At 43.4% G+C, this 144179-nt stretch overlaps 5 protein-coding genes across 5 annotated transcripts in view; 4 read left to right on the top strand and 1 right to left on the bottom strand.

Annotated features, from left to right (window-relative positions):
* The window catches only part of LOC311146317 (tectonin beta-propeller repeat-containing protein 1-like), a 46154-nt gene extending 480 nt beyond the window's left edge, over positions 1-45674 (top strand). The window contains exons 2-25 of the mRNA XM_084182806.1: positions 3202-3434; positions 3572-3757; positions 4010-4132; positions 4424-4546; positions 5814-5988; positions 6300-6403; positions 6564-6665; positions 17132-17259; positions 25078-25550; positions 26381-26487; positions 26670-26825; positions 27098-27250; positions 29324-29481; positions 40062-40198; positions 41134-41227; positions 41375-41471; positions 41639-41718; positions 41827-41883; positions 41963-42137; positions 43690-43825; positions 44149-44241; positions 44540-44646; positions 44793-44918; positions 45164-45674. Coding sequence (XP_084038932.1) covers positions 3210-3434; positions 3572-3757; positions 4010-4132; positions 4424-4546; positions 5814-5988; positions 6300-6403; positions 6564-6665; positions 17132-17259; positions 25078-25550; positions 26381-26487; positions 26670-26825; positions 27098-27250; positions 29324-29481; positions 40062-40198; positions 41134-41227; positions 41375-41471; positions 41639-41718; positions 41827-41883; positions 41963-42137; positions 43690-43825; positions 44149-44241; positions 44540-44646; positions 44793-44918; positions 45164-45580 — 3732 coding nt within the window. The 5' untranslated portion in view covers positions 3202-3209 and the 3' untranslated portion in view covers positions 45581-45674. The remainder of the gene's footprint in view (positions 1-3201; positions 3435-3571; positions 3758-4009; positions 4133-4423; positions 4547-5813; positions 5989-6299; positions 6404-6563; positions 6666-17131; positions 17260-25077; positions 25551-26380; positions 26488-26669; positions 26826-27097; positions 27251-29323; positions 29482-40061; positions 40199-41133; positions 41228-41374; positions 41472-41638; positions 41719-41826; positions 41884-41962; positions 42138-43689; positions 43826-44148; positions 44242-44539; positions 44647-44792; positions 44919-45163) is intronic.
* A 4541-nt stretch (positions 45675-50215) lies between these two features.
* Positions 50216-111368, bottom strand: LOC311139767 (serine/threonine-protein kinase LMTK2-like; the record flags this gene model as incomplete). The annotated part of the gene is made up of 14 exons (XM_084174712.1): positions 110884-111368; positions 91480-91613; positions 90665-90818; positions 82256-82332; positions 81563-81681; positions 81053-81140; positions 64729-64859; positions 60538-60622; positions 59567-59688; positions 54803-54952; positions 51358-54559; positions 50979-51114; positions 50381-50671; positions 50216-50241 (listed from the first exon to the last, which is right to left on the bottom strand). Exons 1-14 carry the CDS (start codon positions 110984-110986, stop codon positions 50216-50218), a joined length of 4818 nt encoding a protein of 1605 aa, XP_084030838.1. The 5' UTR covers positions 110987-111368.
* A 1708-nt stretch (positions 111369-113076) lies between these two features.
* Positions 113077-117247, top strand: LOC311142973 (parvalbumin beta-like). Its single transcript, XM_084178753.1, has 5 exons — positions 113077-113165; positions 113652-113740; positions 114798-114930; positions 116409-116518; positions 117005-117247. The coding sequence occupies exons 2-5, from the start codon at positions 113680-113682 to the stop codon at positions 117025-117027; spliced, it is 327 nt and encodes a 108-aa protein (XP_084034879.1). The 5' UTR covers positions 113077-113165; positions 113652-113679; the 3' UTR covers positions 117028-117247.
* An 11568-nt stretch (positions 117248-128815) lies between these two features.
* On the top strand, positions 128816-130824 carry LOC311137496 (parvalbumin beta 1). Its single transcript, XM_084172029.1, has 5 exons — positions 128816-128862; positions 129705-129771; positions 129952-130084; positions 130253-130362; positions 130528-130824. Exons 2-5 carry the CDS (start codon positions 129711-129713, stop codon positions 130551-130553), a joined length of 330 nt encoding a protein of 109 aa, XP_084028155.1. The 5' UTR covers positions 128816-128862; positions 129705-129710; the 3' UTR covers positions 130554-130824.
* Positions 130825-136256: 5432 nt separating this feature from the next.
* LOC311104161 (parvalbumin, thymic CPV3-like) lies at positions 136257-140453 on the top strand. The gene is made up of 5 exons (XM_084145856.1): positions 136257-136356; positions 137118-137185; positions 138029-138161; positions 139467-139576; positions 140312-140453. Exons 2-5 carry the CDS (start codon positions 137125-137127, stop codon positions 140335-140337), a joined length of 330 nt encoding a protein of 109 aa, XP_084001982.1. The 5' UTR covers positions 136257-136356; positions 137118-137124; the 3' UTR covers positions 140338-140453.
* Positions 140454-144179: the final 3726 nt, after the last annotated feature.

Below are 144179 nucleotides of genomic sequence, written 5' to 3'. Positions count from 1 at the left end.
TCGGGCGATCGGCCGATTTCTGGGGGTCTGTATTTCCGAAGTTGTTGACTGTTTTTGTGCTTGTCAGTTAGCTAGCAATTGTCAGCTGTTAGCAGCTAATGGCTAACAGTTTCTTACTGGTGATAAAAACAGATGATTGCCATAATTTTTTTGAGTCATTACTGATTTATTTAATGTAACAAATTAAACATTAAAACTCAAACAATTCATGGTAAACTAGTAAACAATTCATTTAGACCTGGCGTTTATTTGTTCTAATGTGTGTAGTTGCCCTGCTGGCTATTAAAAGGGACAGGTGGCTATTTGAGGATGTGTTTAATTGAAGTTTCACAGTATACAAATAAATGTGATATTTGAGTCTCTCTCTCACTACACAAATAATATATTTTATTATGATTTCAGTGTGTGATATGGGGGTTAGATACATGTTTATTTCAACATGATAAAGAAAACATTTTTTTAAACAATGGCAACACTTCCATGTTGATCTGAGCCTTGCTGTTGGAAAACTACATTAGTGTCCGGCTTTCGCAGATGCACCTCCCCCGACTTCACTCCTCGACTTTCGTCTACAGTCGGTTGCTTTAGCCTTACCACTTAAACGCGCCCAGCGCTTCTTAAAGTGGCAGTCCATCAATTAAAAAACGTCCAGTGCTGTGCTGCAGCAAGAACCTCTCTCTAATTGTATTTGAAAATGCATGCATACTAGGCTATCATTCAAACGTTGTATTAAACTAGACCGACACAACAGTCTTGGTTTATCTCACCTAAACCTACTTCTGCACAACAATTATGACATGCTGTATACCAAATGTAACGCTAGTCATACATAATGGTTATGATATTTATAAATAATAGGCATGCCCTATTGAATTAATTGCGTGCAGAATGACAACACTAGGCCTATATCAAGCAGGTAGCTTAGTGGTTAAGAGCGTTGTGCCAGTAACCGAAAGGTCGCTGATTCTAATCCCCGAGCCGACTAGGTGAAAAATCTGTCGATGTGCCCTTGAGCATGGCACTTAACCTTAATTGCTAATGTAAGTCGCTCTGGATAAGAGCATCTGCTAAATGACTAAAATGTTAAATGTAAAAAATGCTATACAGCCTTCAAACTTAAGTCTGGACCTCGACGCCAGTTCCACTGCCCTTTTCTTGTGTTGTCACATTTCCTATTAAGATATTGATATAGCCTCCCAATTTGATAAAGAGTGTAGCCTAAAACAAAATAACTATCATGTCACTGTAGTAGCTCACTGACAATAACAAATATTGGCCCATGTTCTATTCGAAGGCATGCAAATGTCGTGATTATGATAGATAATTATTGAGTCAACTAAAACCTACCTACTGTTTAATTATTTAGACCTAACTGGCGCGGAATTAATAATTAAGATACCGGTAGTAGGCTATATGTGAGTCTCTCCACTTCTCCGTCAAACAGCTGCAGCCGTCGGAAAAATATACGAGCCCACGCAGTTTGTCCAATCAGAGGACGAGATTCGGGACACCTGCAAAATGTCAGCCAATCCGAGTAACAGTTCCTCCATTTCCTGTTGTGTATTTGGAATGAGACGTTATACCTTCAGAATGGGAATAAAAAGCGGACATAATAGAATAATCGGATGGATGATTTGCCCAACTAAATGCTCCTAAACCTACAATAAGGGGGATAGAGAGTAAGTAAGGCATTTGAACCTCTCTATGTCGCTGTTATAACGGAATATTGGATGATCTATTCGGGGACAGAACGCAAGTGGAGTCTATCAAGTCAGTGACACTTTGCAGGACAGGACAGAGATACATTGAAGTTTGGTCATGTTTTGCTGTTTGTCATCACCTCAAACCACAGTCAGTTGCCCTAAATGTTCCTATTTCAATTTTCCTATTGATATTGAATTTCTTTCCATGCTGGGGCGCATCAACATGCATGGCAGGTGTCCGGTTTTAACGCACCTGGGTGTCTGATATCATGACGCGTCTTATCAGTGTCCCTTGACAACCGTTGATCGGTTTTCGTTATTCAGGTGCAAGCCGGTCCTTACCCCGTTATTCCTCGGTGCCTAGGCTATATCAATTAGATAAATGTCCTGAAACCCACATAGCCAGGCTACTCTAAAATAGGGACCAAAAATGTTTAAGCAGCCTGCGGACACCGTTGGCAGGGATATCATTGGGACGGATGGCACATCCAATTTCCCCATTCCAATATTTATAGGGTTAGGGTTAGTGTTCCCACACGGCCATATCTCCACGTTACAGCGCGGAGACCACCTGTGTTAATTAGCTATCTAGCGTGCTCCAAACACCTGTGTGTAGGCCTAACGGAAGAAGGCCTCGAGAAACGTGTTATAACAGAACAATACTGTAGGCTGCAACTGTGATAAAGCCGGTTAAAACAGTGTACAGTAAGTGTATATTTTGCATTAGTCAAGAAGAGTATCACAATTGAGAATCGATTCACATTTGGCTGTTTTGGCTGCCAGAGTCAGTCTAACGTTACCTCTGAAAATAACAAAGTCCTTGGACCTTAAGGAGTAACGGTAGGCTCGCCTACACTCCTTAAGAGTACATTCTTGGGCTAGTAGGTAGGCTACAGGAAAGAAAACAAAACTGACAGTGTGTAGAAAACAAATCTACTGGCAGCTAAGCCAAAGATTTGTATAACTAACCCAAGTTAGATGACACACTGTCATTTCCAAAAAGCAAATTAATCATAGTGGGCAGAACAAGCAAGGAGGTGAGCGGAGCCAAGCATGAGCTAGCGAGATCCTATTGGCGTGTTCTAGCATGTATTTGCATCTTTCCGTTAGGGAACGCCTATTCTGTGAAGTGTAGGTGTGCAATAACTCTACAAAACTTAGTCCACTCTGTTCTTAACAGATTCTAGTTTTGGGAACAGAAAACTGTATTGAAATCAAATGTTTAATCAATGAGAAAATTAGCAGAATGTTGGGCAAAATGCATCTCGCTCCATGTTCTCCCACAGCCGGCCACCTGGCTTCCTCTCATCACCACATTTGGTGGTGAGTGGAAACGCCAACCTGATGCTTCAGGCTCATTGTTGTATCTGTGGCTAAGCTTTTACTAAAACAGTCAGCTAGAGAATAGACAACGCTCAGCACAGAGCAATGTTGTGTTGCGGTAATGGCTGGGTCAGTGTGGTGAGTGGATTATAAACTGCCTGTGTTTTAACATCAGGCCCAATCATGTCCAGCTCGCTCCTATGGGCAGTGGACGTGTACGGGAAGGTGTACAGCCTATCCACCACCAGAGGGCGCTGGGAGCGTGACGAGGACACCCTCCTGGAGCTAAAGTGCATTACCGCTGGACAGAGGTGCAGCTGGGGAATTGGCTGCGACCACCATGTTTACCTCAATATCGACCCTGGGGAGGTGCCCATTCGCTATCGGGAGGAAACCTATGAGAACCAGGTATTGTGATCATGCCATCTCACCTCTGCCAACATTTACTTATTTCAAAATGTCTGTGTTCGTGCGTGCCTGCATATGCACATGCATGCTTAGTGTCCGTGTGTTCAATTGTACCTTACAACACTGTGTGGTTTCAGAGGTGGAACCCAGTGGATGGCTTCACTGACGTGCTGCTGCCCACCGACCGCTGGGCCTGGAGTGACCTCACAGGGGTGACCGCCCAGCCACTGCACAGCTTCCAGTTGCCCTCAGACAGCTGGGAGTGGGAGGGGGACTGGTACGTGGACCAGGTCTGCGCTGGAGGAGACCCTACTGAGACCGGGGTGAGAGATTGGAAGGTTTTGAGGCGCTCAATAAATCTATAGCGTGCATCTCAAATGGTACCCTATTCCCTAGTGCACTACTTTTGACCAGAGCCCTATAGGTCCTGCTCAAAAGTAGTGCACTATAAAGCCTTGGAGACATTAAACAAACTGCTGTTGATCAAGATGAGCCAACTGCTGACCTCTAAACTCTTTCACTTGTCAGCTTAATTGTGTGCGTTTGTATGTGTGTGCGTGCATCTGTGTATTTAGGGCTGGGAGTATGCAGTGGACTTTCCTGCTAACTTCTCCAGAGAGAAGAAGTGGAACTCGTGTGTTTGTCGTAGGCGATGGATTAGAGACAGGAGATACAAAGCCAGAGGCTCTTGGACCAAGGTACAGTACGTAGGCCCACACATGACTTGATTTGGTCCTCTTGACGTAATTGTGAGCATATGTCGTCTACCATGACTCCCCACCTCATTCATTTCTGTGTGAGATCTTTTTCCGAGCCTGGTCTATTTATCTTGCCAACTCACGTGTGACAATGAGTAAAATTTGGCAAGACAACACAAACAGATCTAGGACCAGGCTAGGAGATCCCCTCTGAAGGCTACATGCACCCCTGTAGGTATTACAATACCTACAGTGAATATATCCTCGTATTAACAGTCCCTCTATCCTCAGATCCCCTTGGAACATCCCAATCGGCTCCCTCTCCCCCTCAGTGACATCAGCTGTGGAGGCTGGGAGATGAGCGACCAACCTGGGCAATATCACTTCCTGTGGGGTGTGTCCCAACAAGGACAGGTCAGTGTGGTGGATCCACCACAGGTTCTTCTGCTATGATGTTTCCTGTGTCTTAATTCACCTGTATACAAACAGATTCTTCACACACAATTACAAAATACCTTTCAAATGTAATATTGTTCACCTTCATGTTTTGTACAAACTCGCACACTCCAGGCCTGCATATCTTAATGATGACAATGACAACCTAAAACCATAACATAGAGCCTCAAAGTGTTGGCAACTTGCTGCGGTGTCAAATACAGCACACTAGAGGCCTCCCGAGTGGCGCAGCAGTCTAAGGCTCTGCATCACAGTGCTTGAGGCGTCAATACAGACCCAGGTTCGATCCCAGGCCGCGACCAGGAGACCCATGAGGCGGCGCACAATTGGCTCAGCGTCATCCGGGTTAGGGGAGGATTTGGCCGGCCGGGATGTCCTTGTCCCATCGCGCTCTAGCTACTTGTGGTGGGCCGGGTGCATGCAAGCTGACTTGTACGGTGTTTCCTCCGACACATTGGTGCGGCTGGCTTCCGGGTTAAGCGAGCAGTGTGTCAAGAAGCTGTGCGGCTTGGTAGGGTCTTGTTTAGGGGGACGCATGGCACTCGACCTTCGCCTCTCCCGAGTCTGTACGGGAGTTGCAGCGACAAGACAGTAACTACCAATTGGATATCACAAAATTGGGGAGAAAAAGGGGTAATAAAAAACAAGAATATTAATACAGCACAGTAGATCATTGTGCAGTTCAAACATTTGGCCACTAGAGAGCAGCATTACTCCATCATTGCGTAGGGGTCTTAGACTGTTCTTCCTCTTTACATCCAGTCTTGATCTGCTATTCCAGGAATCACTCAGCATATCGTCCTCTATAGGGATAATATGTGAATATATCTTCCATTTACACCACTATAAATATAATGGACTGAGGTCAACCTCACTTACTTCAGTGAATGTGAGACTCTCAAGGCAGCGGTTTTCTAAGTTTGTCATGTGAGGTGCCTATATGTGAATGCTTTGCATTCCTACCTTCACTAAATGTTATGTTTCAGTCATCTTTTTAATTGACTGATGTGAAGATCACATCAAATTATAATGAAAGTCTGCACACACATTAACTGAACTTAATTTGCATTTCAACCAGAATGTTTTCTAACTCTTGCAACCCTTAAGAGTTGTGAGTTAACGCAAGTCTTGAGTGGTGATGTGGACACACACACACACAATAGTGTGATAATCAAGAACAGTTGAGAGACGGACCATGGTGGTGTTGCCTCCTCTCTCTCCTCAGGTGTGGTTCAGGAGTGGCATCCTGCCGCGGGTCCCAGAGGGCCAGTGCTGGGAGGAGGTGGAGGCCCCCAGGGAGGTGGCCCAGATCTCTGCCGGACCAGGGGACTTGCTCTGGGCTGTACTCTGGGACGGACAGCTACTGGTCCGCACAGGCATCTGCCTGGACAGTCCTACAGGTATGGGGTGATATTTGGTCCACACAACCATCTCATAGTATACTGATGATATATTTGGTAATGTGTAAGGGATCATGTAGACAACGACGTGGTGCCAGAGTTAGATGTGAAGCTAGGTTAATTATTTTGTCCTATATGGCAGGTTTACTCTGAAAACATTGGTAGTACTACAGAGATTGGCAAACTTTGCTTCACAAGCTTTTGACTTAGTTACAGAGGACCTTGTTAGGCCAACTTTCTTTTTGTTTAGTCTTTGTATTGATTTTACACAAACAATTACCGTACAAATAGTTTCTCTACTACCCTATCAGGTTCTTCCTGGGTGGTGGTGGATTCTCCCCCAGTAAAGGAGGGCGGAGCCATCCATGTTGGTGTGGGGGTCAGCGTGGTGTGGGCTGTCACTAAGGACTACAAAGTGAGACTACATCCACCCCTTCCTGAACTTGTCTCCTGACCAGGAAGGACTCTGGAACCTAGTTGTAGTCTGTAGAGCAGTACAGTAGCCTACCCTACAGAGCAGATCTATAGTGAGTGTGTGTGTGTGTGTGTGTGTGTGTGTGTGTGTGTGTGTCCAGGTGTGGTTTCGGCGGGGGGTGAACTCCCATAACCCCTGTGGCTCAGGATGGATCAGCATCGGAGGGGAGATGATGATGGTGGATGTGGGACTCAATGACCAGGTGAGACAACACCAAGGATTTACAGTTGAAGTCGGAAGTTTACATACAGTCGTGGTCAAGTTTTGAGAATGACACAAGTATTGGTCTTCACAAAGTTTGCTGCTTCAGCGTTATGAGATATTTTTGTCAGATGTTACTATGGTATACTGAAGTATAATTACAAGCATTCCATAAGTGTCAAAGGCTTTTATTGACAATTACATTAAGTTTATGCAAAGAGTCAATATTTGCAGTGTTGACCCTTCTTTTTCAAGACCTCTGCAATCCGCCCTGGCATGCTGTCAATTAACTTCTGGGCCACAGCCCATTCTTGCATAATCAATGCTTGGAGTTTGTCAGAATTTGTGGGTTTTTGTTTGTCCACACGCCTCTTGAGGATCGACTACAAGTTCTCAATGGGATTAAGGTCTGGGGAGTTTCCTGGCCATGGACCCAAAATGTCGATGTTTTGTTCCCCGAGCCACTTAGTTATCACGTTTGCCTTATGGCAAGGTGCTCCATCATGCTGGAAAAGGCATTGGTCGTCACCAAACTGTTCTTGGCTGGTTGGGAGAAGTTGCTCTCGGAGGATGTGTTGGTACAATTCTTTATTCATGGCTGTGTTCTTAGGCAAAATTGTGAGTGAGCCCACTCACTTGGCTGAGAAGCAACCCCACACATGAATGGTCTCGGGATGCTTTACTGTTGGCATGACACAGGACTGATGGTAGTGCTCACCTTGTCTTCTCTGGACAAGGTGTTTTCCGGATGCCCCAAACAATCGGAAAGGGGATTCATCAGAGAAAATGACTTTACTCTAGTCCTCAGCAGTCCAATACCTGTACCTTTTGCAGAATATCAGTCTGTCCCTGATGTATTTCCTGGAGAGAAGTGGCTTCTTTGCTGCCCTTCTTGACACCAGGCCATCCTCCAAAAGTCTTCGCCTCACTGTGCGTGCAGATGCACTCACACCTGCCTGCTGCCATTCCTGAGCAAGCTCTGCACTGGTGGTGCCCCGATCCCGCAGCTGAATCAACTTTAGGAGACGGTCCTGGCGCTTGCTGGACTTTCTTGGGCGCCCTGATGCCTTCTTCACAACAATTGAACCTTTCCTTGAAGTTCTTGATGATCCGATAAATGGTTGATTTAGGTGCAATCTTACTAGCAGCAATATCCTTGCCTGTGAAGCCCTTTTTGTGCAAAGCAATGATGATGTCACGTGTTTCCTTGCAGGTAACCATGGTTAACAGAGGAAGAACAATGATTTCAAGCACCACCCTCCTTTTAAAGCTTCCAGTCTGTTATTCTAACTCAATCAGCATGACAGAGTGATCTCAAGCCTTGTCCTTGTCAACACTCTCTCCTGTGTTAACATTTACATTTACGTCATTTAGCAGACGCTCTTATCCAGAGCGACTTACAAATTGGTGCATTCACCTTATGATAGCCAGTGGGATAACCACTTTACAATTATTTTTGTAGTTTTTATTATTATTATTTTTAAATATTTTTTTTTTTTTTGGGGGGGGGATTACTTTTATACTATCCCAGGTATTCCTTAAAGAGGTAGGGTTTCAAGTGTCTCGGGAAGGTGGTCAGTGACTCCGCTGTCCTGGCGTCGTGAGGGAGCTTGTTCCACCATTGGGGTGCCAGAGCTGCGAACAGTTTTGACTGGGCTGAGCGGGAACTGTGCTTCCGCAGAGGTAGGGGGACCAGCAGGCCAGAGGTGGAAGAACGCAATGTCCTCGTTTGGGTGTAGGGACTGATCAGAGCCTGAAGGTAAGGAGGTGCCGTTCCCCTCACAGCTCCGTAGGCAAGCACCATGGTCTTGTAGCAGATGCGAGCTTTAACTGGAAGCCAGTGGAGTGTGCGGAGGAGCGGGGTGATGTGAGAGAACTTGGGAAGGTTGAACACCAGACGGGCTGCAGCGTTCTGGATGAGTTGTAGGGGTTTAATGGCACAGGCAGGGAGCCCAGCCAACAGCGAGTTGCAGTAATCCAGACGGGAGATGACAAGTGCCTGGATTAGGACCTGTGCCGCTTCCTGTGTAAGGTAGGGTCGTACTCTGCGAATGTTGTAGAGCATGAACCTACAGGATCGGGTCACCGCTTTGATGTTAGCGGAGAACGACAGGGTGTTGTCCAGGGTCACGCCAAGGTTCTTTGCACTCTGGGAGGAGGACACAACAGAGTTGTCCACCGTGATGGCAAGATCATGGAGCGGGCAGTCCTTCCCCGGGAGGAAGAGCAGCTCCGTCTTGCCGAGGTTCAGCTTGAGGTGGTGATCCGACATCCACACTGATTTGTCTGCCAGACATGCAGAGATGCGATTCGCCACCTGGTTATCAGAAGGGGGGAAAGGAGAAGATTAATTGTGTGTCGTCTGCGTAGCAATGATAGGAGAGACCATGTGAGGATATGACAGAGCCAAGTGACTTGGTGTATAGCGAGAATAGGAGAGTGCCTAGAACTGAGCCATGGGGGACACCAGTGGTGAGAGAACGTGGTGCGGAGACAGATTCTTGCCACGCCACCTGGTAGGAGCGACCTGTCAGGTAGGACGCAATCCAAGAGTGAGCCGCGCCGGAGATGCCCAACTCGGAGAGGGTGGAGAGGAGGATCTGATGGTTCACAGTATCAAAGGCAGCAGATAGGTCTAGAAGAATGAGAGCAGAGGAGAGAGAGTTAGCTTTAGCAGTGCGGAGAGCCTCCGTGACACAGAGAAGAGCAGTCTCAGTTGAATGACCAGTCTTGAAACCTGACTGGTTTGGATCAAGAAGGTCATTCTGAGAGAGATAGCGGGAGAGTTGGCTAGAGACGGCACGCTCAAGAGTTTTGGAGAGAAAAGAAAGAAGGGATACTGGTCTGTAGTTGATGACATCGGAGGGATCGAGTGTAGGTTTTTTGAGGAGGGGTGCAACTCTCGCTTTCTTGAAGATGGAAGGGACATAGCCAGCGGACAAGGATGAGTTGATGAGCGAGGTGAGGTAAGGGAGAATGTCTCCGGAAATGGTCTGGAGAAGAGAGGAGGGGATAGGGTCAAGCGGGCAGGTTGTTGGGCGGCCGGCCGTCGCAAGATTTCATCTGGAGAGAGAGAGAGGGGAGAAAGAAGTCAAAGCATAGGGTAGGGCAGTGTGAGCAGGACCAGCAGTGTCATTTGACTTAATAAATGAGGATCGGATGTCGTCAACCTTCTTTTCAAAATGGTTGACGAAGTCATCCACAGAGAGGGAGGAGGAGGATTCAGCAGGGAGGAGAAGGTGGCAAAGAGCTTCCTAGGGTTAGAGGCAGAGGCTTGAAATTTAGAGTGGTAGAAAGTGGCTTTAGCAGCAGAAACGGAGGAAGATAATGTAGAGAGGAGGGAGTAGAAAGATGACAGGTCCGCAGGGAGTCTAGTTTTCCTCCATTTCCGCTCGGCTGCCCGGAGCCCTGTTCTGTGAGCTCGCAATGAATCGTCAAGCCACAGAGCAGGAGGGGAGGACAGAGCCGGCCGGGAGGATAGGGGACATAGAGAGTCAAAAGATTCAGAGAGGGAGGAGAGGAGGGTTGAGGAGGCAGAATCAGGAGATCGGAGGGAGAAGGATTTATCAGAGGGAAGAGATGATAGGATGGAAGAGGAGAGAGTAGCGGGAGAGAGAGAGCAAAGGTTGCGATGGCACATTACCATCTGAGTAGGGGCAGAGTGAGTAGTGTTGTAGGAGAGCGAGAGAGAAAAGGATACGAAGTAGTGGTCGGAGACTTGGAGGGGAGTTGCAGTGAGATTAGTAGAAGAACAGCCTCTAGTAAAGATGAGGTCAAGCGTATTGCCTGCCTTGTGAGTAGGGGGGGATGGTGTGAGGGTGAGGTCAAACGAGGTTAACGAGAGTATCACTGACATGATGTCAGCTGGTCCTTTTGTGGCAGGGCTGAAATGCAGTGGAAATGTTTTTGGGGATTAAGTTCATTTTCATGGCAAAGAGGGACTTTGCAATTAATTGAAATTCGTCTGATCACTCTTCATGACATTCTGGAGTATATGCAAATTGCCATCATCGAAACTGAGGCACCAGACTTTGTGAAAATTTTTATTTGTGTCATTCTCAAAACTTTTGACCACAACTGTACACCTTAGCCAAATACATTTAAACTCAGTTTTTCACAATTCCTGACATTTAATCCTAGTAAAAATGTCATGTCTTAGGTAAGTTAGGATCACCACTTTATTTTAAGAATGTGAAATGTCAGACTAATAGCAGAGTGATTTATTTCAGCTTTTATTTCTTTCATCACATTCCCAGTGGGTCAGAAGTTTACATACACTCAATTAGTATTTGGTAGCATTGCCTTTAAATTGTTTAACTTGGGTCAAACGTTTCGGGTAGCCTACCACAAGCTTCCCACAATAAGTTTGGTGAATGTTGGCCCATTCCTCCTGACAGAGCTGGTGTAACTGAGTCAGGTCTGTAGGCCTCCTTGCTCGCACACGCTTCTTCAGTTCTGCCCACAATTGTTCTATAGGATTGAGGTCAGGGCTTTGTGACGGCCACTCCAATACCTTGACTTTGTTGTCCTGCCACAACTTTGGAAGTATGCTTGGGATCATTCTCCATTTGGAAGACCCATTTGCGACCAAGCTTTAACTTCCTGACTGATGTCTTGAGATGCTGCTTCAATATATCCACATAATTTTCCTTCCTCGTGATGCCATCTATTTGTGAAGTGCGCCAGTCCCTCCTGTAGCAAAGCACCCCCACAGCATGATGCTGCCACCCCCGTGCTTCACGGTTGGGATGGTGTTCTTCGGCTTGCAAGCAACCCCCCTTTTTCCTCCAAACATAATGATGGTAATTATGGCCAAACAGTTCTATTTTTGTTTAATCAGACTAGAGGATATTTCTCCAAAAAGTATGATCTTTGTCCCCATGTGCAGTTGCAATCCGTAGTCTGGCTTTTTTATGGCGGTTTTGGAGCAGTGGCTTCTTCCTTGCTGAGAGGCCTTTCAGGTTATGTCGATATAGGACTCGTTTTACTTTGGATATAGATACGTTTGTACCTGTTTCCTCCAGCATCTTCACAAGGTCCTTTGCTGCTGTTCTGGGATTAATTTGCACTTTTCGCACCAAAGTACGTTCATCTCTAGGAGACAGAATGCGTCTCCTTCCTGAGCGGTATGACGGCTGCGTGGTCCCATGGTGTTTATACTTGCGTACTATTGTTTGTACAGATGAACGTAGTACCTTAAGGCGTTTGGAAATTGCTCCCAAGGATGAACCAGACTTGTGGAGGTCTACAATTCATTATCTGAGGTCTTGGCTGATTTCTTTTGATTTTCCCATGATGTCAAGCAAAGAGTCACTGAATTTGAAGGTAGGCCTTGAAATACATCCACAGGTACACCTCCAATTGACTCAAATGATGTCAATTAGTCTATTAGAAGCTTCTAAAGCATTACATAATTTTCTGGAATTTTCCAAGCTGTTTAAAGGCACAGTCAACTTAGTGTATGTAAACTTCTGACCCACTGGAATTGTGATACAGTGAATTATAAGTGAAATAATCTGTCTGTAAACAATTGTTGGAAAAATAACTTTTAATGACTCCAACCTAAGTGTATGTAAACTTCTGACTTCAACTGTATATACACTAGATGACTGATATGGGGTGCTGTGTTGAAGCCACCGTGCCTCCATTTTGACACTCCCCCACCATTGTAAACATATATTTTGGAAGGTATAGAAATGAATTTATTAATGTTTTTGCCACGTTATTCTATTAAAGACACCTTAATGCATACTTTTTTATATATATTATGCAAGCTAAAAATATATAAAAACATTTCCCCTTAAAATAACATTTTTTGAGATTACTGATGTTACTGTCCCCCACTAAAACAAAAAAAATACTTTAAATACATGTAATTTTGTCCTTGAAACCTTTAATTGAAATACTGTAGAATTCCATTCATTCCTATGAAGCACTGCTCATACTGGGGAGTGCCAATATGGCCGACCGGTGGCTTCAAAGCCTCTCAATGGCCAATACATAGGATCTGCAATCCAGGGTTTATATACATCATTGGACAACACACATCACATCAAATAATGGGACCCATCTCGTCCAAAATGTTGACTAAAGTTTGCCAAAAAGCATCTGGATGATCATCAAGACTCTTGGAAGAACGTTCTATGGACAGATGATTCAAAAGTATAACTTTTTGGACAACATGGTTCCAGTAATGCCTGGCGAAAACCAAACTCTGCATTCCACAGTAAGAACATCATACCAAAGGTCAAGCATGGTGGTGATGGTTTGGGGATGCTTTGCTACCTCAGGACCTGGACGACTTGCCTTAATAGAAGGAACCATGAATTCTGCTCTGTATCAGATAATTTTACAGGAGAATATCAGACCATCCGTCTGTGAGCTGAAGCTGAAGCGCAGCTGGGTCATGCAGCAAGACAATGATCAAAAACACACAATCAAGTCTACATGAAAATTGCTAAAAAGCAACAGATTGGAAGTTTTGGAATGGCCTAGTCAAAGTCCAGACCTAATCCCAATTGAGATGTTGTGGCAGGACTTGAAACAAGCAGTTCATGCTTGAAAACCCACACGTCACTGAGTTAAAGCAGTTCTGCATGGAAGAGTGGGCCAAAATTCCTCCACAGAGACGTGAGAGACTGATCAACAACTACAGGAAGCATTTGGTTGGAGTCATTGCAGCTAAAGGTGGCACAACCAGTTATTGAGTGTAAGGGGGCAATTAATTTTTCACACAGGGGAATTGGGTGTTGCATAACTTTGTTTATGAAATAAATATGTAATTGTTGTGTTATTTGTTCACTTATGTTCCCTTTTATCTAATATTAGGTTTTGGTTGAAGATCTGATAACATTCAGTATCACAAATATGCAAAAGTAGAGAAAATTAGAAAGGGGGCAAATACTTTTTCACAGCACTGTAGGTAGATTTGTAATGATCAGTATCTTGTCGTTGTCATATTTTCTAAGACTTGCTGGTTCTCCTCTCTTAATGGAGAGTGCTGGTTAGAACCTTAGAAGAGATGTGTGTGTTTGGAGGGGGGCTCTCATCCTCTGTGACAACCAAGTTCTGATTACATGGCCATTCTCTCATGTCTGTTTGACGATTTAAGCATAATTAGATCCTGCACACATACCATTCAACCCCCAGTCTGCCCCTTCACCTCCTCCCTCCCCCTTCTTCCCTAGCCCAGGTTCTGGCACTCCCAGTCTTGACCGATTCACATTTCCCTGGTGGTGTATTTCTGTACAGGACTGGGGCTGGGCTGGAGTTGAAGTCAGGGTGGAGGTTGAAGGGGCTGCTGGCTCTGTTTCCCTCTGCTGAGTCTAAGAGAGGAGTTGCTAGTACTGCAAACTCTCCCCTCTGCCCTCTTCTCTCTCCTCCTTTCTACCGTCTCCTACCCCCTCCTCTCCTCTCCTGTCTCCACCCGCTCCTCTCCTGTCTGCCCTCTCCTCTAATTTCCAGCCTCCCCTCTCCTCCTCCTGTCTCTCTCTTGTCTCCTCTCTCCTAGGCTTGGGTGGTATCCATATTGTCATACCTTCATACTGACCTATTTACAAACCCCAGTGAACCTTTGTAATCCAAAGGTTAGCAATGCTAATAAGTACATGTAAAATCCCATAGAGAATTCTAACGAGCGCATTGTACGCACAAAACAAATATTAGACAGCAAGGCTCTTGATCCAGGAGGGAATTCTCTGCTGTTACCAAGCTAAGCTTGATTTTGGAAGAAGCTAACCACTTAGCTAGATAGCTAACTACTAAATTAGAAAACCAAATGTACAACTGCAGAGCATTTAGCACATTGGTCACCAACCAGTGGATGGCGATCGACTGGTCGATCTCCAAGACATTCCTAGTCGATCACCAAACATTTCTGTAAAAAAGCCAACGATAAAGCCTTGTGTTCCTATTTTTTTATTTGTTTCATGCTGTTGGCGGTAGGTGCACTTCATTCAGCAACCCTAGCGCCAGGAAGGCAAAGTGTTCCCATTTTGAACCATTTAATGTGTCTGAAGGTAGAACTCTGCCTACCCGGCAGGCCCAGAGGGCAAATCAAGTGCACTTATTGGCCCACCGCTGGCCAATCAGATATCTCAGATCACTGTGTCTGCACAGTTTTCTTTGCGCCATAGACTGTAAAAAGAAGCCTCGAACGCACAGCAAAGTTGCTACAGTGAGATTTCAAAACTTTTAAAACAATGACTAGAGAGACTCAACGAATACAGCAAAGAGCTGCTGTTTTCATGAGTAAGTTAATGTTTAAGTTGTTACTCAGCACTGTCAACACTTTGCTCAACACTTTTATAAGCCATAAAATGAACGTTCTCACTACTACAACCAGCACTGCTGCTGCAATGAATGTGTATAGCAAAGTGTTTCAATAAGCTTGCGTTGTTATTATTAGCAGCTTGTCTTTTTTAATATCAATAAATATTTAACTTTCTCTGGTCATAAGAGTAACAACAAATTGGTGCATGAGGCAGAAATAATGCAATGCGACTTAAGTTTCGCCATCAGCTGGAAGACTGTGTCCCCTTTTCTCAGCGGAGTGAGGGAGAGCGGAGGCACCGTGAGTCGGGTGAGAGGCAGCCTCACCGCTGCTCCATCCTCTCAGACTGACCGTCAGATGCAGGCCAGTAAAAAAATATAATTTCAAAATGGTCTGAGAAGAACAACATTGGCATGGCAATTCAAGCATAGCCAATATGCAGTGATGATGTATTGGGCCTATAGCCTACTGCACAAACCTCATTGCTACAGAACTGTTTTTAATTGGTTAATGTTGCATAGACTTAAGTTTTTAAGTCATGTTTAAAAATAAAATCTGAGCGGTACATCTCTGCTTGCATTTTGACTGTGATCTTAACTCAGAAAAGATTGGTGACCACTGATTTAGCACATTTTAGATGGTTAACTTAATAGTTATAAGATATTTAGTTGTAAATTCCATACATACTGTAACTAGATCACCTGGTTCGTGCTGCACAATAGTGAATAACTCACAAGGCTCCGGTCTCTGGTCGTTGTGCTTGTAAACAAACAACACATGACTGGGAACTACCAGTAAGCTTCATAATGAAACATTCTGTGACATTATGTGAAATGAAAAATGCGATCTTCTTTAGCTCCTAACGTATTGCACCATTTGACTGCAAATACCCCGGTATATACGGAATACCGCCCAAGCCTACCCCCTCCTCTCCTGTCTCCCTGCTCCTCCCCTCTCCTCTTGTCTCCTCCCTCCTCCCTCCTCTACTGTCTCCCTTCTCCTACTCCCTCCTCTCCTCTCCTCTCTCTCCTGTCTCCCTCCTCTCCTGTCTCTCTCCTCCCCCCTCCTCTCCTGTCTCTCTCCTCCCCCTTCCTCTCCTGTCTCTCTCCTCCCCCTTCCTCTCCTGTCTCTCTCCTCCCCCTTCCTCTCCTGTCTCTCTCCTCTCCCCTCCTCTCCTGTCTCTCTCCTCCCCCTTCCTCTCCTGTCTCTCTCCTCCCCCCTCCTCTCCTGTCTCTCTCCTCCCCCAACCTCTCCTGTCTCTCTCCTCCCCCCTCCTCTCCTGTCTCTCTCCTTCCTCCTCTCTCTGAAACAGGAGCCTGTCTCTCCGCTACACTAACCACTAGTCACTGTCAGCAGCGGCCCCAGCCCAGCCTTATATATCCTTGGCCTATATTCTGAGTGCCATATGGGACACTCGCTAATTTGAGTAGGGCAATACATCATAGCCCATATTTCATATTTCAGTCCTGTCCCAGAGTTATGGATGCCACTTGTATTAGATGACACTAGGGTTAAATGGCCTTTTAAAGTAGCACTTGACAGCAGACATTCGGGTCGGTCTATATTGGTTTTTACTGTATCCATATTGTATTTTTATTGTATTTTTACTGGTGCCATATTGTATTTTTACTGTAGCCATATTGTATTTTTACTGTATCGTTTTTATCTGTTCTCTGGCATATGTCCAACCTGACGTTCAGACCCCTAGAGTGTATTGACGCATCGTTGCGTCAATCGAAGTAAGACAATTTTTTTAAAATCCCCATCAAAATCTGTCAGTTTAAGCAAGAGATATCTGCATGTGCTGTGTCTCAATCCACCGCATCCGCCTGTCGCCCTTCCGTATTTGTGGTGGAAAGTGGCAGAGCTACAGCGCTGTTTGTCAGACCAGGAGACATCCTGAAAATCGGTCTTCTCAAGAAAATGTCTGTAGCATCCGAACGGTTTGGCCTATAAACTAATATCACCACTCTATAGAAATGGGAGACTCTCACGAACACGATGGTGTCACGGGTCTCGTCTAAAGGTAACCCATACAAATGAATGGGAGTATGGAGGTAGTTTTGTGCCAACAAAAATATACTTTTTAAAGAATTAATATGTAGTCCAGCCACAGTGGGGGGTGTGATGTTTAGGATAACACTATGTTTATGAATAAGCCATTATAAATGTTCATAAATGCTTAATTAATTAAGGTGTGGGGAGTTGGAGAGGACCGTGGGCTGTACTTCAGGAAGGGTGTCACCCCATCGGAGCCCAGTGGGAGGGGCTGGATACCTGTTTCTGCCAAATGGGGTCATAGCAAAGAGATGGTCCAACCCAGGTCAGTTACATGTAGAGTACACACAGAGAATGCTCAATTTCCAGTGTTTTTGCATTGTATTAGATAGTTTTATAGTGTATTGATTGCATGTATTTTGTATGGTGACATCACAAAATGTATTTCCATGTAAATAGGCATATCTTATTGTAAATACCTGGACACTCCTTCAATTTCATAAACAGACATGCATTTCAAAGCAATATACAACGGTGGTGGTTAGACCAGCTACAGTTGAAGTCGGGAAGTTTAGATACACCTTAGCCAAATACATTTAAACTCAGTTTTCACATTTCCTGACATTTAATCCTAGTAAAACTTCCCTGTCTTAGGTCAGTAGGATCACCACTTTATTTTAAGAATGTGAAATGTCAGAATAATAGTAGAGAAAATGATTTATTTCAGCTTTTATTTATTTCATCACATTCCCAGTGGGTCAGAAGTTTACATACACTCAATTAGTATTTGGTAGCATTGCCTTTAAATTGTTTAACTTGGGTCAAACATTTTGGGTAGCCTTCCACAAGCTTCCCACAATAAGTTGGGTGAATTTTGGCCCATTCCTCCTGACAGAGCTGGTGTAACTGAGTCAGGTTTGTAGGCCTCCTTGCTCGCACACGCTTTTTCAGTTCTGCCCACAGATTTTCTATAGGATTGAGGTCAGGGCTTTGTGATGGCCACTCCAATACCTTGACTTTGTTGTCCTTAAGCCATTTTGCCACAACTTTGGAAGTATGCTTGGGGTCATTGTCCATTTGGAAGACCCATTTGCGACCAAGCTTTAACTTCCTGACTGATGTCTTGAGATGTTGCTTCAATATATCCACATAATTTTCCTTCCTTATGATGCCATCTATTTTTGGGAAGTGCACCAGTCCCTCCTGCAGCAAAGCACCCCCACAGCATGATGCTGCCACCCCCGTGCTGTCACGGTTTCGGCCGAGGCTGCTCCTCCTCCTGGTTCGGGCAGGCTTCGGCGGTCGTCGTCCCCGGAGTACTAGCTGCCACCGATCTATGTTTCATGTTCGATTGGTTTTGTCTGGATGTTGTACACCTGTGTCTTGTTAGTCCTCGTTAGTGCCCTATTTAGTTCTCGTTGTGTGTGATTGTACTACTGTTTCGTGTTTTGGAGCTACATTTTCCCTCCCGTGTTTGAGAGGGTTGTTTGCACATGTTTGTGCGTCATTCGTTTGGTCGCCTGTGTGCGTCGTGCATTTTGCCTTCGGGCTTATTTTGCTTCGGTTGGATATATTTATTGCACTAAAGCCTTTGGACTGAGCCTCTGTGTCCTGCGCATGATTCCTACACCACACCCACCTTCAGCACGCCTTGACAGAATCACACACCTGGAGACCGCTCTACAGGAGGTAATCAACATCATGCACCGATGGGAGGCCAGCAGTGTACCCACACCTCCACCTACCCTGTCCATCCCATCGGTCGGTCCACCAGTCCCAGGTTCGGAACCCAGGGGGATTCGGCTCTCGCTCCCGAGGGCGTATGACGGAACAGCTGCCGGGTGTCAGGGGTTCCTCCTGCAGGTAGAGCTCTACCTGGCCACTGTACACCCGGTGCCCTCGGGATACGAGAGCGTTTCCGCCCTCATCTCCTGTCTCACGGGCAAGGCGTTGGAGTGGGCTAACGCCGAGTGGAGGAAGATGGACGCCAACACCATTACCTACGCCGAGTTCTCCCGCCGCTTCAAGGCCGTGTTCGACCATCCACCTGAGGGCAAAGCGGCGGGGGAGCGTCTGGTCCATTTGAGACAGGGGAGGAGGAGCGCTCAGGTGTTCGCTCTAGAGTACCGGACTCTAGCGGCGGATGCAGGGTGGAATGAACGGCTCTCATCGACCATTTTCGATGTAGCCTACGAGAGGACGTTCAACGTGAGTTGGCCTGCAGGGATACCCATCTTACCTTCGACCAGTTGGTCGATATGTCCATCCGTCTGGACACCCTGCTGGCCACCCGTGGACGTCCCGAGGGGAGTCCGTCCATTCCGCCCTCCGGCACCTCCGAGCCGAGCCCTATGGAGCTCGGGGGTGCCGGCGCTAGAGAACGGAGTAGGAAGAGCCCGAGGGGGCCTGTCTCCTGCACCAAGTGCGGTCGTGGAGGGCACACTACGGCCAGGTGCTGGGGAGGGTTCTCCGGGAGTAACGACAACAGGTCACGCACTGGGGGGGCCTCCCAGGTGAGTAGACGTCCCACTTACCCAGAGCTTTCTGTTGCACACTTTTGTATACCTGTTTGTTTTCCACAGGTTGCACCTCATTCCCAGCATAAGGCGCTAGTAGATTCAGGCGCAGCTGGGAATTTTGTTGATCGTAAGTTTTGTTTTGAGTTAGGGATCCCTCTCCTACCTGTTGACCAACCTTTTCCCGTTCATGCCTTAGACAGCCGTCCGTTGGGGTCGGGGTTGATCAGGGAGATCACAGCGCCACTTCGGATGTGTGCGCAGGGGGGTCATGAGGAGACTATACAGTTGTATCTGATCGACTCTCCTGCGTACCCAGTGGTGCTGGGGATTCCCTGGTTAAGCACCCATAACCCTGCTATTTCGTGGCAACAGAGGGCTCTCGATGGGTGGTCTGCTCAGTGCGAGGGGCGATGTCTGGGTGTTTCCGTGGGGGCGACTTCGGTGGAAAGTCCAAACCAAGTGCCCGCACTGCACATTCCGCCTGAATATGGGGATTTAGCACTCGTGTTTAGTAAAACTAGGGCGACGCAGTTGCCTCCTCATAGACAGGGGGATTGTGCGATTGATCTCCAGGCGCAGCGCTCCCACGGAGCCATGTGTATCCTTTGTCTCAAGAGGAGAGGAAAGCTATGGAGACTTATATAGCCGAATCTTTGAGACAGGGATACATTCGTCCCTCCACTTCTCCCGCCTCCTCGAGCTTCTTTTTTGTGAAAAAGAGAGATGGAGGGTTGCGCCCGTGCATTGATTACCGTGGTCTCAATCAGATTACTGTGAAATACAGTTATCCACTCCCTCTGATTGCGACCATGACGGAGTCATTGCATGGAGCGCGGTTTTTCACAAAACTGGATCTCAGAAGCGCGTATAACTTGGTGCGCATTAGGGAGGGTGACGAATGGAAGACAGCGTTTAGTACCACGTCTGGTCATTTCGAATATCTCGTCATGCCATATGGGTTGATGAATGCTCCATCAGTCTTCCAATCCTTCGTAGATAACATTTTCCGGGATATGCAGGGACAAGGGGTGGTCGTATACATTGATGACATTCTGGTGTACTCGTCTACCCGAGCCGAGCATATAACCCTGGTGCGGCGTGTATTGAGGAGGCTGTTGGAGCACAACCTATATGTCAAGGCAGAGAAATGTCTGTTTTTCCAGGAGTCGGTCTCCTTTTTGGGTTATCGGTTGTCCGCGTCAGGGGTGAGAATGGAGGTGGATCGTGTGTCCGCTGTGCGTAATTGGCAAACCCCAACTACTGTAAAAGAGGTGCAGCAGTTTTTGGGCTTTGCGAATTACTACCGGAGGTTTATCCGGGGTTTTGGACAGGTGGCAGCTCCCATCACGTCCCTTCTGAAGGGGGGTCCGGTGCGCCTGCAGTGGTCAGCCGATGCGGACAGGGCCTTTAGGAGACTGAAGGACCTGTTTACTTCGGCTCCGGTGCTAGCGCATCCGGATCCCGCATTACCTTTTCAGGTCGAGGTAGACGCGTCTGAGGCTGGTATAGGGGCCGTTCTCTCTCAACGGTCCGGCACGCCACCTAAACTCCGCCCCTGTGCCTTTTACAGTAAGAATCTCAGCCCGGCGGAGCGTAACTATGACGTTGGGGACAGGGAGCTGTTAGCTGTAGTTCAAGCCCTTAAGGTGTGGAGGCATTGGCTTGAGGGGGCTCAACACCCTTTCCTCATTTTGACTGACCATCGGAACCTGGAGTACATCCGGGCAGCGAGGAGACTGAACCCTCGCCAGGCTCGATGGAGTATGTTTCTCACCAGGTTCGTATTTAAAATCACGTACATCCCTGGGTCCCAGAATGGTAAGGCAGATGCGCTGTCCCGGCGGTATGACACGGAGGAGAGGTCCGTTGAGCCCACTCCCATACTACCGGAGTCTTGCCTAGTGGCACCGGTGGTGTGGGAGGTCGATGCCGAAATCGAGCGAGCGTTGCGTACCGACCCCAGCCCTCCACAGTGTCCTGAGGGTCGGAAGTACGTTCCGCGCGAGATTCGGGATCGACTCATTTACTGGGCTCACACGTCACCCTCCTCTGGACATCCGGGTATCGGCCGGACGGTGCATTGCCTCAGCACTAAATACTGGTGGCCCACTTTGGCTAGGGATGTGAGGGTTTATGTCTCCTCCTGCTCGGTGTGTGCCCAGTGTAAGGCGCCCCGACATCTGCCCAGGGGTAAGTTACAACCCCTGCCCGTTCCACAACGACCATGGTCCCACCTCTCGGTGGATTTTGTGACAGACCTTCCCCTCTCTCAGGGGAATACCACCATCCTGGTCGTTGTGGACCGGTTCTCTAAGGCCTGTCGTCTTCTCCCTATGGCGGGTCTTCCTACTGCCCTACAGACCGCTGAGGCCCTATTTACCCATGTCTTCCGGCATTACGGGGTACCCGAGGATATAGTGTCTGATCGAGGTCCCCAGTTTACCTCTCGTGTTTGGAGAGCGTTCATGGAGCGTTTGGGGGTCTCGGTTAGCCTTACCTCAGGGTACCACCCGGAGAGTAACGGGCAGGTAGAACGTGTCAACCAGGATGTGGGTAGGTTTCTGAGGTCGTATTGCCAGGACCGGCCGGAGGAGTGGGCACGGTACATTCCCTGGGCCGAGATGGCCCAGAACTCTCTCCGCCACTCCTCTACTAACCTAACCCCCTTCCAATGTGTGTTAGGGTACCAGCCGGTTCTGGCACCTTGGCAGCAGAGCCAGATCGAGGCCCCTGCGGTGGATGATTGGATGAGGCGCTCGGAAGAGACGTGGAACGCTGCCCACGTCCACCTGCAGCGGGCCGTCCTTCGTCACAAGGCGAGCGCCGATCTCCACCGCAGTGAGGGGCCGGTGTACGCACCCGGAGATCGAGTCTGGCTCTCTACCAGAAACCTACCCCTCCGCCTGCCCTGCCGGAAGCTGGGTCGGCGGTTTGTGGGGCCCTTTAAAGTCCTGAGAAGATTGAACGAGGTATGTTATAGATTACATCTACCTGTTGAGTATAGGAATATTAACCCCTCGTTCCATGTGTCTCTTCTCAGGCCGGTGGTAGCTGGTCCACTCCAGGACAATGAGATAGGGGAGACTCCTCCGCCCCCACTGGACATCGAGGGGGCTCCGGCGTACACCGTTCGGTCCATCTTGGACTCTAGACGCCGGATGGGGGGTCTTCAGTATCTCGTGGAGTGGGAGGGGTACGGCCCGGAGGAGCGGTGCTGGGTGCCGCGGAGGGACATCCTAGACCCATCTCTCCTGTCGGAGTTCCACCGGGACCATCCCGCGCGCCCTGCTCCGCGTCCTCCTGGTCGTCCCCGAGGCCGGGGTCGGCGCACGGCTGGAGCCGCGCGTCAACGGGGGGGTACTGGCACGGTTTCTGCTGAGGCTGCTCCTCCTCCTGGTTCGGGCAGGCTTCGGCGGTCGTCGTCCCCGGAGTACTAGCTGCCACCGATCTATGTTTCATGTTCGATTGGTTTTGTCTGGATGTTGTACACCTGTGTCTTGTTAGTCCTCGTTAGTGCCCTATTTAGTTCTCGTTGTGTGTGCTTGTCATTGTGTGTGATTGTACTACTGTTTCGTGTTTTGGAGCTACATTTTTCCCTCCAGTGTTTGAGAGGGTTGTTTGCACATGTTTGTGCGTCATTCGTTTGGTCGCCTGTGTGCGTCGTGCATTTTGCCTTCGGGCTTATTTTGCTTCGGTTGGATATATATTTATTGCACTAAAGCCTTTGGACTGAGCCTCTGTGTCCTGCGCATGATTCCTACACCACACCCACCTTCAGCACGCCTTGACACGTGCTTCACGGTTGGGATGGTGTTCTTCGGCTTGCATGGTACCCCCTTTTTCCTCCAAACATAACGATGGTCATTATGACCAAACAGTTCTATTTTTGTTTCATCAGACCAGAGGACATTTCTCCTAAAAGTACGATCTTTGTCCCCATGTGCAGTTGCAAACCGTAGTCTGTCTTTTCTATGGCGGTTTTGGAGCAGTGGCTTCTTCCTTGCTGAGAGGCCTTTCAGGTTATGTCGATATAGGACTCGTTTTACTGTGGATATAGATAGTTTTGTACCTGTTTCCTCCAGCATCTTCACAAGGTCCTTTGCTGTTGTTCTGGGATTTATTTGCACTTTCCGCACCAAAGTACATTCATCTCTAGGAGACAGAACGCGTCTCCTTCCTAAGTGGTATGACGGCTACGTGGTCTCATGGTCTTTATACTTGCGTACTATTGTTTGTACAGATGAACGTGGTACCTTCAGGCGTTTGGAAATTGCTCCCAAGGATGAACCATACTTGTGGAGGTCTACAATTGTTTTTCTGAGGACTTGGCAGATTTCTTTTGATTTTCCCATGATGTCAAGCAAAGAGACACTGAGTTTGAAGGTAGGCCTTGAAATACATCCACAGGTACACCTCCAATTGACTCAAATGATGTAAATTAGCCTATCAGAAGCTTCTAAAGCCATGACATAATTTTCTGGAATTTTCCAAGCTGTTTAAAGGCACAGTCAACATAGTGTATGTAAACTTCTGACCCACTGGAATTGTGATACAGTGAATTATAAGTGAAATAATCTGTCTGTAAACAATTGTTGGAAAAATTACTTGTGTCATGCACAAAGTAGATGTCCTGACCGACTTGCCAAAACTATATTTTTTTAACAAGAAATGTGTGGAGTGGTTGAAAAACGAGTTTTAATGACTCCAACCTAAGTGTATGTAAACTTCAGACTTCAACTGTAGATGGACCATATTGGGTGGACCAGAATGTTTGGGTGGTGATTAGGTGTCTATGTGATACGTTTAGTAAGTGGTCAGATTCTCATCCAACCTGCATTCAGTGTGTATATCAGAGATCATCAACTAGATTCAGCCGTGGGCCGTTTTCTTTTAATATTTTTAATATTTAATAAAACATTTTGAGCGGATGGTCAGGGGGCCGGAAACATAATTACAAATAATTTGTAGACGGCAAATTCTTGCGGTCAGCAAGAAGCCCAAACAGATATAATGTTTGACTAAAATATAATCATTTCAAACCTTGCTTACATTTCTATATGATCACGTTTCTCTCTATTATGCGAGGGAATACTTAGGAACCGATTTCTTCAGTTAAAATCACTTGGAGCTGATTTCCTGGTATTTTTTGTCTCTGTCCAACAATAAATGTGGTCCTCTGTAGCTCAGCTGGTAGAGCACGGCACTTGGAACGCCAAGGTAGTGGGTTCGATCCCCGGGACCACCCATACACAAAAATGTATGCACGCATGACTGTAAGTCGCTTTGGATAAAAGCGTCTGCTAAATGGCTTATTATTATTATTAAATATTATTATTATTTAATTTTTTCTCAGAACTTGGGGAGCCAAATAAAACCACCCGCAGGCCGCCAGTTGGGGAACGCTGGTGTATATGTTCCTAAGACTACATTTAGGCTTAACAATTACTGTATAGAAGATAGAGATGCAGTTTTATTTTGATAGTTGTCTGTCATGTTACCAACTGATTTACTGAACTCTTTGGCTGTCACAAACATACTGTATGTGTGTCTTTAAGTGGCATATTTATACACATAATATGAGTGTCCTTATGGAGTTTTCCCTCTGCTTTGTCTCGGTTGTCCAGTGCTGGCTGTGAGTATGGGGGACAGGTGACCAAGGCTTCCCAGGGCTCTGTTCTGACCTGCGAGGACTCAGGGGACACAGAGCCCCTCCTCACCGCCACCCCAGGGCCACGGGACACCCCCAAACCCTTCATCCCCACCAGCGACAGCTTTATCTCCAGCCTGGTGGCTGACCGCGAGCCCCTAAGAACCCCCACACCCACCCCCAAAAAGCCACCCCAGGGGAAGGATGGCGAGGCCACCCCAGCCCCCATGTGCAATGTGGACCTGGAGGCAGCTCAGAGCCCCCAGGGAGAGGCATCTTCTCTAGGCAGGGCAGGGGATGTGGGACCCTCCACCTCGGTGGCCACCTACCCCCTGGGTCTGGAGCCCTCTCTGGGTTTGGGGGAGGAGGACGGGCCAGTATGGGCCTGGATCTCTGGCGGAGGCTGCGATGTGGACCATACAGCTCAGATGAGCTGGCTCAGCCCTGCAGGTACGTAGGAACACTCACCAGCCTCACCATTTTCAGACTACTACCTAAAGCATGAAACACACAAGTCTCACTGCTGATAGGTACTTATTGCAGTGGGAGGCCGTTCCTTCTCTTGCTAGAACAAAAGCGGTACCTGCTGCATGCTGACCTGGTAGCGACGAACCTACCAATTCTACCTGTAGAATCGCAATGCTCGTCAGTGGCCAACAACTTGGCTTTGAGCCAATCAGAGAGCACGAACCCCCACGTGGGGGAGCCAACAACCAAAAAATGAAAAAAGAAGGCATTTTCTCTGTACATCCACGGATGAGCCGCTAGCTGACTAGTGGTGGCTATTCGGCGTGATAAATGTCTAAAACCGGCAATGTTTTGTAGGAGCTTGTTTCTTCATCATCTTGCTAGGTAGTTATCTAGCTGTGGCCATCTGGCTAGTATCATCGAGGGCGTTCTACAAAATAGCAACATTAGAGCAGATAGCTTGGAATGTAGACCATAAACAATACACACAGATATGCATTGCCAAACAACGCTACTGCCACCCCCTGGTTAGGAGTATTTTAACAAGGCAGAGTGGCTGACAACTTCCAAGGTCTGCTGTGTGAACACTAAAAGAGATTGACTGCCGACACTGTCGGCAGGCAAACGTTTAACAATGCTACCGGTGTGTCTGAGCTTTAACTTTACTGAACTAATTAAACAGGCTATTTCTAGTACCTGGACTTTTTCCTGGTGGGGTCACATGGTTAGGGAAAAATCCTTGTCCTGATATCTCTATCGAACTCTTTTATAATTTGTATATGCTGTCTGTTATCTAACTGTGTGTGCACCAGACCCATGCTCCACTGCCCTGTCCATCGCCCCTGTTGAACCAGAAGCCTCCACGGCTAGGAAGGCAGAGAACACCACCACCAGCAAGGAGCCAGTGGAGAGGAGCACGGTAAGATTAACACACACAATACAAGCTAGTTTCACTTTCTCAGGTTTAGTCTTGTGACAGACTGTTAATAGTTTAACGTCACTGATGATTCATAAAAATAATGATTTTGCTGAGGGGGTGCTAGAAGTAGGAACCGTGATTTTAAATGGAGAGTTGTCTAATAGACACTGTGTACGGGTCAGTCTGTGTGGGTGAGGAAGGGCAGCATGCGCTGGTGGAGGGACTGGAAGCCCTATCGCTGGGTGGATGTGGGCGTGGCCCTGGAGCAATCCACCAACGGCAACGGCAAGAGGGATGCCATCTTCTTCATCTACTTCACCCAGTATGACGAGAAGAAGGTGAGGGAGACTCAATCACACTCAAATTCCTTAAACATCCATCCTTCCTGCCTCTCTTCCTTGAAGTAATCACTGATTAGAAATCATTTACCTGTCCAATCAGGAATTTGAACGGGCCAATGTCTTTCTCACGTACAGAATCGAATGAGTAGACACCTACTACTCATAATGTACCGCTATGCTACTGTACTGCTTTGAATTGTTCAATCATCTACATTTCTAGATTGGTTGTCACATCTCCCTCTCTCCCTCTGTTTCTCTATCTTTCTCAGTACCTCCATGTGTTTATAAGTGACGTGACAGTGCTGGTTCCTGTGCTCAGGGAAAGCTCCCATCATGCCTTTGCGGTGTACACGTCAGATAGTACGAAACAAAGATGGCCGCTGGTCCTGGCTGCACAAACCGAGAAGGACATGGCTGACTGGGTAGGTCTGGGTTGGCCTCCATTCAGATAGAAACAGCATATCTAATGTTTTGAATAGAGAATGGATAGATATTGTAATGCCCATTTTTGGGGGGGACCTACATTTTAAAAATCCAAATTCGGCACAGGTTACAACAGCCCTCAAGTTAACTTCCCAATTAAAGTAGCCTTGCCAGAGATAAGAGTTTAGGGATTTGTCCCAAATGGCACCCTAAGTGCCCTGGTCAGAAGTATTGCACTACAGTTGAAGTCGGAAGTTTACATACACTTAGGTTGGAGTCATTAAAACTCATTTTTCAACCACTCCACAAATTTCTTGTTAACAAACTATAGTTTTGGCAAGTCGGTTAGGACATCTACTTTGTGCATGACACATGTCATTTTTCCAACAATTGTTTCCAGACAGATTATTTCACTTATAATTCACTGTATCACAATTCCAGTGGGTCAGAAGTTTACATACACTAAGTTGACTGTGCCTTTAAACAGCTTGGAAAGTTCCTGAAAATGATGTCATGGCTTTAGAAGCTTCTGATAGGCTAATTGACATCATTTGAGTCAATTGGAGGTGTACCTGTGGATGTATTTCAAGGACTACCTTCAAACTCAGTGCCTCTTTGCTTGACATCATGGGAAAATCAAAAGAAACCAGCAAAGACCTTAGAAAAATAATTGTAGACCTCCACAAGTCTGGTCTATCCTTGGGAGCAATTTCCAAATGCCTGAAGGTACCACGTTCATCTGTACAAACAATAGTACGCAAGTATAAAGACCATGAGACCACGCAGCCGTCATACCACTTAGGAAGGAGACGCGTTCTGTCTCCTAGAGATGAATGTACTTTGGTGCGGAAAGTGCAAATCAATCCCAGAACAACAGCAAAGGACCTTGTGAAGATGCTGGAGGAAACAGGTACAAAAGTATCTATATCCACAGTAAAACGAGTCCTATATCGACATAACCTGAAAGGTCGCTCAGCAAGGAAGAAGCCACTGCTCCAAAACCGCCATAGAAAAGCCAGACTACAGTTTGCAACTGCACATGGGGACAAAGATTGTTCCTTTTGGAGAAATATCCTGTGGTCTGATGAAACAAAAATAGAACTATTTGGCCATAATGACCATCATTATGTTTGGAGGAAAAAGGGGTGCTTGCAAGCCGAAGAACACCATCCCAACCGTGAAGCACGGGGGTGGCAGCATCATGCTGTGGGGGTGCTTTGCTGCAGGAGGGACTGGTGCACTTCACAAAATAGATGGCATCATGGGGAAGGAAAATGATGTGGATATATTGAAGCAACATCTCAAGACATCAGTCAGGAAGTTAAAGCTTGGTCGCAAATGGGTCTTCCAAATGGACAATGACCCCAAGCATACTTCCAAAGTTGTGGCAAAATGGCTTAAGGACAACAAAGTCAAGGTATTGGAGTGGCCATCACAAAGCCCTGACCTCAATCCTATAGAACATTTGTGGGAAAAACTGAAAAAGCGTGTGCGAGCAAGGAGGCCTACAAACCTGACTCAGTTACACCAGCTCTGTCAGGAGGAATGGGCCAAAATTCACCCAATTTATTGTGGGAAGCTTGTGGAAGGCTACCCAAAACGTTTGACCCAAGTTAAACAATTTAAAGGCAATGCTACCAAATACTAATTGAGTGTATGTAAACTTCTGACCCACTGGGAATGTGCTGAAATAAATAAAAGCTGAAATAAATAATTCTCTCTACTATTATTCTGACATTTCACATTCTTAAAATAAAGTGGTGATCCTAACTGACCTAAGAAAGGGAATTTATACTAGGATTAAATGTCAGGAATTGTGAAAAACTGAGTTTAAATGTATTTGGCTAAGGTGTATGTAAACTTCCAACTTCAACTGTACATAGGGAATAGGGTGCCATGTGGGGCGCTGCCACAGTACTTATCATAAGAGAGGATACCAAATACTCTCTAGAAAGTTTATGTTTCAATGTTGTCCACCTGCTGTGTAAATGTAGTCCAGTATTATTACTATTATCCATCCGGACTGTACCATTGGCCATATCGCTGAAGGGGTGTCTGTGTTTCCTATGCAGCTGTCCCTGTTGGCTGGGTGCTGCTGTGAGGCCAGAGGGATCAGGGGAACTCCCTCCCGACAGGCCCTGTGGTCAGTCACCTCCAAGGGGGACGTGATGGTACATGAGCCCTCTCCCTTTCTGGAGGCCCCGGCACACACCTTGCCCTGTGACATGATGTGAGCTTGACCTTTTACCAACATACCACACATTGAGCATTACCAACATACCATACATTGAGCTTGACCTTTTACCAACATACCATACATTGAGCTTTACCTTTACCAACATACCACACATTGAGCTTTACCTTTACCAACATTGTGGTCCTCTGTAGCTCAATTGGTAGAGCATGGCGCTTGTAACGCCAGGGTAGTGGGTTCGATCCCCGGGACCACCCATACGTAAAAATGTATGCACACATGACTGTAAGTCGCTTTGGATAAAAGAGTCTGCTAAATGGCATATTATTATTTATTTATTATTATTATAACATACCACACATTGAGCTTTACCTTTACCAACATATCACACATTGAGCTTTACCTTTACCAACATACCACACATTGAGCATTACCAACATACCACACATTGAGCTTTACCTTTACCAACATACCACACATTGAGCTTTACCTTTACCAACATACCACACATTGAGCTTTACCTTTACCAACATACCACACATTGAGCTTTATCTTTACCAACATACCACAAATTGAGCTTTACCAACATATCATACATTGAGCTTTACCTTTACCAACATACCACACATTGAGCTTTACCTTTACCAACATACCACATATTGAGCTTTACCAACATATCATACATTGAGCTTTACCTTTACCAACATACCACACATTGAGCTTTACCTTTACCAACATACCACACATTGAGCTTTACCTTTACCAACATACCACACATTGAGCTTTACCTTTACCAACATATCACACATTAAGCTTTACCTTTACCAACATATCACACATTGAGCTTTACCTTTACCAACATATCATACATTGAGCTTTACCTTTACCAACATATCACATATTGAGCTTTACTTTTACCAACATAACACACATTGAGCTTTACCTTTACCAACATATCACACATTGAGCTTTACCTTTACCAACATACCATACATTGAGCTTTACCTTTACCAACATATCACACATTGAGCTTTACCTTTACCAACATATCACACATTGATCTTTACCTTTACCAACATATCACACATTGAGCTTTACCTTTACCAACATATCACACATTGAGCTTTACCTTTACCAACATATCACACATTGAGCTTTACCTTTACCAACATATCACACATTGAGCTTTACCTTTACCAACACATCACACATTGAGCTTTACCTTTACCAACATACCATACATTGAGCTTTACCAACATATCACATATTGAGCTTTACCTTTACCAACATATCACACATTGAGCTTTACCTTTACCAACACACCACATATTGAGCTTTACCAACATACCACATATTGAGCTTTACCAACATACCACACATTGAGCTTTACCAATATACCACACATTGAGCTTTACCAACATACCATACATTGAGCTTTACCAGCATACCATACATTGAGCTTTAGCTTTACCAACATACCACACATTTAGCTTTACCTTTGCCAACATATTACACATTGAGCTTTACCTTTACCAACATATCATACATTGAGCTTTACCTTTACCAACATATCACACATTGAGCTTTACCTTTACCAACATACCATACATTGAGCTTTACCAACATATCACATATTGAGCTTTACCTTTACCAACATACCACATATTGAGCTTTACCTTTACCAACATATTACACATTGAGCTTTACCTTTACCAACATACCATACATTGAGCTTTACCAACATATCACATATTGAGCTTTACATTTACCAACATACCACACATTGAGCTTTACCTTTACCAACATATCACATATTGAGCTTTACCAACATACCACATATTGAGCTTTACCTTTACCAACATATCACATATTGAGCTTTACCTTTTCCAACATACCACACATTGAGCTTTACCTTTACCAACATATCACATATTGAGCTTTACCTTTACCAACATACCACACATTGAGCTTTACCTTTACCAACATACCACATATTGAGCTTTACCTTTACCAACATATCACACATTGAGCTTTACCAACATATCACACATTGAGCTTTACCTTTACCAACATATCACACATTGAGCTTTACCTTTACCAACATATCACACATTGAGCTTTACCTTTACCAACATACCACACATTGAGCTTTACCTTTACCAACATACCACATATTGAGCTTTACCTACATATCATACATTGAGCTTTACCTTTACCAACATACCACACATTGAGCTTTTCCTTTACCAACATACCATACATTGAGCTTTACCTTTACCAACATATCACATATTGAGCTTTACCTTTACCAACATATCACACATTGAGCTTTACCTTTACCAACATACCACATATTGAGCTTTACCAACATACCACACATTGAGCTTTACCAATATACCACACATTGAGCTTTGCTAACATACCACACATTGAGCTTTACCAACATACCACACGTTGAGCTTTACCTTTACCAACATATCACACATTGAGCTTTACCTTTGCCAACATATCACACATTGAGCTTTACCTTTACCAACATATCACACATTGAGCTTTACCTTTACCAACATACCATACATTGAGCTTTACCAACATATCACATATTGAGCTTTACCTTTACCAACATACCACACATTGAGCTTTACCTTTACCAACATATCACACATTGAGCTTTACCTTTACCAACATATCACATATTGAGATTTACCTTTACCAACATACCACACATTGATCTTTACCTTTACCAACATATCACATATTGAGCTTTACCTTTACCAACATATCACATATTGAGCTTTACCTTTACCAACATACCACACATTGAGCTTTACCTTTACCAACATATCACATATTGAGCTTTACCTTTACCAACATACCACACATTGAGCTTTACCTTTACCAACATACCACATATCGAGCTTTACCTTTACCAACATATCACACATTGAGCTTTACCAACATATCACACATTGAGCTTTACCAACATATCACATATTGAGCTTTACCTTTACCAACATACCACATATTGAGCTTTACCAACATACCACACATTGAGCTTTACCTTTACCAACATATCACATATTGAGCTTTACCTTTACCAACATATCACATATTGAGCTTTACCTTTACCAACATACCACACATTGAGCTTTACCTTTACCAACATATCACATATTGAGCTTTACCTTTACCAACATACCACATATTGAGCTTTACCAACATACCACATATTGAGCTTTACCAACATACCACACATTGAGCTTTACCTTTACCAACATACCACATATTGAGCTTTACCAACATACCACATATTGAGCTTTACCAACATACCACACATTGAGCTTTACCAATATACCACACATTGAGCTTTGCCAACATACCACACATTGAGCTTTACCAGCATACCATACATTGAGCTTTAGCTTTACCAACATACCACACATTGAACTTTACCTTTACCAACATATCACACATTAAGCTTTACCTTTACCAACATATCACATATTGAGCTTTACCTTTACCAACATATCACACATTGAGCTTTACCTTTACCAACATATCACACATTGAGCTTTACCTTTACCAACATACCACATATTGAGCTTTACCTTTACCAACATACCACATATTGAGCTTTACCAACATATCACACATTGAGCTTTACCTTTACCAACATACCACACATTGAGCTTTACCTTTACCAACATACCATACATTGAGCTTTACCTTTACCAACATATCACACATTGAGCTTTACCTTTACCAACATATCACACATTGAGCTTTACCTTTACCAACATATCATACATTGAGCTTTACCAACATATCACAGATTGAGCTTTACCTTTACCAACATATCACACATTGAGCTTTACCTTTACCGACATACCACATATTGAGCTTTACCTACATACCACATATTGAGCTTTACCAACATACCACACATTGAACTTTACCAATATACAACACATTGAGCTTTACCAACATACCACACATTGAGCTTCACCAGCATACCATACATTGAGCTTTAGCTTTACCAACATACCACACATTGAGCTTTACCTTTACCAACATATCACACATTGAGCTTTACCTTTACCAACATATCACACATTGAGCTTTAGCTTTACCAGCATACCATACATTGAGCTTTAGCTTTACCAACATACCACACATTGAGCTTTACCTTTACCAACATATCACACATTGAGCTTTACCTTTACCAACATACCATACATTGAGCTTTACCATCATACCATACATTGAACTTTACCAACATACCACACATTGAGCTTCACCAGCATACCATACATTGAGCTTTAGCTTTACCAACATACCACACATTGAGTTTTACCTTTACCAACATATCACACATTGAGCTTTACCTTTACCAACATATCACATATTGAGCTTTACCTTTACCAACATATCACACATTGAGCTTTACCTTTACCAACATACCATACATTGAGCTTTACCAACATACTACACATTGAGCTTTACCAACATACCATACATTGAGCTTTACCAATATACCACACATTGAACTTTACCAACATATCACACATTGAGCTTTACCTTTACCAACATACCACACATTGAGCTTTACCTTTACCAACATACCATACATTGAGCTTTACCTTTACCAACATATCACACATTGAGCTTTACCTTTACCAACATATCACACATTGAGCTTTACCTTTACCAACATACCACACATTGAGCTTTACCAATATACAACACATTGAGCTTTACCAACATACCACACATTGAGCTTTACCAGCATACCATACATTGAGCTTTAGCTTTACCAACATACCACACATTGAGCTTTACCTTTACCAACATATCACACATTGAGCTTTACCTTTACCAACATACCATACATTGAGCTTTACCATCATACCATACATTGAACTTTACCAACATACCACACATTGAGCTTCACCAGCATACCATACATTGAGCTTTAGCTTTACCAACATACCACACATTGAGCTTTACCTTTACCAACATATCACACATTGAGCTTTACCTTTACCAACATATCACATATTGAGCTTTACCTTTACCAACATATCACACATTGAGCTTTACCTTTACCAACATACCATACATTGAGCTTTACCAACATACTACACATTGAGCTTTACCAACATACCATACATTGAGCTTTACCAATATACCACACATTGAACTTTACCAACATATCACACATTGAGCTTTACCTTTACCAACATATCATACATTGAGCTTTACCTTTACCAACATACCACACATTGAGCTTTACCAATATACAACACATTAAGCTTTACCAACATACCACACATTGAGCTTTACCAGCATACCATACATTGAGCTTTAGCTTTACCAACATACCACACATTGAGCTTTACCTTTACCAACATATCACACATTGAGCTTTACCTTTACCAACATACCATACATTGAGCTTTACCATCATACCATACATTGAACTTTACCAACATACCACACATTGAGCTTTACCAGCATACCATACATTGAGCTTTAGCTTTACCAACATACCACACATTGAGCTTTACCTTTACCAACATATCACACATTTAGCTTTACCTTTACCTACATATCACACATTGAGCTTTACCTTTACCTACATATCACACATTGAGCTTTACCTTTACCAACATATCACACATTGAGCTTTACCAACATACCATACATTGAGCTTTACCAATATACCACACATTGAACTTTACCAACATACCACACATTGAGCTTTACCAGCATACCATACATTGAGCTTTACCAACATATCACACATTGAGCTTTAGCTTTACCAACATACCACACATTGAGCTTTACCTTTACCAACATACCACACATTGAGCTTCACCAACATACCACACATTGAGCTTTACCTTTACCAACATTGAGCTTTACCAACATACTACACATTGAGCTTTACCAACATACCATACATTGAGCTTTACCAATATACCACACATTGAACTTTACCAACATATCACACATTGAGCTTTACCTTTACCAACATATCACACATTGAGCTTTACCTTTGCCAACATATCACACATTGAGCTTTACCTTTACCAACATATCACACATTGAGCTTTACCTTTACCAACATACCATACATTGAGCTTTACCTTTACCAACATACCACATATTGAGCTTTACCAACATATCACACATTGAGCTTTACCTTTACCAACATACCACACATTGAGCTTTACCAACATACTACACATTGAGCTTTACCAACATACCATACATTGAGCTTTACCAATATACCACACATTGAACTTTACCAACATATCACACATTGAGCTTTACCTTTACCAACATATCATACATTGAGCTTTACCTTTACCAACATACCACACATTGAGCTTTACCAATATACAACACATTAAGCTTTACCAACATACCACACATTGAGCTTTACCAGCATACCATACATTGAGCTTTAGCTTTACCAACATACCACACATTGAGCTTTACCTTTACCAACATATCATACATTGAGCTTTACCAACATATCATAGATTGAGCTTTACCAACATATCACACATTGAGCTTTAGCTTTACCAACATACCACACATTGAGCTTTACCTTTACCAACATACCACACATTGAGCTTCACCAACATATCACACATTGAGCTTTAGCTTTACCAACATACCACACATTGAGCTTTACCTTTACCAACATATCACACATTGAGCTTTACCTTTACCAACATACCATATATTGAGCTTTAACAACATATCACATTTTGAGCTTTACCTTTACCAACATATCACACATTGAGCTTTACCTTTACCAACATATCACACATTGAGCTTTACCTTTACCAACATATCATACATTGAGCTTTACCAACATATCACAGATTGAGCTTTACCTTTACCAACATATCACACATTGAGCTTTACCTTTACCGACATACCACATATTGAGCTTTACCAACATACCACATATTGAGCTTTACCAACATACCACACATTGAGCTTTACCAATATACAACACATTGAGCTTTACCAACATACCACACATTGAGCTTTACCGGCATACCATACATTGAGCTTTAGCTTTACCAACATACCACACATTGAGCTTTACCTTTACCAACATATCACACATTGAGCTTTACCTTTACCAACATACCATACATTGAGCTTTACCATCATACCATACATTGAACTTTACCAACATACCACACATTGAGCTTCACCAGCATACCATATATTGAGCTTTAGCTTTACCAACATACCACACATTGAGCTTTACCTTTACCAACATATCACACATTGAGCTTTACCTTTACCAACATATCACATATTGAGCTTTAGCTTTACCAGCATACCATACATTGAGCTTTAGCTTTACCAACATACCACACATTGAGCTTTACCTTTACCAACATATCACACATTGAGCTTTACCTTTACCAACATACCATACATTGAGCTTTACCATCATACCATACATTGAACTTTACCAACATACCACACATTGAGCTTCACCAGCATACCATACATTGAGCTTTAGCTTTACCAACATACCACACATTGAGCTTTACCTTTACCAACATATCACACATTGAGCTTTACCTTTACCAACATATCACATATTGAGCTTTACCTTTACCAACATATCACACATTGAGCTTTACCTTTACCAACATACCATACATTGAGCTTTACCAACATACTACACATTGAGCTTTACCAACATACCATACATTGAGCTTTACCAATATACCACACATTGAACTTTACCAACATATCACACATTGAGCTTTACCTTTACCAACATACCACACATTGAGCTTTACCTTTACCAACATACCATACATTGAGCTTTACCTTTACCAACATATCACACATTGAGCTTTACCTTTACCAACATATCATACATTGAGCTTTACCTTTACCAACATACCACACATTGAGCTTTACCAATATACAACACATTAAGCTTTACCAACATACCACACATTGAGCTTTACCAGCATACCATACATTGAGCTTTAGCTTTACCAACATACCACACATTGAGCTTTACCTTTACCAACATATCACACATTGAGCTTTACCTTTACCAACATACCATACATTGAGCTTTACCATCATACCATACATTGAACTTTACCAACATACCACACATTGAGCTTCACCAGCATACCATACATTGAGCTTTAGCTTTACCAACATACCACACATTGAGCTTTACCTTTACCAACATATCACACATTGAGCTTTACCTTTACCAACATATCACATATTGAGCTTTACCTTTACCAACATATCACACATTGAGCTTTACATTTACCAACATACCATACATTGAGCTTTACCAACATACTACACATTGAGCTTTACCAACATACCATACATTGAGCTTTACCAATATACCACACATTGAACTTTACCAACATACCACACATTGAGCTTTACCAGCATACCATACATTGAGCTTTAGCTTTACCAACATACCACACATTGAACTTTACCTTTACCAACATATCACACATTAAGCTTTACCTTTACCAACATATCACACATTGAGCTTTACCTTCACCAACATATCACACATTGAGCTTTACCTTTACCAACATATCACACATTGAGCTTTACCTTTACCAACATACCACATATTGAGCTTTACCTTTACCAACATACCACATATTGAGCTTTACCAACATATCACACATTGAGCTTTACCTTTACCAACATACCACACATTGAGCTTTACCTTTACCAACATACCATACATTGAGCTTTACCTTTACCAACATATCACACATTGAGCTTTACCTTTACCAACATACCACACATTGAGCTTTACCTTTACCAACATACCATACATTGAGCTTTACCTTCACCAACATATCACACATTGAGCTTTACCTTTACCAACATATCACACATTGAGCTTTACCTTTACCAACATACCACACATTGAGCTTTACCTTTACCAACATACCACACATTGAGCTTTACCTTTACCAACATACCATACATTGAGCTTTACCTTTACCAACATATCACACATTGAGCTTTACCTTTACCAACATACCACACATTGAGCTTTACCTTTACCAACATACCATACATTGAGCTTTACCTTCACCAACATATCACACATTGAGCTTTACCTTTACCAACATATCACACATTGAGCTTTACCTTTACCAACATACCACATATTGAGCTTTACCTTTACCAACATACCACATATTGAGCTTTACCAACATATCACACATTGAGCTTTACCTTTACCAACATACCACACATTGAGCTTTACCTTTACCAACATACCATACATTGAGCTTTACCTTTACCAATATACCACACATTGAGCTTTACCAACATACCACACATTGAGCTTTACCTTTACCAACATACCATACATTGAGCTTTACCATCATACCATACATTGAACTTTACCAACATACCACACATTGAGCTTTACCAGCATACCATACATTGAGCTTTAGCTTTACCAACATACCACACATTGAGCTTTACCTTTACCAACATATCACACATTGAGCTTTACCTTTACCAACATATCACACATTGAGCTTTACCTTTACCAACATATCACACATTTAGCTTTACCTTTACCTACATATCACACATTGAGCTTTACCTTTACCAACATATCACACATTGAGCTTTACCAACATACCATACATTGAGCTTTACCAATATACCACACATTGAACTTTACCAACATACCACACATTGAGCTTTACCAGCATACCATACATTGAGCTTTACCAACATATCACACATTGAGCTTTAGCTTTACCAACATACCACACATTGAGCTTTACCTTTACCAACATATCACACATTGAGCTTTACCTTTACCAACATACCATATATTGAGCTTTAACAACATATCACATTTTGAGCTTTACCTTTACCAACATATCACACATTGAGCTTTACCTTTACCAACATACCACACATTGAGCTTTATCAATATACCACACATTGAGCTTTACCAACCATACCACACATTGAGCTTTACCAGCATACCACACATTGAGCTTTACCTTTACCAACATACCACGCACTGTTATTACACACTGTAGCATGTTCCTTCACTGCCTTGAAGCCAACCAACCATGTACCCTTGTTATTTTCTCTGTTCTTGCACTCATATAGCTAACATGCTAACACTTGGGATGTCCACTGTTGTTTGGCTAACGTAACTCCGCTGACTTCAATCTATTAGCTACTACTAACCTGCTAAAACAATGATCGTCTTATCTCTGGTAATCTTAAGCATAGTGCTAAGTTCTAACGTCTGTCTTACTGTTGGCAATTGGTGCTAGTGCCTCTCTGCCTCTTTTGCTGGATGCTAACCACAGGTGGTTGGTGGCACCTTAATTGAGGATGACGGCCTCATACTAATGGCTGGAACAGAATAAGTGGAATGTTATCAAGCACATGGTTTCCATGTGTTTAACACCACTACATTCCAGACATTATTATAAACCGTCCTTCCCTCGCCAGCCTCCTGTGATGCTAACGCTGTCTGGGCGCTAACCACTAGATCCGCTAACCACTAGCTGTACTGTCTGGTCCTGGTGCAGGTTTTGGCTGCAGGTCCCGGGCCACCTGCGCTGTGTAGAGTCTAACAGTCTGAGTGTGGTGTGGGGGATCGGGTGTGACGGCACCGCCTGGGTCTACTCTGGCTCGGGCAGCGCTGCTGGGGAAGAGCCCCCTCAGGGTAATAAATGACCCCACAACTCAGTCTTCCAGGCCACCACAGTCCTGGGTTGTGTTCATTAGGCACCAAACAGACAAAAATGGACTATCCGGACTTGTCCAATAAGAAACACTCATTTTCCGTTGCAAAAAAAACATTTTGCCCTAATGAACACACCTTTGATGGTTTTCAATAATTTATTCCATTTAGCTGATTAAGTCATTGATTGACCTTAATTAAAGATGAAAACCAGCAAGCACTGTGACTGCGGTTCTTGAGGACTCAAGTTGTTCACCCCTGCCTTACACCGTGCCTTTACTAGTCCACCCTGTAAGCTTCTTTAATCTTTACACTTTAAGCTTCTTTACCTAGGTTGAAGGTAAAGGAGGTTACGACAAGTTTTGATTCCATGTGGAAGCTTTTAGAAAAAAAACAGATTCATGGGACCAGTGCCATTGCTAACTACCAGCGCTGTTGCTAACTAGCATAGCTGGTCCCATTAGAATCCTCTTGTTTTTACCTTTTGTCATTTTCAACCTAGCCTTCAACCTGCTTATACAGTCAATATGGTTAAAGGAATAGTTCACCCAAATTACAAAGTGTTGTAGCCAAGTATAAAGTAACGATTCAAAGTACTGTATTAGTGAACCTTCCAGCTAGAGAACTAAAAAAGTGAATGGCCTTATTACTTATTAATAACTTACTGCTTGGCTAACTGGGTGGGTGATTGCCTGAGCATGACTGAAGTCGTTGCAATGGGATAAACTCATAGTATGCGTCTCAAATGGCACTCTATTCCCTAATATAGTGCAATACTTTTGACCAGGGCTTTGGTCAAAAGTAGTGCACTATAAAGGGAAGATGGTGCCATTTGGGATGCAACCATAGACTTTGCATGGTCCTGCTACACCATTAGACTTATTATAGCAGAGTTGTGACTTTTCTCTGTTTTGTAGGAGACACGGGTAGCCTGCACACACAGACAGATGTAAGGACTGTGTACATCTATGAGAACCAGCGATGGAACCCCATGACCGGATACACAGACAAGTACTACATCTCTCTCACGCGACTGTGCAACTGTGTGTGTGTGTGTGTGTGTGTGTGTGTGTGTGCGTTGCAATAATATGTTCTAGACACTTCCGACTGCTCCTATATAGGTCAGTGTGTGTAATATCCACTTTGCCACCCTTCCAGGCTTCTCCCCACAGACCGGTTCCCGTGGAGTGATGACAATGGCTTTACAGAGTGCACCAAGTCCACCACCCACCCACCCTCGCCTCAGTGGATCTGGGTAGGTAGACCTAGTCCCTAAACCCCCTTCACCCTAAAACCTCTTATTACAACTAACACAGAGTTCAATGTTCTATTTTTTTCTAACTGTATCTTGAGTTGTTAATGTTGTACTTGTACTCTGTCTCCCCCTCCATCTCAACATGAAACATGCCTCTGTTATGCCAGGTGACAGAGTGGGCAGTCGACTTCGCTTTCTCAGGAGGGACAGACAAAGAAGGATGGCAGTATGCAGCAGACTTCCCTGTGTAAGAAATACATATGTACATTCATGTTTGATCAACCCTATATCATGGCTTACACTTATCTTAGAAGTCTTGTGTTGATTGACTGTGTTCTGTGTCTCCGTCATGTAGGACGTTTCATGGCAACAAGAGCCTGAAGGACTTTGTCAGACGTAGGCGCTGGTTCAGGTATAGTCTCTTTCACTCACTCACACTCAAACATTTCAGTAGGAAGAGTTTGATGATGATGTTTCTCGTTTCCACACAGGAAGTGTAAAATCACCCTGACTGCCCCGTGGCAGGAAGTCCCGCCCATCTCCCTGAGTGACATCACAGTGTTGCCGTGCCTGGCTCAGAGCAGTATGGAGCAGGTCCCAGTCTGGGGCCTCAGTGACAAGGGGGACGTCCTGTGTCGCCTGGGGGTCACCCCCCAAAACCCCGCGGTGAGGAACACCCCCAAACCCTACAACCTGGGACTTTAACCAAAGACACTCATTACTACCATCACAGAATAACATCCTCTTTGATTAAACTATGATCAAACAACATGCTCACTCCAATGTTATTCTTCTATATAACAGAGTTCAGCACCCCCTTTTCGTCAGACTTTTTTTACAATCAATTCTGACCAAACCTCAGTATCCAGCTTTCTTCCGTTCCCAAGTGAATATGTTACGAGTCTAGGACGTACACTTTGGCATTAATATGGAGTTGGTCCCCCCTTGCTGCTATAACGGCCTCCACTCTTCTGGGAAGGCTTTCCACTAGCTGTTGGAACATTGCTGCGGGGACTTGCTTCCATTCAGCCACAAGAGCATTAGTGAGGTCGGGCACTGATTTTGGGTGGTTAGGCCTGGCTCGCAGTCAGCGTTCCAATTCATCCCAAAGGTGTTCGATGGGGTTGAGGTCAGGGCTCTGTACAGGCCAGTCACGTTCTTCCACACCGATCTCGACAAACCATTTCTGTATGGAACTCGCTTTGTGCATGGGGGCATTGTCATGCTGAAACAGGAAAGGGCCTTCCACTGTTGCCACAAAGTTGGAAGCACATAATTGTCTAGAATTTCATTGTATGCTGTAGCGTTAAGATTTCCCTTCACTGGAACTAAGGGGCCTAGCCCGAACCATGAAAAACAGCCCCAGACCATTATTTCTCCTCCACCAAACTTTACAGTTGGCACTATGCATTTTGGCAGGTTCTCCTGGCATCCGCCAAACCCAGATTCGTCCATCAGACTGCCAGATGGTAAAGCGGGATTTATCACTCCAGAGAACGTGTTTCCACTGCTCCAGAGTCCAATGGCTGCAAGCTTTATACCACTCCAGCCGACGCTTGGCATTGCGCATTGTGATCTTAGGCTTGTGTGTGGTTGCTCGGCCATGGAAACCCATTTCATGAAGCTCCAGGTGAACTGTTCTTGTGCTGAGTTTGCTTCCAGAGGGAGTTTGAAACTCGGTAGAGAGTGTTGCAACCGAGGACAGACGATTTGTACGCGCTTCAGCACTCGGGGGTCCCGTTCTGTGAGCTTGTGTGGCATACCACTTCACGGCTGAGCCATTGTTGCTCATAGATGTTTCCACTTCACAATAACAGCACTTACAGTTGACCGGGGCAGCTCTAGCAGGGCAGAAATTTGACGAACTGACTTGTTGGAAAGGTGGCATCCTATGACGGTGCCACGTTGAAAGTCACTGAGCTCTTCAGTACGGGCCATTCTACTGTCTGTTTGTCTATGGAGATTGGATGGCTGTGTGATTTTATACACCTGTTGCAACAGGTGTGGCTGAAATAGCTGAACCCACTAATTTTAAAGGGATGTCCACATACTTTTAGCCATGTAGTGTATGACAATGAAAAAATTAATAATTCTGACCGTAATACATTTAAAAATGTATATATACATAGCTAATACCGTAAGTATGTAATATGTTGTATTACATTCTATGGTGCTGTGCTGTTGATTGTTCATGCCATCTCTGACTATACCACCCCAGGGTTCCTCGTGGCTCCACGTGGGTACTGACCAGCCCTTCAAGTCCATCTCCATCGGGGGTGGTCACCAGGTGTGGGCCATCGCCAGGGACAGAGCCGTGTTCTACAGGGGCTCAGTGTCCGCCAGCAACCCTGCAGGTGAGACCCACACCCTGGGGAGGAACCAAACAAACATCTGGGTCCTTCTGAGATGCTGGATATATATGGATGGCCTACAGTGCTCTATGACTGAAATACACAACGAATGCTAATACATTTCTTTTTGAAAGCACATAATGGCCCGTTTCTAGACACGGATCACTGTAAGACTAGTACTGGACAAAAAATAACCCTCATTGGAGATTTTCAATTGAAAGCACGTTTTAGTCCAGGACTAGGCTTAATCTGTGTATTTCCCATTTCCTGGCCCATACTGAACCTTAGTCAACTCATTTTTTTTGTTCTTTGTCATCATCCTGCAGGAGAGTGTTGGTACCACATCCCTTCCCCGCCCAGACAGAGCCTCAGACAGCTGTCTGTAGGGAGAACCTCTGTCTACGCTGTGGACGAAAACAGTGAGTACCCAGGACTATCCACAACCTGTGGGTCAGCTCTTTCGATGCTTGCTTTGCAGGAGAGCTCTCTGATAAGTCAATGAAGGAATGTATTTAATTGACAGGGACAGTGCACATTAATCAACATTTGTCCACATCAATGTAAATGTGCCGGGGTAAGGAAAACACTCATTTCCATCTGCACTTTCAGACGTAGTCCCTAGATGGATGAATCGACAAGCAAGATCAATGTTTCCTAACTAATGGAATAGTTAGGAAAGTCTCTCCTGACCGCTGTTCTCCCCTGCTGTGAGTGTAGGTAACCTGTGGTACAGACAGGGCCTGACTCCCAGCTACCCCCAGGGCTCAGCCTGGGAGCTCATCTCCAACAACGTGACTAAAGTCTCAGTAGGACCTCTAGACCAGGTTAGTACAACGCTCCCAAAAAGTGAAATCATTTTTACATTTAAAAAGTGCTGTTTTTTTTAAAGCTCATTTTACAGTGGTGAGTAAGTTATTAGTGACTTATTTTCTACTTCCAACACCTGGTCATGTGGTGTTGTTTTGTCCAGGTGTGGGTGATAGCAGACTGGGTCCCAGGCTGCCCCAGTGAGTTGTCTGTCCATGGAGCTGTCTGTCACAGGCTGGGGGTGGGACCCATGCAGCCCAAGGGCCAATCCTGGGACTATGGCATCGGGGTGAGTCATTACCAACTGGGTTTTGATGTCCGCTCCAAATACATTGGCCGTGTCCAAAATGGCACCATATTCAAATCACTACTTTTGACCAGAGGCCTATGGGCCCTGGTCACAAATGGTGCACTACAAAGGGAATAAGGTGCCATTTGGGATGCAGACATTGTACAGTATCTGAAATACCTCCGTTGTTGTGAAGATGGTTATGGAAGAGATGTCATGTTAATGTAAGGAACTCTGTCTTTCAGGGAGGATGGGAACACATCAGTGTGAGAGGGAACTCCACAGAGGTTCTGCGTGCCCCCCACCCTGCCCTTACTGACACCACCCCCCGTAGCCCACTCCCTGCCAGGCCAGCCCTTACTGACACCACCCCCCGTAGCCCACTCCCTGCCAGGCCAGCCCTTACTGACACCACCCCCTGTAGCCCACTCCCTGCCAGGCCGGCCCTTACTGGCACCACCCCCCATAGCCCACTCCCTGCCAGGCCGGCCCTTACTGACACCACCCCCTGTAGCCCACTCCCTGCCAGGCCAGCCCTTACTGACACCACCCCCTGTAGTCCACTACCTGCCAGGCCAGCCCTTACTGACACCACCCCCTGTAGTCCACTCCCTGCCAGGATACATTTGTCACAGGAGAACGGGAACGCTGTGGGTCTGTAGGGCCCCTACTAACCCGCCCCGTTCCTCCATCTCTACTCACAGCCCTGTGTGTGCCTGGTTCCATTTCCAACCCTGGTTGCACATTTTTGCTCCAACCCAGCACAAACATGGTAACGTTGGTCTAAATGGAAAGACCATGATTTAGTTGGATATTTAAATCAGTTAGTGCTAGGCTGAAATGTGTGCTACCAATGCGAGTTGGCCACCTTTGACCGAGACCATCCCTTCAGTGTTCATATGTCTGTAAGCAGTAGACGTATTAGAGCTTCTGTCAGTTTTCATCCAGTCCATTAAGGTCTGTGAACATTAGTGGCAGGTGCTAGGATACGTTGCTAGGGTGAGAAATGGAACAGAGTCCTCAGCATGCCTGTGTCCCATACCAGGGTTCTGTACCAACCAACACACTGACTGCCTACTCCACTCCCTTGGACCTCACAGTATAGTCTTGCTTTGTATGATTTTGTTTTGTTGTCGTTGTTTTTGCTTTCTCATTTACCTAGTTGACAAACAGTACTTTTTCATCAAGGTCTGTGTGCTTTGGAATTATTTATTTTATAGCTTTTTGGCTGTCATCTTGGTTTATTCATGTTTTGGCCTGCATGATGTTTGGAATGTAGTGGTTGAAGTAGCTTTTTTTCTTCAGAACAAAACATATCAATTCTAGCAATAGCTCTGGGCTTCCATGACAACAAGGATTATTTTAAGAACATCACTGTCAATTTAACACCAGTTCTTTCCTAAGATGGTAAAAACATCAAGGGTAGTAAATAATACGGACCTGAATTCAGAATGAATAGCATCTATTTGCTGTGTTAGGCATTGTTAACATCCAGAATGTTATGAATAGGAGTTCTTCCTGCTCAGGTCACATGATCAGCAGAAACTCCAGGCTCTAGTTTTGACTTATCCCTGGTGGATTAGTTTTCAGTGTTTGTTACTTCAGTATTCCATGCAGATACGGAGACGGGATTCAAACAAACAGCACTGTGCCTACATCACACTACACTTGACTTTAAAGGCAATTTCCTGGATGTTTGGCGATGTCAGCTCAAGTGTAAACTACCTTTAAAAGTGCAGCGTAATGTCTGCGCACTGCTGTTTTGTTTGAATTCCTGTCTGAGTTTGCTGTGGCCTTGACTGTTGAAGCTGTGAATACAGCAGGTTTGAATGTTATGGATGTCCTCTTACAAGGACAGACAACTGAAATAAATTCCAAAACAGCTCTGCAACCTTGGGTGTTCTCTTTGTATGGGCCTTGTGTTATCACTTGGGAGTTAAAGTTGAATTTCACTACACTAAAGTGATACTTCATGTTTGTACAGGTGTGAGATGGAGTTGGTGTTAACTTTTAATAATGCATGTTATGTAAATAACTTAGTTACACCACTTAACATTTTGTTCTACCAAAATAGGTTGGCTGGTTGAGTAAGTAACACATGGGGTACTTCTAGGTGTTGAGCACAATCAGACAAGCTATAGAAGGAAATTTACATTTATTTCCATATTAAACAGTGTAATTAAACATTTCATTCAAATACACTAAGCATGATCATCATCAATATGAAGTAAAAATATTACAATTTGTAAAATTTAAAGGACAGAATGGATTTTCCTATCTGTTTGTCTTTAAAGGTGCTACACTATGATTTTTTTGGCATTTTTACATTGTAATTTCAGGAAATGTCCATAATATCTGGTGCTAATAGTGGAATAGTATTACTTACCTGCCAGTGTTGTGATCTTCTCCTATTGATTGGTTCTGACTTTGTGGCTGTTATCTAGTGGAAATCTAATTTCCTGGTTGCTAAAATTCTACACTTTGCTCACTTTGAGAAAAAAAAGCAGTGAATAGTGTAGAGAATCATTGTACCATCTAAATTGCTGTGACATCTTTTCAAAAACATTTTTACAGCTGTTTTTGAAGCTGGTGGACCAAAACCAAAAGTAACTTTAGATTTTGGTCCACCAGCTTCAAACAGCTGTAAAAACTATTTTTGGTTAATGAAAATGTTTTTCACAGCAATTTAGATGGTACAATGATTCTCTACACTATTCAGTGCTTGTTTTCTCAAACTGAAATTGAGCAAACAGAATAGAATGTTAGCAACCAGGAAATTAGCGATTTCCACTAGATGGTACAGCCACAGTCAGAACAGCTTTCCCATTTTGACAACCGATGCCGCTCTGGCGGGAGAAATCAATAGTAGGATATCACATCACTAGCGGGGTAGGTAATACTGTGAAACTATCATTCCACTGTTACTGCAGATATGGACATTTTCTGAAATTACAATGAAAAATTTCAACAAATCTTGTGTAGCACCTTTAATTTAACCGTTCCTCATTTTGTTTTTTACTGTGATATGTTGCTCTTTTTAAACGCTGCTTTAAATTACAAAATGAAACCTCGTACCTAGGACTTGATTACATCATTCCCCATGTACAGACAAATTTAAACATTTATATACATCAGTACAGTTCAACATTAAGTTAGCCTTTTAAAATGTGCAAGATTAAGCAAATGTATATACTGTAGAATAAAACACATTTCAAGTGTAACTGAAAGAACGCACAGGCTGCTGGTAGTAAAGAGGTTAACCTTGTCTGGAATACTGCAGGTGAGGAGAAAGAGTTTCTGTCCACTACGTATCTGAAGACATGTTCAAATGACGTCACCAATGACGGGAACCTTGACAAGTCACTAAACCAAGAGCTATATATAATTATCTGTGTTGAACCCATTGAGTCTGGAAGAACTGTTTGAACTACAGGAACAGAAAGACCATGAAAAGCTGGCCTTGCTGCTCCAGCTGAATCATAATATTATGTTTCTATACATCATTGATGGTGGTGATACAGACCCCAACCATGCTGCACACCAAAACAAATCATACTGGAGACAGTCCGTTGAGTGGCGCATAACAGCCGGGTTGCTATGGCAATGTCCACAATCCTTAAGGTAATCTTTACCTCGGCTGTGTCACATGCAGTAGTTAAGGAGAATAACCCGTGCAGAAAATAAAACTCAGTATGAGTGTAGAATTGGTTTGACATAGTAAACCAAACAAAGAACAGGCATGTCTGTCTTGGTAGTCAGTCCAATGACAACTAGGGGTTGAGTTCCTGTAAGATCCTGCACAGTACCAGATAAATGATCTGCGTCCCAAATAGCACCCTATTCCCTTTATGGTGCTGTTTGGGACGCTACCACATCACAACTGGCTCCTCCTATTAAACTCATACCCAAAAACCACATCTCATCAAAACATACTCATTGCACATTTGTTTCACAAAACACCTCGACAATTCGTATTACATTACATTTCAAACAAACTTTTTACTCCTATGTCTCCTGATGCAAACTCACAGAGTCACTAGGCTTGTGTGTCAGGACAAAATGTATTGACTCCTTAATCATGTGATTCCTCCAGTGAAAGGGGAGAGGATATTTGTGTATACAGTGTAATCAATATGAAATAGGCACTGTGATAAGACCCATTGATTGGTGAAGAAACTGGACAAACCGTGAAGTCACATACTGTTAATTCAAACCATGGCTTGTGACAATGTTACCTTATCCAAACTTCTACTGATGGTGTTCAACTGAATCATATGAATCTGAACTGTAAGGCTTTGTCAGACCTCTCCTGTTCCATAACACTAAGCCATTCTCACCGTAGAACACATTCTTATTCTATGGTTCTCACTAGAACAGATGACTGAGAAAGTGACACCAATTATACAGATGGGATGTGTGGACGGTGAATGAGTCGATCACCAAAACTTGGTTCCTTAAATTCCTAATATACCTCTCCCACTCTTGACCATCTCCTGTTGAAGCATACACACTTCATGAGTAGACCTGACAATAAATAAATAGTTTCCAAAAGGCAACTCCTGTAATAATCGCACATTGTAGCAAAGGAGCTACTGAACAATGTTACTGAGCAGTGTTGCACCCAAGGGCCTTGGTGTTTTAGTCAGCCTGATGCAAAGAGCTTATTATTCCTATTTGATTGCAGACACAAGATGCCCCAGCAGCCAGTGGGGCTGTGGTTCAATTGTAGTTTGTGGTTCAGTCAATGATTCAGGTCTTCAAAATAAAAGTGTATTTTTTGGGTGAAACAGAATCCCCTCAAGAAATGAGGACATTAACCAAACACTTGGAATGCGCTCAACAAGTCTTAAAGCAACCAAAGAAGTTAGGTCAATTTTGTTGTCTGTTCTTCCTGCTGAATTGCACTGATGGGGGCACCACACACTGATGGAGGGGGTAAGAAGGAGAACGAGAGAGGAAAAAGCAGAAGGAGAGAACATGGCTCAGAGGCCTGACTGGGCCTCGACTGTTCGTCTGTCATATTTGCTAAGAGGCTTTCAGTGGAAGGAAGGGGATTTTGTTGAGGGGGTTGTTGGCTGTCGGCTCAGTCTGTTTCTAGTTCTCTTCATGGACTCCTCTTGGGGGGGAGCAGTTCTGCCTGAGAAGAGAAGCATCCACAGCCTTCATAACACTGTGTCATCTGTCCGTCTGTCTTTCGTCTGTATGTGGAGCTCTCCTTCATTCACCTGACGTCGTGCGAGGCTCTGGGTCCATTCCCCTCAGAGAAGTTGGGGGAAACTGTCCCTTCCACGTGCACCTTAGTCTTTCTCTCCTTCACTGCTTCCTGAGGGGGGGCAGAAATACACAAATAGAGTTAGAGGGTAGATCATAGAGATCCTATTCAATTACTATGTATGGGGGAGATCAAGCACATGCGCACGCCTGTCTGTTTTCTGTAGTTTGTTTGAGTGTGTTGTGTGTACGTGTGTTGGTGCACTCCCACTTGCCTCCTTGTTCGGTGTCCGAGTCGGTGAGGTGTGTGAGGGAGAAGCTGGCGATGCTGGCCGGGGAGATGGAGAAGCGGGAGTAGTTGGAGTTAGAGCTACTCCAGCTGGGCTCCTGGGCGCGGCCCCCGGGAGGGGGAGGGGAGAAGTAGTGCGACGCCGTAGACGAAGGGGACATGGTCTTAGACACGACCAGGTCCGTAGCTGCCTTGGAGAGGAACGCTGAGGGCTCTGGGGACGAGAAGTCGTCATCCCACTCAAACCCACCGCCTGAGGAGAGACACCTGTTTAATACCTTGATTTGGTACAATTAGAGGCTATACAGAACGTTTTTGCCACTGGAGGTGCTCTTTAGCCAAAAGGGCCCCCCCTAAATTACCAAAATGTACGTAAACAATTAGCAAATTAACTTCCATGGTGTATCTTTGGTACATGGTCAAACTATAAACATCTGCATATACAGCTACCATGCTGTATTCATTTGGATTAAGAACATTTAGTCAGGTAGGATTCATGGAGCCCTTTAGGTTCTGCCTTGATAATGCTGATTGATGTTGGCCGTATCGTGATGAGTTACCTTCTTCATCTGTGGAGCTCTCTGTAGAGTTGGTGAACCTATTCAGGTAGCTGGCCGAGGGCACAGGGCTGCTGAACTCGGACACCTGGCTGTTGGAACCTGACGAATGGTCTCCCAGCTCCTTGGTGGGGGTCTCCTACAGATGGGGAGACCAATAAGTGCAAATGTTAAAGTTCAGTCTAATGACAATATTTAGACTAGAACCTGTGAATGTTACAAAAAAACCTGCAATATCACATGACATTCAAACCATTTCTAATGCATAGCCATAATCGTTGTCCAATTTGTATTTTGAGTTGTTTTGATATAATTGTTCAATACAAGTGAAACAATGTCTGTTTGATGTGTGCATGCAAAAGGTGACAAGTGGGTACTGTACCTGGTCGAAAAGGAAAACCGTGACATCGTCGAAGAACGACACAGCTCTACTGGCACTGTCTGCATCGCAGCCCCCTGATTGCATGGAGGGTTTGGCGCTGGGGGTGACATTCAGCGGCGTGGGCTTCAGCAGGCTCTTGAGGTTCCGTGCTCTACTGTCATCCGAGACTATAACAGGCACCGGGTGCACCGTGTCGTCCTCGCTGTCCTCGCTGGAGCTGTGCAACCGGTACGCCCGCATGTCATCATCCGAGTCGTCGCTGTTATCGTCCTCTTCGTCCGCCTCCCCTCCGTCCTCCTGCCCGTCCCCATCGGAGCCGTCCCGCCTGCCCAGGTACCTCCCCTCCATGTCGGGCTCCTTGAGCTTTGGGGTGATCTCACTGGCGTAGGTCCTGGTTAGCTTAGCGTGGACCGGTATGTTCTCAGGAAAGGGTTTTGCTGAGGTAGCAACAGCAGGCAATTGAGGCTTTTCCAGGTCCTCTGTGGATGTTCCGCTGGACACGGAGTGACTAGAAGTCCTGAAGTCGGGGAAGAACTCCAGTGTCCTGGTCTCGTCCACACTGCCGTCGATGGACACAGGTGACGTCTTCTCCCAGTCCTCCTCTGTGGTGAGGACCAGCACAGGGAGACTGGTCCCTTCCAAGGGCTGAGGCTTCATCTTCTCCACTCCAACATCAACCAGAGCTTCTCGAGCAATGGCAGACTGTGACACAGCAGAAGACCCTACATGCTCCTCCTCTGTGACTTCAGGAAGAACAAATGGACCTCCAGAAACACCGCCACTGACGTCCCCAGTTGGCGAGTTGGCTTCTTCAGACTTCTTCTCAGGCTCGGAATCGTTGTCGGAGAAGTAAGCAGAGTCTCTGTAGTTGCCTCCCATGAAAGGTTCCTCGCCAGGGGCGATGGGCTCTGCCTGCTGGTCCTCACCATCCTGAGCATCCATCACACTCTCCACCTCCGAGACAATGATTTCGGGGGGAACTAGCGTGGTAGCAGCTGCTGGCTCCTCCTCCTCTTCTTCTTCTTCTTCTTCGGCCAACCTCAGACCGTTTTCCTCTGAGAAGTGGTCTTTGATGATGGGCTGAGAGTTCCACTCTGGAGACTCCAGGTTCTCCGTCTCGTAGCCGCTGTCGGCTGTTTTGTACGGGGGCTGGAGCTTGTGAGGTGCGGCCAGGGTGTTTAGTTCTTCAACCGACCCCTCCAGCCTGTGGCTGATGTCCAGGGAGTCCAGAGAGTCTGGCGTCTCGGCTGAGTTCTCCACAGTGGGCAGAGTGGTGGAGATGCTGTCCTCCAGTAGGCTGTCCTGGCTGATCTGGTCCATGGAAGGACCGGAGACCAGCAGAGAGGACCTGTCGTGAGACGCGTCTTCCACCTCAAAAGTCCCGTCGTCATCATGTTCATGCTCAGAGAGGACGGTGTCCATTTCTGCCTCTGTATTATCTTCAACCAGGTCGCTCAGCAGATCATCACTGGTCAGGCCTTCGCTGGTCAGGCCATTGTCAACAGCAATCTCACTGACATAGGCTGGGGGAGAGCCATGGCTTAGCAGGTCGTCTGTCGGCTCTTTGATTCCTATGGATTCAACACAGTCATCCTCTGGGGCTCCGAGGCGGTCTTCAAGGCTGGGGGTTTTGGCATCCATGCACAGGGGGTCTGTAGTGGCACTTTCAGAGAGGAGTGTGAGAGACTGGCGGATATTTGCTGGACTTATGACAGGGACCTCGGCCCTCTCAGAGGTAGAGTCAAAAGCAGAGTCCATCCCCATATCAGAGGACTGCTGCAGCAGACCAAAGTCTTCGCTGGAAGAGCTATTTCTAACTGGCAGCTGGTTGCTACAGATGTCCTCTGTTACCAGTGTATTTGAAGGCACCAGTGTTTTAGGGTCTGCTAGAGGTTGCAGGAAATCCACAAAACTGGGACTCATAAAGTCAAAAAGTTCCTCTTCTGCTGGGGACATGTTGCTCTCTACAGGTTTTATGGGGATCTCTGCTACGTTTAAGCCATCTATGGTCTCATCATCAACATCATCCCAAGAGTTCATTCTGAAGCTGTGCTCTGGAACGTGGGTCAGACCAGGTTTGAGGAAGTCCGGTTGTAGACTCCCACTACTTTTCCCTGATAAACCAGAGCCCTCCTTCATCAGGCTCTTCTCTTTGAGGAACATGAAGTTGTCCGCTAGTTTCTCAGTGTTCAGAAGCCTCATCACATCCGGGGTTCCCTCCCCCTCCTCCTCCTCCTCCTCCCCCTCCTCTAAAGAGTCCTGGAGGATGACCTCTGATTGGCGCTCCCCTAAAAAAGAATTCCCAAAGCTCTTTTCTGTTCCCTGGGCCTGCCCCTCTACAGACTCCCCTCTTTGGAAACCATTTCCGTTGAGTTCTGGAAGCTCCATGAAGCCCCTGTTCCAGGAATGGGAGTCCTGTCTGGAGTCTCCCTCGCTGAAGATGTTGGTGTGGTAGGGGCTGTCATGCTCACTGGATGACCAGATGTGGCTGTCCTGGAGGTACGAGTCCTTGGAGTCTATGCTGCGGTGGAAGAAGTCTGCGTCGGTGCTGGACTCGTCCAAGCGGACATCTTGGAGGGTGATAAATTGCTGCCTGTCAGACACTGTGTTTACCTCTGGACCCCTGTTCTCCTTTGCCTCCACGGTGCTCTCCCCCTGCTCCTCCAACTGGATGTAGTACTCGTTCCCATTGGCTGGTTTGTGAGCGTCAAACACGGGAAGGATCCCAGGGATTGCCGAATGGGTGTTCCTGCTGTCGGTGCCCCCCGTCCTGGGGGCTACGGGGTCTGGGAAGTGGGCCTGAATGTCCTCACTGGGCACAGGGAAGAACATGCTGTGGTAGTTGAGCTTGGTGTCCATGGCCGAGCGGCCATGGCCGCTGCTGCTGTCGTAATGGTCGTGCTTGGCCGCTTCCCACACGTACTCAAAGCTCAGGCCGCGGCTGGTCTCAGTGATGGTGAGCATCTCGTCCACCTCGGCCCGCAGGGCGTCGTCTGCAAACTGCTCCAGAATGGGGTAGGAGGAGTGGCTGACGGTGGTCTGGCGCGTGACAGGGTTGGGCTTGAGGGAGTCCCAGCGCTGCTGGAAGTCGTCCTCCACATCCTTCTGGCCCTGCATACGCAGGTAGGTGAGCAGCCGGTGGACCTCCTCGGCCGTGGCCCGCTTGTCTGGAGCCAGCCAGCAGAACTGTAACACCTCATACCTGCACAGGGGAGAGAGTTGAGGTATTATCCTTTATGGCATGAGCAGAGGATTTTTAAATACAATTTCACTTCAAAAGATAACATATCGTTTCAATGTCAGGTATGCAATTCTTGATCCACCTATCTTTATGATAATGTATACAAGTATTTTAACAATTCAGGAGACATCCCATAAATAAAATGTACTCCAACTAGATCCAGTTGGTATCATGTGTAGTATGGTTGGAAAGAGAGGGACTGACCATCTGTCGGAGTAGGGCAGCTCCAGCTGTGGTTTAAACAGTTTGATCTGCTGGTCTCTGATGACGTGGTTCAGGACCTCGCGGTCAGACAGGTCTGGGTAGGGCTGGGCTGCATTCTCAAACAGCTCCCACAGAGTCACCCCCAGGGCCCTGCAAACGCAGGGATCACAGAAACACTTATTATGACTAGTGGAGGGATAATTAGAACTCACAATCTACTGTACCCTGCATGTATGATGGAAACATTGGTCTGTGATTAAATGCTCAATGAGATGAAGGAAAACTATTTAAATATTGCAGCGTAATAATAACCATATTTACATCGCAATGAATAATGTTCTTAATAAAAGTATCAAAACAGGTCCCAAAACATAAATATTCCTTTAAACGAAAGATTACACTGAGTTCCACAGTGATGCTGGCCCATGTTGACTCCAATACTTCCCACAGTTGTGTCAAGTTTGCTTAATGTCCTTTGGGTGGTAGGCAATTCTTGATACACAGGGGAAACGGTTGAGCATGAAAAACCCAGCACCGTTGCAGTTCTTGAAACAAACCGGGGCACCTACTACAGTGAGGGAAATAAGTATTTGATCCCCTGCTGATTTTGTACGTTTGCCCACTGACAAAGACATGATCAGTCTATCATTTTAATGGTAGGTTTATTTGAACAGTGAGAGACAGAATAACAACAACACAATCCAGAAAAACGTTATAAATTGATTTGTATTTTAATGAGGGAAATAAGTATTTGACCCCTCTACAAAATATGACTTAGTACTTGGTGGCAAAACCCTTGTTGGCAATCAGAGGTCAGACGTTTCTTGTAGTTGGCCACCAGGTTTGCACACATCTCAGGAGGGATTTTGTCCCACTCCTCTTTGCAGATCATCTCCAAGTCATTAAGGATTCGAGGCTGACGTTTGGCAACTCGAACCTTCAGCTCCCGCCACAGATTTTCTATGGGATTAAGGTCTGGAGACTGGCTAGGCCACTCCAGGACCTTAATGTGCTTCTTCTTGAGCCACTCCTTTGTTGCCTTGGCCGTGTGTTTTGGGTCAGTGTCATGCTGGAATACCCATCCACGACCCATTTTCAATGCCCTGGCTGAGGGAAGGAGGTTTTCACCCAAGATTTGACGGTACATGGCCCGTCTATCGTCCCTTTGATGCGGTGAAGTTGTCCTGTCCCCTTAGCAGAAAAACACCCCCAAAGCATAATGTTTCCACCTCCATGTTTGACGGTGGGGATGGTGTTCTTGGGGTAATAGGCAGCATTCCTCCTCCTTCAAACACGGCGAGTTGAGTTGATGCCAAAGAGCTCGATTTTGGTCTCATCTGACCACAACACTTTCAACCAGTTCTCCTCTGAATCATTCAGATGTTCATTGGCAAACTTCAGACGGGCCTGTATATGTGCTTTCTTGACCAGGGGGACCTTGCGGGCGCTGCAGGCTTTCAGTCCTTCACGGCGTAGTGTGTTACCAATTGTTTTCTTGGTGACTATGGTCCCAGCTGCCTTGAGATCATTGACAAGATCCTCCCGTGTAGTTCTGGGCTGATTCCTCACCGTTCTCATGATCATTGCAACTACACGAGGTGAGATTTTGCATGGAGCCCCAGGCCGAGGGAGATTGACAGTTATTTTGTGTTTCTTCCATTTGCGAATAATCGCACCAACTGTTGTCACCTTCTCACCAAGCTGCTTGGCGATGGTCTTGTAGCACATTCCAGCCTTATGTGGGTCTACAATCTTGTCCCTGACATCCTTGGAGAGCTCTTTGGTCTTGGCCATGGTGGAGAGTTTGGAATCTGATTGATTGATTGCTTCTCTGGACAGGTGTCTTTTTTACAGGTAACAAACTGAGATTAGGAGCACTCCCTTTAAGAGTGTGCTCCTAATCTCAGATCGTTACCTGTATAAAAGACACCTGGGAGCCAGAAATCTTTCTGATTGAGTGGGGGTCAAATATTTATTTCCCTTATTAAAATGCAAATCAATTTATAACATTTTTGACATGCGTTCTTCTGGATTTTTTTGTTGTTATTCTGTCTCTCACTGTTCAAATAAACCTACCATTAAAATTATAGACGGATCATTTCTTTGTCAGTGGGCAAACGTACAAAATCAGCAGGGGATCAAATACTTATTTCCCTCACTGTACCATACCCTGTTCAAAGGCACTTAAATATTTTGTCTTGCCCATTCACCCTCAATGGCACACATAATTCACAATCCATGTCTCAATTGTCTCAAGACTTAAAATCATTTTTTAACCTGTCTCCTCCTTCATCTACACTGATTGAAGTGGATTTAACAAGTGACATCAATAAGAGATCATAGCTTTCACCTGGATTCACCTGGTCAGTCTGTCATGGAAAGAGCAGGTGTTCCTATAGTTTAATATACTCAGTATATAGGCCTACGTGTATATGGGTTCCTTTTGCGTCTATTCGAAATTTTAAGTAGAAATTGCGCACCAATATTGCATTTTAATATCATGTTATATTAAATGAAGTACCCTTTAATACAGACCACATGGAACATTCAATACATATTTTTTTATATGAATAAAGACTTGCTAAAGTGCCAACAACCTGCATGTCCCATCTCATGTTTTTTCAACTTCTAGGAAGATTTTAACCCACTTAACCCAAAAATGTCCCCAAGTTTTCACCATCATTTTAAAGCCCTAGTTACTTTGTTGCTTTCTGAGGATTCATATTTATTTCACGTGATTAGTGATTCATTTACGTTTGTCATTCATTTTAAGGTAAACCCTGTTATGTGAACTGAACTCTCGTTTTAATTAATGAAACTATTCCTTTCAAAATATTTTTTTTAAACAGACATTCAACATCTTATAGTCAAATCATAGTGTAAAAGCAGGTGAGCTGGTGCTACTCTTTTTAGCCATTATCTGGTGTTTTGTGGTGGAAAACTAAGCGGGTCGAACATAACGTCAACCCTGTTACCCATAGATAGGCTAGAATTTTTTTACAATTTCAATGTTTTTGTGAAGCTTGCATTCAATTCCCACTCCCTGTTGCGCACAAGCTTCCATTCCCCCTGTCACATGGGGATTTATGGCCGATTCAAGATTAAACGGTCCACCCTGCTACTTTATTTGTCAGTTACTATAGTATTGTTTATGTTTAACCTCTATAATAGACCAGGTATTTACAGCTTCCATTTTATAATAATAATTTTGTCTTATTTTCCTGTTAAATAAAAATTGCATTGTTATTCATAGATGCAATTTTTGTAAATTTGACATTTCTCTCAGCACTCCCTCTATACAATGGCAATAAATACATATTGTTCAATATGATCAATATTAACTTTGCATAATATTGTATTCTAGTGTATATTTTTACCCCAAACCATTCGTTTCCAAATATTTTAGGAGTTGATGTTGCTATTCTGTTTTTCACCATAAATCACTGTGGTTCCTATTAAGCCCGGTTTGCATTGAAACACATAGGGATAGTGTGCTGACATTCCTAATATTCAATTAACATAAATATGGGTTTTGTTCAGATTTAAGTTGATTAAAATACACAAATTACAGTTATGCATCTAGCCATGGTGCCTTTACCAAGATTAGAAACAATTAGAAACCACTGTACTCTCCAAGACATTTGGAGTGGACAGGAAGTAATTGACACAGAGAGAGAACAATAGGATCAGGGTTGAGGGATATCAGGTGGACAAAAAGGCCAACAAATGAGGGACAAGAAGATGACTATTGGGCGACTACTCATGCACTTTTGGGTGGGGGCATTGTCATATTGTTGTCCTTCATTCATCCAGGTGATTCCGTGTTTTGGTCCACCAGCTGTCCCTTTGTATTTAAGAGGTGGGCTTATTTGGAACACCCATGGGCTTAACAGGTACATTCGGTAGCCATTAAGCCCAGTCCGGACCTTTCACATACATTTTAAATCATAAAACATCACATGAGAGATTCATCTTTCATTCTATCTCCACTTTTCCTACAGAGACTAGGGCAGTATATGTTAGAAATGTAGTAACTTAGACGTTGGTGGCCTTAATAGGAACACTTACGCTACACTACCCAAAATGCACTCAATTGGTGGAATGACCCATATTCTGACAACTAAACATATCCTTATTTAGGGGTAAATGTGGTACTGCAATGAGAGCCTCCTTATGCAACGTTGTGATTTACAGCCGTGACACAGACTGGCACGGAGCCATGAGGTCATAGGGGAGGGGCTAGGAGGGACTAGGAGGGATAGGTTACAGTGTTGCTGTGCTGCCTGGTGGGAGTGAGTTGGAGTGCAGGGTCAGCGTCTTCTTCCCTTTAGAAGTCAGCTAGACTGAGCGGCTGCTAAGATTTACAGCCTCAGAGAGAGAGGGTATCTGGACAGAAGAATCAGAGATCGTCTATCATCTTCAAAGGAGACCCTGGCCTACTGGCCAGCAACAGCCCAACAGGACACAGGTTGACTCACTGTGTTAATTAGTATATTTTATTCAACACAGTGAGAAAAAGAAATGCAACTACTGTAACATACTGTAGCACAACACCCTGTAAAGATGCACAGCACAGGAGGCTGCTGAGGGGAGGACGGCTCATAATAATGGCTGGAATGGAGTGAATGGAATGGTATCAAACACATGGACACCATGTGTTTGATACCATTCCATTTTATTCCATTCCAGCCATTATTATGAGCCTGTCCTCCCCAATTAAGGTGCCACCTGCGAATTGCACAGTGACTAGGTGGAGGTACCTACCACACATTGCCAGACTTGGTCTGGTCCAGGGTGATCACGCCCCCATGGCGCTCGCCCACCAGCTCCGGGGCCATCCAGCGCAGGGGTGCCGACTCGTCGTCCTCCGTGATGATGTAGTCCTCCTGTGACATCATGAGAGAGGGACAGAGTCAAGCATGGAGCATCCATGTAATTACATGCAGAACAAATAAATGTGTAATTTAATAGGATGTCTATCTCAGAATGCCACTTCCACAAACAACCAGTAGGCTCTCATTCGCCTTCTTTTATCCAATCAATTCAGTGATGTGTTTTGCCAAGGCTTCTAAGAAGCTTTTGGATATGTTTGGTAACCTTTCCTTCAGTTCTAACCCACATTACTGTACTTAGAGTTGTTGTCCGACTTCCTAGTAAGCACTTAATCAAGCTCATAAATACACCCAAAACACCTCTGGCCACACTTGTTGACTGTGCTAAATAGAGAGCTCAACATTATTTGAGGAATGCAGCGGGCGGAGCTTGCCTTAGTGACTCCACAGTCAGGCCAGGGCCAAATGCAGTAGGGAATTACACTTTGGTATAAAGGTTTTAATGCTTCACAGAGTTCTGCCAGACTGGGGTCACAGACTAAGAACTGTATATAAACCCCCTACTGGAAAGCACTTACCCTCTCTTTGCGGACTCTGCTGCTTTGTAAAGGCTTAAAAAAACACTTTTCACACTATTGTGTTGACTATACGGACTAAGCCTATACTATAATGTACTGGCTTTGATATTTTCTTTCACATCATCCTTTGAAACTTTGGTGGATGCGTAACCTCTGTTCAGCTGGGCTCAGCTCAGTAGTGTGGAAAGGGTTATAGGTTAATGAACCTAAACTATTGTAACAGCACACATACAGATGCCACTTCCTTTTGTCACCTGAAAGTAAAACTAAACCAAATCCCCCTGATTCCATTTGAAGGAGAACCAGTTGGAAAGTGTCCTGGTACCTTGTATCTGTAGGGGCCGATGCCATAGTCTCCCACTTTGACGGTCAGGTCTGTGGTCAGAAAGCAGTTCCTCAGGGCTAAGTCACTGTGAGAAAAGAGGAGGAGAAGGAAACCCATTAAAGAAGAGATTCAAAAACAACATGAGACTGCAGTTGTTTCACACCATGAGGATTTACACAGAGTTCATTGTGTGTTCAATATGGTCTGGTGTGGTCATAGAACGGTTGAGTTTAATATGTGTTCAATACGGTCTGGTGTGGTCATAGAACGGTGAATGGATCACAGGGCTGCAAATAATAGGCGGTTGGTCCAGTTGTTCTGGTGCCTACAGGTCCAGTTGAGTCTACCAGCCATACATTAACGGCGCAAAACGATTATATCGGATATCGTGATATTTGGAGTAGCATATCGTAGAAGAGGTCTTCTCAAGTATCGCCCAACCCTAGTTCAGACCCAACAAATGAGAGCTATTTATTAAATATTCGATGTAAATAATGTAATCATATAATTGGCCCAACCCTAGTTTGAACACAAGTTAGCGGTGTGGGACAAACACTGCAGTACACACAACTGTAGTCTCTGAAGATAAAACAACACTCTGAACCGTCTCTTGGTCATCACACATATGAGAAGATGGAACTCAGTGCTGCTGCAGGAGACGTTTAGATTGGCATGTGGTCATGCAATGGAAATAACTAATTGAAACGGTGGAATATATGCTCAGTTTATTAGGTACACCCATCTAGTGCCGGGTCGGACCCCCCTGTAGCCATGAAGGGATGCACCTGGTCAGCAACAATGTTCAGATACGCTGTGGCATTCAAACGTTGCTCAATTGGTATTAAGGGACCTAACGTGTGCCAGGAAAACATTCCCCACACCATCGCCACCAGCCTGTACCGTTGACACCAGTCAGGATGGGGCCATGGACTCATGCTGCTTACGCCAAATCCTGACTCTGCCATCAGCATGACGCAAAAGGAACCAGGATTCGTCAGACCAGGCAATGTTTTTCCATTCCTCAATCGTCCAGTGTTGGTGATGGCGTGCCCACTGGAGCGCTTCTTCTTGTTTTTAGCTGATAGCAGTGGAACCCGGTGTGGTCGTCTGCTGCAATAGCCCATCTGTGACAAGGATTGACGAGTTGTGCGTTCCAAGATGCCGTTCTCCACACCACTGTTGTACTGCGCCGTTATTTGCCTGTTTGTGGCCCGCCTGTTAGCTCGCACGACTCTTGCCATTCTCCTTCGACCCCTCTCATCAACGAGCTGTTTTTGCCCACAGGACTGCCGCTGACTGGATTGTATTTTTTTTGTCGCACCTTTCTTGGTAAACCCTAGACACTGCCGTGCGTGAAAATCCCAGGAGGCCGGCCGTTTCTGAGATACTTGAAACGGCGCTCCTGGCACCGATGATCATACCATGCTCAAAGTCACATAGGTCCCTAGTTTTGCCCATTCTAACGTTCAATTGAACAGTAACTGAATACCCTGATGCCGTTCTGCCGGCTTTATATAGCCAGCCACGCCCATTGTTTTCGTGAACGGGATGGTGTACCTAATAAACTGGCCACTGAGTGTATTTGCATGCCTTAAATATACTGTACAGGCCTACGACAGGATGACATAATTAATATCCCAGTGACCTTTTTTTTTGAATAATTACATTTTCCTCACCATAATAGGATCAAATATCTGTTTAAATTCTGTTTTCCAAACTCAGGGTGATAGAGAACTCATTCTATGTTCATCTAAGTGTCTCTACACTTGTGACTGCCTCTCTTCCCACCTCGTTTGTTTGAATGTGTTGCCCAGCCATGCCATGTCTCAGGTGATTAAAGACCCCTTCAACCTGCCTCTAAATCCAACCAACCACCAACCACCACAGACCCAGGTCAGGACAGGGCCAGACAAAGACTGGACTCTTGAGTGACCGAAACACATTTGGACTTATAGCTTGTATCACTAGGGGAAACCTCCTCCAGTCGCTTCTGTTCCGCCCCTAGTAACAAAATCACTGATGCTGGAGCTTTTCCCGACTCACTCATACAGCACCAGGATATTGTTCCCAGGAAAGAACACTCACAGGCGGGCACAGAGTGGCAGTGAGGCGGGGTGGCCAGGGGAGGGCGATAAAGGTGGACTGGGCCGCCCGAGTGGACAGATGGTAGCTCATTCAGACTGGCACCCTCATGGAGGGAGAGGCTCTGGTTTCCCCTTGGCCCTGGCAACATTTCACCACCAACCCGTTCCAAGAGCGCGTCTCTTTACCCCGTCTATCTGTGGACATCGCTGACACTAGTGGTCTGTGCTCGCACACCCCAGGAGTTACTGTCAGGCCCACTGAAACCTCGGCAAGATAAATGGAGAGATATTTTAAACCTCTTCTGTCCTGGCTGTTCCCTGCTGTTGGCGAACACAGTGCATTACAGTACTGCTGGCGGGTCAGGGAGAGAGAATCAGATTCAACGTCCTATCCCTACAAGGCAAATGGCGTGGGTGGTCGACACCGCCATGGCTTGAAGGCTGTTTGGTGTAGACACGTCAGCAGATTCTTAACCTCTTCCACAGAAAATCAGAATAGCTCAGCAACCTAGCGAGTTAAAAACAAAGACCTTACAACAACAAAAATAGTGAGATCAACTGATTCTAAACATTATTTTCAGGTCAAGTGGAACTATCAGATTCAGTAAAATTACCAAATTAAAATATGTTCTGGAAGCCAAAAAAATAAGAAAAAACTTTTCAATGCTACGGTTGTCACACTGGTTGAAAACTGGAGTACACACTTCCCTCTCCTCCACTGCCCCATATGCTATTTCTCCCCAGTGTTGTTACGTAATGTCAGTTAGAGTGATTCTCCTGCACCGCCCTGCCAGCTTGATTTCTTATCGCTGTGGCCGCCCCATCACAATAACGAGCTGGGCTCAGAAACCACAGACCCTGAGCCTTGGCTACAGTTCCAGTTCATGCCACTGCCCCTGTCCCAGAAGGCTTTGTGGCACAGCGCTAGCCACAGCCCCCCGTATCGGGTACTTTGTGGGCGGGGAATCCAGCGAGAACGCCTTGGTAGTAAATCAACTTTGCAACCCAACCAAAAGAAAAGCGGTGCACTATATTTTTTACGACTGTCATTACGACCCTGTTAACGGTGGAATCTCGTACTAGGGCTCCTTTTGAGTTGTAACACGGGATAATAAATGGCCAACATGAAGCTATCCATTTACACACAAACAGCAGAATCATCATATCCTTCTGACAGGCTGATAGTTGAGCTGGGTAATTGGAGCCCTCTGGGTTTATTCTGAGCATGCAAAACATGGATGAGCTGAGCGACGCATGTTACCCTACAACCCCCCCCCCCTCTCCTCCATAGCCCTGCTCACCTACATGTCCTGCACTCGCCGGGTAAAAGGTGAAAAGAAACGGGCCCTTGACACACTCTCCTTTTTGGGGAGGCCCGGTGGCCCTGTTTTGATTGGCCCAGTGTTGGCTTGGGAGTAGGAGTAAAAACAAACATCTACAAACATCTTCAGCTTCATATATATTTTTTTTTTTGACATTTTAGTCATTTAGCAGACGCTCTTATCCAGAGCGACTTACAGTTAGTGAATACATATTTTTTATACTGGCCCCCCGTGGGAATCGAACCCACAACCCTGGCGTTGCAAACGCCATGCTCTATCAACTGAGCTACATCCCTGCCGGCCATTCCCTCCCCTACCCTGGACGACGCTGGGCCAATTGTGCGCCGCCCATGAGTCTCCCGGTCGCGGCCGGCTGCGACAGAGCCTGGATTCGAACCAGGATCTCTAGTGGCACAGTTAGCACTGCGATGCAGTGCCTTAGACCACTGCGCCACTCAGGAGTACTGAATATGCAATATACTGAAACAGGATGTATCCATAAGAGCAAGGTGCCATGAGGGATGCCAAAACCACATAATTGATTAGATAGAGACAGACTTGTAATTGTGACACGTTAATATCACTTGTGTCTGATACTATCGTAACGCAACATTTTGAAGTTGGAAGATCTAAAAACAGACAGTGCTATTTAAATGTTGGATGAAGTCTTAATTCCTTGAAACATGACTTTGTTGGTTGACATCTGAAGGCTGTGCCCTTAGCTAAAGCAATGTCTAGTTGTGACTGACTGACTGGTGTAAACGGAGACGGAGCAGAAGTGCTACCTGTGCAGGAAGTTGTGTTTGTGGAGGTGGGTGACGCCAGCAGCGATTTCACAGGCCATCTTCTGCAGCTGCAGCAGCTCAGCATTTCGGAACATCCAATCCTGTTGAGACAGGTAGCTCCGGAGGTCCCCCTGAAATGGAGACACACGCACACGCACAGGATAACATCTGTGTATTCGTTTCAATGCCAAAAACAGCATTCACTTAGTCTTTATTTTAATATCAAATGTCACACAGACAAAACACATCTTGAAGCTCCTGTAATATGGATTTGTGAGTGACTATCTGAAGGTGCATTGTAAGCTGTCATCCACACGGTGGCAGTAGACTCCCTCCCACTCCATAGCTCTGTCCAGCCCAGCAGGTTTTTACTGCTGATGGGGGAGTGGAACCAAACAAGGGCCCAGCTGTTTAATAAACCTAGGTCTATATGGCCAGGTCACGTTTCTGTGCCCACGGTCAAAAGCTCTGTTTGGGAGAGGAGGTGAACGGCCTGGGGTGTGTGAGAACAACGAGTCCCAGAGTCTGGGGAAATAGGTCGGGGGGCACATTTTATTCCCACCCCTCTGAGATGTTGGGGAGGGCAGCTGAGGCTGATGCCAGATTGTAACCAACCACCAACCCACCAGAGCCCTCTGATTGTAGTGGTACAGACAGTCACTATGTGGGTTAGGCTGAGGTCCATAGACAGAGGTGGCATGAGTGCAAGGCTAATGAGTCTGAGTTGATGGATTCACTGACAAGGCTCGTCCTGAGGTAATAGGGGCTTGCCTCGCACTATTGTGTCAACCGGGGCTGTGGTTCACACCCTGCATGCAGCTTACAAAGCTCTGAGAACTGCCAGTGAAAGGCTTGCATTCTCATCTACATCTCAACAACAAAGTGCAGCCTTCTTTTAAGGGCAAAACCGTCACAACAAATGGGTAAGACTTTTAAATAAAATTAAAATAAAAAACTATTGTGAAAAACGAATCACGCAAAATACCACAATAAACAACGCCACACCCTTTTTTTGACACTGCGCCACGATTCCGAGATGGAATTTTACTGATGGGGGGGAATTATAATGTATCATGTCAAAGGACTTTAGAATCACACACACACCCTCTGGTAATCTCTCTGCTACTAACATGTCATTTATCCTACAAATATGAGGAACAGTAGAGGCCCCAATATGGAGCCCTGCAGAACAACACCACAGGATATCCCTCTAGCCCCCAGGCGGTCCTTCGCCAGGATCCATTCTGATAGGTCCCTTATACAAAGCCAGTCAGGTCAACTGGGTCCTTGACAAGGACAGGATCTATTCCAACAGGTCCTTCTATACACAGCCAGTCAGTGAGAAGGACTGCAGGCCCAGGTAGGTATGGGGCCCTGGGGGATCAGGTTCACCACAGTGGGGGAGCTCTGGAGAAGGCGACTCCTGTGTCACAAGGAGCTAAGAGGATTCCTGTGGAATGTGGTAGTGAGAACACAGCCACTCCGCGGGGTCATATAATATATGGCCAGCTTTCGGTAAAAGTGTCAATCCACATGACTCAGGGTAATGGAGCTGCCTTGTTTACTAAGAGCTCTCTGTCCCCTTACTGACTACAAGCAGCTTAGACCAGTCTGCTGACGGAACCACCATAACTCTTGTTTCTAACAGACACGGTCGAGCTGCTTTTCTCCAATACCAGCTATAAACAACCACCTTCTGTGAGAAAGACAATTCATAGAAGACCTATATTGAACCATAGAAGAAGATATATATTAAACCTATGGTTAGTGATACCTTGGACATCAATAAAGTGTAATTGATCTTCTCACATGCACACTAGAAGTAACATTTGTAAAAATTAAAAAATTTTAAAAAGGAGATGCTGTTGATGATGCGAAAACAACAACGCCAACAACCGTGCTGACTGTCGTCTACTGAAAAGGTACACACGGTTTACTGAGAAGGAAACTCTAACCGGAGGTGCTTTGACCACTGTCAATGTGAAAACCAACCAATATTGTCCTGTAATGGAAAGACTGTCTGTGTTACTGTGGGAGTCTTGTTCTGCCTTCCTGACAAATGTCCTCCCCATTGTCCTGTCCTGATGGGTGGAAACAGACAGCCTGTGTCTTCTCCACACTCCCATTCTCAATGTAAAGAATCAAATGGAACAGTGTGTCCTCATTATATCACATTACATTTAGTTAACGACTTAATGGGTGATTGAGTTATTAGCACAGAGTGGAATTACTAACAAGACAAGTAATTGTAGTCAATTGAACCTAATGAGAACAATTAAACAAATATGAATTACACCACGGCGAACTAATTAGGAAAAAAGGTTGTGAGTTATCATGGTACGGGTAAAAAGTGTTTCCTGGTCAGTTAATGTGTTCCGGAAAAACTCTAGGCCCTGATCATGTTCAATGTCTGATAGTGAGTCCTTGCATACAATGACACGTCTTCATCATAAAGCATGTTACTCTCTGGGGCCTGTCATGCCAAATAGTGTCCCCCGGCCAAATAGTGTCCCCCCACTCCCCCGCGTCACAATGGGATTCGATGAGTTCTAGCTTCTGTTGCTAGGGCTGTTGCTAGAACTTGCAACATTCTGACTGGATTACATAATGAACCAAAGCGTCCGTTGCTATGCTGGTTGCTTGGCTCTATTTTACCTCGTAGCGAAGGAAAGAGGACGTGGGCAGTTCAAGTTCGATTTCACCTCGTAAGCGCTCACTCAGTTCGCGCAAAATTATTACCTCAGAATTGCTCTACAAGGACTGTGTTTTTGATGGTGATAACCTGCTGACTACCTGCTGCTTCAGAGGATCGAAAAGACTGGAAAGAGAACACTCTTTCTTTACCATATATTTGTCTTTATATAAGAAAATATTGTTAAATAGTAATAATTTAAGCTGTTTTTAGATTGACGTTGCTAGCTACTGTAACTTTACTTATATACCTCAGCCTGCCTAGTCAGCTAGCCAGCTACAGTTTTATTTAGCTAACGTTAGCTAGCTAACTACTGTAACTGTTATTGTCGCTTTCTGTTTCTATGTAGCTTGCACTTTAATGGCATCCCTCGAGGATATGTTATTTTATCTTTCCAACCAGGCGAAGTACTATGAAGGCACCACTGATCGACAAGAGGCGCAACATTCAGAGAAATTCACAATTTAGGGACACATTAAGCAGTTAACTTCTATTAGATAACTGGATGGATTTAGCTATGTACAATCATTTTTCAACAACCATTTTCCATCTAGCTAGTTGGTCATCTACATGTTGCTAGCTATACATATAGTTCAGTGGAGGCTACTGAGGGGAGGATGGCTCATAATAATGTCTGGAATGGAGTAAATGGAATGGTATCAAACACGTGTTTTCTATGTGGTTGATACCATTCAATTGACTCCATTCCAGACATTTTCTGAGCCGTCCTCCCCTCAGCAGCCTCCACTGATATAGTTATATGTCTGTCATATTGAGGTATCTAGCTATAAGTTAAACCTGATCAATCAAATGGATAGGTGTAAATCCAAATGCCCTTAACGAGGTGTCTTTGCTAGACCGACACGGGGGGGGGGGGGGTGAGAAAGAAAATATGAAAGTGAGGGAGGGAGAGAGAGAAACAGAGAGAGAAAGACAGCAGTGCAAATGTACTTAGACTTGAGTATTTCCGCAACTCTTCTCTTCCAACTTGTTAGGCAATCATATGTACCTACGGGGCAAGGATGGCCAGCCACACACAAGGGTGATTTTTACTAAGGAGGAGAAAGAGGCCGTGCTGACCGAGATGCATGCTGGCCATTTTGGAGTGAAGCGCATGATTGCCAAAATCAACCTACGCTTCTTCTGAAGGGGAATTGTCAAGGAGGTGGACAGCTGGGCAAGTGAAATAACCTTTTGTTTATCAATCACATTCTATTATATCAGAAATTATTATGATTTCAATGAAAGTCATATCAGAGAGCACACGTTTCAATTTGTAACTTTTGCTTAAAAGGTCAGTACCCTGTCTAGCCAGCCAGAAGTTTGAGAGGGCGAAGACTGTGGCGCCGGAGTTGAAGCCCATCAAAGTTGTTTCACCATGGCACATGATCGGTAAGTGTCCCAATTCAAATTCTGCCCTAATAAGTTGTTGTAATGTTGTAATGGTTGCTTTATTTGACCACAGCAGAGTTCAATATTATAGAATGTGTGTGTGTGTGTGTCAGTATCCTTACAAATATGAAAGTCTGCATACTGTATGAGACAGATATGGGTAACAATAAAGTAAACTTCTCTCTAATACTTTAAAATGTTAGGGGTGAACCTCATCGGACCCTTCACGAAATCCAGGAATGGCAACAGCTGGTGTCTGACAGCGACCGATCACTTTACCAAGTGGGTGGAGGCAAAACCCATTAAGTTCAGTAAAGGAAGAGTACGTGCTTAACTCTAAATTCCCTTCTGTAACCCATTAAAATGGGTGCTTGGAACCAAAAATAGATTTTCGTTTTGTATGATACCCATCAAGGATGAGACTGGCGAGGCCACCTCCAAGGTGATGATGGACATCTTCAACACCCACGGTTCTCCTGAGGTCATCTTGAGTGACCGAGAACGCTGGAACACCAATGGTTAGTTTTATTTTTTACAAATTGTTTTTGTTTTTCCATGGTACATAAATCTGACATATTTCAATATCTTACATTGTCAATCGATATCGCTTTCCTACCCCTCCTCTAGGTTTGGTGAATGGACCAACCAGACCCTTGATGAGTACCAGGAAGGGTGGGAGATCAACCTGAAGGTAATTCTCTTTGCACACAACAGCAGCATCCAGGCCTCCACTGAGTACGGACGGAAGCCACAGCTGTTGACGGAGGTAAACAATGCAATTGTATATACAATTATTGCAAATACTGTAGTCTGATGTGGTGGAAGTTGTCGAACCAGATCAGAACACCTTTGAAGACCACCTTCAGGCATGGACTGAGAATGATGTGGAGGTTTTTGACCAGGTAAAAATTATGGTCCTCTGTTAATTTATTTTCTGGCCTTCCAAGAGATATATAAGAAATGTATTTGTAATATGAAATATAATTGCATTTATTCCTGTTATCAATCAAGGTGAGACTGAACTAGGGTTGCACGATATTGGAAATAACTGACATTGCAATATTTTGTTTTTCTGCAATATATATTGCGATATGAAAAAATACAGGATGAATGTATGATCCTCTGGGGAAAATGCAGTTTGCAAACAGCGACTTTTCAGGTGGAAGTCCTCATTAATAAAGTGTACGGTCAGACTTATGTAGGGCTCCGTTGTCCGGCTGGACCACAAGTCCGTTGTTGCTGTATAATATTCCACTTGTGACAGCTCTGTTTCAACTTGTGCCTTGCATTTCTCGTACAACTCTGGGATGGCAACTTGAGAAAAATAGTTGCGTGATGGCATTACATACCGCTTGTCAAGCGACCAGATCATGTTTTTAAAACCCTCTTTGGTAACCGTGTTAATTGGTACCATGTCTTTGGCGACGTGAAATGTTATTGAATCTGTGATTTCTCTCTGCCGTATGGAACCTTTCTCGTATGGTGTGATACTGGCAAAGGCATCCGAAATAGATTTTTGCTTTGGAGGGCATTGAGATGCTTTGCACTGGTCATACGAAGACTTGTGGTGCCGCCTTAAATGATCAAACAAATTGGTCGTGTTGCCTCGTGTTGTGGCAACAACTGCAAGGCACTCTCGACAAAGTACAGTGAGGGAAAAAAATATTTGATCTCCTGCTGATTTTTTACGTTTGCCCACTGACAAAGAAATGATCAGCATATAATTTTAATGGTTGGTTTATTTGAACAGTGAGAGACAGAATAACAACAAAACAATCCAGAAAAACACATGTCAAAAATGTTATAAATTGATTTCCATTTTAATGAGGGTAATAAGTATTTGACCCCCTCTCAATCAGAAAGATTTCTGGCTCCCAGGTGTCTTTTATACAGGTAACGAGCTGAGATTAGGAGCACACTCTTAAAGGGAGTGCTCCTAATCTCAGCTTGTTACCTGTAAAAAAGACACCTGTCCACAGAAGCAATCAATCAATCAGATTCCAAACTCTCCACCATGGCCAATACCAAAGAGCTCTCCAAGGATGTCAGGGACAAGATTGTAGACCTACACAAGGCTGGAATGGGCTACAAGACCATCGCCAAGCAGCTCGGTGAGAAGGTGACAACAGTTGGTGCGATTATTCGCAAATGGAAGAAACACAAAATAACTGTAAATCTCCCTCGGCCTGGGGCTCCATGCAAAATCTCACCTCGTGGAGTTGCAATGATCATGAGAACGGTGAGGAATCAGCCCAGAACTACACGGGAGGATATTGTCAATGATCTCAAGGCAGCTGGAACCATAGTCACCAAGAAAACAATTGGTAACACACTACGCCGTGAAGGACTGAAATCCTGCAGCGCCCGCAAGGACCCCTGCTCAAGAAAGCACATATACAGGCCCGTCTGAAGTTTGCCAATGAACATCTGAATGGTTCAGAGGGGTGAAAGTGTTGTGGTCAGATGACACCAAAATGGAGCTCTTTGGCATCAACTCAACTCGCCGTGTTTGGAGGAGGAGGAATGATGCCTATGACCCCAAGAACACCATCCCCACCGTCAAACATGGAGGTGGAAACATTATGCTTTGGGGGGGGTTTTCTGCTAAGGGGACAGGACAATTTCACCGCATCAAAGGGACGACGGACGGGCCATGTACCGTCAAATCTTGGGTGAGAACCTCCTTCCCTGAGCCAAGGCATTGAAAATGGGTCGTGGATGGGTATTCCAGCATGACAATGACCCAAAACACACGGCCAAGGCAACAAAGGAGTGGCTCAAGAAGAAGCACATTAAGGTCCTGGAGTGGCCTAGCCAGTCTCCAGACCTTAATCCCATAGAAAATCTGTGGAGGGAGCTGAAGGTTTGAGTTGCCAAACGTCAGCCTCGAAACCTTAATGACTTGGAGAAGATCTGCAAAGAGGAGTGGGACAAAATCCCTCCTGAGATGTGTGCAAACCTGGTGGCCAACTACAAGAAACGTCTGAGCTCTGTGATTGCCAACAAGGGTTTTGCCACCAAGTACAAAGTCATGTTTTGCAGAGGGGTCAAATACTTATTTCCTTCATTAAAATGCAAATCAATTGATAACATTTTTGACATGCGTTTTTCTGGATTTTGTTGTTGTTATTCTGTCTCTCACTGTTCAAATAAACCTACCATTAAAATTTGACTGATCATGTCTTTGTCAGTGGGCAAACGTACAAAATCAGCAGGGGATCAAATACTTTTTTCCCTCACTGTACCTGTTTTTGGTCAACATCATCCTGTCTGTAGCTGAAATATTTCCATATAATTGACGATGCATTTCTTTTTGCAACCAAATTCTCAATTTCGGTCATTTTTGCCTGTTCCTCGCTCATCATTTCGTCACGCGCAAGCAGAGCCTGCATGTCAACCATGTGCAGCAACAAACTCTGTGTTTAAAATAATAATAAACTGTGTATCCAATAACCCATAAATCGGAGTAAATTACGTTATATCAGACAGATATAATGCAAGTTTAACATTTAAAAAATAGATATTGTAGACTGATATATGTTTACCTTACTTAATCGCACATTCTGCGATGTGACTATTGCGGATGCATACATCGCAATGTCGATGCTGAAACGACATATGGTGCAGCCCTAGACTGAACATGGACAAGGCGCAGGAGAAACAGAAGGAGAGCTACCGGAGCTGGGGAACCATCTTTTAAGGTGAATATAGAAACATCTCAGATAACTTTTGCACACAAAATAACCTGAAGCTAGTTTTAGATTGCCTAACACTGATATTTTTCTCATTGTCTTCCTAGGGTTACCTCGGTGGAAGCAAACAATATTCTCCAGTTGGAGCAGTTGGACGGTCGACCACTGAAAGCACTGACGCCCTACACTTCTGTGAAGCCCAATAGACAAAGTATCTTAAGCTTTGGTTGACATTTTAGAAAGCAAGAAATGGTAGTTATGCTGAGTTTATAAAAATGTACCTATTCAATTTACCTCTCCAAATGACTTTAGGACCATCGACTGTCCGAGCCCCCCAGAGGGTATCCCATCCACCAGAACCAGTGAGTTTGGATCGGTCTGATTCTCTGTGCCCTGAGTTGGAGGGGGACCAGCTTGAGGTAGGCTATACCTTCCAAAAGTATTGAAAAATACATATCTCCCATTTATAACACTGCCCTAATCCATCACATTTTCTCACAATAAAGTGTAACCTGTGTGTTTGCTTGTTTACGTCTCTGTCTCCTACCCTGTTCCCTTTAACTGTGCTCCTGTTCTCCAGGACCTAGGGGTTCTGACTAACACCCAGACGTGGATCCACCTGATGTCCTCCATTACCAACCCCCCTCCAACTTTTCATTACATCAGCTACAGCTACTGTTATTATCATGTTGTCATTATCTGCTAAGAAATGTTTCTTGCTCTATCATACTGGGCACATAATATGTGAGATACACAGATTAACTAAAAACACTAGCACTGCAAACACTCAGAACAATGAGAGCAGCAGTGCCTGGACTTTGCAGTCTCCCTCTTCAAGTCCCCCTTCCGAGACTGGCTGCCTGTTGAGAACAAGTGACAGGCAGAACCTCCCAAACGTAGTAACGTTTAAGACATTTAATGTCTGGATTTAATGTTGTAACGGTTAACAAGGTACTCAAAAGTAGTTTGAAGTAATGTTTTCATTTTATTAGCTAAACAAAACTAGTTTAAACAGTGAAATTGTGGTGTAAATCAGCCTTGTTTGCATAGCGATGATGAAAATAATGTAATTTAGGCTGTACTGATCTCCAAAATTCTAATCATTAGGTCATCACACCGTTGTATTGCAACGGACGCTAATAGTTGATCGAATCCCATTGTGACGCAGAGGGGGACACTATTTGGCCGGGGGACATTATTTGGCATGACAGGCCCTTTGGTTACCATAACGCCCCTGTGGTCTGTTCAATGTCCACTAGAGGCCCCGAGTCTTACAACCACTGCTCCTAAACCCCAGTCCAGCTAGGGCAGGTGGCTGGACTATACTGAAGACTCCCTGCAGGAGAGACTCATTCACTCACACAGCAACTGGCAATCTGTGGGACCCTGCTCCAGTTGCGCACCACGACGTAGTGATATTTGGGTGTCCGAAATGCAATGAGTCAGGAGTCAGTCAGGGTTACGGCTGATCCAGGGCAGTTTACTGTTACATGTACAGAGGTGTTGGGCATTAACTGTGCCAATTGATGAGGGCTAATAAAAGTCCCTATGGGTTTTACTATGATATCGTATTGTAAATTAATGAATTCCTTCCGTGCAAATGTCTTTCACAGAATTGTGAGAGCTTGTCAGTCATTTAGAATTGAATGAGGAAGTTAAGTGCTTGTTTAAAGCATCCATTGCATGAGATACAGTGAGGTCTGAAATGATTGACACCCTTGATAAAGATGAGCAAAAATGACTATAAAATAAATTCTATAAACTCTATTGTATGCTCCAAAAAATTGGGAAATTATTTTATACTAATAAAAAGTAATTTCTTTCTCAAAAAGGTAGGGATCAAATTTATTGAAACCCCTGTTTTCAATACCTCACCTTGCGAGGATAATGGCACTGAGCCTTTTTCTAAAATGTTTTATTAGTTGGACAACACATTGGTAGTGATCTTAGACAATTCCTCCGAAGGCTGTACTTGGGGTTATTGTCTTGCTGGAAGACCACTTGCGGCCAAGTTTCAGCCTCCTTGCAGAGGCAACCAGGTTTTTGGCAAAAATATCCTGGTACTGGGTAAAGTTCATGATGCCGTTGAGCGTTGACCTTAACAAGGGCCCCCAGGACCAGTGGAAGCAAAATTGCCCCATAACGTTAAGATCCACCATCATAATTGATAGTAGGCAGTGTTTCCGCTGCAATTATTTAGCTTTTGCACAGCGCCACAGCAAAATCATTGCCGCTACGACCAAAAAATATAGCATCTTTCTGCCGAGGCGCACTTTGAAGATGCTATAACAGTCCACATTTACTTTTTCTCTGCAAACAAAATGAGTAATGACTAGAAAAACCAGACAACCCCATAGTAGAATATTTTATCTATTTACCTAGTCGGCTTGTTTGTGTGTGTTCTATGCAAGATAAATATTCCTCTCAAGGTGCATTCAAGTTGCGAGTGCCATAGGAAGGGACAAGCAGTCAATGTATAACAATTCATAATGCAATCGGGGGGGAAACAGCAGTTAATAGCATTTGTTAAAAAGAGGGGGATCCCAGGTTTCCATTCATACTTTATTTCTTTCTCATGTCCAAAATATGCGTGAACTGCACCATTTTAAACCCAGAGTTTTTAGCAGCGGCATGGTTGAGCACATTAGTGTGGGGCAGAATGTAACACGGGTCAATTGTCGGGTAACTTGGGGTAACACACTTCCCTACCGCAATATACTTTTTTTGGAGTGACTTAAATTGTGATGAGACAGATTACATTTTTAGTTGAGTAAGAGTAGTGGCAACCAGGGATAGCGTTGGGGGGGAAATGGTGATATGAAGTGGTTTCTGTGAGAAGTGCAGGCAAGGGGCGTTTTACCCCATGTGGCGTATGACCCAAAGTTACCCTAACAGGTAGGCAGGCAGGCCTACATAATATTCACTGTGCTTATGCATGTTTTTTGGGACATCAAATTAATCAATATGATACTAACTAATTAAAAGTGCACATTTGGGATCTAGCTAATGATAACCTCAAAAGGGTAAATGCAGATAAGCAACCCCAAGCTTCAGCCTATTTATTTATAGCCACTATGCTGCTTTCAGTTGGGCTACACGTGATGATGCTTATTGCTAATAGCATGCCTAAAAAATATGGACCATGCATAGGTCCAATATGTTAAAATAATTTTACCAGTATGTTATTGGGCTCATTTCTGGAGACGGAAATTATATATTAGATGGTGTGAGCATTAATTTATTTTTCATTCATTTTGGAATAGAATGTCCTTTTAAAAAGTCACCAGAACGTAGCTTCTCAGTCCTTCTATATAAAAAATATAGACCCCCTCCGCAACCTTTTCCCCCACTGCTACAACTTTTTCTCAGAGGAAACACTGACAGTAGGTATGGGGTTCTTTTCTGCTCATACATTCTCATTTCGACGTCAAACCCACCACTAGTGTGTGTGGCCAAAGAGCTCTATTTTCATGTCATCCAACAGATGTAAACGCCTGGAGTTTGCTAAACGGCATCGGCACTTGGATTGGAACTGGTGCTGTGGTCAGATGACTTGACAATAGAGCTCTTTGGCCATGTACCAGAATGTATGAGAAAAAATAACCCCATACCTACTGTCAAATATAGTGGTGGATCTTTGATGTTAGGGGCTATTTTGCTTCCACTGGGGCCCTTGTTAAGGTCAATGTCATCATGAATTTGACCAGTAGCAGGATATTTTAGGCCAAAATCTGGTTGCCTCTGTCAGGAGGCTGAAACTTGGCCGCAAATGGATCTTCCAGCAACACAATAACCCCAAGCACACATTAAAATCCACAAAGAAATGGTTAATTGGCTACAAAATCAACATTTTGTAATGGCCATCTCAGTCTCCGGACTTTAAACCCATTTAAAACCTGTGGTTCGAGAAAGGATATCAAGGATATGGAAGAATTCTGTAGGGAGGAATGGTCTAAGATCCCTGCCAATGTCTTCTCCAACTCATAAAACATTTTTGAAAAAGGCTAAGTGCCGTTATGCTAGACTGGTGAGGTATTAAAATGTATTGAAAACAGGGGTGTACATAATTTTGACGCTAAGCTTTTTGAGTTTTAGTTTAAAAAAAGTTTTACTTTACTTTTCCATACAAATACAATGTTAAATAAAAGAATTTGACCATAAAAAAGGTGCAAAACACCCCAACCATACCGTTCCATAGGGTGAATGACACAAAATAAAATGTCTGTAGGGTTCCTCAAAGCTCCTCCATAGACCAGATGCAACAACTGTTGCAGAGACATCCAAGCTGCGCTACCTCATCAAGTTAACACCTCCGGCCAAGATGACCCACTCCGTTACAACGTCCACTCACACCCTCCTCTCCAGCCTGAAGTTGTTTAACAACCACAATAACATTAAGTCATTAGCCCAACCCCATCTCCGTCCTCTACAACCAGTTAGAGGCATCTGCTATAGTAGCGGCCAGTCGGTCACAAGGCACAGTACCAGAGAACCATGCAGACAGGCAAACACACAGAGAGACCGAGAATATATATATAAAAAGTATATACAAATACATATCTAGAGTACAGCACACACCACAATTACTTAGGTTTAAAAATAAGCTCAACTGGACACCTTAATGATGCAGTGAATGAACTGAGAGAGAAAGCACGCAGGGCATTCTACGCCATTAAAAAAACAAATTCAAATTGAAATACCTATTAAAATTTGGCTAAAACTAATTGAATGTGTTATTGAACCAATTGCACTTTATGGCAGCCAGGTGTGGGGTCCACTTGCAAAACAAGATTTCACCAAATGGGACAAACACCCCATTGAAACCCTGCATGCAGAGTTCTGTAAGATTATCCTACATGTCCAGAGGAAAACTACAAACAATGCATGCAGGGCAGAATTAGGCCAATATCCACTAATAATACAAATTCAAAAAATAGCAATTAAGTTTAGGAAACATCTGAAATACAGTGACCCCCTCTCAAATCATTACCAAGCCCTGCAATGCCAAGAGCTGAGCAAAGAAAAGAGTCCCCTCATCCAGCTGGTCCTGGGGCTGAGTTCACAAATCTGTTCTACTAACACACTGAAGCCTCAGGACCAGAACATCCAATCAATCAGAATAAAACAAATTACAACACAGTCAAAACAAAACTACATTGCTTATTGGGAAACACAAGCACAATCCCAAAGTAAAATGCAGTGCTATCTGGCCCTAAATCGACAGTACACAGTGGCTAACTATTTGACCATGGTTACTGATCAAAACCTTAGAAAAACCTTGACAAAGTACAGGCTCAGTGAGCACAGCCTTGCCATTGAGAAGGGTAGACACAGGAAAACCTGGCTCCCTGTAGTGGAAAGGCTGTGCAACCACTGCACCACAGCAGAACCTGAGACAGAGCTGCATTTCCTGATAAAATGTAAAAAATATAAAACAATTAGAGTTTCCCAATTTTGAAACCCTTATTCAAGGTTTCAAAGACCTCTCTGATGAGGATAGGCTACCCATCCTGTTGGGGGAGGACGCAGAGAGCTGTGGGTTGGCAGTGCACTACATTGCTGCCTGCCATAAGATGAGGGACAGTGTCTGACAGACCAACCAACCTGCACATATATTGTTATTGTTCAATGGTTATTTTGACCCTTGGTTATTGTTGTTACTGTTGTCCCGTTGACAATATTGATTATTATAATCTGAATTATGTTAATATTGTAAATATCCAAAGTAAGCTTTGGCAATATGTACATTGTTACGTCATGCCAATAAAGCAAATTGAATTGAATTGAAGACCGAGAGAGAGCTCTGTCAGAGGTATGGGGGGGATCATCTCTCCTCCCTTTATAGAGGTGGGTTAGGGTCTGAATTATAGAGGCTAGATCTGGGTTAGGTTCTGAATTATAGAGGCTAGATCTGGGTTAGGGTCTGAATTATAGAGACTAGATCTGGGTTAGGGTCTGAATTATAGAGGCTAGATCTGGGTTAGGGTCTGAATTATAGAGGCTAGATCTGGGTTAGGGTCTGAATTATAGAGGCTAGATCTGGGTTAGGGTCTGAATTATAGAGGCTAGATCTGGGTTAGGGTCTGAATTATAGAGGCTATATCTGGGTTAGGGTCTGAATTATAGAGGCTAGATCTGGGTTAGGGTCTGAATTATAGAGGCTAGATCTGGGTTAGGGTCTGAATTATAGAGGCTAGATCTGGGTTAGGGTCTGAATTATAGAGGCTATATCTGGGTTAGGGTCTGAATTATAGAGGCTAGATCTGGGTTAGGGTCTGAATTATAGAGGCTAGATCTGGGTTAGGGTCTGAATTATAGAGGCTAGATCTGGGTTAGGGTCTGAATTATAGAGGTTAGATCTGGGTTAGGGTCTGAATTATAGAGGCTAGATCTGGGTTAGGGTCTGAATTATAGAGGCTAGATCTGGGTTAGGGTCTGAATTATAGAGGCTAGATCTGGGTTAGGGTCTGAATTATAGAGGCTAGATCTGGGTTAGGGTCTGAATTATAGAGGCTAGATCTGGGTTAGGGTCTGAATTATAGAGGTTAGATCTGGGTTAGGGTCTGAATTATAGAGGCTAGATCTGGGTTAGGGTCTGATATATAAAGGCTAGATCTGGGTTAGGGTCTGAATTATAGAGGCTAGATCTGGGTTAGGGTCTGAATTATAGAGGCTAGATCTGGGTTAGGGTCTGAATTATAGAGGCTAGATCTGGGTTAGGGTCTGATTTATAGAGGCTATATCTGGGTTAGGGTCTGATTTATAAAGGCTAGATCTGGGTTAGGGTCTGAATTATAGAGGCTAGATCTGGGTTAGGGTCTGATTTATAGAGGCTAGATCTGGGTTAGGGTCACTTGAGGGCTCCCACTTGTGAACACACAAAGACATACAAACACACAAGATGTAGCCTACACAGTGCACACAGTCTGACACACACAGTCTGACAAACACACACACACAGTCTGACACACACACACACACACAGTCTGACAAACACACACACACACACACACACAGTCTGACAAACACACACACACAGTCTGACACACACACACAGTCTGACACACACACACACAGTCTGACACACACACACACACACACACAGTCTGACACACACACACAGTCTGACACACACACACAGTCTGACAAACACACACACACAGTCTGACACACACACACAGTCTGACACACACACACAGACACACAGTCTGACAAACACACACACAGTCTGACAAACACACACAGTCTGACAAACACACACACACACACACAGTCTGACAAACACACACACAGTCTGACAAACACACACACACAGTCTGACAAACACACACACACAGTCTGACAAACACGCACACACAGTCTGACACACATGCACACACAGTCTGACCCACACATACAAAGTAAAACACCATCTATGCAAACAAACATGAAACCCAACAGTAAACACATTCAAGACACACACACACACGTACACCATATCAAACACACACACAAGCATGCACATGACACACGCACACACCCACCCATGCCCCTCTTACACACAAGCACACACACTAAACTGCGGGTTGATGCCACTGTGGGTAAGAGCATTTCAGATGCACTGAAAAATGAGCTCTGGCCGAACTGAATCAGAACATACCATCCACATGCCTGACTTCCAGCCTGTCATCCAGAAACAGACTCAGCCGAAACACTAACCCCAAGAGGGGGAATGGAAACACATCGAAATAAATACCTCTGAAACTCCCAGCTAATCCTTAAAGACAGGCAGGAACTAATCAACAGGTTAATGTTATATTCTACCAACACTGAACTTTCTCTCTGACACGCGCATGCACACACACAGCGCGAGTTGACAAAAAAGCACTATTAGGACAAACATATTGCCGGTGTGGAGAGAAAATGCACAAACAAAGCAAGATGTGGGACTAGGACCGGGCTCAGTGGGCTGATGGGGGGTAAACGGAGCCTGTTGCTTTGCTGGTTGAGGGAGGGAATGTGAGCTGAGACAGGTCCCTGATGAAGCCTGCTGCTATGCGGCTCTCTGGCCCTTGGCAGGCACAGGGGCAAGAAGGGCCCAGAATAGATAAAGAAACACACTGGATAAATCAGGCCATGATGGACTGCATTGACGGAGAGCGGCTCCCCAATAACCCAAGACGGCCAGCTAATTTAAGATGCACGGCTAAACTGGGGAGCTTGTAATGCCAGGTGATAGGGAGGCTAAATTATGTCTACTTATTGGATGGCGTTGGAACTGGAGTCTAAGCTTCCCACAAGCTGAGCTTACCACAGTCAGACCGACAAAGAGACAGGGATGATCTAATTATCCACTTTCACAATGCATCAACACTGATCATGAGTTATGAAAAATGCCTGGCATGTTGACATATCATTTGGTGGCAGCTGTGGGATCCATCAAAAATATGTTTTGATGTTTTCACTTTTAAAAGGCTTCACGGATAAACTATAATAGGTACTGTATATTGACTCATACTATCATAAATGATAGTAAACTTTGGGTTGCACAGTAAATGAGGACACTCACCAGCTCGCAGTACTCAAAGACCAGCAGGAAGGGGATCGCCTCCACACACTGGCCCAGACACTGCAGGATGTTAGGGTGCACCAGAACTCTATGAAGAGAAGAAACTCTGGTTAAGAAAATCTACTGTAGGCTTTATCACTGATGTTATTGCTGGAGGACTACAGCTGGCATCTCTTCCAGTCCCATTCTGTTATTAAAGAACACCCTGCAGTGTCCTAGGTAGAACGTAGAGGGTGCTGCTCCACTAGAACAACTGAGGCGTAGCTGTCAATTAATAACTTTGTTACTTTATTCAAATACTGACAGATCTGTTCTTCTGTTATTTAGATTCTTGCTATAATGCATTTTCTAAATGAATCTTGTGTGTTCCGTTTAGCCTATTGTTAGAACTGGGCCTTTGGCAAATTGTCCTGAAAATCAGAAAATGACCCTGAAATTGCCATGACAAAGAAATATGGCCAAAATGCCCCTCCTTTTTGGCCTCTCCCAGCAGACATGCCAGTAGCTCACCTGTAAGGGTCTCCGTGCTGCAGGAAGTCATTCTGCTCCGTGGCACTTGCGTTAGCCTTCAGCTCCTTGACCACCACCCTGGCCCCACCAGGGTCTGTGTAGATCTCACTGAGGAGGACCTGAACACACACACACACACACACAGGTTAGAGTGCGGGGAAGGAAACACACAGGAAGCATGGGAGATGTCAGTTATGGGTCGAGCCGAAACACTGGAAGTCGGCAGAAAGGCAGGGCAGGAAGGCAGCTCTTCCTGAAAACAAGGGCAGGATAGTGGGGATGTAGCTAGGGGGTGGAAGGGGGATGGGTCAAGGCCAGGGGAGCCATGGAGAGACAGCAGAGGAATCACAACATAGAACACTGCCAGGTGGTGTAGGACCAGAGGTCGAGGGGCTACTCTGGTCATATTTAGCATGTTAAAACATTAAGGATGAGGTTCATGCGTGACTAAGTGAGCAGCTGTCTGCTTTTGTTATTACGTACACCCAAATTCAACACCGGGTGAAATTCATCAAACTTAGGAAAAAGAAATAGACAAATTCAGGTACACATTAACAACACATTGTCACTCGCTCCCTCTCAAACACACTGTACAGGCTACTGGAGACAACTGACTAAATCATCTGGAGTAGGGTTGGAATTTTGGGAAAGGTAGCAGAATTTTGTGACCCTGGTCAGGAGGAAATCTCTTACCTTGCCAAACCAGCCGTTTCCAATCTCCTGGATGTAGCTGAGACTGTGACGGACCACCTGAGAGCCAGTGGATCCCTCTGCGGTGGCCAACAACAAAATAACCCAGAGTTAGTGTGTGTGATCTGCAGGGATGTCGTAGTACACAGCATTCTGGTCCCAGACCAAACCATGGAGACACAATGAGACCTGTTGCATGAAAACAATGTTAATCTGTGATGTGTATGGTTTTTCCTCTCTGAAGAGATAGTTCAATCAATACAGACTACTGGAGCAGTTCTGTTGTCAGTTATCCAAACACAGTACCAGGATTATATTCAGATCAGATGCTCAGGGCATGATATGTTATAGCTGTATTTACTCATGGCAAAACAATGGTAGGGTTAGACATTATGGAATCCCAGGAAAATGGTACAGGAGTGTTTAACCAAAAGCTTCATAGATAAAGATGTTAATCTAGTTCCTTCCCATATGTAGCCTGAGCATGTAAACCGTGGCTAACCTTCGACCTTACATAGGGCCCATTTGGAACTAGTACAGAAGGAAATATCCAAGGGTCAGTATTTCTGTCACACACCACTGAATCTACCACAGATGTGGCCTCACTAAACCAAGTTAGCCAATTGATTGCCCACACAATCAGATCAACAAACCTTGTGTAGGGGACTTAACATCAAATGTATTCAGAGCTCTAAAGTACAACCAATTTGGTTGCATATGCGACAAAATACTTTTTGTGCAACCAAATATGTTATTTTGGCAGCACTGTGCGACTAGGAAAAGATCTCCCAGATAATTGTTGTAGCCTAATGATAAGGCTTCGCTGTAACGTTGTTTCCGAGTGCCCTAGAGAAAAAAATCTGATTTGATAGCATCATGGTTGCACCATTACTACAGAAAAAACTGCTTGCTTGTAGCCCAACCAGGTCAAACGATCTGACCCATATTACCGGCAAAACATTTTTATCTTCCTATAGCGGGGACCATATTTTACATTCAAACCATGCCATTGTAAAACTACTCGCTAACCATTTGTTTATACACTGCTCAAAAAAATTAAAGGAAAACTTAAACAACACAATGTAACTCCAAGTCAATCACACTTCTGTGAAATCAAACTGTCCACTTAGGAAGCAACACGGATTGACAATACATTTCACATGCTGTTGTGCAAATGGAATAGACAATAGGTGGAAATTATAGGCAATTAGCAAGACACCCCCAATAAAGGACTGGTTTTGCAGGTGGTGACCACAGACCACTTCTCAGTTCCTATGCTTCCTGGCTGATGTTTTGGTCACTTTTGAATGCTGGTGGTGCTTTCACTCTAGTGGTAGCATGAGACGGAGTCTACAACCCACACAAGTGGCTCAGGTAGTGCACCTCATCCAGGATGGCTCTACCAGGAGACAGGCCAGTACATCAGGAGACGTGGAGGAGGCCGTAGGAGGGCAACAACCCAGCAGCAGGACTGCTACCTCCGCCTTTGTGCAAGGAGGAGCAGGAGGAGCACTGCCAGAGCCCTGCAAAATGACCTCCAGCAGGCCACAAATGTGCATGTGTCTGCTCAAACGGTCAGAAACAGACTCCATGAGGGTGGTATGAGGGCCCGACGTCCACAGGTGGGGGTTGTGCTTACAGCCCAACACCGTGCAGGACGTTTGGCATTTGCCAGAGAACACCAAGATTGGCAAATTCGCCACTGGCGTTCTGTGCTCTTCACAGATGAAAGCAGGTTCACACTGAGCACATGTGACAGACGTGACAGAGTCTGGAGACGCCGTGGAGAACGTTCTGCTGCCTGCAACATCCTCCAGCATGACCGGTTTGGCGGTGGGTCAGTCATGGTGTGGGGTGGCATTTCTTTGGGGGGCCGCACAGCCCCCCATGTGCTCACCAGAGGTAGCCTGACTGCCATTAGGTACCAAGATGAGATCCTCAGACCTCTTGTGAGACCATATGCTGGTGCGGTTGGCCCTGGGTTCCTCCTAATGCAAGACAATGCTAGACCTCATGTGGCTGGAGTGTGTCAGCAGTTCCTGCAAGAGGAAGGCATTGATGCTATGGACTGGCCCACCCGCTCCCCAGACCTGAATCCAATTGAGCACATCTGGGACATCATGTCTCGCTCCATCCACCAATGCCACGTTGCACCACAGACTGTCCAGGAGTTGGCGGATGCTTTAGTCCAGGTCTGGGAGGAGATCCCTCAGGAGACCATCCGCCACCTCATCAGGAGCATGCCCAGGCGTTGTAGGGAGGTCATACAGGCACGTGGAGGCCACACACACTACTGAGCCTCATTTTGACTTGTTTTAAGAACATTACATCAAAGTTGGATCAGCCTGTAGTGTGGTTTTCCACTTTAATTTTGAGGGTGACTCCAAATCCAGACCTCCATGGGTTGATACATTTGATTTCCATTGATAATTTTTGTGTGATTTTGTTGTCAGCACATTCAACTATGTAAAGAAAAAAGTATTTAATAAGATTATTTCATTCATTCAGATCTAGGATGTGTTATTTTAGTGTTCCCTTTATTTTTTTGAGCAGTGTCCTTTGTTCAGTCATGTCACCTCATTGGCTAGCTAGCTAACAACCTGGTAACTACCAGTATATCCAAACACTTTGGGGCACAGAAAGAAAAGGGGATAGCTTCTTCATACCAATGAATGAATGACAGATCCTCTTGCATGTCATCATCACAAACTGAACATTTTTAAAGAGACAGTGTACAATTTTCAATGTAATGCATCTCAATACGAAAAGTGCTTTTCACAATGTAGAAAAACCTAATATTCCACAAATGACTTTGTAATTTCAATGACAGGTATTCATCAACATTTTATATTTTTTAATAAACTAATGTCTTTACAGTGTTACATATGAGTTTCTAGTGCACAACATGTGCTTCAAAAGCTGCTAGAATTCATAATAGGCCCAATCAAGGTCTCTCAATCAATAAAAAAAATCATATTTTCTGGTGCTCCTAAATGTAATGTGGTGCTCCTAACTTTTTTAAATTGAAAGCACCACTGCTACCAATGAAACATATTAATTTAGAGCACTGAACGTATTACGGACCAGGAAGTGGAATTAAACTCTAGGCCTACAGTGAGGGAAAAAAGTATTTGATCCCCTGCTGATTTTGTACGTTTGCCCACTGACAAAGACATGATCAGTCTATAATTTTAATGGTAGGTTTATTTGAACAGTGAGAGACAGAATAACAACAACAAAATCCAGAAAAATGCATGTCAAAAATATTATAAATTGATTTGCATTTTAATGAGGGAAATAAGTATTTGACCCCCTCTCAATCAGAAAGATTTCTGGCTCCCAGGTGTCTTTTATACAGGTAACGAGCTGAGATTAGGAGCACACTCTTAAAGGGAGTGCTCCTAATCTCAGCTTGTTACCTGTATAAAAGACACCTGTCCACAGAAGCAATCAATCAATCAAATTCCAAACTCTCCACCATGGCCAAGACCAAAGAGCTCTCCAAGGATGTCAGGGACAAGATTGTACACCTACACAAGGCTGGAATGGGCTACAAGACCATCGCCAAGCAGCTTGGTGAGAAGGTGACAACAGTTGGTGCGATTATTCGCAAATGGAAGAAACAGAAAATAACTGTCAATCTCCCTCGGCCTGGGGCTCCATGCAAGATCTCACCTCGTGGAATTACAATGATAATAATAATAATAATTTGCCATTTAGCAGACGCTTTTATCCAAAGCGACTTACAGTCAAGCGTGCATACATTTTTGTGTATGGGTGGTCCCGGGGATCGAACCCACTACCTTGGCGTTACAAGCGCCGTGCTCTACCAGCTGAGCTACAGAGGACCACATGATCATGAGAACGGTGAGGAATCAGCCCAGAACTACACAGGAGGATCTTGTCAATTATCTCAAGGCAACAGGGACCTTAGTCATCAAGAAAAAATTGGTAACACACTATGCCGTGAAGGACTGAAATCCTGCAGCGCCCGCAAGGTCCCCCTGCTCAAGAAAGCACATATACAGGGCCGTCTGAACTTTGCCAATGAACATCTGAATGGTTCAGAGGAGAACTGGGTGAAAGTGTTGTGGTTAGATGAGACCAAAATCGAGCTCTTTGGCATCAACTCAACTCGCCGTGCTTGGAGGAGGAGGAATGATGCCTATGACCCCAAGAACACCATCCCCACCGTCAAACAAGGAGGTGGAAACATTATGCTTTGGGGGTGTTTTTCTGCTAAGGGGACAGGACAACTTCACCGCATCAAAGGGACGATGGACGGGGCCATGTACCGTCAAATCTTGGGTGAGAACCTCCTTCCCTCAGCCAGGGCATTGAAAATGGGTCGTGGATGGGTATTCGAGCATGACAATGACCCAAAACACACGGCCAAGGCAACAAAGGAGTGGCTCAAGAAGAAGCACATTAAGGTCCTGGAGTGGCCTAGCCAGTCTCCAGACCTTAATCCCATAGAAAATCTGTGGAGGGAGCTGAAGGTTTGAGTTGCCAAACGTCAACCTCGAAACCTTAATGACTTGGAGAAGATCTGCAAAGAGGAGTGGAACAAAATCCCTCCTGAGATGTGTGCAAACCTGGTGGCCAACTACAAGAAACGTCTGACCTCTGATTGCCAACAAGGGTTTTGCCACCAAGTACTAAGTCATGTTTTGCAGAGGGGTCAAATACTTATTTCCCTCATTAAAATGCAAATCAATTTCTAACATTTTTGACATGCGTTTTTCTGGATTTTGTTGTTGTTTTTCTGTCTCTCACTGTTCAAATAAACTTACCATTAAAATTATAGACTGATCATGTCTTTGTCAGTGGGCAAACGCACAAAATCGGCAGGGGATCAAATACTTTTTTCCCTCACTGTATATGCGCCTCAGACAGAATTGGCCCTATCCTGTTTTTATATGAATCAGTGGGGGTACTCTAAGAGCACATGTAGACTAAAATAATCTGGCTAACCATTTGAGTAAATCCTTTACAACAGTACATGATCAAATTACAAGGACCTACCTGGGGCAGCAGGTAGCTTAGTGGTTAAGAGCGTTGTGCCAGTAACCGAAAGGTCGCTGGTTCTAATCCCCGAGCCGACTAGGTGAAAAGTCTGTCTATGTGCCCTTGAGCAAGGCACTTAACCCGAATTGCTCCTGTAAGTCGCTCTGTATAAGAGCGTCTGCTAAATGACAAAAATACAGTGGGGAAAAAAAGTATTTAGTCAGCCACCAATTGTGCAAGTTCTCCCACTTAAAAAGATGAGAGAGGCCTGTCATTTTCATCATAGGTACACGTCAACTATGACAGACAAAATGAGAATTTATTTTCCAGAAAATCACATTGTAGGATTTTTAATGAATTGATTTGCAAATTATGGTGGAAAATAAGTATTTGGTCAATAACAAAAGTTTCTCAATACTTTGTTATATACCCTTTGTTGGCAATGACACAGGTCAAACGTTTTCTGTAAGTCTTCACAAGGTTTTCACACACTGCTGGTATTTTGGCCCATTCCTCCATGCAGATCTCCTCTAGAGCAGTGATGTTTTGGGGCTGTCGCTGGGCAACACAGACTTTCAACTCCCTCCAAAGATTTTCTATGGGGTTGAGATCTGGAGACTGACTAGGACACTCCAGGACCTTGAAATGCTTCTTATGAAGCCACTCCTTCGTTGCCAGGGCGGTGTGTTTGGGATCATTGTCATGCTGAAAGACCCAGCCACGTTTCATCTTCAATGCCCTTGCTGATGGAAGGAGGTTTTCACTCAAAATCTCACGATACATGGCCCCATTCATTCTTTCCTTTACACGGATCAGTCGTCCTGGTCCCTTTGCAGAAAAACAGACCCAAAGCATGATGTTTCCACCCCCATGCTTCACAGTAGGTATGGTGTTCTTTGGATGCAACTCAGCATTCTTTGTCCTCCAAACACGACGAGTTGAGTTTTTACCAAAAAGTTCTATTTTGGTTTCATCTGACCATATGACATTCTCCCAATCCTCTTCTGGATCATCCAAATGCACTCTAGCAAACTTCAGACGGGCCTGGACATGTACTGGCTTAAGCAGGGGGACACGTCTTGCACTGCAGGATTTGAGTCCCTGGCGGCGTAGTGTGTTACTGATGGTAGGCTTTGTTACTTTGGTCCCAGCTCTCTGCAGGTCATTCACTAGGTCCCCCTGTGTGGTTTTGGGATTTTTGCTCACCATTCTTGTGATCATTTTGACCCCACGGGGTGAGATCTTGCGTGGAGCCCCAGATCGAGGGAGATAATCAGTGGTCTTGTATGTCTTCCATTTCCTAATAATTGCTCCCACAGTTGATTTCTTCAAACCAAGCTGCTTACCTATTGCAGATTCAGTCTTCCCAGCCTGGTGCAGGTCTACAATTTTGTTTCTGGTGTCCTTTGACAGCTCTTTGGTCTTGGCCATAGTGGAGTTTGGAGTGTGACTGTTTGAGGTTGTGGACAGGTGTCTTTTATACTGATAACAAGTTCAAACAGGTGCCATTAATACAGGTAACGAGTGGAGGACAGAGGAGCCTCTTAAAGAAGAAGTTACAGGTCTGTGAGAGCCAGAAATCTTGCTTGTTTGTAGGTGACCAAATACTGGAAATAAAATTCTCATTTTGTCTGTCATAGTTGACGTGTACCTATGATGAAATTACAGGCCTCTCTCATCTTTCTAAGTGGGAGAACTTGCACAATTGGTGGCTGACTAAATACTTTTTTTCCCCACTGTAACAAAGTATTGAGAAACTTTTGTTATTGACCAAATACTTATTTTCCACCATAATTTGCAAATAAATTCATTAAAAATCCTACAATGTGATTTTCTGGATTTTCTTTTCTCATTTTGTCTGTCATAGTTGACGTGTATCTATGATGAAAATTACAGGCCTCTCTCATCTTTTTAAGTGGGAGAACTTGCACAATTGGTGGCTGACTAAATACTTTTTTTCCCCACTGTATATATAAAAATATTTTACCTACTCCCCAGACAAACAGCCTTTGTGCGATAATGCAGTCATGTTTTTGCATAATTTTTTTACATTTTAGTCATTTAGCAGACGCTCTTATCCAGAGCGACTTACAGTTAGTGAGTGCATACATTTTCATACTGGCCCCCCGTGGGAATCGAACCCACAACCCTGGCATTGCAAGCGCCATGCTCTACCAACTGAGCTACACAGGGCATCAGTTGTGGACCTAATCCTGATCTTAGTGTGGGCTGAACGTTTTCTTTTTCAAAGGGCCCCTATGATAATCAGCCTGGCACTCCTTTAAATGAGTGACCACATCTAGCCATCAAATTAAGTCAGAAATCCATAAAAAGTACAAAAGACATAAGCCACGCCCCTATGCAATGAACCAAAAGCGAATGATTTGCTCTCACAACATTGTTTGTGCCTGATACAACAGCATCCGGGAGCGTTTGGAGACTAGCACCTGTCCACACCCCAAGGGGGAGCTACTGAGAATATAGCACAGCCCTGTTATGCAATGACTGACTGGAACAGCTCAACAGCTATCACACTGCATACGGGAAGCAGAGAAAACACTCCAACTAACAGAATGACAAATACTGAACGTCTGATGGAGGCCATAAATGTTTCGTTTTTATGTCTACTTCAAAAGGAGCCTGTGACAATGTTTCCAGACTATAAACCCACTATGAATTCACTGACTGGCAGCAGGGCTGATATAATGCTACAGTAGAACCAGAGGTCTTGGTCATGTGAGGAGAGAGTAGTAAACCCAGCGCTATAGGCTGCTAGATCATCAGATGTGTTGTTGTCCCTAGGCAGCGCATGACAGTGCCCCAAATAAAGTATAAAAAGCAGGCAGGTTGGCATTTACTGGGATGACTCATGTACTCGAGGCAGCTCTGCAGGGTGGTCACTAGCTGGCACAGCCACAAAGTCATAAAGTGTGATTAAACCTAACCTTAACCACACTGCTAACCTTATATTAAGATACATTTTTGTGTTCATGATTTCAAGATTTAGCCAATTTTGACTTTGCGGCTGGTCCATCTACAGTAGAGGAAACTGCTTATCTCTGCCTCCAGGACAAGACTCATCCCAATCAACATCAACCTGCAAAAAGCAGAGAGGAGCAAGTCCAAAGGGTATGATGACGGTAAACTCCACCTGACTGATACAGTAACAGAGCTGGGTCACATTAATTCCGGCACGCAACAGAAAACATTTGAAACTGTTTCGCAACAGGAAATGAAAGATGTGCATTTCTTCTGTGCGTTTCCAGGTTATCGCTCCCTGTTTCAGTCTATTTTGTGCCAAGTTAAGGCAAAGGGTCAGGGTACAAATCTAGGCCCTCTGTGTAGTGTGCTGGCAGGACCATGCATCTAAGGAAAGTAGGAGTGCGTCTGACCCCTGACCCTGACCTGAGATGCGGGGGGGTGTCTCCAGGTGGGGCGGTCCGGGCAGGGCCACGGGGGGCACTGCCAGGGTGTACACCTCAGCAGGGGACTGCATAGAGGGGGTGTCTTCAGCTGGAGGGGTGAAGTCAATCTCATCCTCAAAATTGTCCTCAAACTCCTGGAAAAACAATGGTACAACGGTGTTCACCATACACAGGGATACCACTTCAGACACCAGCGTACCTTATTCTTGTATGTGTGTTACATATGCGTGAGAGATGAGTCAAGTTAACATGTTTAATGGGAAGTTAACATGGCAACAATACATCCGGGTCCTTGAACTTTTTTCGCACATCATGTTGAAATCATCTATAAGTGACTTCAAAATCAATTTTAGATACTTTCGGATGATTTGGACATGACGCAAGAAAAATGCTAATATCGGTCCCATGACTTGAATGGGATTTGGATTTGTGCCACAAATGCTAAAACATTAGCATTTGGAAACAGTGCCAGGGAAACTAAACCAAAGCATTGATTGCTGTCATACTTTGTCCATACTGCTTAAGAAACCAATGTCATTTTTTTATTTGGGTGAACTATCCCTTTAACTCATTACATTAATCATAGCCAATATCTCAAAGCAAGGGTTCTAAAATCATGGGTCATTCAACGACCTACAGAGTACTGCAAGACAGGTCTGTGTAATGTACGTCACCAAATGATACCATGACTTTATTTAGCTTCCCTTTGGAGCAAATTAGATACGCACAGAATGTCACGACAGTGACTTAAGCCTAATACGTGTTGTTGTTGTCAGGTGCCTGCGAGTCTCTCACCTTGAAATTGACCTCCTGCTCCTTACAGCAGGTCACACAGTTCACCAGCAGGGCCACCAAGGCCACCAGGGCAGTCAGCGACACAACCACAGAGAGGTGTAGAGAGACAGACGCCTGGCCCCCTGCAGTCTCCCCTGAAAACAGACAGGAGGACAAAGAATATTAGTTCCACCATACAGCGTTATGCTGAAGAGCTCAAAAGTCAAGCTGTATCAAGAACAAGTATGCTACATGACACTGGGACAGTGAAAGGGTGTTATGCAGAGCTGCAAGCACAGATGTGCCTCTATTTAATTGGCTAGTGTTCCTCGCCAGTAATAGACATTTCCACAAATAAAGCTAAATGTACATTCAATTGTCATGACTAGTATTCATATAGGCCTAGGTGTTTCCTTATGATGATCATATCCTGTTTCTGGTGTCACGTTCTACAACAACTCAGAGGCCAGAACAAGCTGAGGCATGAGGTCAATTTATTTTTTATCATTTCATTGCCATCTCAAACCCCCCTCCCCTCCCATTAGTACATCAACTGGCTGACAGGGTCCACATAGAACAGTAAAACGTGTTGGATGCTGAAGATGCTGGGCCAGCAGTTCAGATGTCAAGTGTGCTGACAGGATCCTCTCTCCACCCCCTCACCACAGCCCTATCAACAGTGGATGTACTGACTGACCCCATCACCACCATCCTCCTCCTCCCAAAACACATGTTTACACAACAAACCACTCTGCTGCACATCATCTAGGCCTGATACCCAAATTCAGTGCAGGTCTGTGTAGATGATCATATAACATGGAGAAGTGTTTACAATCTCAGTAACCAGTACCACACCAGCATGATACAGGATATAAACTAATGATTCTATACCAGTAATCTGATGATTATGTGTGGAACATAGGCTACCCTCTGTCTGACTGACTGCTGCCCCAGCCCTGTGTCAGATACTCCTTTCTCACTGTATATCAATAGCCTGAAGTGGCTTCCTCATCGCCTACCTGTCATCTGCCATGATGATATAGGTCTATATAGACAGGACAGGTGAAAGCAATATGAAGGATGCCTACTGTTGGGTTTTTTTCCCTTCACCTGTCAAATCCTTTTACATCAGTAGATGAAGGAAATTACACTGAACAAAAATATAAAACACAACATGTAAAGTGTTGGTCCCATGTTTCATGAGCTGAAATAAAACAAATCCCAGAAATTCACCATATGCACAATAAGCTTACTTCTCTCAAATTTGGTACACACATTTGTTTACATCCCTGTTAGTGAGGATTTCTCCTTTTCCAAGATAATCCATTAACCTGACTGGTGTGGCATATCAAGAAGCTGATTAAACAGCATGATCATTACACATGTGCACGTTGTGCTGGGGACAATAAAAGGCCACTTTAAAATGTGCATGTGAAATCCATAGATTAGGGCCCATTTAATTTATTTCAATTGACCGATTTATTTATTTGAACTGTAACTCAGTAAAATGTTAGAAATTGTTGCATGTTGCGTTTATATTTTTGTTCTGTATAGATGAGGAAGGGAACACGTTGGACCATGGATAGCCTATGCACTCAGTTTAGCTAGGATTGTCTTGGTTCTGTGTTTAACTACACACTACTCTTTTAAATGAAGTGAGCCCTAGAGCTTTAATAAGCCTTAGAGGAAATAGCGTGGGAGAGCGCGCCAACAGAAACCCTAGTAGCATCACTGTGGTCAAACAACTGGTGCTGCCGTACACAGAGCACTCAATCAGGCCAGTCAGCCTCATCAGTGCAGCGCCCTGGGGAGCATTAGATATGATTCAATGTGTCAGCCATAATGTTTGGTTCACTTCACCGTGCTGCAACTGATGGTACAGTAGGCTTAGCTATAGGCTACTCGCACTAGCAGCAGCCAGTCTCCGTGGAAACCAATATATACCACCTCCATCTATCTGCACCAACAGTAGCCTTTTCAGAAGAATTCCAATCAAATAAGACTAGCCTACTACAATAAGTGATTTCCAAGGTAGGCCTAACCCACATCTACTGAACGGCTTATGTTGGCAGAGAGTGTAGTAGAAGAGCATTTCCACGTTAGGACCCATGAGCACCAACATGTGAAGTTCATAGGAGAATTAGGAATTAGCAAAGGCTTTGATTTCTGGTCGAACAGATAGAAAATGAGTCTTAGACAACATCTACCAGAAAAAGTCTTAGAAGGTATTAGAAATACATCAAAACACAATAAATGGTGAATTAAAGACCCCTGCCAAATAATATTAAGACATATTTAGTTTTGGACAAATTAGTTTCCTTCTGTAAGTTTAAAATAATTGCCTTGTGCCTTTGTTACAAAAGCCCACATATCTTTCTGGATAATGAAAGTTCACAGAAATAACAAGTAAAAGTAGACCTATCAATTACTGTTTTACTGATATCAAGTTTGTTTAATAATTCCTAATTCTGGTACCAAATCGGTAATGGAATTACCAAAATATCAGTAATGGAATTACTGCAATTCAATTGGCTACAATGGGAAATCATAGTAGTCACAAACCACAGTTGGGTCACCAGCTACTGTCCTCCCTTACACTGGCATACTGTTATGTTCAGCTCATAAGTACATTGTTTCCCTCTTTCTGTCATCTGGTGATTAAAGCAAGACTGAAAACAGTCTGGACAACCCCTCCCTCTCACCCTTCCTCGTCTCTCTCCCCAGTTAATGTCACCTCTGAAGGGCGGCAGGTAGCTTAGTGGTTAAGAGCGTTGTGCCAGTAACCGAAAGGTCGCTGGTTCTAATCCCCGAGCCGACTAGGTGAAAAATCTGTCGATGTGCCCTTGAGCAAGGCACTTAACCCTAATTGCTCCTGTAAGTCGCTCTGGATAAGAGCGTCTGCTAAATGACTAATTTATTTATTTATTTTACCTCTCCCGGCTCTTACTGACATCTACCACCTACGCCGTTTCCATTTACTGTAACAAGCATCCTCACCCACTGAGCACCGACCGTCCATGGACTTTGAAAAGTAGTTGAAATTTGGTCAGTCCACCCTGGCCGGACCAAATCTGAAGCAATCATAGATGTCGATGTTTCAACATTTTGGACAGCACAGTAGATAACAGTACAGTACTGTAAAGTTCAGTACAGTAAAGCACACTAGGAATAGAGTACAGTATAATGTACTGTATTATACTATACATATCTACTTTACTGTACTGAAATCTACTGAGCTCTACTGTGCTGTACTGTGCTGTCCAAACTTATGAAACAGAGGTCTATGATTGTTTCAGATTTGGTCTGGTGTGGACCAACCAAATGTGGTCTTGTTTGGGGGAGGAGCTCATTACAATAATAGCCAGTGTGTAGAATAATACCCAAATACATATTTCTACCTTTGTGTACCTATTCAGGATACATCAACCATGAAGAGAATGATATATCCATAATTATGCATTTCTGTATAATACAGATCAGGGACCCATGATGTAATTCCTACCAGATGGAAATCTACTTCTTCAATAACCAATATACACGTTTTCAAACTCAAGGTGTCATATCATAGCTGACACCCCATTCTTTCTGCAGACATCTTTGAATCTTAATTCGGAGCAGATATTTAACAGAGTTTTTGGAAAACGTGGTCGGATAAAAAAAAACTGATGGACATTTTACTGTAATTCTGTTACCAAACTTTGCATCTGCACAGTTCTTGCAGTATTTTTGTGAAATTTTCTGTGTCAATTGTTCAAAGTAGTCCTTGTGCATAGAGATGTATGGTTTGTTAAACTTTGAAATCAAATGGTTTTTGTTTGAGATAGATTTTAAAGTGAAAAATCTGAGTCAAAGCATAATTCAGTTGCCGTGTAATTGCCCAGTAGGCCTACAGGCATGTATTAACCTTGTATCAATGCAAGTTGCCTAAACCACAGGCAAAACAGAAACATGCAAACACTGGGGCGTGAGTTCTACGCAAATCAACCAATGTTGTTTGTTTACTGTGTCCTTCCGCTCTGAAGCGACTGTGTAAGCTTATTTGGCAAACAGTCAGAAAGTGGAGCGTTTATAATGAAAAAATATATAAATGCAACATGTAAAGAGTTGGTCCCATGTTTAATGAGCTGAAATAAGAGCAAAGAAGCGTGTTCCAGTTCCGGCCAATATCCGGCAACTTCACAGCCATTGAAGAGGAGTGGGACAACATTCCAAAAGCCACAATCAACAGCCTGATCAACTCTATGCGAAGGAGATGTTGCGCTGCATGAGGCAAATGTTCACACCAGATACTGACTGGTTTTCTGATCCACAACCCTACTTTCTTTAAGGTATCTTTGACCAACAGATGCATATCTGTATTCCCAGTCATGTGAAATCCATAGATTAGGGCTTAATGACTTGATTTCAATTGACTTATTTCCTTATATGAACTGTAACTCAGTAAAATATTTTACATTGTTGCATGTTGAGTTTATATTTTTGTTCAGTATACTTTGCTAATAGAAATTACATAACTTCACTTCTAGTACATGTGCAATCTTGTTTACCAAACTTTCCATTGTGCGCCGCCCCATGGGTCTCCCGAGTGGCGCAGTTGTCTAAGGCACTGCATCGCAGTGCTAGCTGTGCCACTAGAGATCCTGGTTCGTATCCAGGCTCTGTCGTAGCCGGCCGCGACCGGGAGACCATGGGGCGGCGCACAATTGGCCCAGCATCGTCCAGGGTATGGGAGGGAATGGCCGGCAGGGATGTAGCTCAGTTGGTAGAGCATGGCGTTTGCAACGCCAGGGTTGTGGGTTCGATTCCCACGGGGGGCCAGTATGAATTTTTTTTTTAACAATAATGTATGCCCTCACTAACTGTAAGTCGCTCTGGATAAGAGCGTCTGCTAAATGACTAAAATGTAAAAATGTAATGTAAAAAATGAAAGGACATGAAAAGGCAAAGGCATCTCAGTTACAAAGCTATCGACAATAGATTGGTTTAAGCTTCGGATTCAGCTTGTTGTGTTGTGCCGGCACCCCAGTTGGAGAACCACTGTGTTGGTGAATGAAAGAGGCGGCGGCAGGGGTCAGGTACCAATCCGTCTACACATGCTGTCTTGAGTGGCTTCCTTTCCTTGTTTCCTTTCCTTGCAAGTGACAAGGACATTGAGTGAGCCACAGACCACTGACACCACCTAGTCATAGACCTATTGGGCAGTGTCTATTGATCATTTCCTCTCAGATCTAGCATGGCATGAGCCAGGCACAGGAAGTAGTGCACGACTGCACACAGGCCTATCAACTAACACAGCCCCTTCTTATCTAACCTCACCTCAACTTTATAGGTCACAGAAACAAGAGGCTACACTCCGGTCCCAATCCCAGCGGTCCCACCTGAGTTGAGTCGTAGCTACATACAAAATAGCTTACAGAAGAACACCACTCTGTCGGTCAGTGACAGTGATTTTCCACACTGCACTAAACAATTTAATACGTCTTAGTGTATTATATAATCCACAGAGAGAAAGACATGTTTATGGTACAGTGCTAAAGACAGCCACGAGGAAGCAGTGTGCAGTGAAACATTTATGAGGGGTGAATAAAAGATTCAGGGGCCTGCCATCCAAACAGTGGCCCTAGTGATGTTGCTCTAGAGCTACATACATCCTGAGTATAGGTCAACAACACAAGTGTTTCCCCCACCTGACAAATACAGTATGTAGGCTAGTGAGGTGAGGTGAACAGGTGTAGCCTAGCTGCCAGGCCTGGAGGAGAGGGGTGCTGCAGAAGAGTGGTTTGTAATCTGTAAAAGGTGATTCTGACCTTTTCTTAGCTGGTCCCAGATCTGTTTGCGCTATCATGTCAACTCCAGTGGAATGACAATGAGTGAAGGTGTTGATATGATAGCACAAACAGATCTGGGACCAGGCTATACTTTGCTTGCGCAAATCAGTGACTAGAATTGATGACTGAATGAAGAGAAAGTTCAGCTTTGTTGGTTGATCTAGCTTTTAGAGTGTTTGTTGCTATTTAATTTGAGTCTTAGGCCTTTGACTTTGAAAACGCCAGCATTTGGCTGTCTGCCTGATGTTTTCCTCATCAAGAATGTCAAGTTTCTCTGACAGTAACCATAGTCAGTTTTCTAGGCTTGACTAAATGTTGCCGTTTCACGAGAGGTGCTGACTAGCAGTTGAATATACAGTGCATTTGGAAAGTATTCAGACCTTCACTTTTTACACATTTTGTTACATTACAGCCTTATTCTAAAATGGATTCAATAAAACCTTTTCCATTGATCTTTGAGATGTTTCTGCAACTTGATTGGAGTCCACCTGTGGTAAATTCAATTGATTGGACATGATTTGGAAAGGCACACACCTGTCTATATAAAGGTCCCACAGTTGACAGTGCATGTCAGAGCAAAAACCAAGCCATGAGGTCAAAGGAATTGTCCATAGAGCTCCGAGACAGGATTGTGTCGAGGCACAGATTTGGGGAAGCGTACCAAAACATTTATGCAGCATTGAAGGTCCCCAAGAACAGTGGCCTCAATCATTCTTAAATGGAAGAAGTTTGGAATCACCAAGACTCTTCCTAGAGCTGGCCGCCCGGTCAAACTGAGCAATCGGGGGAGAAGGGCCTTGGTCAGGGAGGTGACCAAGAACCCGATGGTCACTCTGACAGAGCTCCAGAGTTCCTCTGTGGAGATGGGAGAACCTTCCAGAAGGACAACCATCTCTGCAGCACTCCACCAATCAGGCCTTTATGGTAGAGTGGCCAGACGGAAGCCACTCCTCAGTAAAAGCCACATGACAGCCCACTTGGAGTTTGCCAAAAGGCACCTATTGGACTCTCAGACCATGAGAAACAAGATTCTCTGGTCTGATGAAACCAAGATTGAACTCCTTGGCCTGAATGCCAAGCGTCACGTCTGGAGGAAACCTGGCACCATCCCTACAGTGAAGCATGGTGCTGGCAGCATCATGCTGCGGGGATGGTTTTCAGCGGCAGGGACTGGGAGTCAGGATCGAGGGAAAGATGAACAGAGCAAAGTACAGAGAGATCCTTGATGAAAACCTGCTCCAGAGACCTCAGGACCTCAGACTGGGGCAAGGTTCACCTTCCAACAGGACAACGACACTAAACACACAGCCAACACAACGCAGGAGTGGCTTTGGGACAAGTCTCTGAATGTCCTTGAGTGGCCCAGCCAGAGCCCGGACATGAACCCGATCAAACATCTTTTGACCTGAAAATAGCTGTGCAGCGACGCTCCCCATCCAACCTGACAGAGCTTGAGAGGATCTGCAGCGAAGAATGGGAGAAATCCCTAAATACAGGTGTGCCAAGCTTGTAGCGTCATACACAAGAAGAATTGAGTCTAATCGCTGCCAAAGGTGCTTCAACAAAGTACTGAGTAAAGGGTCTGAATACTTATGTAAATGTGATATTTCAGTTTAGTTTTTTATACATTTGCAAAAATTTCTAAAAACCTGTTTTTGCTTAGTTATTATGGGGTATTGTGTGTAGATTGATGAGGAGGAAAAAACAATTGAATCCATTTTAGAATAAGGCTGTAACGTAACAAAATGTGGAAAAAGTAAAGGGGTCTGAATACTTTCCGAATGCACGGTATTTTTCCCCTTTAAAACACCACGTTGGTTAATGATAAACCAGAACAAAAACATTTTAATGTGTCAAGGAATTTTTCACTAACTATTTTCTCCTTCCTGGTTTATAGTCTATCCAAATCAGAGTCAGGGGCCTACACCTTGACTCAAGGTTCAAAGTGTGATTACGTTATTGGAAGTCCAAGTACGGCTTGTTTCATATTAGCCCATAAAATGTCTTCCCCCATGTCTAATCCACTATCGCAAAATCTTATGCTGAGCATGTTTGGTGTGGTGTGTCACGGTTTCACCCGCGAACTACAGCGAGGGTGCAGTCAGAGCAACCACCCACCAAACACGCACGCTTTAGGGGGTTCCAGGCAGCGCATGTCTCCCTGGCCTGCTGTACGCGTGTGAGGACTGCGGAGCAGAGAGCGAGCCCGGGCAGCACTACACTGGCAGCAGCATAGGGATCAGCTCTCCCTCCGTTAACCTTAGAGGCATGGGTTTATATTATGACTTGGCAGCACCACCAAATTAAACTGGTTCTCAGCAGGGCCCGTAGTCCCGTACGCAGGGAGCTGCCAGATCTTATTTCGGTTCCCTGCATATTTCAGTGATCTTTGTTCACACAGAGAGGCTGACCCATTTTCACAAGGGGTATATCTCTCCCACGCACTCAGTCCCTACAGCTGATAACGCAGCATGATTTGGGCTCCTGCACTAAAGAGGATGGTTATGTCTGCTTTAGGCCTACATCGCAAAGGGTCTACGGTGAAGTAGCCCAACCCAACTATTGTCATGTGACGTACTGCACTACAGGGCAAAGCATCAAACCACTTACTTAGGTTAGTGTGACCACCAGAGCATGCATGATGTTAACCTAGGCCTTTTCCCATTTAGACCAGATTTGCTTCACAACAAATGACATCTCCCTTGATGACAGCTCCCCTGCTAAGTGCTGATATCATCATGGTACAAATATGATCATTTGTTTGGAAGGAGGGCACCACATGCTTATAATAACCGCCATTGTAACATCAAGACTGTAAATAGGACCATACATTATACACATGTTTTATCATCTCTATCTAATTTTCCCGTATGCGTCCTATTTGTACTGCATAGACAATATGGATAGGCTATGCCTAAATAAAGAATTGCAAAAGACTAGTGAGACCAAGACTTTGACACCTGTTGCCTATTAGGGCTGGGCGGTCTACTGTATTTTACTATATACCGGTATTGCTGCACGGACCGGTTTGGGTTTTTACTTTACATTCTATAACAGTGTTACAATGTTTGGTTTGTTAAATGTGATACACTACTCTGCCGTGCGTAACGTCCATTTTTATAGTTCACTCCGCTACTTGAGTGGTCTCTCTCCGCTCCCCATTTCTCTCTCTCTACACAGACCTAGCCCCACCCCGTCAATCAAGGAGCGCAGTTGTTGTTGCTCCACCACGAGACCACTTGCGTTCAGTCTGCATGGTGAATGCAGCACATGCAACAATGTTGATGACAACGATGCTGTTTCCACTTTGCTTCTTAATAGAAATCCACAAGTGTTATACAATTACACTATTAGTTTGTGTTTTTATTGTCTGCAAACAGCTAGTTTGACTTTTCTTAGCAAGTTGTGGCCGCTAATGCTAATCGTTAGTTAGCTGCTAGCTAGCTAATAAATGTACTGAGTCAGAGCACACATAGCTAGCTAATACAGCATGATACCAGTGATGGTGTAGGCCTTCTAACTCAAAGAGGAATAGGCGAAGCATGAATATGTTAGCTACATGTAGCCAAAGGTTATAGGGTCCCTTAGGAAACAGACCGAAACTTTGGTTCCTACCCTGTCACAATAACTCCTTCCTGGCTTTTTAATTTATTGTCATGTCAAACAATGCTTTATTCAAAGTGCCCACTATTACATTCTAACTATAGAATTAGAATAATCATATTTCCAACAGTTCACCCAAATGTTTTGATCTAAATCGTAAGTCAAAACGCAACTGCAATATTTGGTTACAAATTTGGCCTAGATGTGTTGCCTATATCATGCAGCCCTACATGGCAGTGTGGAAATGATCGCAAATGAGTGCAGGAAATGCAGAAAGAATGGAGAAAGTCCCATTGAAATCACTTGGAATGTATGTGTTGCCACCCTAGGGTCACACTACCTATAAAGCGAATTTAGAACTTTTCTTATTAAAAAAACAATAAAATACCATCAAATACAATCATAAAATTGAAATATATTGTGATATGATATTTTGGCCATATCGCCCAGCCCTGTGTCCTATTGGTCATAAATGAGAGACCGGTGTGTTGCACAGAGAGATTGGTGGGGTGATCCTCTCCCAACTAGATACAAGGAAGCATGACTCAGTGCAGGTGGGGCATCTCTATGTACAATTTCACTGGTGCAAAACAGGCCTAGCCCTAGCCAACTCCCATTAAAGAAAACATTTGCTGTGTGTTTGTGTGGTAGTCTGCTCTGGCACATTTAATTGGCAACAAAGAAACATGAATGTAACATGTAGGCTATGGCATGACAACGATTGCAATCACATGGTTGGCTACAGCACATACCAACCTGCCAGCCAAGCTGAAAACATTGACACAATAACAATCTATAACAAATTAACACACCACTTTAAACGTGTAGCTTTGTTAAGCTGTTCAGTGTTGTGCAGGGACCATAACAGTAGCTCTTAAATGTAACCTACTCTGGTCACCCCATGTAATTGGTTGTAAACTAAAGGGAAATGTAAGCATATCTCGATTTTAAACGGCTGTGACATTGTAGCAGTTGAGCAAAACCTGATTAAAACCTTAGGCGTAGCTCCAGAGACATTGGGGAGTAGAGGATAATGGTAAAGGCAGATGTAGCATCCCCCTAGCACCCCAGGTTATCTATGGGCAGTGAATCAGTGCTCAGTGGGGTGGAAGGGCATGGCCAGCACGGCCACAGTACTAGGCCTACAGGGAGACCATTTCTGATTGTGATAGAGCAGGGATGGGCAAAAGGCAGCCCTTTAGTAGGCCTGTGGATCAATCGCCCCCGCCAAAAAGACAAAACGTGTACATATTTTTTTTTTTTGGGGGGGGGGGGGGCTCAGTCGGGGTCCCAACTTACTGTTGAGAGTTAGAATAGTAGAATACACAAAGTGCAATTTCATAATTTGGTTGTGCATCAGCAGTTTTCCTCTTTTTATGTCAGTCACTGACAGTCACTCAATAAGCCCATGTAGGGCAAACATTTTTATTTGGGTAAATTACTAAACTTTTAGTAATCATGGTCGAATTACCAACCGGGGGGCCCCATTGATTTTGTTTTCACTCACTCAGATATATTAAAGCTGCAATATGTAACTTTTTGGGCGACCCCAACCAAATCCACATAGAAATGTGAGATATAGATCTGTCATTCTCATTGAAAGCAAGTCTAAGAAGCGGTAGATCTGTTCTATGTGCGCTATTTCTATGCTTCCCGTTCTTATGTTTAGTGTTTTTTAGTCGTTTACTTTCGGTTCTGTACATCAGCTTCAAACAGCTGAAAATACAATATTTTTGGTTATGGAAAAGATATTACACAGCAGTTTAGATGGTACAATAATTCTCTACACAATTACTACTTGTTTTGTCACAAACTATTCAAATTTTTGAATCCAGGAAATGGTGGTGCGATTCCAGCATTTTGCACCTTTAACATGTCATAAGTCAGGGCAAAATGTGTAGAATTTAAGGAAATTAGCTTTAAAACTGCTCATTTTTCTCTCTGCCCCATGGAAAAAAATAGTAGAAGAATTTTTTTTTTTTTCAATCAATTTGCAAAATGTTCCCTCTGCCCCATGGCAAAATGTGTAGAACTGCAACAAACTTGCTTTAAAACTGTAATATGTTCTCTACACCCCATGGTAAAAAGGTGTAGAATTGCTGGAAATGAACTCTAAAATGTAAAAGTTTCTCTCTCTGCTGTCAACAGAGGGGCAGTTGAAATGTTTTGCTCACAAGTGGGGAGGGAGGGGGGTTCAGATTATTTGTGGCCCCCACCCACACCCCTGTGATAGAGGAAATGTTCAGATGCTGAATGTGGCATGGTGTGCTGGGTACCCTGGACTGTTGAATAGCCATGAACGATATAGGCTTGGGCGATATACCCTTCATACCGTATACCAAGGTATTTCGAAATAACGACGGTATGGGGGGCATCCTCGCTTCATGTGGGCTGCGGGGGTGCGTGCTATGCCACTGCTTATAACTATAAGTATAACTATAATAAATCTAAGATGTATCAAATCAATGATATCCAGCTCAGGGTAGAGGTCTTTACGGATCCACCTGTACCCAAATTATCTTGTGTCCATCCTCTCTGCTTCACTCCCTCAGAGTACGGCCCCTCCCCCGCCTGCTAGAGCAGCACTTCGCTCTCCCTCTCGCGCTTTATCAACTCTGGTTAATAAAGTAGTTTTTTTTAAATATACTTTTCTGCTGCTTCCCTCACTCAGAACGGATCGAACCAGGTCTGGATTCGACCAGGTCTATAAGGAACGGGTCTAGTTGTCCTTGGGTCCATTCGGAATGGGTCTCTATATTTAAAAAATATATTTATGCATATCGGGTCCGGGTGGGAAAGCCCCAGGTCCATTTCGGAATGGGTCCAACTTTTTGGAGCCGTGAAGACCTCTAGCTCAGGGCTCCAGCTATGCATTTGGTTTGCTAATTGGTAAATTAAGTGTCTAGATGTCAAGATCAAGCTTCTTGGTTAGAGCAGAGACATTCAATCTCCTCCTGGATCAAGATCCCTGTTCCTTAAATTGTTTTGTTCAAACCATAGCAGTTTCCTTGTCTCCATCATCAGTAAAGCCAATGCTGCTCCACATCTTACTGTACGTTGTGTGTGTGAACTGTAATAAAACTAAAACATCAACCTCAAGGTAAATGATTCACCTGTGCTGATAAGAATGGAATGTGTGAGGTTACATATTAGCCTACATAGCCATCACTAGAATGCAATGCACACACCATTCACCTTTTCCCATATGGCTACTCATAGCCCAGTCATTGTCAGTTAGTCCAGTGCTCTAGGAAAGGTCTAAAACAGTGAGGCCATTCTTCCGCTGTCCTTTGTATGGTTGTTAACCACGTCCATACCACTCTAACTCGGTTATGTCATAAATGCACAAGCAGTGCTAATGTATATTGTGCTGCTACATAGCCTACAAGTACAACACCACAAGCACTCCACTGTTGAATTCTTACGTCACCAAGTGAATTGTGTGAATTCTTTACAACCAAACGCAACAATGGACATTACCAATATGCCATCAGAACACAAGTGATCAATAATTACAATGATTTGTTACTACATTGTTAGGCCTAATGGTTGTTCAAATGTCAATAGTTTAGCATATTTAATTAGGACTGCATGCTTCGAAAAAAATATCTAATTGTAATTTTTTGGGCCAGATATTGCAATTATGAATCGCAATTTTCAAACACTTGGGTGAAAACTTGGTAATTCCATCAGGCATGGTTAAAACAAGTGTCAGGGTAGAGAACATCACCTCAAAAATGAGATCATATGAATAAATGAATACATACGGTGCTAACTGAATACAAAACCAAATAAAACAAATGTTATATAGGATCATTACACCTACAGTACCAGTCAAAAGTTGACACACTCACTCAAGGTATTATCTTTATTTGTACTATTTTCTACATTGTAGAATAATAGTGAAGTTATCAGAACTATGAAATAACACATATGGAATCGTAGTAACCAAAAAAGTGTTAAACAAATCAGAAAATATCATATATATTTGAGATTCTTCAAAGTAGCCACCCTTTGCCTTGATGACAGCTTTGCACACTCTTGGCATTCTCTCAACCAGCTTCATGAGGTAGTCACCTGGAACACATTTCAATTAATAGGTGTGCCTTCTTAAAAGTTAATTTGTGGAATTTCTTTCCTTCTTAATGCGTTTGAGCCAATCAGTTGTCTTATGACAAGGTAGGGGTGGTATACAGAAGATAGCCCTATTTGGTAAAAGACCAAGTCCATATTATGGCAAGAACAGCTCAAATAAGCAAAGAGAAACAACAGTCCATCATTACTTGAAGACATGAAGGTCAGTCAATACGGAAAATTTCAACAACTTTAAAAGTTTCTTCAAGTGCAGTCGCAAAAACCATCAAGCGCTATGATGAAACTGGCTCTCATGAGGATCGCCACAGGAAAGGAAGACCCAGAGTTGCCTCTGCTGCAGAGGATAAGTTCATTAGAGTTAACTGCACCTCAGATTGCAGCCCAAATAAATGCTTCACAGAGTTCAAGTAACAGACACATCTCAACATCAACTGTTCAGAGGAGACTGGGTGAATCAGGCCTTCATGGTCGAATTGCTGCAAAGAAACCACTACTAAAGGACACCAATAATAAGAAGAGACTTGCTTGGGCCAAGAAACACGAGCAATGGACATTAGACCGGTGGAAATCTGTCCTTTGGTCTGATGAGTCCAAATTAGAGCTTTTTGGTTCCAACCGCTGTGTCTTTGTGAGACGCAGAGTAGGTGAACGGATGATCTCCACATGTGTGGTTCCCATCGTTAAGCATGGAGGAGGTGTGATGGTGCTTTGCTGGTGACACTGTCTGTGATGTATTTAGAATTCAAGGCACACTTATTTTATTTATTTCACCTTTATTTAACCAGGTAAGCCAGTTGAGAACAAGTTCTCATTTACAACTGCGACCTGGCCAAGATAAAGCAAAGCAGTGCGATAAAAACAACAGAGTTACATACTTAACCAGCATGACTACCACAGCATTCTGCAGCGATATGCCATTCCATCTGGTTTGCACTTAGTGGGACTATAATTTGTTTTTCCAACAGGACAATGACACAAAAACACACCTCCAGGCTGTGTAAGGGCTATTTGACCAAGAAAGAGAGTGATGGAGTGCTGCATCAGATGACCTGGCCTCCACAATCACCCGACCTCAACCCAATTGAGATGGTTTGGGATGAGTTAGACTGCAGAGTGAAGGAAAAGCAGCCAACAAGTGCTCAGCATATGTGGGAACTCCTTCAAGACTGTTGGAAAAGCATTCCTCATGAAGCTGGTTGAGAGAATACCAAGAGTGTGCAAAGCTGTCATCAAGGCAACGGGTGGCTATTTGAAGAAACTAAAATATAAAATATATTTTGATTTGTTTAACACTTTTTTGGTTACTACATGATTCCATATGTTTTGGTAGGTGTGTCCAAACGTTTGACTGGTACTGTACATATTAACAAAGTAGTGTGCTATAAGCGCAGCACTTATTTATTAAAGAATAACATTATGAGTTCCTATTTCACCATTATGAGTTCTTAAATAACCTAAGTTAATGATTTATTCAGGCAGCCATAGGCTGCAGATGGAATAGAAAGCGTATGATTGTGTAATTATGTATAAGTAGGTTGAATCATTATTCTAATTTAAATTATAAGTTAAAGTGCCTTAAAAACATGTAACACGTAGCCTACCGATTGCAAGGTGCAGCCTGTGTCCAAATCATTGGAGTCCGGTACAGTCATTTAACTTCTCCCTTAATTTTGTTATAGAGTGTTGGGATGGCAACTTGGGAGAAATATGTGCGAGATGGAATTTTGTATCTCCAGTCCAGCTTGTTTATCCTCTTCTTGAAGCGGTCTTTGCTGACTGTGTAAATAGGAAGCATGTCTTTGGCTATGTGATAGGTGATAGCTTCTGAATTCTGTGTGTCTGCGGTGGTAGTTTTTTCGTAGGGCATTACATTTGAAAACACATCAGCAATCAATGCCTTTTTAACATAGGTGGCTGGTTGTGACTGAGGGGCTTTGCTGCTGTCGGGCGCTTTTTGTTACCATGCAATCGTCGTAAAGTAGGGGTTGGCTATTCTTCAAATGATTTAATAAATGTGTCATGTTGCCTTTGTTGTCGCCACAACTCTAAGGCACTTTTTGCACAACACTTGCATTTGATTAACATCGGTTTGCCTGTAGCCGAAATACTTCCATACCACTGAAGATGCGCCCTTCTTTGGCACCAAATCGACATTCTCGTTAGCACTAGCAAATCAAATCAAATCAAATTTTATTGGTCACATGCGCCGAATACAACAGGTGCAGACATTGCAGTGAAATGCTTACTTAGAGCCCTTAACCAACAGTGCATTTATTTTAAACAAAAAAAGTAAGAATAAAACAACAACAACAAAAAAGTGTTGAGAAAAAAAGAGCAGAAGTAAAATAAAGTGACAGTAGGGAGGCTATATATACAGGGGGGTACCGTTGCAGAGTCAATGTGCGGGGGCACCGGCTAGTTGAGGTAGTTGAGGTAATATGTACATGTGGGTAGAGTTAAAGTGACTATGCATAAATACTTAACAGAGTAGCAGCAGCGTAAAAAGGATGGGGTGGGGGGGCAGTGCAAATAGTCCGGGTAGCCATGATTAGCTGTTCAGGAGTCTTATGGCTTGGGGGTAGAAGCTGTTGAGAAGTCTTTTGGACCTAGACTTGGCACTCCGGTACCGCTTGCCGTGCGGTAGCAGAGAGAACAGTCTATGACTAGGGTGGCTGGAGTCTTTGACAATTTTGAGGGCCTTCCTCTGACACCGCCTGGTATAGAGGTCCTGGATGGCAGGGAGCTTTGCCCCAGTGATGTACTGGGCCGTACGCACTACCCTCTGTAGTGCCTTGCGGTCAGAGGCCAAGCAGTTGCCATAGCAGCACTCATGTTTCCGACACACATGCTGAGATAAAGCCACAGAGTTTCTAAACCTCATACTGTACCGTCTTTGGTAAAGCCCTTTCTCTCCTCACCAGCATCTAACTGTGTGCTCTAAGCGGGGACGCTTGTGATTGGCCAACGTGCATGCCATGCAGAGAGTGAGAAAGCCTGCTTGTGATTGGTCAGCATCCTCTGTGCATATAAAGAGTGAATGAGTCTAGCGCCTCATTGGAGGAGGTATCGTAGTCTAGTTGGTGTAATAATGGAGTGTCAAAGAAAGGAGAAAATCACAGCCTCTTGCGATATGGATATTGAACATGTCAATATCACAATTTTGATCTGAATTCGATTAATCGCGCAGCCCTACTATTTATTTCAAAGTATTGCTTTCTTCATTGTCAAGGACAGTCAAACCAATCAAAGTATCCAGTCTAAATGGCGCTTGCATGACAGAGCAGAAGTTGTGTGTTCAGTTAAAACATGCTACTAAGCAAATCCCTACGGAAAACTGTGCAGAAGAGGCACGTCAATGGCCAATGTAGCCAATGTAACCTACTCAATAAAAGCAATTAAAGACTCCCTGTGCCAAATAGTCACCTGTCACAGAGCTCACCCATGACAATAGACACTACTATATTGGGTGGCTAAAGCCCAGGTGAACTCCCAAGCCATAGGTCAACAAAGTCTTGTCTGGTGATCGGTTAAACGAATACCCTGCTTTAGACAAAACAACAAAACCTCTATCAATATTAAAGCCTATTTTCAGTTAGGCCTAGTCAATGAAAACATGGATAGATAGAGAACATAGTGATTCCTATCAAAGCCTCACCTACTGAAACCTGTGTTTGGGGTGTAGGCTATTGGGAGTGTATGTGTGTGAATGATAAAGGCCTGTATCAGATGGTAATGACCAGTGCTTGACTTGGACTGAAATAAGTGCCGGTACTGTTTACATTTAAGTGCAAGAGCTCCACCATACTTTTGAGCTAATATTCTATAAGAGGAACAGGAGCTCAAGCAGTAGAACATTTGAGGTGCTGGTATTCAGCTCCGGTGAGCTCCTGCCCAAGTCAAACACTGGTAATGACACTGACTCTGCTCGTTCATCAGTCAATATATCCCATAACAATGACCCCAGCCCTTACAGTGCATTCGGAAAGTATTCAGACCCCTTGACTTTTTACATTTTGTTATGTTACAGCCTTATTCTAAAATTGATTAAATTGTATTTTTCCCTAAACAATCTACACAATACCCCATAATGACAAAGCAAAAACAGGTTTTTAGAAATGTTTGCAAATGTATTAAAAATAAAAACACTGAAATATTACATTTACATACTCAGTACTTTGTTGAAACACCTTTGGCATTGAGTCTTTTTACATTTACGTCATTTAGCAGACGCTCTTATCCGACTTGGTGCATTCAACTTATGATAGCCAGTGGGACAACAACTTTCTTTCTTTTTATGGGGGGGTGGGGGAAGAAGGATTACTTTTATACTATTATCTTCTTGGGTATGACGCTACAAGCTTGGCACACCTGTATTTGGGGAGTTTCTCCCATTCTTCGCTGCAGATGTTCTCAAGCTCTGTCAGGTTGGATGGGGAGCATCGCTGCACAGCTTTTTTCAGGTCTCTCCAGAGATGTTTGATCGGGTTCAAGTCCGGGCTCTGGCTGGGCCACTCAAGGACATTCAGACTTGTCCCGAAGCCACTCCTGCATTGTCTTGGCTGTGTGCTTAGGGTCGTTGTCCTGTTGGAAGGTGAACCTTCGCCCCAGTCTGAGGTCCTGAGCGCTCTGGAGCAGCTCTAGGAAAAGTATTGGTGGTTCCAAACTTCTTCCATTTAAGAATGATGGAGGCCACTGTGTTCTTTGGGGACCATCAATGCTGCAGACATTTTTTGGTACCCTTCCCCAGATCTGTGCCTCGACACAATCCTGTCTCTGAGCTCTATGGACAATTCCTTCGACCTCATGGCTTGGTTTTTGCTCTGACATGCACTGTCAACTGTGGGACCTTTATATAGACAGGTGTGTGCCTTTCCAAATCATGTCCAATCAATTGAATTTACCACAGGTGGACTCCAATCCAGCTGTAGAAACATCTCAACGATGATCAATGGAAATCAAGATGGCATCTGAGTTCAATTTCGAGTCTCATAGCAAAGGCTCTGAATACTTATGTAAATAAGGTATCTGTTTTTTATTTTTAATAAATGTGCAACAATTTCTAAACACCTGTTGTTTTCGCTTCGTCATTATGGGGTATTGTGTGTAGATTGATGGGGAAAAACATTTTTTAAATCCATTTTAGAATAAGGCTGTAATGTAACAAAATATGGAAAAAGTCAAGGGGTCTGAATACTTTCCGAATGCACTGCATTTCTTTGATTAGGCTAGTTTGGTTCATCAGACATAACTTTAAATGGTGTTCCAGGAAAACTTCAGATGTTATGGTTGTCAACACACATTGACATTACGTGAATCACTTCATCAGAACAAGTGTTACTGTTGTCATATTATCAAAGCAAGGAGTGAACTGTTGAAGGCAAATAGCGTTAAGAACTGATACTACTACTAAGCACTGCACTGGATAAAACTAACTGTTGTTGTAAATGGACTGGCCAGGTGTATGGTCAGTGCTGAGTGTACTACTCTTCAAATCTAGCAAGTCAGATAAAATAGCCCATCTACATTGCATTGGCATGCTAACGTTAACTCAATGCGTCTCAAATCTATAACAAGTTACAAAATACCCCCTTCGTGTCGCTCTTCCCTCAGCTGTTGTTGTTTGGCTATGTTGTATGTTAGTTAGCATTGGCAAGCTAACTAGCTAGTTATCTAAATAGCTGCCTTTCTTACTGGCCCTGGCTTGTTGAGCCTGTTGTAGCCTGATATAGCCGGGCTAGCCAACTAGCTGAAATGGCTTACTAGTCAGCTAGCTTGTTGTTACGCTATTCCTCTTGCTAACTAACTTGCTAGCATAATGGCATTGGCCTGAAACTAATTGGAAATAACTGGTGGTAACAGTTCATTCAGTGACATGGTAAACAATTTAGAGTAATCTTACCTGCTGTGTCAGAATACGGAAGCGGAGCACCTTTGACCAGAAATAATGCCGACAGAAGAATTCCAGTCGCCAGCAACAACACAAATCCATGACGGTTCCCCATCCTTTTTAGCTTAGCTAGCTAACTAGCTAATGAGAATCGTCGTCCAAAATTACAACTAAATACTAATAAACCAAATACAATTTTTAATTCATTGATAATAAGTTAAATATATAGCTATATCTACAGGCTAAATAAAAATGCTCGCAGGTCTAGCTAGCATCGATAGCAACGACAAGCTAACGTGAGCTATCAATGCCTCAAACAATGCCGTTTCATTATCAATGAAAAATAGAAAAGGTATATTACCTTTCTTGAACAATCATGTTTAGATAAATACGCTTCACCGGCAATGCTCTACATTTATTCAAACGTAATATTTTATCAATAGTCCAAACTGTCAGGCTATTCTCCGAGGCGCCATGTTCCTACAACGTCATAGCATGGAGGCGTGTATATTGACACGATAGATTTACATATACAATAGTGAATCACAACCCATTAATCTGTATTAACGTACAGATACGACCAATCACTATCCTTCTTCGTATTCCCCATCCACATCCGTTGCTTTGTGTCAAACGTAAAGCTAGATGTGTTTTTAGAGCAGTAATTTGACATGTGAGGTATGCAAGCAATGTTCCAGTGCTTTGTGAAAGATGAACTACTCAACCTGTCTGATTTAATGGACTTGTAGGCTATACGGGGGGGGGGGGGGGGGTGCAAAGGTCTTGGAAAGGTATGCCTATCAAATCAAATGTTATTGGTCACATGCGCCGAATACAACAGGTGTGGACTTTACAGTGAAATGCTTACTTACGAGCCTGTACCTAACAATGCAGATTTAAAAAGTAAGAAAAATATTTGCTAAATAAAAAAGGAAATAGTAACACAATAAAATAACAATAAGGCTATATACAAGGAGTACCAGTACCGAGTCAATGTGCAGGGGTATGAGGTAGTTGAGGTAATTGAGGTAATACAGTATGTAGTGATAAAAGTGACAAGGCAATCAGGATATATAATAAACAGTGTAGCAGCAGTGTATGTGAAGAGTGTGAAAGTGTGTCCTATGTGTGAGTGTATGTCATCATTATGCGTGTGTGTTTTTTTTGTGTGTGAGCTTATTTAGTATGTGTGTGTATGTGTGTTGGAGTGTCAGTGTAGTATGTGTGAGTGCGTGGGTAGAGTCAAGTGAGTGTGCATAGAGCCAGTGCAACAAAAAAAATACGATAAATAAATAAATCATAAAGGGGGTCAATGTAAATAGTCCCAATACCAACAATTTTAACTGAAACCAATTGACATGAGATAAGATGGCACATAGGCCACGATATAGCTAAGTAGACCTATAGGCCTCCATTATGTTTTCACATCAATTTGTTTTGCATCTATGTCAAATATGGCAGGGGGAGCCAGGTAAGGAGTTGGACACATCCTTCTTACCCAAGCAAAGGGATAACATTGATTACTTTTGACTGTACCTTAGAAACTCTGCTTATATAGCCTATAGTAAGAGGGTGTGGTGTGAGTTTTAAAATCAGTTATTAATGACACATGCTGTGTTGACAGTATTCAGTGTACAGGTTGGTTTATGGACTGTACACATTAAGTACGTATTTGAAGAGCCTAATATTATTGCTGTGTTTTCATTCCATGTCGTGTCTGTTACTTTACGCTCTCTCAGATGTACCATTTGTGGTTATTTATAATCCACACAAAATGCATAACATGGAGTAGATGTTGACTCTGCAGAGGACTGTACTCTGCAGTCACTCAGGTTCTGTCCATTCACATCTGTAGAAAATGTGAAATTCTGACTGGGACTTTTATCTCCCCAAAGAGCCCGAATATATCCTGCCATCTTTGCTCATCATTGTGCATCATTGTCAACCCTTAATATTTCTACATGGAAAACCCCCATTATGCGATAATGGAATATGGGATAGTTTGGCATTGTTTTTTCCTATCAAGCCAATTAACTGGCTGGGTTGTAAGCTCTACCCCCTGCAAGTTAGGTGACAATAGTTGTGAAAAATGTTCTGCTCTGATTAACTAATGAGGGGGGAGGAGGAGTTCCGTTGTATCTCCCAGGGTTTGAGGACAGAGAGACATCATGTTTGCTCTCTGGATCACAAAGCTGCAGGAGGAGAGTGGTGTTGGATAATAGGCAAAAATCAAGAGAGGCAGAGAGCTGCACATCACTGGCTCACAGAGCGGACACCACCTCACCCAGATAACGGTTAGTTCCAGCCAGGCTTTAGAGATATACCATGCATTGATAGTTTTTTATGCAGTTCTGTAGAGATGTATGTATCTTTCTGTGTATTCATTTGTGTTTTTGTGCATCTCAGGGTTTTTGACAAAGTATTAAGGTGATCAAATGTAGTTTGGTATAATGCAACAAAAAATTGGTTATGTGAAGAAGCAGACCTCTCAAGGTCTCGCTTGGAGACAAAAAAAATGGTCCTTAAAGTTGCATTGTCAAGACTTTGGACAAATTTGTAAATTTTTAGCTAAATGTATTTATTGTTTTATTCATAGAAAAGTCAAGCAATTGTCATTGAATAAATGCCATAGAAACAGTAGCTAGATAGTACCTTGAAGCTAAAGGTGGATAGGCTGATGAGGAATTTGTCTGATGCTTTTAAAAAACACACCCTGACTGTTTGTGCCAGCAAAACACATTGTGCCACTTTCATTTATTGTGATGTGTTTCCCTCTTGAGAGCACGTGTCCCTCAGGCACAGAGAACCATGGCGTTTACAGGGTTGCTGCGAGAGGAGGACATCAGGGCTGCCGTCAAGGCTTGTCAAGGTGAGTCAAACAAACACACACACACACACACAAACACAAACACATGTGAACACACACAATTGCGCACACATACACACACACGCCCAATAGCCTACACTCCCAAGGGTGGTCCTATATTGGGGGAAGGTTGGAGGGTGGATCCTGGTAACCAGGCAGCCAGGGGGCTGGGGAGAAGCAGAGCAGTTACCACCCAGATACCAGAGTGTTAATGCTGAGCATTGAAGAGAAGACTAAAACACGCCAGTCATGCAGGCTTCATTCGCAGCCCACCAGCATTTAATTATTTAGCTACACATTACATCTGCTTCAGAGGGCAGACAAAAGCACACCATCCAGAATACACCCACATGTAAATGCTTGTATACTCACTTTTCAGTATTACATTTACATTTACGTCATTTAGCAGAGGCTCTTATCCAGTGCGACTTACAAATTGGTGCATTCACCTTATGATAGCCAGTGGGACAACCACTTTACAATATGTTATTTTATTTTTATTTATTTTATTTTATTTTTTTCTCTTTGGGGTGGGGTAAGGGGGGTAGAAGGATTACTTTCAGCATAACATACTTTCAGTATATCATCAGCATAACTGTTTGTGGTATATAATATATTATTCAAAACAGACTTGATTCATCATTCTCTTTCTCTGTTCTTTATAAGTCATTTGGTTTTCCTAATGACCTAAGTGACTCTCTGTAATTGCATAAACTGTGAATAAAAATGTATTGATTTAAACATTTGATCTGTTGCATATGGTCACACACTCACATTACAATGGGTTCCCTGAGGTGTTCTGTGAATCTGTGTGTTTAGATTGTATAATGTCCTTAACTAGCGTATTATTGTCAGGGCTCAGTGGCATTAAAATGCTAGAGGGTCTGTGTTTGTAATTGTGAATGTCAGCAGTAGTCAAATGAAAGTAATCTCTCTATTCATCCCCCTCTCCATTCTCTCTCCTTGTCATGCTGTCGGATCTCTCTTGCCTCACACTCTCTCACTTCCTCTCGACATCTCTCCGCATTTCTCTTGATCGCTTCCCCCATCTCTCCATTAGCTCCAGGCACATTCAACTTCAAGTTGTTCTTTGCACAAGTGGGACTGACCGGCAAGCCAGAGGCAGAGGGCCAACGGGTGTTCAGAGTCCTGGACCAAGACCAGAGTGGATACATAGAGGAGGAGGAGCTGAAGTATGATATGAGTTGGGGGGGTGGCTGTGTGTGGAGGGAGGGAGGGAGGGAGGGAGGGAGGGAGGGAGGGAGGTAGGTGCACGTGAAGGGGTTGCCCCATAGTATGTACACTAGTGGTCCCAGAAATGTTCCATATGCACAAAAAGCTTATTTAGCTCAAATTTTGTGCACAAATATGTTTACATCCCTGTTAGTGAGCATTTCTTCTTTGCCAAGATAATCCATCCACCTGACAGGTGTGGCATATCAAGAAGCTGATTAAACAGCAGTATCATTAGACAGGTGCACCTCGTGCTGGGGACAATAAAAGGCCACTCTAAAATGTGCAGTTTTGTCACACAACACAATACCACAGATGTCTCAAGTTTTGAGGGAGCGTGCAATTGGCATGCTGACTGCAGGAATGTCCACCAGAGCTGTTGCCAGAGAATGTAATGCCCCATGGTGGCGGTGAGGTTATGGTATGGGCAGGCATAAGCTATGGGCAACGAACACAATTGCATTTTATCGATGGCAATTTGAATGCACAGAGATACCGTGACGAGATCATGAGGCCCATTGTCATGCCATTCATCCGCCGCCATCACCTCATGTTTCAGCATGATAATGCATGGCCCCATGTCGCAAGGATCTGTACACAATTCCTGGAAGCTGAAAATGTCCCAGTTCTTCAATAGCCTACATACTCACCAGATATGTCACCCATTGAGCATGTTTGGGATGCTCTGGATCGACGTGTACGACAGCGTGTTCCAGTTCTTCCCAATATCCAGCAACTTCGCACAGCCATTGAAGAGGAGTGGGACAACATTCCACAGGCCACAATCAACAGCCTGATCACCTCTATGCGAAGGACATGTGTCATGCTGCATGAGGCAAATGGTGGTCATACCAGATTTTATTTTATATTTAACCTTTACTTAACTAGGCAAGTTAGTTAAGAACAAATTCTTATTTAGAATGATGGCCTACACCGGCCAAACCCGGACGATGCTGGGCCAATTGTGCGCCGCCCTATGGGACTCCCAATCACGGCCGGTTGTGATACAGCCTGGAATCAAACCAGGGGGTCTGTAGTGATGCTTCAAGCACTGAGATGCAGTGCCTTAGACCACTGCGCCACTCGGGAGGGGTTTTCTGATCCTCACCCCTACCTTTATTTTTAAGGTATCTGTGACCAACAGATGCATATCTGTATTCCCAGTCATGTGAAATCCATAGATTAAGGCTTAATGAATTAATTTCAGTTGACTGATTTCCTTATAAGAACTGAAATTGTTGCATGTTGCGTTTATATTTTTGTTCAGTGTATTTGTGTATGTGTGTGTGTGTGTTTGTCATGCACATAGAAAGAGCCTGATGTATTCAAGCTGAAACAAACTATACATTACATATCAATACAATAAAGCAGCATTGACACATGACATGTACATGTAGTTCTTCACTCATCTCTCCTCTCTTTGTTTGTCTATCCCCAGACTATTCCTGCAGAATTTCTCCTCGGGGGCCAGGGAGCTGACTGATGCTGAGACCAGAACTCTCCTGGCGGCAGGAGACGGAGACGGAGATGGCAAGATAGGGATGGAAGGTACAGGTTACAGTACACTCACATCAGCACTACACACACCTGACAGGAGAGCAAGAGAGGGACTGTCCAATGCTGACATAATTTAGGCCTAAATATCATCTTGATAATAGTTTCATCTTCATCAGTTTCATATCATTATATTTTATATTATTCCAGATGATAGGGGATATTGAATCTGAAGGAAGTAAATAAGGAAGGAAGGAAGGAAGGAAGGAAGGAAGGAAGGAAGGAAGGAAGGAAGGAAGGAAGGAAGGAAGGAAGGAAGGAAGGAAGGAAGGAAGGAAGGAAGGAAGGAAGGAAGGAAGGAAGGAAGGAAGGAAGGAAGGAAGGAAGGAAGGAATGCTGCAAAGGCAAAGTGGAAGAAACAGTAAATAAATGCAAGCTTTTTCAACTTATGCAATATTCACTGTGACTTGGCTGTGAGGTCACACATCAGGTGATCACTATATCTCTTTCTCATCTCTCTGTTTCTCTCTTCTCTTGCAGAGTTCTGCGCTTTGCTGAAATGAAGCTTTTACTCCTCATAAGGGCTGTCTCTTTTTTTGCTTTCTCTTGGTACTTTTTACAACGTCTGGAACCCAAAACGCCCAGCTTCAGCATGTCTGGAGGGAAATGCCCACCTCAGCGACTCTATTTAAATGCCTGCTGCCACTCTCCCCGGTTGATGGTGCATCTTGGCACATAAGTTGGTAGCCGGACATCCAGATAAACGGGGATATTAGATGTGAGTGTCTGTCTATCCATTGGGTAACTGGTATGGTTTAATAAAGGATTTAAAACGTAGATATGATGTCCGTGTGTCTTACTACAGTCCCGCAGGTTATGTTGGTGTTTCAGTGCGTATTTGGGTCTAACGCTTTGAACACACTAACTGTCTCATTGCGCAAAATAGTATGCAGCATCATCTAGATATGTGTGCAACAAAAGTGCAACATTCACCTTCTGCTACCATTGCTGTTAACGCGTACAGTTTGACGCATACGTTCGATAAAATCAATGTATGCACCACACAGAACGCACTGCAACTACCTCTTGCACGCAATGCTGCAAGACAAACGCAGCGTTCCATTGGAAATTAACTTACTTCTGGTGTATCAAAACGCAATGACACAGTCGGTTTGTTCAAAGCGTAAGCTATTAGCCTGATTTCCCCAGTGCATTTTAATTGTGTGCTCTGCATGGGCCTACAAGAGACAACGCAGCTCTAAATGTGATGATATAAGCAAAGTGCCCACGGCTTGTACAGGCTGCATTTCCGATGCGGTAACAGGCAAGCGAGAGGCTGCGTGCCTACAGTTCAGCACGCAACCATGGACAAGACCCGGAGCCCGGAGGATGCCAACTGCAGTACATCACAGAGTGATGGTAACCTCTTGAGTAGCTGACGACGAGAGCGATCATTCATCAAGACAGTGAGATGAATAGCCTATTGTAAGCATCAATTAAATCAATCTTAATTTACTTATACTGTACTGACAGCGATACGTCAGTCTGCAATGAGGCCAGACAGGTTAAATATGGTTAGATGTGGGCAAAACAAAATATTTCTGAAAAATGTGCATGTCCATATCAGGGCTAACACCGCCTTCTTCTGGAGTGAATTCAAATTAATAATTTTCAGACCTAAAAATGACTATTTTGATAGATGGGTTAACATGTGGTGGGATTGCCTTTGCCCATGAAGAATCATGTGAATAAAATATAACATTTCATTATTTATTTTAAACGAAAAAGCCGAGAGCATTCATTTTGATATATGCATACAATTATGCGTAATGTTTGGGTAGGCTATAGCCTATAGGCTACACTTATAGCCTACATAAAGTAATTTGGGTAGGCTATAACCTATAGCAGTGTTCCCCAACTGGCTTCCCGCGGGCCGAAATCTGTTCCAAAGTATTCCCACACATAATCGAGAGATAAATGTGATTGTATACAAATGTAAGCAAGGTTTTAAATTATTATGTTTTAGTCAAATATTATATATGTTTGTGCTTATTGCGGTCAATTTGCAGTCTACAAATTATTTGTAATTATGCTCCGGACCCCTGACCATCCATTCAAGAAAAAATCGGCCAGGCGGAAGAATCTATATAATTGATGATCCCTGACCTATAGGCTAAACTTGCCTGAAACTTATGCGTAGGTTAAAAGCGTAAGCCTCTGCGTCGCTATAGGCCTATCCCTGACCCTGCAGCCACATCCCACTAGGCAAAAACTGGTTGAATCAACGTTGTGTCCACATAATTTCAACAAAATAAAATGCAATGTGATGATATTGAATCAGTTGGAAAACTGATTGGATTTGATAAAAGTCATCAAGGTAACGGAATTTCGTCTTTATTTTCATTCAACTGTTAACCTAAATCCAATGACATGGTGACATTTGCTGTTGATTTCACGTTCAATACACGTTAGTTGACAACTCAACCAAATATAAATCAAAACTAGACGTTTAACTGATGTCTGTGTCCTGTGGGATGGCTCTGCATGGCATCCCAGTTTCGTAAATAGTTGTATTGATCGAAGGATTTTCTTTCCCAGGCAGTAAAAGGTGACAGAGGACACTGACGTCGAATTCCATTCATACCCTCTCTATCCGTCTCCGTCTCCCAACCGACTGACTGGCCGACACTCTATATCCAACACCACACAGGTGACATGCTATTCCCATTAGTGCAGTGTCGCATTGAGAAAGGAAGGCGTTCTTTCTACCATTCCATCCAGGTGTAAACACAATGTCATGGTGAAGTTGTTTTAGAGCTAATAAACTGCTCCTGTTGTGCGAACATTGCACAAAGCAGTGCAGCGCAAGCCCCCATATTGGAGTGGGCTATATAGCTGGTGTAGGAGCATAGCATTCAACCTATGTAGCCAGGCCTAGTTCACACACGGACGTAAAGGTTGCCGCCGTTATTTAAACTCATTGTCTATAAAGAAGAAGGATCGGGTGAAAAGAGGCTTAATTTTACTGAATTTGACTGAACCTGTGAACAGTTAACCCGCATTGGATTGTTAGGGGTCCTCTATGCAGGGGAGTCGCAGAAGGGTCAGAATGCTATTACAGTATATCAAAGATTTAGTGCGTAATATGCCTAGTAGTGTTTGTGTCAATTAATAAATAAATCAGATCAATCACGAAAAAGCATGAAGTCATGAAGAGCTGAAGTATTCCTTTCCACCATTTATAGCTTTGGGTCTACCCTTAGCAACATATCTTACATATATAGGCTATAATGATATTGACATTCTACCCTGGAAACAGAAACCTAATATTTTGTAACTTTATGAGGTCAGTGACCTATGTGCTTAAAATATTTGTACATTGTATCAATAGGGTTGGCCTGAGACTGAGATTTGATATCCCCAAACAACTGATTTTCTTTTATCTGCCCAGATGCTTGAATAGTTGGTAAATGAAGTCACTCCCTAGCCTACTTTGGTTTCAATGCGCTTATGACCTTGCCACGTCTTTGGGCCCTCACACTCAGGGCCCCTGAGCATCCTCATTTGTTACCTTAAAAATAGCACACGATTACTTCTGCAATTTTTTTGCAAAACCGATGCTGATATAGTAACTGGGACTCAAACTCCTATAAATGGTGTGGGTCACCGGGTCACGGGTATATAAAACAGAAGGAAAGGGGTTAGGGTCAGCCAATTCGAGTTATACACAGCTTTTCACTCGCCTCCAGAGGAACTTCAGTGTGCAAAGGGATCTCAGATGGAGGCATTGAATTGGAATACATCAGAATAGTGAATATGGAACCAAAATCTTACATGGAGCACCGGACCTCTCAGTGAAAATGGATGTAAAACATTTTAGGGACAATTTTCAGCAGAGGCAAACTTGATCATGAATTATCATTTTTTTGATGGACAGCAGTTGTGAATGTGGATAACAATTAGAAAAGAGAAATTAGAATACAGTCACTGATTTGTTCTCCTCTTTATTTCATTGTATTTATTTGATAAACAATACGATGATGATAATTAGAAGATAAAAGAAAAGTACACGTGCAGCTTGCATGGAGAGTTTATTTTTATTTTTTATTTTTTTAAGTTGGGTTTCCTGAGATGGGGGTTATTGTCTAGCTGCCTCTGATAAGCGTGAAAGACAGGGTGATTCTGTTACAGATGCAATTAATATACATTTACTGAATCCTATCATACACTCGTATTACAAACAGAAAATGAAAACAGTAGCCTATATTTACCACATAAACAGTAGGCCTATAATTGTTTTAAATAGTGTATTTAACTCTTTACACTCGTGGAAATTGGCTGATATGGATAGGGCTAAATTGAAATGTTTCTGGGCTAAATTGAAATGTTTCTTACAGAAGAAATATGAAAAACATATGCATAACAATGGTAGCAATTGAAAGGGAACAGTTTGGAAATTATGGGACAATGATTAGACCAAAGGTGAGGACACAACGGTTCACCTGACACAAGACTGAATCCAAACATTACATCGTTGATTTTATGTGCATTTTACATTTAACGTACATCTCGCCGCATTTGTTGATAACGAAATCTGAAAATACTCTGGATATATTCAGTAACATGACACGAATATTCCTGGAAAATGCGGGGTAGGTGCAAAATAAGACAAATAAATGACATGGGTTTGAGTGAGAGGACTAACTAGTGTCTCTTAGCGGCCACACACCTCTCCAAAGTGTGCACAGTTCCTAAGTCATTTCAATTCACTTTTATGACTCAAAGAAGAGTCTTCAACTATAAGGTGCTTGTTTGAGCTCTCCTAGAGCAAGTACACTTATAGTTATTTTGTTAGGAACACAACCCTGCATCACTGCCATCACACAATTACTGTTGTTGTTTATGCAATCCAAAAATGGTCCATTATACATCGCAATCTGGGTCAGGTGGGCATCATTTAAAAGCCTGTTCTGTTACCGACATGACTAAGTTATAAAATACGGTCTTTCAGAGTTAGGCTTTCACAAGGCAATTCAGTTCACGCTGATTCTGTTCAGAACAACCCAGAGTAAGACGGCATCTCATCATCAAACATAGTAATCATAAACGTTGACACTGTATATGACATGGGTTTTATGATATGGAAATGTAGTGCACATTTGGACTCATGGGTGTTTGGCTTGCTTGTATGACATCAAAGCGGTATTTATTATAATACTCAACGTCTCATCTTTCAAAAAGACATAGAGTCTTCTTAATTACAGCATCTTCCTCACTCAGACAACAAAACCTTTGCAAAACTTGCCCAATTAGCAGGAGGGATGGGGCCAGGCGGCAACTTCTTGTCGCATTATGTGCTCAAGTTCAGAACAGCTCTCAGTAAAAAAATAAAAATGCATACAGTGCTGTGAAGCGCAGAGCCAGAGCTTTGACGTCATGTATAGCATGTTGTACAGCCACTGCTTTCCAAATTTCAAATGTTCAACCAATATAGGTATGAGTGTAAAGGGCTACAATGTAATGTATCCTTAAACACATTATTTCCCCACGTCACTAATTTGGCAAAGTGATGATGAAAAAAAATAATACGTTTACATTATAAGTGCTTCTACACGCTGAAAAAATTGAGAAATTGGTGTTTAGTCAAACCAAATCTGTGGCCGAATTGACTGTGAAGCGAGGGTAACTAGCACTGCATGGTTTGCGCCAAGTTGGAGTTGTGCGCATAACGCACACGTTCGGATCGATTTACAGAGTTGGCATCTGTTTCTTCTCCCCAGTGGCAAATAAAATATAATACAAACTAATTTAAAACGTTAAAATTCAGTATCTTGTCTTTCTATTCATCTTAATTTTAACCTTATTGTAACCTCGTGGGTTATTCACTCTTGAAAATAACATAACATGGTCTAAATGTGATCCCTATAATGTTAACAGTACTAACACTTAAATGTAAGAACATTATAATTTGACAGCGAATACAAGATCTCTCCATAAATTTGCAAATCACTGTATTTGATATTCTATCTATTCCTTTTTTCAGAAAGAAACAGTGGCCGTCGGTGCACTTCTCGCTGTGGCAGATGTGACCGCAGCTCTGGCTGCTTACTCAGTGAAGAAGACTACACCAGTTTGTCAACGGAAATCAGCAGGTCCAATTTTTCTCCACTTCAAACCTACTACGTCAGATTGTGTTTCACTTGTGTGTTTCACAAAGTACTCGTTGTATAGTATACTACATTCTACAGTGCATAATAGAGACAGAAAATATGTACATGTGCATATCTTCAATATATCACCAGCATAGGCAGATATGGAAATAGTAGTCAATAAGATACAGAAGGAAGGACAATCCAATTAATCTGTGGCCAAGATTATTGTGAATAATTAGCTCATATTGGAAACTCAGTCAAAGTTAGGCTACTGACATTCTGAGAGAACCCCTATAAGAAACAGAGTCACATATCACTTATGCCCTGGTTAACTGCTACAAGCTTACATTTACATTTACGTCATTTAGCAGACGCTCTTATCCGACTTACAAATTGGTGCATTCACATAGCCAGTGGGATAACCACTTTACAATATGTTTTTTTTCTTTTTTTTTTCTTTCTTTGGGGTGGGGTAGAATCATTACTTTATCCTATCCCAGGTATTCCTTAAATAGGTGGGGTTTCAAGTGTCTCCGGAAGGTGTTGAGTGACTCCGCTGTCCTGGCGTCGTGAGGGAGCTTGTTCCACCATTGGGGTGCCAGAGCAGCGAAAAGTTTTGACTGGGCTGAGCGGGAACTGTGCTTCCGCAGAGGTAGGGGGGCCAGCAGGCCAGAGGTGGATGAACGCAATGCCCTCGTTTGGGTGCTTACTTGCAGGTTCACCTCTTGACAGTGCAGCAAACATAGAAGAAAGTAAATGGCTAAAGAAACAGTCATAGAAATATTTACAAAACTCTATGCTGTAAAAACAGAATAGTAATTTAGTAATAATTTAATTAAGCAATAAGGCCCAAGGGGGTGTGGTATATGGCCCTATATACCACGGCTAAGGGCGGTTCTTACGCACGATGCAATGTGGAGTGCTTGGATACAGCCCTTAGCCATGGTATATTGGAAATATACCACAAACCCCCGAGGTGACTTATTGCTATTATAAACTAGCTACCAACGTAATTACAGCAGTAAAAATGACTGTTTTGTCATACCCGTGGTAATCACTCTGATATACCACGGCTTTCAGCCAATCAGAATTCAGGGCTCGAACCACCCAGTTTATAAATCAGAATATAATACAACAAGGCACTCAATGAATTAAGACAGATATTTACAACATGTGCCGTGGAAGTGTGCAATAGAATGTGCAATAATAGCAGACATTGTTCAGTATAATAAATAGGAGTCCAGTAGCAGCAGTCGTGGAGTGTGTTTGTAGTGTGGATGTGTGTGTGAGCGTGTGTGTGAGTGGGAGTGTGTGTATGTGTGTGCGTGTGCGTGTGTGTGTGTGTTTGGGTCTATGTGTAGGTGTGTGTGAGTGAGTGCATGTGTGATAAGGTGTATAAAGTCAGAGTTCAAGAGTTCAGAGGTCTGATGGCTTGTGGGTAGAAACTGTCTCTGAGCCTGGTGGATCGAGACTCGATGCTCTGATACTGTCTGCCAGACAGTAACGGAGTTAATAGTCTATGGCTGGAGTGTGAGGGGTCCTTGATGATGTTGCGGGCCTTCCTCAGGTATCGCTTGGAGTAGATGTCCTGTATGGGTGGGAGCACGGTACCTGTGATGTACTGGGCCGTCTTCACCACCCGCTGGATGGCATTGCAGTCGAGAGCGGGGCAGTTTCCATACCAGACCTTACAGGATCCAGTTGCAGAAGGTGGTTTCCAGACCCAGGGCCTTGAGCTTGGTGATGAGCTTGGAGGGAACAATGGTGTTGAATGCTGAACTGTAGTCAATGAACAGCATTCTCACATACTGTAGGTGTTCCTTTTGTCCAGGTGTGATAGGGCCGTATGGATAGCAATGTCATCTTCCGTGGATCTATTGGATCAGTAGGCAAATTGGAGTGGGTCCAGTGTTCCGGGCATGCTGGCCTTTATGTGGGCCATGACCAACTTCTCGATACACTTCATCATGATGGGGTGAGTGCAACAGGATGGTAGTCATTTAGGCATGTCACCTTAAGTTTTCTTGGGCAATGGAACGATGGTGGTTGACTTGAAGCATGTGGTGACTACAGCCTGAGACAGGGACATGTTGAAGATGTCTGTGAAGACGCCTGCCAGTTGGTCAGCGCATGCTCTGAGGACGTGGTCGGGGATGCCGTCTGGTCCTGCAGCTGTTTTCAAAACAGTCCTGGAGTATTGAGTCTGCTCCATCCATCCTTTGTCTCACTATTCTGTCTGTTGGTGGGTCCCTCTTCAGTAGGTTTTTGTATGCAGGGAGTAGAAACAGGGAGACGTGATCTGATTGGCCGAAGTGGGGGCGGGGGATGGCTCTGTACACGTCCCAGAAATGTGGATCTGTTCTTAAATAAAAATAAATAAATACAATTCTCCCATGAAGTAATCCAACAATGTGTGCGCCGCCATCTTGTCTATTTCAAATCTTCTCATTGATCAAGACAGGGGAGTGTCATTCAACGCAACGCTTGATTTCTGAGTCGCACTCATGACATGCGGCACCTGAGAGAAGATTTGAAATAGACAAGATGGCGTCTTGTTGGACTACTTTATGGAGCAAAACATTTATTTTATTTAATAATGGAGCATTTTCTCAATTCAAACAAACCACCTGCAACTAGACATGGAAGTTTAGAAGACATGCGTTGTCTTCCAAGTCTGGAATTGAGGAAGTATCGCCAAGTAAAGGTTGGTTGAAAATTCTCTGTGCAATGCATTACACTAAGTAACAACGGCTATCAGCCAGCTGGAACAGTAATAATGGTCTGATTAGTCTAAGTTTTAAAAGCTACACTAATCCAACATCTCTCCCTTCATCCCCTCTCTCTCTCAGGCTGTTCCTGCAGAACTTCTCTGCCAGCGCCAGAGTACTCACAGACAAAGAGACCAAGGTTTTCCTGGTAGCCGGGGACGAGGATGGTGATGGCAAGATTGGAGTTGACGGTAAGAGAACCTTAACCCAGCTCATCATGGTTGAGGGACATTGCAGGGATGATATGTCGGTGTACTGGTAACAAATAAATTGGACATATAGCTGGGACCCAGAGTTTTTCCTGACCACAAGGAAAAATGACACTAGAGGAGATTTGCTACATTGACTGCCTTGTGTGTATAAGAGCAAGAGGTTTTATTTTATTTCAGTACTACTGCAGAACGTGTACATTGATTTTTTGATTTGTTGACTACATCATATTATTCAAACATGAACAATAAGGTCAATATTCTTGGTTGGGCATATTTTGCACAGTACTACTTTTCGCAGAGTTTCTTGCCCTTATAAAGGCATAATTGTCCATTGACCAAGATCCACAATTTTTCACAGAACCAGAACTCCTATCAAGACTCACTAACTTATTTATCAACTGCCTGCAGACTATATTTCTCAACACGGAGCACAATGTCCTTATAGTGTATTGTTAATGTTATTTGGATATGTTATAATGATCTGAAAATGGCTTGTGCAAATTGTACAATCGTATCTGCACTTTCGAGGAATAGTGAAAACCCAGTAATAATAACTTTTTTGGTGTAAACGTTGTCTTTCCAGCTTAGCCTCTCAATGCTTTAGAAACCAATGTGGGGAGAAATAAGCCTGAGTTCCAGATGTATACTGCATGTGCTGTCTTGCGAACTCCTATGTCACTATCACACCAAGACAGATCTGGGACTCAGGCTATAGGGGAACATTTGAGGAGAGTTCAAATGTATCCTGTGTGTTTATCTATGAGGTCATTGCTAGTGTGAGGGGTTATGAGGAGAGAGAGAGAGAGAGAGAGAGAGAGAGAGAGAGAGAGAGAGAGAGAGAGAGAGAGAGAGAGAGAGAGAGAGAGAGAGAGAGAGAGAGAGAGAGAGAGAGAGAGAGAGAGAGAGAGAGAGAGAGACAGACAGACAGAGAGACAGAGAGAGGAGAGAGAGAGAGAGAGAGAGAGAGACAGAGAGAGAGAGAGAGAGAGAGAGAGAGAGAGAGAGAGAGAGACAGAGAGAGAGAGAGAGAGAGAGAGAGACAGAGAGAGAGAGAGAGACAGAGAGAGAGAGAGAGAGAGAGACAGAGAGAGAGAGAGAGAGAGAGAGAGAGAGAGAGAGAGAGAGAGAGAGAGAGAGAGAGAGAGAGAGAGAGAGAGAGAGAGAGAGAGAGAGAGAGAGAGAGAGAGAGAGAGAGCGTGCACCTGTTTTAATAATGCCCAGATGGGAGTCCTGTAGGATTTGGGCCAGGTCCTGGCATGCTTGTAGTGTGGGGAAGTCCTTGGGCATCACTGGGATACTTCCTAAGGGATTTGAAGAGGATATATTTCACATTACTCTAATAGAGCCTTGCAGGTCTGCCCGCCTGCTGCCCCCTCATGGATTCTCACTCTCTGGATGGCACTTCCTCTTTGGTCAACGAGACAAAGTGCTGGAGCAAACTGACACTGCAACAGAATGGCCTAGAATAGCCTTGTGGCATTATGTTGAGTCAGCAGGACATTTTAAATACATGTTAAATACAGTGTAACCAGAGTGTGTAGGGTTCCTTTATAAATACTTAAGGAGATTGTGGTATTTTCAGTCATGTAAGATTGTTTATCTGTATCATTTGTGAAAACTTGTGGCACATCTTGCAATGTATTTGTAGGCTGTTTATTTTACATATACTTAAAAGTTACTTACAGTAAATAATTTACAGTAGCTAACTAACAATGATCCTTTTATATCTTATCTGAGATAATTCCACATCTTCTAATTTAACAGTCAAAACATGTACATTTAGCAGACGCTCTTATCCAGAGCGACTTACAGGAGCATTTAGGATTAAGTGCCTTGCTTAAGGGCACATCGACAGATTTTTCACCTAGTCGGCTGGGATTAGAACCAGCGACCTTTCGGTTACTGGCACAACGCTCTTACCCACTAAGCTACCTGCCGCCAATCAGTGTATCACTGACCCCATTGGTGCAACATAGTAACTACCCAACTAAGCAATATATCCGTAATACAACACGCAACACTTTTGTGACATAAGCATGCCGCAATCAATTAATTTTCCAAACAGAAAAATATGTTGTGATAGTATACCCCCCGCCTCCCACCCCCCGTCAGAGATAGGACAGTGATGCCACCTGCAGGAAAAAAATACTATGTTCGCTATAAACTTTAGCATGTATTTGACCACAAGTGAAAAAAACAACGTTTGCTGTAAAATTGCTTAACGAACAGTTAAACATTATGGTGGAATGGTGCATTGTTTTCTACCCAATAGCCAAACCATGTGAAAGCAATTATCAGTACTTCGACTTTTGTTTTGGGTCATAATTTCGTTTATTTCCCAAGTACTCTGAGCGATATAAAGGGCAACAAAAATATACAAATACAAAGGACTTGAGCGTGCAGTATAGGCTAGATATGAAGTATAGTACAGTTTACTGTAGGCTAATCCCCATGATCACATTAACTGTATAGACTTACAGAAGCCGCAGACACTTTTTGGCTATGCACAATTAGTCCGGTATACACTAACGGATGTGGAAGATTATTAGGATCAAATTTGCTTTCACGAGACATTGCATAATAAAATCTAGGCAACCATAAGCATGTTGCAAGTAAATTACTTTCATGTAAAATATTACACGTTTAGTGTAGCCTCATATCTTATAATATCAAAATATTTAATCATAAAAGCATCATATCTTCTCTAAATCATTTAGAAAACCATTATATTTACACACGGTTTACGCACATCCAATACTTCACCTTAATGCAATGGATGACTGGAAACTCTGACAAAGACATTCAGAGTAACACAAAATCGTTTTAAACAGACCTCTCAAGTCCAGCATATGTGTGCATATTACATGAAAACTACAACCCTCCTTAGAAACCTCGTCAATGACCGCGTTGATATCCATAGGCTACATGAACCTCTCAATATAAACGGTCGGAATCTTTTTAGCAACCGTCGACTCCTTCCCTATCACTCAGCAGAATATATTCTTAGCATTGGGGGATATTATGGACTTTTTTCAAACGCACCTTTTAAGCATCTTCATTTATGAAACTTAAAATAGATCGGGTCTCTTGCCAGTGGACAATTATACCCCCCCCCCCCCCCCCCCCCCCCCCGACCGGTGTCGGTTACGTTATGCCTCGAATTTCGGTTGACTGAAAGTATATAAGGTCAGCAGTATCGATGGGAACATCACTCGCTGCAGTCGCCTGAAGTCTTCTCTATCAACCGTTCACCAAAGACATCAGAGGTGAGTTTCCGTGCGGTGCGAAGGACGTACAATAACCCAGGATCCAGAAAGGTTGCAACAACATCCAGGCTTTTGCTGTACATTTTATCCTATGCGCACTTTACAATTTACCTTAAACGTGGGACTGCAAGCCGTTGTGTCATTCAAAACACCCAAAGACTGAGATTTTGTTTCTGTACTTTTTGGCTTTATTTGGACGCACACCGGAGCGGGATGGATTTCGACAATTGCAAATCAGTTTCTCAGATGGAACGTTTGGAATGCAACATCAACATCCTTATCAAATACCCACATGTGCAGTGGGCTGCCTTAACCATGGCCTATCGGGGCTTTCCTTTTGGGAACCACTAAAAACGTTTCAATTGGATTTGATATGAATTCCCAAATTACACCCATTGGTTGAGACAGAAACATTTGAGGGCCGCTTGACACATTCGATTTGATCTGTCCAATTTCATTATAATAACATGGATGGCGCAGGGGGCTCCGCTATTATCAAAAGACCACCAGCCAAATGCTAGTAAACAGTGGCTGGTCGATTTTAAATATTTGTTTGACATCCTGCGTAATGCAGTGGATAATCTATTATAAATGTAATAAGATGGGTTGTGTCGTGCTGACATTTTGGCTGGTAGAAAGTCGGAGTGTTTGGTGATTTGTTCATCTTTTTTAGCATTATGTTTGTGCCCTGGTATTGCACAATAGAATAATAACTTAGTACTTACCTGGTAATAACCTCTCAAAACATGACGTAGATTCAATGCAGTGCTCAATACTGAACGTTGACACGCTAAATCAAAGTTGAATTCAAGTAACAATTTCTCCCTTTTTTCAACATTCAGCTCAAAATGGCCTGTGCCCATCTGTGCAAGGAGGCTGACATCAAAACCGCATTGGAAGCGTGCAAAGGTAGACTCTAGTTTGTTTACTTTTTCCCCCACCTAAAAAGCCTTTTTAACCCAACTATGTGGTATGATAAACGTCAAATTAGCCATATGAACACACGATTACCTCTCTAGTCTGTAGTTGCATTATGTGTTTACTTGCAGGTTATACAGTAGGCATATATCCTTCATATTTGCGTTACAGCCGCCGACTCCTTCAACTTCAAGACCTTCTTCCATACGATTGGCTTTGCTGCGAAGTCCGCCGACGACGTCAAGAAGGCTTTCAAGATCATTGACCAGGATGCAAGTGGCTTTATTGAGGTGGAGGAGCTGAAGTAAGAGCCATGCACCATTACAGGACAAATAACAGACAATAGATTAAATCAATGCAGGAGACTGTCACTGTATCGGTGCGCATGCATTCTAAATGTAAGTGTGCATTAGTGCATTGGCCTGCATACATTCGAATGAAACTAAACCAATATTTGTGTCTGTGTCTCCAGGCTGTTCCTTCAGAACTTTTGCCCCAAAGCCAGGGTACTTACCGAGGCCGAGACAAAGGCTTTCCTCAAGGCTGGTGATGCGGATGGTGATGGCATGATTGGAATTGATGGTACGAAACATAGCATACATGGGTTAAACAATGCGTTAATCAATGTTACTTGCATATTAATAACGATGTTTAGGACCTGGTGTCAATCTATTTTAAGGCCTAAGCTAAGTAAACTAATGTTGTAAGACACTGGAAAGGGTTCATGTTTTTTCTTTTCTTTTGCAGAGTTCGCTGTATTGGTTAAGCAATAAAGAGCAACTGACCAAGAACTCACCTGAAGGAACAATATTGCCCAAGACCTCCCCTTTTCATCTGAATATAAATAATTTTTATACATTTGCTTGCAAGAAGTTTCCTCCTGTGCGGCACACTGTCCAAAATTATGATTGTGAATGTAGCGCGGATGTATTCATGTCTTATATGAATTTTGCTTACTGTAAAATCTATGATGCACTTTTCAGGAAAGGACGATAGATAAAAAAGAATCAATATTATTTTGGAATAAAAGGTCTTTGTATTATTTCCTATTTAATTAATCAAATGTGTTTATCTGAGTTCAGATGCCATTAGTTTAACTTCACATCCATAAAAGGAACCGGTTTATATTAACTGTAATTGAGAAAACGCCTGCCATTTTATTTGCTATAAATTATACATAATAATTCATGACACATAGTCTATTTGTCATGTTTTAATCATAAAATTACAAATTAACAAATTACAAATTAACGCACACTTTACGCACGAGGGTGCACAGGCACACACAAACCGAGGTGTGTGTGTGAGGGAGAGCGAGAGAGCGACAGAGAGATACCGAGAGAGAGAGAGAGAGAGAGAGAGAGAGAGAGAGAGAGAGAGAGAGAGAGAGAGAGAGAGAGAGAGAGAGAGAGAGAGAGAGAGAAGGACAATAAAAGTCAATAAAATAAATACCAGCATGGCACCAACTTAGTTTTGCCGCCCTTGTATGAAAATAGGTAACAGAAATGTTCTACTTAAACAATAGATACATCCATCATTTACATCCTATCCTAGAGTAGAGACAAGGATTGAGGGTTCAAGTGATTCCAATTATGTTTTATACAGTACCTTAGAGCAGTGGTTCCCAACCAGGGGTACTAGGACCTCTGGGGGTCCTTGGCCTATCCACAGGGGGTACTTGAGAATACTCATAAGACCATAGGCCTACTGGTAAAATGCACATGTGGGGGTACTCCAGGGGTACTCCGGGCAGAGCAAAATTCAGTTGGTGGTACATTAAACGAAAAAGGTTGGGAACCAGTGCCTTAAGAGTCTGCATACATACAGTATATATGAACAAAACACATGCTTCAATATGTTTTATAATGTTTTTAGTCAATCAAATGTATGTATAAAGCCCTTTTTACATCAGCAGTTGATTGATTGATTGTCAACAAGTGTTCCTGCTGATCTCATCAAATGCATCTCTATGGTTTGATGTCCGGTGTCCAGTGGGCCTAACGACATTACTAAGGAGCCCCACATGGGAGTATAGTCTATGCGTCAGCGTTATGAGTCCACTAGATGGTGGCAAACCCAAAGACAGTGAGTAGTCTTCCCAAGGCAGCGTTTCCCCTAAATATAGACAGCGGTGCTTATTGGGGTGTATTCAGGGGAGTGAAACGCTCTGAACGTTGCAAATAGAAATATAATGAATATATATGATACGATTCCCTCGATTGGTTACATTGCTTTCTGAACGTTAACGTTAATTACACTCTCCTGAACAGGTACTGTAAGTCGCTCTGGATAAGAGCGTCTGCTAAATGACTAAATTGTAAATTGTAAAAATTGTACAGTGATACTGATGGTTTGTCGGGACTGATGGTTAATTGACAACTGTAACATTTTAGCTAAACCTAACCCAACTACGGAAAGAAGTGACTTCACTTAGCAGGTTAGAACTAACGCAGCAGGTTAACAGAATTAACGCAGCAGGTCAGGATAATTAACGTAATTAAAGGGTTAGGGTTTGGCTTAGCTAAAATGCTAGTTGTCAAAACTGTTATCCCCGACGCTACAACTAGATGGAGCTGTACTCCATCTAGCCACAATCGTAGAAACCATCAGTCACGACAAACCATCAGTAGGCCTATCATATAACAATGGCCCCTAATGTATGTTTGAAGAGTCACATTAAAACGGAGAACGAACCATGAAACAACATCTCGTGCAGCTTTTGAAACCATACGCCCACAAAACTGGAACACTAACAGCCATTGACTTGGGCAACTATAACCATGTCAGGCAGAGCTGTCTGGTTTAGTCATTGCCTTTTGGTAGGGCATTTGGCGCTATAGTTACACTGTCACGAGGGAAAAGTCGATGCAAACAAACAGAAAACAGCGCTAATAACATTGAAATATGATTTAGCACCACGGGACAGGGGCAATCGGAACCCCCTGCGATCAGATGTTTCAGGACCATGTTCATAATGTAATGTAATCATAATACACTGAAGTCAGATAACTTATGCAGGTAGCCTATTATCTAGAACTGCATATGTTCTGTCTACACATTTTTCAATATGATTTAACCCAACAAGCAAAACACACCCGTTTCTTCCGTGGCAACGGTAACGGAGCATCTCTAATCCGTTTCTGTTCGACACCGGATGAGCCAGTACAAATTACGACTATCCTGCCCATGTACGCTTGTAAAGAAAATTAGCAAATGTAAATGAATAAATTACCGCCCAGTAACCGTATAGGCGACGAGGTATCAGAATGGCGTACAACATCACCGCATGTTGGTAAGGGGCACCGCTCGATCCGGTGTCCTCCTCAGTCTCTCTTTCACATAGGACCAGGGACAGGGAGAGCCTATTGAGTTTCCACTCATGCATCTGCCGCTGGAGCCCCAAATCCTAGAAAGAGGTTTCGGACATTGGACATGGAGACGCTAGTCGCACTATTGCTCGTTCGTGCGCCCAGTCACAAAATGTGATTTGAAAGGTCAGGCTGTGACTGAGCGAGCTGCAGGAGTAGTTTTAATTATTTTAATTACACACCTTGCATTATTGAACTACATTTATATAAAAATTACCATAAAGTGGTCCCAAGGGAAATGTTTTCTCCTCATGCGTACATGTTTGGAGAGTTAGTGGAAACGCAGCGTATAGCCTACACACTATCCACACCAACTCTCCCACCAAATATGCACCAGAGTAAACCAACAAAATTAAGCAGTGAAAATACAAGCATAATATGTCCTAAAGGATTAGTGATCTAGCCTACTGTTATTTTAAGCGCACGTGCCCACTCGATCATTTCAGCAGTCATGCAATTAATTTGTGCATAAAAGTACAATAAATGCAAATGTTATAACCGTGGGGCTAGAACACTGTAATATCAGTCTAAAGGTTCATTTTACTTGGAATATTCAGCCTACATATGCAGGGTACGTTTAAATAAGGTTCACTTGACCTGTCCTTGAGCGGCCTTTACTCATCTACTTTGCACGACACACTATAACGCCTGCGGTCTGGGAGGGCTCGCGCCGTCGCCAGCTGACGCGCTCGACCGCTGCCTGCTTCCGCTGCTGCAGCTGTGTTGGGCAGGTGCCAAGTACTGTAGTCTATAAATCCCCACGCGCGCGCGCCGCGGTTTCTCATTGAATTGAACAGCTTGCAAGCTGGTCTATGATTGTTGTCTGCCCCCGGCTATAGGGGATATTCAGCGAAATCCCTACCTCAAAGGGTGTCAATTTCTGGTTGAGTGGTGCCACTTGTTATTAAACATGCAGAGAGAATTGTCAAGGCTAAATGTCAGACTTTGTTTCAAAACTTTAATGATGAGAATCATAACAGGATTTGAATTTGATCAATAATTAGATACACATTTTTTCATAATAATTGGATAAATAATATAATTTATGTCGATTTTTTATTTAAAAGGACACAAATCAGATGCTATCTGTATTATTGATGACATCCTGTGCAGTGCACTGTCACCCCAATACGAACACATGCACACCTTTACTGTGAGAAGTGAGCACACATACACATTGCACACCTTCAACTTTCCCCTTGTCCAATGATGAATAATAGCTGTTCTCCACAGTCCAGAAGCAGGGTATACTCCAAGGGATATGGTTAATGAACTCGCCGCAGACCTCTCCGTTCACTTCCACATACAGTGACATTGTTTTAGGGTTGTCCTCTGAAGGTATAGGAATTCTGCCAATGGTCACATTTTACATACTGCCCAAATACAGTATTACATTTCACTGCTTCAATAACACTGTGAGGAATTGCAAAGATAAGCATTGTTCTAAATGGATCACTCTGTTAGATCTGCTAACGCCCAGGGTCGCCCCTGCGGCCATATCTAGTGTGGCCATTTATATCTGAGGGATGGCCTGAGTGACCTCAATAGACAAGATGCAATCTCTCTCTCTCTCTCTCTCTCTCTCTCTCTCTCTCTCTCTCTCTCTCTCTCTCTCTCGCTCTCTCTCGCTCTCTCTCTCTCTCGCTCTCTCTCGCTCTCTCTCTCTCCCCATTTCCCAAAACTCTATTCCAACACAGACGCCTTAGGCTAATGTGTGTGTATGTGTGTTTATGCGTGTGTGCATGTGTGTATGGACCCTAACTGACATTACATCATCATGCACAATCAAGTGGGACATTGAAAAACAGGGTGACCTTGTGTCCTTTAATCAGCACACTGGACAAAATGATAGCTCAATATTTAACCCTGTCTGGTCTGTAGTGCGAGAGAAGGTTAAATATATCGTCATGATGACATTCTGTGATAGGCAACCCCTGTTGTGTGTGTATCTGTGGAGTTTAGTAGTATTAGATTTGCAGAGGATAATCTAACCCCATCTGGTGGGTCCAACAGAGTAGCAGGGTTTGAAAAATGTGTGCTGTTTAAATCCAAATGAGGGCACATTTTTTGACAGATCTGCAGGAGATTTGGACCAGAGCGTTCGTTCTCAGGGGGCTGTGGGCTACTACACCACACAATGGCCGCACTTTATCCCTCCACAAATTGTTCAACATCCAATATCCACATACCCAGTTATACACTTTATAATTGAATGTGGTTTATTGGAGCTTGACTTCTCCCTGAATGCAGCTTGCTTTCTCACTGAATGACCTTTTTCACTGAGGACAATATACTGTATGTGTGACACAAATACCAGCTCTGGGACTGCTTGTAGAGGGACAGAGACAGACAGACAGAGATTAGCCTTGTTTATACCTTGCGCTAACATGTGAGTTTCGTGATCTGATCAATATGATCCTATAACTATCTGATCAAGGTTTGTCACATCTACACATTGTATTAAAATATGTCTCTTATCCATTCTCCCTTACCCAGCTTACCCTCCACTGTGTCCGCATTGTGAACAGATTAGCTGGTGCCTCCCTGTATGCAAATTATTTGACAGATATTCTTTCTAAATAATATGGATTTATTTACTGATGCAATAAGTCAATGGTGCTACCTGTCAATTATTTTAGAGTCCAGTACAATGCTGATTTAAATGATTTGACCATGCAGATCTGTTTATACTTGATTGATATCCAGACACAATGCCTGCCTGTCTTTTAATCTTAATGTGTACAAATTTGGGCATAATCGGAATGTGGACAAGATCAGGACAACGGGCGCATGTTAGCACCAGGTATAAACAGGGCTAAAGAGACATTTTTGTACCATAGTACTGTATTATAATTCGATAAGGGAGGCAGAGGGGGAGGAGGACTGGGTTAGGTGTGGGTGGGAGGAGGGGATATAGAATAATGCACTGATGACTTAATTTTCCATTTACAAGGGCGTTACTGATGTCCACAGTAGTCAGTCTATGGTCCTGCCCATGGGCGTTATAAAGGGTAAAGGTGAATTAGTTAGGAAAGAAATTTGATCAGGGACGGGCAGTTAAAATTTGATACTCAGACAGGTAATTCAAGCAATCCCTATTGTCACCGCAATCAGACCTATATAAATCGTCTCTGACGGACACCAGTCACCACATAGCCTTCCTTACTCCTCTCTTTTGGATCAACGACCGGGCAAGAACCTCAACGCGGTAAGTTGACTTTGCGCTCTGAACTGGACTCAGGGGAGTCATTCTCTGCCACTTTGAGTGATAGAAATTGTTCAATTTTTTTCTTATTCGCTTCGTTTGTGTTTATAATGAGTAGTTTACTTGGCTTTAATGTTTAGACAAAGGATGCTGTAGCAGCGTATTAGACAAAGTTGTGCCATATTTTATTTTTAGGAAGTATCTAATTCATTCTTTGCTATCCGTTTGAGCAAATACTTATTTAAATGGTAGTTGATAATCTGGTGTATAACCATTTGTCAGCCTTGGGTCAATTTGACTGGGATATTTAACTTCAGAAACTGAAGAGAGTTCCCATGCATCTGTGCATTGTCTGTGCGCCTTGGGACGCTTTGGTACGCGCAGGGTGACAGAGACAGTGTCCTGAACGTATTCAGTGCAGACTAAAGATAATTTGCCAGTAGTGGTATTTGGAGTAGGCCTACCTAGCTTTTGTCAACGAATCAGATCAAGCATTAGGGTCAGGGGAATTACAGAGAAATTATGTCAACACAACTGTTATGTGCATGAGCTGAATCAATAGACCTTAGGCTATATGCGTGTCACAGTTATTGGCTATGTTTTATAGGCCTGTGAAACTGTACTTAAGATATGCTATCCAAATAGTGATAATATTCTGCACCAGCCAAACGAACCTCTTGTGTCTTCAAAGAAGAAGCATGCATTGCTGTTTAGCCGACCTGACTAATTGTGTTAATAATTCACCACTGTTGTTTCTTCGACAGGATTAAAATGTCGCTCTCATCTGTCCTTTCCGCTGATGCCATCGACGCAGCTATGAAGGACTGCCAAGGTATCATCTTCCACTAATATCATGATTGCTTTCTTCATTAGATTCCTTCACCGCATTAGTGGTAGCCTAGGCTATGGGCAGATTCACTATACTAAATAAAATAAAATAAGGTAGTCCATTGTTGATGTCAAACAAAAAACAGAAGTATAGGCCTACTTAGGTGGTTTAAAATGAGGCCTATTTTAGAGAAAACAACATTTAGGCTACAGTAGACTCACACACCAAACCCCCCAAAAGCAATTAGGACAGAACAGATGGCAGGTGTCTCAGTCAGCTTTTTTGTCCCTAAATGTATCAGGAGGAATTATAATGCAAACAATTGTCTTTATTTAGATAGAGTTTTTGAATGAATGAAAATGTGATGTGCCTATGAGTGAACTAAACTAGACTAAACAGATGAGTTGGTTATTTGAATTAGCCGCAAACTGGTCTCAGAGCATTTCATATTATTCTGTACGTAAATCTGAGACACTCCATTTAGTATGATGTGTTACGTTTCATATGGTATGTATTAATTTGTGGATGTCCATCAACCATTTCATATGATATGTTATGAATTACAATTCGTATTATATGTTACAAACTTGCAAAACCTACAATATGTTACGAACTTGCAAAATGTACAATACGTTATGAATTTGCAAAACTTATGATATGTTATGAATTCTAGCTAGGTGGCTAGGTGGCTAAAAGGGTTAAGGTTAGGGTTAGGGTCTGCGTTAGTTTGCATTCTTCCACTAGGCCTATCTCCACTTCCTACCCCCACTTCCTCGTTAACGACCTGTACCAGAGCTAAGGCCGAACACGCCTGTTATTTTTCTCATGTCATCCTTACCCCATCAGCACCGGACTCCTTCAACTGTAAGAAGTTCTTCCAGCAGTGTGGTCTGACCAAGAAGAGTCCCGCGGAGGTGAAGAAAGTCTTCGGGATCCTGGACAACGACGCCAGTGGCTTCATTGAGGAGGAGGAACTGAAGTGAGTCGGCTACAATTGTTGGACTTTTAGTTAGTGATAAACTACAATCTTTGTGTTCTTTCTACTACAATATTTAGGCCTAAAGAAAATAGCCCATATATTATTCTTGAAGCCGCATAGGCCTATATCATCCTCTGTAGGCCCTAAACGTGTTAGGCTACCTGTAATTTTGCACAGGTTAGCGTTTTTGATCATGAATCTTGTTCTGGAGACAGCTCTGCAGTGGTCACTAGCTGGCACAGCCACAAAGTCATCAAATCTGATTTTAAATCTAACCCTAACCTTTACCCTACCACACTGCTAACCCTAATGCCTAACCCTAACCTTAAATCAAGACCAAAAAGCAAATATTTGTTTTCATGCATTTTTTTTACAATCTAGGCAATTTTGACTTTGCAGCTGGCCCATCTAGCGGAAATCGCTCAGTTCGGCCTCAAGGACAAGACTCATCCCAATAAACGTCAACCTAACTTTGCTCGAAAGTAGGCTACTTCTTGAAGATAGGCTTTGTAAACTTGCACATCTTTACTAGTGCACCCCCATCAAGAGACAGTAAATTGTCATTATTTCGTTCATTCATGATTCCTGTGGGGTCATAGGTCATAGGTCATAGGCCACCTTCCGGAGACATTTGAAACCCCACCTCTTTAAGGAACACCTGGGATAGGATAAAGTAATCCTTCTAACCCCCCCCTTACCCCACCCCCCCCAAAAAAAAAAAAAAACAAAAAAAAAAAAACGTTTTACAAAAGTAAAAATGACAAGAAAAACAATAAAATTAAATAATAAATAAATTGAAAAATAAAACAGAAAAAAAAAAAAAAAAAAAAAATTGGTAAAGTGGTTATCCCACTGGCTATAAGGTGAATGCACAAATTTGTAAGTCGCTCTGGATAAGAGCGTCTGCTAAATGACGTAAATGTAAATGTAAATAATAAGCCTTTTGCACTGTAATGATGGCATATTAGGCCTGCTTTCAGTAAGCATGTCCTCTACAACTCCTACACTTTTTTTTTTCATGAAACTTTTTATTTTTATTTTAGGACAGATCCTTGAGGTTAAAATCCTCTTTTAAAAGGGTGACCGCCATAGTTTGTCTGAGATATATGGAAAAAACAATATCCATTCATCCATTCATCATTAATGTCCGATTGGTTTGCTTTGTAACCCAGACAATACTACCTCCTCAATATCTGAAGGGTTCTGCTGCAGAGCGGTGTATTGTCATGGCAACTGTGTAGAATAGCCCAGTCAAAGTAAGCATGGTATATTAGGGGTCTCATGGTGTGTGTGTGTGCATCTCAGGTTCTTCCTCCAGAGGTTTAACCCCGGGGCCCGTGTCCTGACTGAAAAAGAGACCAAGGCCTTCATGTCTGCTGCTGATGACGACAGCGACGGCATGATTGGAGCAGATGGTGTGTATCTTACACTAGTTTGGTGATGATGATGATGATGATGATGAAGAAGATATAACGATTATCATGATGATAATCACAATGATGTTGTTGTTGTCGTCGTTGATGAGGATGGCGATGAAGAGGTGGATGAGAGTGTTGTTTGATTATGTCGATGGCAATTTGAAGGAATGATCTCATTCGATACCAAATCAGTTGAGATTGTACAGGTCTGAATCTGGTTGTGAATCTGGCAACGATTGCAATATGATAGTAAGCAGGTTACAGAATGGTAATTGCCAATGGGTAATATAAATAGTTTTTACAGTTCTACATTGAACCTCCTCTGTCAATTGCACTCTCAATTACAGTATACAGTGTAGTATCTTGGTAAATTTTTCTCAAATTGCAATGATTCCTTGAGTTGGTTGAGAAGTCACTATGTCACAAATTCATTCATTGAGTTAGTTGAGATGTCACTATGTCCCAAATTCATTAATTGAGTTGGTTGAGATGTCACTATATCCCAAATTCATTCATTGAGTTAGTTGAGATGTCACTATGTCCCAAATTCATTAATTGAGTTGGTTGAGATGTCACTATGTCCCAAATTCATTCATTGAGTTAGTTGAGATGTCACTATGTCCCAAATTCATTAATTGAGTTGGTTGAGATGTCACTATGTCCCAAATCACATCTTTTATATCTCATGTATAGCTAATTATTGATCTTCCTGTCTTAACTTTCTCCCCACAGAGTTCCAGGCCATGGTCCTATCCTGAATACCCGGATAACACCCTCCATACCTCTTTCTCCTCGCCCCACTCCAGCGCTAGGATTTAGAACTTTAGTTTTCCATCTGTCCATGTATTTAGAAACATTGATTATTTTTTGCAAGCCTCTGATTCAGACTATCTACAACTCTCACCCGATTTTTCTTGGTGCTTTTTGCATACGTTTAGACAGGTCATTATATTATCCCCCAAAATGTATCACTTACCAAATTGCTGAGAAAATAAAATAATAAAATACATTCTAAAATCTCCTCCTTGGTTATTGACTTTTTACTCAAATATGAATTGTCCTGAAATAATGCCACACAGTGTTGCTATACAATGTCAAAACACTATTGGATAGTGTGCACAGTATTGTACAGTACAGTGTCCATATTAGGACAGTCTCAGCAGGTGTTGTTTCAGTCTCAGTGTCTCTTGTTTTGTACAGATGTAATTAATTGCTTTGAGACTGTGAACTTAAATAAAATATAATAATTATTAATTATTTTATTTAAGATCACAGTCTCAAAGCATTTCATTACATCTATACAAAACATATTTCCTGCCTAAATGACTCTCTTGAAAGATCAGATTGAATTGGGTCTCAGTGAGAAAGTGTAACAATAGCCAATGACAGTATAATCAGTGGTGGAATTGTGGTAGCCTGGTCCCAGATCTGTTTGTGTTGTAGCCTACTCCATTTATGTCATTGTCAAGCCAAACGGTTTGGCATCACAGCAGGTGACAGGGAGTTGGTATGATAGCACAAACAGACTAGCGCTAGAATTGGGGGGAATTGATAGGAAGGGTGTTCCCAAGTGAAATCTCAGTGGGAACATTTTGACATGTAAATTCACATACTGATTTCAATCTTGCACACAGCAAATCATTCCTCTCGGTAAGCAATCTGAGTAGCGTCCTTACCTGTCTAAAACATCTCATTTAGGCTTCTCTTCACCTTATCTAATTCAGCAACTATCAGCAGTGGGTTGATTGACAGACAAGGTGGTATCGGATGTGAGGAGAAGTGGGACAGTGTGTGTGATTAGGGGGGAAACCTGAGGAGGTGACCTTGATAGACACCTGAGTGTCACCATGGCAGGATCGTGTGACACCTTTGTAATAAAGCTGTCTGAACCTTGGTGCTTCTCTGGCCAGAGAAACAGACATAGTGTAATTGAATGATAAATAGGGCCAAAGATAGGAGGGCAATGCACACAGGACCGAATCCTTGAGATATGTGCACAGGATTCACGTCAATCTCCCCCTGACCTCAATACATGATTGGTGTTGAATTGTTAGGATTTGGCCCACAATTGTATTGACAAGGTGTGAGACAGTTCATTTGTATGTTATTGTGTATCATTTGCTTGACAGATACAGTAGGCGTGAGACGCTCTTTGATTAGGTTTGCACCTACAAGCAGTGTTGACACTCAAAGATAAATTATTACTTGTGAGAACATGTCACTGCTCTGTGCACCTGCATGCATTTAACTTAATCTCTGCATTTAAGATGCTCATTGGATTAGAACTAGTAACCACCAAGAAACAACACCCTGTATTACAGTAAAGCAGACACCCAAAATATTAGAGCCTCGCCATTAAATGGCATGTTTTTGCTCAGAAACCTAAACATTGAGGCAAGAACCTAGCCATTATGGAGAGCAGCCGTTGGCAGAATATAGTTCACACCCTTGTATTGAGACAACCAGCGTACCAGACCATTAGAGACCCAGCGCCAGACACACTGTGCTATACTATATGTAGGCTACAATAGACACTGGCGTGGGCACCATGCTTCATCAGACTTAATTCCTGCTGGCAATTTGCCTTGGCATTTCAACCATGCCCCCATTACCTGCTGGGGACCTGCTTTATATGGGGAGTATCTGTTAGACCCTGTGACTGTGCATATAACAAATTCACAGACACAAAACATCAAGAAGACATGGTTAGTGCTTTTTCAGTCCTGTAATTTGCCTGATATATACAAAAGCATGTGATAATAATGGCTAATTTCTGGTTCTTATCTCAAATACAGTAATATTAAAACAACTGATAATGTTCTGGTACACTGTAGAATGGCATGAAAAAATATATAAAAATAATAATAATTTGTACAGTAAAAGAATAATGCACCATCAGGAACTAACACTAACACACCATGTTAAAACACACACGTGTTCTCTGCCCATCCCATTCCTGACCTGTTCCCAACAGTCTGTCTCTGTGTTCTCTGCCCATCCCATTCCTGACCTGTTCCCAACAGTCTGTCTCTGTGTTCTCTGCCCATCCCATTCCTGACCTGTTCCCAACAGTCTGTCTCTGTGTTCTCTGCCCATCCCATTCCTGACCTGTTCCCAACAGTCTGTCTCTGTGTTCTCTGCCCATCCCATTCCTGACCTGTTCCCAACAGTCTGTTTAGATGGGCTTCTAAGGACACAGGAGCACCATAACACCACACCCTACATCAGACCTGGCTACTCATTCGCCAGCTGCTGCCCTCCCAAACAGTATTTAATCTCTAATGAATTTACCGGCATGCCACTACACTGTACTGTAATTAGAGTGCAGCAATGGGACCAAGCCAGATATTTCTAGTTGTACGCTAGATTTGATCAGGAAGTCACTACTACAACTACAGTATATAAGCCGGATACATGTCAATCAGGCCAAACATACAGTACATCACTAGCAGCAGGACAGTGGGCTAGGCTCTTTAGTTCAAAGGATCACACCACCTTATCAGAGGGAATCTCCCCGGTATCTGCTCTCCGGGACCACAGGAGAGAGAGACACACACAGAGAAGAAAATAATGGTGTGTGTGTGTGCATACATGCGTGCAATGTGAAAGAAAGAGAGAAAGACAGAGACACACAGCAATAGAGTCATCTTCTGTGACTTGCCTTCCAATCTGTGACCCTATAGAGTAAGTGCTCGGGGAAGTGGGGGTCAGTGGGAGGGGGACAAGGTTGGGGAAGCCAGTGGGTAACACAAGCTGCCGGGCGGGGAACACAACGAAACCGAGCGATGACCCCTATGGGGTCAGCAGCCGTGACTGATAAACAGAAAGGAAATGGAACACAACAGGGTCATGGTCATTAAGCACCAAACAGACTGAAACAGACTGAAACTGTCCAATGGGAAATGCTTAGTTTAGTTTTCCGTTGCAAAAATGTTTTTCGGTGCATGCCCCAATGAACATGACCCAGGACTGCTCTGCCTGCTGCATGGGGACAGGGGAACAAGATCATGTGACAGGCAGATTATCATGGCTCAAGGGCAGCGGGAGAGAGAGAGGCAACTGTGATGGTGAGATAATGCTCAGGGCTACGTAGACACAGACAGTGCAAATGTGGGGAAAATGTCAGTCAGCAAACAAGATCCTTTGCTGATACAAAGGTGGATCGATGTGGCTCATTGAATAATATTTGTTTGACTTTACATTCAAAAGCATGACATTACATATATTTTCCTACAATATATTGCGGAGACAAATTACAAAAAAAGGGTAATCCACACATGTATTTGCAGCATGTCCTACACATCTTCCATTGTATTAACGCAGCAATTAGATTATTGTTTGTCTCAGATAATGTCATTTTGGCTAAATCTAGGCTATTCATTCTTAAATATCTTCAATAAAAGTACATAGCCCTCTGTCCTACACTATAGAAGACTATAGACTCTCACCCTGGCCGAGGCCAACAATGTTGTTGTTACTCTCTGTAAAACACTGAGCTATGATTCATTCATGTTTTTATTCCAGGTACACATTTTGGTCAGTAATCTGTGATTATGACAGGCTAAAGAGGGGTTGTGTGTGTGTGTGCACACACTGTAAG

Source organism: Coregonus lavaretus (assembly GCF_964263955.1).
Source record: "Coregonus lavaretus genome assembly, chromosome: 2".
Classification (NCBI taxonomy): Eukaryota; Metazoa; Chordata; class Actinopteri; order Salmoniformes; family Salmonidae; genus Coregonus; species Coregonus lavaretus.
The sequence above is the reverse complement of the archived record's forward strand: the minus strand, read 5'-3'. Positions and strand labels throughout refer to the sequence as shown.

What these genes read in the sequence shown, in the direction of transcription:
- LOC311104161 (XM_084145856.1), top strand. Translation starts at nt 137,125, where the DNA reads ATGTCGCTCTCATCTGTCCTTTCCGCTGATGCCATCGACGCAGCTATG. An exon ending in ATTGAGGAGGAGGAACTGAA is followed by an intron (nt 138,162 to 139,466) that starts GTGAGTCGGCTA and finishes TGTGCATCTCAG; the next exon opens with GTTCTTCCTCCAGAGGTTTA. An exon ending in CGGCATGATTGGAGCAGATG is followed by an intron (nt 139,577 to 140,311) that starts GTGTGTATCTTA and finishes TTCTCCCCACAG; the next exon opens with AGTTCCAGGCCATGGTCCTA.
- LOC311142973 (XM_084178753.1), top strand. Translation starts at nt 113,680, where the DNA reads ATGGCGTTTACAGGGTTGCTGCGAGAGGAGGACATCAGGGCTGCCGTC. An exon ending in TGCCGTCAAGGCTTGTCAAG is followed by an intron (nt 113,741 to 114,797) that starts GTGAGTCAAACA and finishes TCTCTCCATTAG; the next exon opens with CTCCAGGCACATTCAACTTC. An exon ending in ATAGAGGAGGAGGAGCTGAA is followed by an intron (nt 114,931 to 116,408) that starts GTATGATATGAG and finishes GTCTATCCCCAG; the next exon opens with ACTATTCCTGCAGAATTTCT.
- LOC311137496 (XM_084172029.1), top strand. Translation starts at nt 129,711, where the DNA reads ATGGCCTGTGCCCATCTGTGCAAGGAGGCTGACATCAAAACCGCATTG. An exon ending in CGCATTGGAAGCGTGCAAAG is followed by an intron (nt 129,772 to 129,951) that starts GTAGACTCTAGT and finishes TTTGCGTTACAG; the next exon opens with CCGCCGACTCCTTCAACTTC. An exon ending in ATTGAGGTGGAGGAGCTGAA is followed by an intron (nt 130,085 to 130,252) that starts GTAAGAGCCATG and finishes CTGTGTCTCCAG; the next exon opens with GCTGTTCCTTCAGAACTTTT.